Here is a 133446-nt window from a genome sequence, read left to right as displayed (position 1 = left end):
CAAGCTAACCATCCAAATAAATAATTTAAAAAAAATCTGCAATGACTTGGACTCTTAGATGTCTGGATTTATCTGTAAATGAGATATAGACTGGACTGACAACTAGAAGTCAAGTTGCACTGCCACAGGCAGATACTGTGTCAAGATCCCCCATTTTGGAGGTTATAACAGCTCTCAGCAGAACCAGTTCAGATGAGAGGACATGCTCAGGTGAGGGCACATCCCTGAGCGCACTCACAACAACCCAGGGAACTCAGAGGATCACTGGCATCTACCAGAGAACCAGGGTAAATCAGCTTAGCTCCTACCAGGCCACTCAGATCTGTAGCCACCGGGGACCTTGTCCCACAGGCCACGGAGCCCCTCGCGCCTTACACAGCAGCTCCTCCTTCCTCAGATGGGACCGGCTCACTAAAAGGTTTTGGTGAGCCAGAGCATCTACAGTACGGCTGGCAGGAGGCGACCAAAATGCCTCTTGACAGCTTGCGTGAAAATACAGCTGCGTTTCGGGCACGTCTGCTGCGGCTCGTGTGGAACTGAACACAGCTTGATGGCTTTGCTTGAGTCCAACAGCAACCGCAGAGCTCCCTTGTGTAGATTAGTCCTGTTTCTTCACCGTCATGAATCACATTCAGAGGCGAACCTTTAAGCTTCTCTCTCATTTTTTTTTTACAAAGTCAGTTATCAAAAGACAGCCGGTAGCAGGCTACCATAGACTAATTCAAAATGGGAGACCAGTCAGATTTTCCAACTAACTGATAAAAACAAATCAACCCCAGAAACAAATTCCTTGACTCATTTCAAAGAGAGAAAAAAAAGAAAAAAAAAAAGAAAAAAAAAAGAGAAAAGCTTCAAGCAAGATCTCCTTTTTGCCATCTCGGAGATTTCTGGGAGTGCTTTGAATGCTTTATTTTAGCAAGGAATAAAAGTCCCTGCTCCTGATAGATTGCAGTGTTCTCTGCCCTGAAGACAGATCAATATTGCAGATCACAAATAAAATAGTCAGAAGGATTGAAAACAGGATTTACAACTGAATAGCTACCACACCTACATGAAAATAATAATTTACATTCCTCACCACACCCTATAAACTACACACAGACAGCCTGAAACAGGAAAAGTAAGAAAAATAATGGGAAAGAGCAGCAAATAGTGTCTTGACATTTTTTGAACTGATATGAAAACAGGAGTTGAGGGCAGGGAAGTATTTCCTCTTGAAACCAAACAAAATAACCCAGAAACCTTCAGAGGGTTTAGAGCTTCAGGCTTTCTTATCGAGGAAAAAAAATGCCCAAACCCTCCCAAATCTATGAAAAGCAGTCACTTATCACAGAGAATGGGTTCATTGAAAAGCAATTTTCTGTTAAAATCAGTTTTGACAGGGAAGTTTCATCTGGGCTCAGATGTTGGATGCCAGAGAACCATTTGCCAGGAATAAAAATAAGCATTTAGATCCGAAGGGCCGGGTTGCCAGGGTTAAAGATGACTTCTTGCCTGGGGGAGAGGTTCCTCTGTCCCAGGGATGGCCGGTGACAGATCAGAAGGGATAGAGGTTCACGATTTGTGTGGGAGTCTTGAATAATCTGTTCCTATTTTAATGTGAACATGGGTGGTAACATGGAATTACAGCGTGCGGAGGCGAGTTGGTGTGTGCGGATTAATGAAAAATAATGAGATAATATTGAGCATTTATATAGTCTCATTAGAAGGGCTCGGTTACTCCGCTGACAGAAATCCCTGGGAGATGTATTCTGGGGCCCCATCCCTAATCTCTACACCAGGAATTAATAGGACATACAGAGGCTATTTCATGAGTATATTCCTTTGAAAAGAGCTTTCATTCTTACTCTTAAATTTTAAGCGACCTGAGTACTTACACCGTAATCCTTTCAACTCATATTTCATTGAGTCCAGAAGTCATTGTGGCTCCTAAGGTACTCTGCTGTGAAAAAAAATAAACACCAATAATTGCATGCTGGAAATTATGACATGCTATTACAATGCACCAAGAAGAGACAAAAATAAGCACTGAGGGGCAGAAGGGTAAAGCCGGGTTTATTGAGGACTAACTGCATTATGATTGACTAAAGAGAAAGAAAGAAAAAGAGGAAAAAAAAGAAGAAAAAAGAAAAAACCAAAACACAAGCATGTTCAAACTGCAATCCAAGCAAAGTTTATTTTTAGTCCCTCGATTATTGCGAGTTTCATAACGCGATTTTGAGGGCCTCCTGTTGCCTCCCATTAAAATGGTTCTGTTACACACTTTGTGGTGTCTTGGTGGGAAATGATTCACTGGAGGGCTGGGGTTTGACATCTGCGCACAGAGATGGAGAAAAGCTTATTTTGATTCACCACGTTTTAAAAACACAAATTTACCCTCAGATGAAGCTTCAGCAATTTCTTGAAATTACTGCATAAAAATAGGAATATTCACACTATAGAAGCAAAATCCAGGAAACAACTCTTTATTAACTGGCAAAATTATATTGGTTTTGGTAAAGTTACCAAAGGCATTTGTCAGAAGACACTGCTCAGAATTCACTTGTGTTGTCACTGCCTGTTGGTGACAAGGGGAATTTTGGCTTACCGCCAAGGCGCTGGACAGGCAGGTCACTTACCTGGCTACGAGACTGAAGGCTGATGCTGCAGTTTAAAAGACCCATTGTGATTACATCATTTGATCCAGTAAGAGAGAAAATTGTGAAAAATTTTGAAACCACTCGCCTCCAATAGACCAAATGAAGACTTGATGATGACAGCACACGCAGACATTGGTCTCTGGAGTAATTTTTAAGTCTCTGTTTCTGTAAAGCAGGAAATAGCTGTTTTCAACAGAGCGAGGGTTACCCAGAAAAAAATGATGCAGGGGAAGGATTAGACACAATTCCCTGTTGCTTGGATAGAGTTGAAGGGGTAAGGTCAACCTGCCCTGTGGTTGCAGCTGCTGACAGGGTGATCTAGAGATGGTGTACCATGGTGTGACTCTCGCCCAGACACTTCGACAAGCACTAAAAACACGCTGGCCCTGAATCACAGCCAGGAGATTCCTAAGACTCTTATCAATAATAACATGAGGCCATACACAGAATCTCTCTCCTGCAAATGACTCAGCAGCCTTAATGATTACCCGTTCTTTAGATTTTGCCTATGAGCAAAACCCCCATCTTCTCAGATCCTCATCTGAAGCCAATGACAAGAGGATGACCATCTCCAGGAAGTTTGGGGACAGGACCTTGAGTTGGTCAAGCCAGTCATTGTTGTCTTACAATGGCACAACGTGATTTCTCCTCTATGCATTAAATATTTATACTGTCCCATTAGCTGAATCTTGGGTCTTTTTGAAGCAAAACCAGTAATCTGGCAATCCTGAGTGAAAGAAAATGGGAAATTCTGCTTATCTGACAGAAGCACTCCTCAGAGACAACATTCACCAAACATGACTTAAAGGAAGATCAAGTTTTATTCAGATGATATCTGAAGGAGTTTCCATTATCATGTCAACGATGAACAGTTTTATTATGGGGAGAGGCTGGTCAATCTTTAACCAAGATTTTACAAGCAGTTCTTAAAACAAACAACAAACAACTTACGAAGCTTCATGAGATCTTCTTTTTATTCCGGAGAGTTTGTACCATGAACGCTACCAGATTGATAGCTGAGTTACGAAAGAAAGAACAAGTTAGGCAATGTGAACTACCCAATAAATCCCTACTGGGAAGATCGTCTCTGGATACAACAGAGAACTCAGCCAAAAAAGCATGGGGAGGGAAGGGTTCAAAGGAATTGTTTATGTGGTGCAAGTATTTTCCAGAAAAAGCTGGACCTCGGGCCACTAACTCATTTCATGGTAGACCAAGTGGCAGGTAACCAATGCCACAATTTTACATAGTAGGACCTTAGGGGGAATACTTCTCTAATTTCACACTGAAGCTGATGAAAAGAATGTCATTAGCTTCAAGGGATACTGAAATGGATCTGCACCCAGTTCACCAGTCTCATAACCTGCATTCATAACCCCAACTCATAACGCATGCAGTCTCTAGTTAATTAATAGGATTTCTTATTGGGTAGAAATGCGATTCCTTTGAGGTGCCAAATTGCCATGTGTGTTTTCCTGCTGCAAGAAAGAAAAATGTATGCATACACCAATGTTTCCAGAAAGCTTGAACGGAAAACCCTTTCATGTCAGAAGTTTATTTTTATTGGTAAAATATTAAATAATATACAGAATTAAAAACTGCACTTACACTTCTGAGAAGAAATAATTCTTGGACAAATTCTTGTTCCTGAGATTCCCTACATTTATTCCAGTAGCTGTGCACTCAAGACAGTACAAACCTTTATAATATAATCCTTTTCACAAAGTATTACAAAGTTTCTGCAGCTTCTTTTATTTATACACACATACAGATTCACACTCTCACGTGGCTGTACAACACTCACACATGTACAGAGTACACACATACAGATGTGGAACCATATGTATGCATGTATACTAAGAAGAAAAAAAATAATAACAAGTTCCATAGTTCAGTCTATAGCGGCAAAACTTTTTTAGCGAGGGGGTACAGGTTTACATTAGGGTTGCTCACATGCACCACTGTCATAGTGATCATTTCTGAACTCCTTTTGTAGGGGGACATTCCAATGACCATGTAAAGCAATGGGACAATTCCCAGTGTCTTCACTGGATTTTGGAATAAACTCTGATTTCCATTTATTTATTTATTTAAAAGATTCCTCAATTTGAGCTCAGAACATCTACTGCAGAACTGAAAAACACAATCGTAACCTGGGAGACAAGTGGTCATTTGCCAGATTATTCACCCGGCTTGCTTCAGAAAAACAGCACTGAAGTGGGCAGAGTGCAACTCCGTACGAGTCAGGGAAGATGCTGTGACAAAGGGGTCAGAGCCCAGAGCCTGAAACCCCGCTCACAAAAGGGTGTGAGCTTTGCTCCGATCCCACTGCCGCAGTGCGGGCCCCCTTCATGTGGGGACCTCAACATCCTATGCGAGGTTACCAGAATTTGGCCCTAGGAGCACGAGAACCCACGGGCAACCATGACAGTCACCCACTGAATGCATTTTTCCTCTTGAACGCAAACACAAGAGTCTTGGAAATAATTTTGGCAAACAATCAGAATGGGATACAGTCTCCTCACCTTTGTTATGATTAAAAAGAAATATCTTAAATATAATTTTAAAAGACAAAAGTGGCTACTGTGCATGCGCAGTAACTGCCTTTCAAAGAAATCTCCATGGGATTTTTTTTATTTTATTCTGTACCTAAATACATATTTACAGAACAGCGGCTTCAGTCTACTGGGGGGTGGGGGAGAGAAGGCATTAAAAATACACTATATATAAATATGTATGATATGTAAAACAAGTCCCATTAAACTTATGTAAGACAAGGGCAACTCTAAAGAAGCTTTTCTGGTCTCTCAGGTAGATAAAGGACACGAGTCCTGTAATTCTTACACAGGCAAATCTCTCCCATTAGAGTAAATGGGAGTTTTGCCCTAGCTAAGAGATTAGGCCTAATCCAAAATCCATCATCAAAGTTAACAAGAGTCTCCACTGAGGGGGTTTTGGATCAGACCAAAAGATTTTTTTTTTTTTGTTATTTTTAATAAACATCAATATTAAGTGCTTTTCTTAAAAAGAAAGCTGCGATTAGAAAAGAAAAGGAGGGAAGAGGCAAGAACAGGTATGTCCTTAATTCATACGCTGGATGTGTTTCAATGTCAAATAAAAGCAGGAGTTAAGGTAAGGGCTTTAGCCTTAACTTACAGTTGCTCACCTTTTGTCAGTCACAATCTTAATTTACAGACTTACTTGAACCTTATATTTCAATGTATTTAAGACAGAGCATTTTGTTTCACTGATTTGTGTGGACTGAGGAAAGAAAAAAGAAACCATCGTACATTAATAAGATGTCAGGGAAAGTATTGCACTTGAACAGAAAATAACCCAAAAAAGTGGTTTTGTTGCCGATTTTTTTTTTAAACTAATATAAGCAAATCATCCATGTCTGCAATGAGTGTGTTTAGAAAGCAAAATCCAAGAATGAAGCATAAGAAGCAAATCCGGGGTTGGTAACCCCCACCCTGGAATACAACAGTAGTAAAACTTTTTTTAAAGCATTTTCTTCCAACAGAAAAAAAAAAAAAAATTATATGACTTTTTTACTTTACAATTTTAAATCTTTCTAAACATTTGCATTAAAAGTTTCCAGTTTCTCATAAAAAGATAGACATTTTAGGAAAAAAAAAATACAACCAGAAAATAAAACCAACTAAAAAGGAAGGCAAATATACAGTATTATAATTACATCACTGTGGAGTCACTTCAGAAGGTACCCTAGATCTTTAAAGTGTTACAAAGAATACGTACCTTAATATTTTTTTTTTCTCAAATCAACTATCTTTTTTTCTTTTTCCTGTTTTTAATACAAAACTACACTTGAGTACAAAAATATGTAAACAGACTGTACAGCCAATGAACAAAAAAAACCCCCAAAACAAACCCCCAGACCCCTAGACAGCCCAAAGCTACAGGAGATAGGAGCAGGCCCAGACTTAAAGCTCAGAGAAGGAAAAGGGGGAGAAAGAAAAAGAAAACCACTGAAAACCAGAGAAGACTGCTACATGGCAGAGGAAGCCAACATGTTCAAGCTCTGAGGACACTTGACAATTCGTCAAATAATTGATCACAGTTTCAGAATCTGAACGACTACAAAAATAACCAAAAAGTCCTTCCCTTGATACAGTGTGTTCAGGAATGAACATCCATTTCCAGTAAGCAATGTCAAATCCCAGTAAGTGCATAGTAGGGGATTCAGTGACCTCTACCCCTTCAAGAAGCTTTTCTTATTCGATGTCACTTGAGGTAAAACTAAATGGCCCGATTTACTGCAAACTGGCCTCATTGTGCCAATAACAGAGTCGTGCTCTCCACCACGCCTTGCGGAAGGTGACCGTATTTTATCCATGATTGATAATAGAGACTAGAGGTACCAGTATTCCCGTACCGCCGGGTGAAAGGGATTAAGGCTACGACACAATTGTACACAAACAGATCTTCACTGAACAGCCCTGCCAGCGAGTGCTGACGACCAAGACCGTACCAGAGCTGCCGTGCCACATAGCAAGTAAGGCCCTGATCTCGCAAATATTGGTAATTCTTAAGCACACGGTCAACTGCAAAGCTCCTGTGTGCTTCCAGACCTGACTGAGGGGACAGCAGGAGGCTAATCATGTGCTTAAATGCTTTCTTGGGCTGCAGCACAGTCACCAAAATCAATACCTGGTGCAGGAAGGAGGCATCAGCGCCAGCTTTGGGTCAAGCTGCTGCCTTTCTGCAAACCGAGTACACATCATATGAACCCCTCTCAACACGTGATCTGATCAACTTTGTTGCCATTCACTCCGTTAATGTACTTCTCATACTGCTAGTAAATACATCACAAAATTTTTCTTTTGTAACTGTAGATAATAGTAGGTTTTTACTACAGCAACGTATTTGTTGAAATGGATAGTTCTGTCCACTGATTAATTAGGTCCCATGATTTGTATGTAAAGGAAAAGCTTTTACAGAAGGAGCGAGCACGGACTGTTCTCCTCCCAAATGAGGATCCACATGAGCATACTTATAACCACCTTTCCGAAGGCTGGAAGCGAACAGGAACCAAGAATGCTTGTCTGCACGAACAACTGAAAAGCCAGGTGATTTAAATACATACCAGATTCATAGTTATCTTGGCCTCTTAAATGTGCGGCATGGCAAAACATCAGCATACCACCTCCTCCTGACTGCTCCCTGTTCACTTCAGAGTCTCAGTGAAGAAGAACAGAAATCACGCACTGCCAGGCATGGTTGTACAAGGCTAAATTAGAAACCGGTGATGTTCTCCTTGGCCTGCAGGACAACTCAATGGGAAATATATTTACTACAAAGCAAATTCTGCCTCTTTTTTACCTAGTTCCACCTGCCACACAGTCTCTGTGATGGTGGTGGGCCCAGAGCCCAGCAGAGGTGCAAGGAGCCGGCCTGGCCCTGCCTGGCCCTGGGCTTCACACCGTGCCCATGCCGGCAGCCTCAGACACTGCGCCTATGCAGGGTAAATAACTGCAGCTGAAACTGGGTCACCAACCTGCCGGGGAAGTACCGAAACGACACTGCAATTTTCACCAAAGCCTCACAGCTAATAAACCCCCATCGACTCTTCTACAGATGGGCTTCTCTAATCTCTACATCAATTATTAGGGTGGTAGCAGCGCGACCATTTCCAAAAGACTTTTGTTCTTGCTGGATTTCTTTTTCCAATTGAAGCAAGTGGCAAATGCTTTAAAGTCTGCTCCTGTTCCTCAGTGGGAACTTAAAAGCACAGCGAAGTCCATTTGCAAGTGTTCTTCACTTAAAGCTGTGGAGGAGAAGAAGCCAGGAGATGGCTGCCCTAGCACTGTGCAGCTGGGGGCTCTTGCAGCGAGTCCCGGTGCCGCTCTGGTTGCCGTGTTGGTTGGGACCAGCTCTGAGACCAGCTCTGGCTGGATAGCTGGAATGCACTTTGCTTGGGTAATTTTCAGCCCTTCCCACTCCCAAAAGCCAGCTGAGTCCAGGAAATCTCCCAGCAAAGTGCCAAGACAGTCCCTGTCTCCGGGCCAAGCTGCCGAGGAGGGTGCAGAAGAGGAGTGGGATCTGCCATGGGAGAAGGGATGTTTACTTTGGGTTGGATTTTGCCCTGCATTCTGAAAGGGTTATGGTAGGATATCATGAACAACACCACAAACTTCCAAAACGCATTTGAAAAGGCACATATACAATAAAGCATATACCTAATTATACGGTACCATATAAATATAAAATATACTTCCTCAAAATCCCCAGCTGCCCTAGACCACAGGCCATGACTACCATCCTCTCTTGGTTTTAAATGATACTAAGCCAAGCTAAGATGCGAATTTCTAGCTTCAAAGCCAATTTGATAACACTTTTCCTAAAATCTCACACTGAGTTTAGGTAACTCCAGTCTCAGTGCAGCCTCTCTTCTGCCTCCTTGTTATATTAAAATGTACAGCGAGAGTTAAAGGAATATTATTATACCTAGCAAAGGAATGCTATGACTGCAGCTCCTGTCCTTGGCTGAAATAAGCACCTTTCCCCAAATTATCTCTAAAGTTTCTTTTTGGATGAAGAAGTGTCCGTTGTTTGGCTTCTTTCAAATATGAAAAAGCCAGCTCAGGACCCAGACAATAGTAAATACGTCCTATTAAAGGCCAGTTTTGAAGGGCTTGGTTTAATTCCTGGTCTCCTCTTCTGCCTGACAGCCCCAATTTAGGAATGCCCTTGTAAACAGAAAAAAATTTGGAAACTTAAAATTGTTAATTTCTTCACCTTGTAGTAAATATACCTTAGTTCCACATAGCTACTTTGTGAGCTGTGTCCTCACATTGTAGAAACTAATACCATTAAAAAAAAATTAGGCCAACTAACAAATCTAGATTCTTTCTTCCTAATACTGACCAACAGAGGTTAATGCCTAGACGCCTTTCACATCACATCAGAGATGGAAGCACTTTTTAAGGAGAATAAAATTGTTTTAATCCCATAAGTTACTGAGTGAAGAGCTGGCTTTACTGAAAAATGCTATATATTTTGATGTGCACTCCTAACTGATTGCAGAGAGCTGGCTGTAAAATTCATTAGCCATAACAGCAGATATATAGATAATGCCCTTTGCTCCAAGAATATGGATCATACCAGGAGTAGAATAAGCAGTCACACTTCTATTTCAATTAATAGGCTTGTAATACTCTAAATTGAGTCAGAATCTTGCCATTTTTGATGCAAAAAGAAGTGAAAGGGTTTACTGGCAGGGACGTGTGCCGAAATGGCGCCTTTTTTTTTTTTTTTTTAATGAAAATGGGGAATGCTCATAGGAAGCCAATTCTAAATTTGCAAATGCATGTTTTTAACTGGAAACCTGATTCCAAGAATTTTAAGAGAGTCCAATAAATATCAGCCAGGTTCAATTTCCAACACCAAATACTCAGAATGAATGGATCCGCAGGCCAAGGATTTTCTACTGAAATTCCTAGTACACTGTGCATGACTAATGAACTCGGCAAAACTCAAGAGCTTTTCTTAGAAATCTGCAGAGAGCAAGTAAGCAAAAAAAAAAATCTCCAACGTCCCATTTTGCACACTTATGTGTAGGGGCAAACTATTTTATATAAAGCTATCCAGTAATTTTCAGTAGGAAGTGAATGTTCACATAAATGCTACTCCAAAACTTTGTTCAAAATTTGAACTAGAATTTAACCTACATTTCCCTAGCTCTAGGATGGAAAATTTCAGTGACTGTTCAGAAAAGGACATAGATAATAAAAATTAATGCAATGCTTCAGCTACTTGCTCGCCAAAAATGCAGGTTTTGGAAGATAACTAAACCAGCATCTCCCCAGTGCCTCCCCAGTTCTCTGTGTCTGTGATACTAGGACATGGCAGTGCTCACATGCAAATTTCACATGTTATCATTGGAACAAGAAGTTGGGCTTGACTGAAATCAGCTACAAAAACACTGAGCCTCCCCATCTGGCCTTTTGAACAGCTACAGAATACACGCTACAGGAGGTACCAATGAATGAAAGTGCACACTGATGAACTGCAGATAAAATTGCAGCCAACTAATTTGTGGATACACAAGAGGTTCTCTGCCTTTCCTGTACTGTGGTGCTTTCCCAAACACAGACATATCTTTTGAGCACTTTTCCCCTAGTGCTAGCTGTTCCAAGAAATCACAGTCCATTTATTTCCACTGACCAGAGAGGGGAGAATGGAAAGTTGTACCCCCAAGACTGAAAGGAGATAGCCAGCAACTCTTCTCTTTGGCTCAGGACAAGTCTTTCTGGAGCCTTGTGCAAGCCTAGGGACTTTAGGCCCAGCACCTTTCCATTTGCACATTGTCCTTAAAACACCTTTTCTCGCCTCAGCAGAAAACACAGCCACTTTCTTGAGGTATGCTGTAAAAGCAAGCCCCCTTTTCTGAATTTCCAAGCACATCCTGATGCAGAACACAGCCAGTTGCCTCCTAGACCAACCTTCATAGCTGCAGAGAATCAGTGGTACAGGATAAAAGCGATGTCCTCCAGCATCTCCCCCTTTTTCTCCTGCAATGAGAATGGTTTGAAGGACGGCAGCAGTTCATTTGCCTGAGTTTCCTCTGCATTAGGGCAAAGAAAGAAGGAGGGGGAGGAACCCAACGACATTAAGAACAATGTTGGGAATAGGTCTTTAAATCTGTCTCTCCAAAGCCTGTATATTCCCAGCCTTGATAGCTCTCACATTACACAAGATGACATTTCTCTCCATATTGTATTATAATTAATAGGCTACTGCAAGACTTTACCAGCTCCTACTTAATAGCATTTCAGTGCTGGGAAGCAGTCATCAGGTAATCTGGCCATGATCTACTGTATCCTTTCTAAACACAGGTTCTAGCTGCCAAGAATGTCACCATAAAAAGATTTCAATCAATACCACTCAGCTTCTACTTTCAAATGCTCCAGGTCTAGGAAGAGAAGAAGAAAAAAACCCAGTACCCTCAAAACGAACAGCAAACTGGCATATGCATTGAGTATGCAGATTGAAGTGAGCAGATGGGAACTCATTATGGCCTGATCTTGCTCTCTCTTTTATACTTCAGTAACTTTACACTTTGGAAAAGGTCTCACCAAGCGCATGGAGACCACGTGCACAAAGGGGGTTAAACCCATGCAGATCTTTCCATTTTCAAGCTGTGTTCTTGTTGCCAAACAACAACATTTCAATTGTGATTGGTACAAACAGTTGGGTTTCAATGGCAATCTGTCACGTAGGTTTAAGCCCAGTTTTTACTGATCCAACCTGCAACTTGCAGGGTGGTTGCTGGCTTTGTTATTTATTGGGAGAGAAAGAATGGAAACAAAACAGACTTTTTTTTCCCTTGTCCAGTCTGTAGTTCAAGGACTTGCTCTGGAGTTTGTTTCTCCATCTGTATTCCCTAGAGTGAAATTAATAAATCAGGAATAAAAGTGAAATCTGCAAATCCAAATCAAAGCACAGCACCTGCATCTCCACGTATCACTTTTTAAAGAAGTAGAGAAGGTCATATGTGATGTTTGTTTGCAGGGCTTCTGTGCTCTCTAAGAGCAAAGGCTACCCAGCAAAATCAGCAAACACATCCACCCCTAAATTAAAGTAGAATCGACGACTTAAAACCAAGGAAGGTGCTGGTTCAGCAAATTAGCAAATAAGATGTCAACAAGATGAAAAAAATGGTCAAGACTCGAATCCTGATGTAGCCGATTCAATGGAGCTAAGAGGAATAATGCTGGCCAAAGACCTGGCTCCTAGTGTTTTCCCAGCTGCATGTCTTAGCTTGGACTGTTGCCAAGAGTTTAACACTGTGATAATAGAATGAGAAAGTATTTCTATAGGTATATAGAAATATTTAATTATATTTAAAGAACACCTTGCTACTAGTACTTCTGTCATTATAAGATACATAATTTTAAAACAAAATTATTTCAGAAGAGCAGCAGAACCTCTTGAGTAAACTACAGACTCTCTTACCCACTCCTAGGTCAATTACTGTCCTAGAAGCAAGTTTAAATGTTATTTCTAAATGCTATTTCTTAAAACATAGGGTGCAACTAAGTAAGTAAGGCTCCCAGGGTCTCTAAGAAGCCAGTGAGTCAACACATAAGCATGGAGTAACAGCAAATCAACAATTCTAAAAAAAAGGTGCTTCATAAGTTAAGGAAAATAAAAATACAAAGCCTCAGACTTACCACAGAAGGCCCTCATACTTATGAATCTAAACTGCTGTAACATGGAACAGTGTTAAGACATAATTATTTTTTTTGTTATATTCTAGAGGGGCAATACACACTGATCCCAGCAAAAAAGCTCACCCTGGAAAGCAATCTTGAAAGGAATATTGACTTTTATTCATGCTCCTAAAACCCTAAGAGTTTTGCTTTAAAAATAATTGTTCATTCTGCAGAATAAAGTTCCTCCCTTCTCCTCCAGCCACTGAAACTCCATACTGTATCTACAAGTTTGAAAAAAGCTCTCCTCTGAAAAGTTTCTACCTATTTGTCTGAAACTGCAAATGAGTGGCATCTTGTTGGGACTTTAAAGCACCTAGCAGGGTTGAGTGAGATCCCGAAACAGGACACAATGTACAGCTGATTAAGACAGAAACAGACTGCCTTTCATTTCCCACAGAAAGTGATGCAGGTCACTCACCAAAAAGTGATGGCAACAACTAACCCCTCTTTTATCCCTTCCCTTCCTTATTTCCATTCTTAAGCTGGGCAGAGCAAATGAGGTTGGGTCTACAAAAAATAAGGTTAATAATAATTAAACAACACCAACAACAACAGCAACAACAACAAAATAGGCGTCTCAATGTCCGAGGAAAAGTGGGATTGTAAGTGCAGTATTTCTTCATGTGCAGTTCTTCTACTTCATATGAGTCCCCTTTGGATGAGAAGGCCTAGTGGAATGTGTGCTCCCCTCGGACTATGTGTGACGAGAACTCATAGCGGTCCTGGCTTCGGTAGCCACAGATGTTGCACTCTAGTGGGTCCCGGTAGCCATGGCAGCCCATGTGGATGGTGTACATGACATGGTCCAGGAAAAGGACGCGACAGTGCTCGCACTTGAAAGCCCTAATCTGCTCCCCTTCTCCGTTGATGACCTTGTAGATATCCTTTAAAGAGCCCTTAGGAGCTTTTGTGGCATCCAAAGCCTTGGCGTCCTCCTTCATATAAGCCGGGCTTGGCTTTCTCTTGGGATTTAAGGCAGAGTTTCCTTGGTAGGACTGGCGGTCTTCATGGCTGCTCTCTGAGTCAGTAGAATCCAGGCAGCTATTGCTGGGGGAGCCCTCTCTATCCTGGGTTCGACTCTTTGGTCTGATGAGGGAGATTGGGCCATCCATGTTGTTCTCGTGACTGTCAGCCGTTTCCCTGCTAATGGGCCTTTCTATCCTGTTCGGATGATAGACCTGAGCGTAAGCTGAGCTGATGACTGGGGCCACCTCTGCAATTGTGCTTGGTGTGTGCTGCATCAGAGGGTGAAGTGCCTCAGCTCCAAGGTAGGTGATTGCATTGTTGATGGCTTGGTCCATCATGTGAGACTGCATCAGCTCAGCCTCCTTCTCATAGGTGAGGTTCATGTCAAAGGGAATATCTGGATAGCCAAATCTCATGAGCTTTTCACCTAAGGGACAAGAGCAAATGAATGAGAAAAAACAACATATTCACTCCAAGGTTTCATTGCAAAAGGGGTGGGAAGAGACAGGAAACCCCTGACTTGGGGTGAAATTCCTTCCAATCTTAGCCTCCTTCTACTTGTTTACTGAACTCCTACAAAGTTTTGTCCTGAGATGGGTAAAACAGCAACCTCACCAACAGCTTTTTTTTTTTTTGTTCCAGATGAAACATGCAGCTGCAGCGTCCTCCAGATCAATACCAAACCTTCCACTGAGCCTGGCTGTGCCCATGCTTCAAGTTCGGAAATACATGTTAACTGGTAGAAAATGGGATTGAACCATCGAGGTCAATGAAGCTTCGCTGGCTTATGCCATCAGACATACTCTTCCAAAATTAAAAGAGGCAGTGCCACAATGTCCCCTGCACTCTGAGGTGTCTCATACATACCATTTACAACATGGCTGCATAGTCAGAAACATAGGAACAGGTACAGAGAGCTGCTACAGTGTCACCTTTAGAGCAACAGTATGTAAATCCTTCAGTCAGAAGGAAAAATGTAAAATCCCTGCATGCTGCCCCAGAACAGGGCAAGTAACAGGAGCAATGGGGGCTGACCTGCCATTTTGCGTTCAGGCTATAGTATCTTTGTAGTTCTCTCCTTCAAGAAAAAGATCCTATCCCAATGTTTTGAACTGAGAAAAAAAAAAAAAAAAAAAGACATGTGTCCCCCAGTGTCTATTTAGGCAAGAAAACAAAAATAGAGAAAACGCTTGTATAGCTTAGTTTCATCTGGTAAAGAGCAAAAGCAAGTTTCATTGACACAGGATAAATAAATACATAATGATGATGAAGCTGGCTGATTCATCACTATGTGAATCTAAATTCACAGCCTTGTAACCTTTTTAAATCAATGGCATTACAGATATGCGAAACCAGAACCACATGCTGGTAAATTATGCTGGTCACAGGGCACACTGCGTAGCACAGCGCTCCTTTGAAGTTAACAGATTTACCATGAGTTACATCAGGACTCAGCAGCACTGCTTTTCCAGGGATGGCCTTAGAGTGCAAGTACAAGTTATATGCATAACTATGTGTGAGATACAAGATATACATATGTCTTCACACACACAAATATTAGCTAGTTGTTAACAGTTAACTTTTGAAACTCATTTTACAAAGTCTGACAAATAATTTCTGTTGGTTGTCTTTGCTACTTTTCACTGCCTCAGTACATAAACCCAGACTTTAATTCAATAGTGTAAGCTAATAAATTCAAGGAATCACTACATACAACTGGTTTGACTACACAAGAATTAAAGAACTCAAGAATCTTCTATCCCCTTTTGCCAAAACTGCTTGGAACAAAATGTGTACAAACCACCATAAGAACAAAACAGAACTGTAATCCCAAATCTCTTCCAAATACCATTAGTACATTTCAACACAGCTATCACTCAGCATTTTACTTTTCACTATATAACTCTTTCCACTTAGTGTGACTTATCTTCAAGCAATGCATAGAGAGAGAAATAATTTTACATTACCCGTGGAACGATCATGTTATCCTTAGAGATGATGCATTACTTTTGCTTGGGAACTTGGCCCTGATTAGCAAGGTAATTAAATGGGAAGGAGGGAAGGAGGGAAGGAGGGAAGGAGGGAAGGAGGGAAGGAGGGAAGGAGGGAAGGAGGGAAGGAGGGAAGGAGGGAAGGAGGGAAGGAGGGAAGGAGGGAAGGAGGGAAGGAGGGAAGGAGGGAAGGAGGGAAGGAGGGAAGGAGGGAAATAGTGCTGCAACAATGGCCTTTGTAACCTAACATGACCTAAGGACAATTCTTGCCATCAAACATGGTCTTTCCAGAGTTGCCACAGTGGGCCAGCTGTCCTGCCACTGAGAAGAAGATGGACAACTCTTTATTGGGAGGTGGCTCCACCCTCACTTGAAACTGAGCAGCTCCTTCCCAGGTGGGACCAAAGTGGGCCTGGAGGAGAGCTCCAGGAGACACGTGGTGTCTTTGGCACGGTGGGAAGAAAGAAATGAAAGTGGAAAAGTCCATTGGTCCCTGTCACCTGCTCTGGCCACCTGTGTTTGAAAAATGAACTGGATTTGGTGAGACTCTGATGTAGCTGCCAAACATGCTGCCAGTGCTTTGCAGGCTTTATAGATCAAGAACTAATACTTTTATGGACTACTTGGATGAATGATGCAAACCTTATTTTAATTCCTTTTATCTTCCCTGTTTAGTTAGTCCACCACAGACAGCAGAGTAGAGAAAACTGTAAATTGCCAGTGACCTGAATTATTCATTCCTTTAATTATGAACTGGTTCCAAAGATGATAGAGCCTTATAAATGGAGTGTGACATAAAAAAGTAAAATAAATTATAACACGAGGAAGAGAGGGTATAAAACACAGAGCTCAAAAGAAACATTAACAAGCCAGTCCAACATGGTTCTCAATTTTAATTCCTCTTTAGCCATATCTGTGCTAAAACTAACTAATCAGATTCATCATTTTGAACTTTCATGCAAAATTATGCTTGAATTCTATTTATTCTTGCCCTACATTAGTGAAGCAGAAGAGAAAACATTCCCTGCTGTGATCATCTTACCATATGACGTTCAAAACCACCTCAAAACAGGTATTTGAGGCTAGATCAAAGCACACGGACACAGCCGTCCTGTAATACCTGCAGTCCACCTCACCAGGTATCTAAAGCAACTGCGATGCTGGACACTTGGGAGAAGGCTGCAAGAAATCTTGGAGAAAACAGTTACAGAATTTCCCACGGTGTAAATTTCATCCTGACCCCCATTAACTAGAAGCTGACTCTAATTTTGAAGCTGGCTGATCTTCATCTGTCCTGAGCTGCCTGTGTATTTTTAATTCTTCCCATAACAACTGTGGTCTTATGGTAAGTCACACAAACGTCTCCTTTTGTATCCTGTCAGTTCTTAACCTCAGTGACACTCTGCGAGAGTGAACACCACACTCAAACTGAAGAGACATGAATCTGCTTCATGTGATCAGCTTGAAGATGTTGGTTTCAATTTCACTACTGTCGCTTCTCCCCTCAGTGAAAGAGAGGCAAACCCAAGCACTTGGGCTCCTGTGCAGCATAAACTACACTTTCTGCCTCCACTTTTTCAACAGATTTGGTAAGACTAGTACCTCAATAGCAGATATATAACCAAGTGTCTCACTCAGAAATTAGCTCTACTTGCTGTATGCTGCTTCCTTTCCTCCAGAAATTTCAGCCAGAGCAGAGACTGTGGTCCACAACCAAGGTCCCTTGGAGATTGCTAATCAGAAAAGGCAGTAAAGCATTGATAGATGTAGCATGAAAAGATTTTAGCTTATGCTTACATGACCTTCTCATAAACACCATTAAGTTGTTTTGGACAGGTGCCACACTTGCAGTATGCACAGGAAAATTTCCTGCAAGCAAGAGAACCATTACAAGTTCTTCCTGATAGGGCTGAACAATATTTCATTGGGGAGAAAACGGGAAGAAAAGTGAGGTCACGGTGAAAAAAAAAGTAGCAAAGTGGAGACTGCTGTTTTTCAGTTCAACCACTCTGATGCCATGAAAGATCAGAAAAGGCAGAAAAATGAGATACAGTAAATTTGAGAGAGGACTCTTCTTCCTTACAGCTGAATCTCATAAAAGGCTGCATGTCACATGAAATCCTGAATTCCTAGCCCCAGAAAAATGAAATACCAAAATTATCTGTTACACCTGTAGAAGAAACAGGTTTATCTAACAACAAAGCAGTATACTCTACTGAATAGAAGAATGATCTGCTACAGTGCATCTCAGGCAAGGATTTCCAAGTAGAAAATTTGCCTTTGAAGACAATGACAACATATGATCAACTGCATGTGAGTGGACAAGTAAAATAACCTTCCTGGTCTAAAAAAAGAGACCATCATCTACAGCTTCTAAAAAACTCATTCAATTTATACCATCTAAAAAGTGGCTTGCCTCAGTTGTGAGGTATGCTTATAATCAGTGAACTGTGCTGCTCTGAGAGCAGGCACGTGGACACCAGAATTTAAGGGAAGGGAACAAAGTCTCCAGCCCCTGCAAAGAAAACCTCTGAGAGGTATTGCAAACACAATTCTGTTCAAGCCTGTGGACAACCTGGGAGAAAAAAGAGCCCAAGGTGTGAACTGCCCTTCTTCATTTTGAGGCTGTAGTATTTCTGAGGTCTAGACACACGGTTTAAGTGTCAGCAGGGTTAACTATTTCACTGTTGATCACAACCTGCAAGAACATACAGCACTCACTGAGGCAACACTAGGAAAACTTGCTGTGATGGGGCCATCTTTACAGACTCATAAAGCTCCATTTGGCTTGTCAGTAGAGAGTTCTGCTCCCATTTCCACCTTCTTCAACCCCAACTGTTGTCACAGCAGTAAATTAAATCAGAGTTTAAATTCTCCAGTTCTTATCAGCTATACAGTAATTCATTTGAGACCACACTTAAAGACAACAGTCTAAGAATTAAACTTTTATCTCAGAAGGACTAGTAACAATACAGGAAATACTGATGCCTCCCAGTGTTCCCTGTGTATGTCAGAATAGATTGTTCCTGACCTAACCTTGGCTTAGCACTGATATTTGGGAAGGGTCAGATGACTGAGAGCGGCCAGGTCAGTGTGTCAGTGCCCCTCAGGTGAGCTGCCACATGCTGCTTGCCCCCTACTATTTAAAAGCATGTGGGTTCGCTCAATACCACCTTCAGCGGTCATTTACCAAACCCAGCTGAATCTGCATCTAGCTGAGGGGCAATGACTTTTCTAAATGGCTGTGTTAATTGTTTACAGTCCTCTGATCCTCTCTCTGTAAGAGTCCTCAGCACAGGCAGAATTGGTATGTGACACCCTTAAAATCTGTACGACTGTCTTTCCAGGGAGTGAGTGTGGAAAATGCCCATTATGTGACTTTGGTGTCTAGCAGCATACACTTACCCCAAATAATTCTGTCCCAGCTCCCCTCCTAAGAAGTTTAGCACTGCCTCAGTATCAGTAAAAAGCAGCATTAGGGTACAATGCAAACCAAGTAAACTTCCCCATACTGTCTCCTGTTACAAGCTAAACAATTTTAAGATGTCAAGATACACAACAAAATATTAATTTTGAGCCTAGGCTTCTAAATTTGGTAACCAAAACTCATCAAATACTGTTCTATATTCATGTGTTCATAAGTTTATTGTGTGCAAAACACTGCACTTAGAGCAAGCACTTCTTCAAACAGAAGTGATGTGATTTTATTTCCTCATGCTGGTATTAACAGACCAGTTGTTTCCAGCTCCCAGGAATTTAATACAAGTTACAAGTCTTGAGATACTTTTTTTTTTTGAAACACATCCACATATGGAGACAAATAATTATGTGAGAGACATAGATTATTTGCTGGGAGAAGGAGCTGGAAAGATGACAAGTCTAAATCTCAAAAGGGCTAGAGAAAAGTTAAAAAACCCCACCAAAACAAACAACCAACCCACAAAAAAAAAACCCACAACAGCCTTAAGGCACTGTAAAAAACTCAAGATTTTCTAATCCATTTTCATGATTCTGGGGGCCTCACTTTTGAATTCTCCGGGTTGGTAAAATGAATTAAATAGTTTTCAGGATTTCTTGCTCTGATTTAACCATCTCCATTGTTATGTCTCCCCATCACAATCAAGTTCTGAACCCTTGTTCTTTTGCCTACTACAAATTACAAGTAACCTACACACTAAAAATAATAAAAGGCGTATTTCAAGCTTACCCACAAACTTCTGTGGGGTGGAGCTTTTACGCTTTCCCATGTTGCTTGTCAGCTTCTCTATAACAGCAGGTCTCTCAAAAGGCACCAGAGAAATATTGTTGTCCATCACAGGCTCTTGTTCCTTACAATCTTCCATAGGAGGTACTACATAAAACCAAAAAATTGTATGAGACAAGTCTGGTCTACACTTCATAGACAACACAAATCATCTGAGCCCTGTTAATTGCACAAGTGCAACACAAAATAAAGCAAGGTGCAATAACACACTGGGCATCAAGATAGCATTCATCTTTGAGCAGAGCCACATTTACAAAATGCCACTTTTTGGGAATATCTTATTTAGCAGAAGCCCAACTTTATTTATTAGAGGACTTCTTTTATTCTGAATACTCAATATCCCCAGTGAGGAGGGGAGACTCCTGAAAACTCCCTCTGTAGATGACATTTTCTGTTATTCTCATTCAATACAGTCACCTGTTGCCACTGTAACTTTTCAGTTACCATTCTTTGTGTATTCCCTTAATTTCATGCTTATCATATGGTGTGCTTACCGTTCTTATTTTCTTTTCGTGCTAATCTCGGTGACTAAAAAACATACAAGGTATTGATGACTTGTGTTTCCTGGGCCTGGCTGTGCATTCCCCAAGATAAATGTTTCCAGAATGAAGGATCTGTTTGTTAACATGTTCTTCCTCTTTCTATACGTGAGATTGTAAAATCAGCAAACGCTGATGGATATAGAAGACTTGCATTCAATGTTTGCTAGGTCTGTGTTTGAAGGGATAAAATATTAATTAAAAAATTGATAGTTTCCACACAATGTATTGTGTGGAAATGCCCTACAGAATCAGTCTCAGAAACTATCAATTTTTTAATTAATATTTTATCCCTTCAAACACAGACCTAGCAAACATTGAATGCAAGTCTTCTATATCCATCTTCCCACTTTTTGGGATCAGCAGGGAACATTCCTGTGCTCACTCTGTTAGGGGAATGGTCTTTGAGACAATAACAAGAAGTGAACGACCCTTTCCATCTTTACTGCTTCCACTCTATCATTTGCTGAGTTAGGGAATAAGGTGCTAGAGTGAGAGAAGCATAGGAATTACATTGGTTACCAACCAGGGCAGTGACGAACTCACACAGGGTTTTATGTCATTTGCTGACATAGCTATTCACTACATACCTAGAAAGTACTCTGTTTTTGTTAAGCATCCTCTTACAAACGCCAAGAAGGGTCAGTGGTACCGTGCTGCAGATCAGGCCCATATATTTCAAGTGTGATTCCATGAATTCAATACACGCTCTTATTGTCCCATATTAATCTTTAGAAGGTAGCAAGAAAAACTTGGGAAGGATCAGCTATGAGTCCCTGTGCTGATGTGATGATTGAGGTGTAAAAAGTTATTTGTGGAGAAAAATGGATGGCAGAGAAATAGAAACTGGGATGATCTTGCAAAGATTTCCTACAACTTGTAAACTGTGAGCAACCAATTTCTCTGTATTAGCTAAATCTTCCAGAGAGGTCACAGGTGATATTGCAGAGGTAGCAGAGAAAGACTGAAACCCACATCTTCTGCTGATCCTCCTCTCTGGTCTCTCACTGCATCAGCCTTTCACGTCACAGATACCTTTCTGTCTGAGACTGTGCCACAAATGAACCCCACCAGCCTACTTTCCTCCCATGTAGCTTTACTGCCTTCAGGATCCTAATATGGAATAATCACTACCCTGTTCTTAAACACACAGCTGTTTGCCAGCACATAATATATGAAAAATGGGGTGATAAAAGCCTTGTCTTTGCCTTCTTTCTAGCAGGGAAGAGCAAATACCAGGCAATTACAAAACAGAGTATCTGCTCAGGTGAACTTCTCACTTCAGACATTCATAATAAGAAAACATGGCAATTTATTCATTTGATTCCATTTGTGCCTCTGCTGCTATGGAAAGCTGAGTACTTTGAGGCTTAAAATCCACCATATGCTATAAAATGATTTACTCTGCTGCTTTTTTATTTGTACGGGATGCTCCCCCTGAGAAACACAATGGTTTCTCATTTACAAGGCAGTCCTGCTGGCAGCAGTGAAAGAAACGAAAAAGCATAAATATGAAACGAATCTAATGTTGCAACAAAATGGGATGCAGTGTTCAAGTGACCTAATTAATGCCCTGGGCAGACTGGGAGGTCTGGCATACTTTAATAGCTAAGGCAAAAATTTTCAAGTTATTTAAATACTGTGCTTGATCAGGAGCTATCCACACTAGCTCCACTCAAGTGTTTACTGCGGAGATTTTAGAAGAAAGGAAAGAGGATGTCTGTTGATTTTCACAGGGAACTTGGGGGTGACTGTCCTTTTGGCTTTCCAAAAATCTGCATCTGCACGCACATGCACACACACACACCGCGTGAAACCCTGCATCCCTGTTCAGTGGCAAAACCCATCCCAGGTTTGCACGCCAGTGCCACTTCAAGAATTTCCAGCCACTTGCGTACAGGACACACGAGGCTGCTGGTGGGACCTGGGGAGGTGCAGAGGGGTCTAAATCCCTTCTAGGAAGACTCCCTAAAGGTATGGTGGCTTTGTAAGACTGTACTTGCCCAGAAAATCGGTTGAAAACTTCCTGCTTACTTCCACAGTCATCTGATTAAGCCCCAAATGCAGTGACATTTGTATGTCTTATAACAATTAAGTAATTATTAAATAATTCTACTGTTGGGCATATGTGTGTAAAATTTTCTACACTGAATTTGAAACCTTTCTTCCATGAAAAATGAATAGTGCTAAAAAAGACATCTGCTCTTCTTTAAATCAGGCAAAATTCTGCTTGGACTCTTTCTAAAAGTAAAATCATCGCCAGCAAAAGCATTTTCTTTTCTGTCTTTAATGATGCAAGCTCTTTTCCCCACCTCAGAACTCGACTCTATAATCCAGGGCATGGCTCTTTTGCAACAGAATCACTGAATCATGCCAATATTTGTGTTACAATGGGAATAGGTTACTGGAATATGTTTTGTTATGCAGATTTCCTGGGAGAAGGAAGAGATGTAAATAGCCTAGTTTCTGAAACCACTTAAATTGCATGCAAAAGTGGACCAAATGGCTGAGATGTCACATTTTAGAAACCCAAAGACTTAAGTTAAAGATCACATTGTCAATTCTGGATACATTAATTTTCATTTCAATTTAAAGATATACAAATTAAGCACAAATAGCCCAGCCTGCATATTTTTTTTGGGGGGGTGGGGAAACAAAATAAATAAGGCAAAAAACAAACTGATTGCACACAACCAAGAGTTATCACAAATCAGTTGCTCTGTGGTCAAAGCTCAAGAGTACGCATTTACTCTGTGGTAAATGCAATTCCTTTTTTGTTGTATTTTATTTCATTGTACTATTCCTCATGACCTTGGTAGTGGGAGCTGAGGAAGAACAGCTGACACATTGTAACTAGCTTTGATATAGCAACTCATTTTATGCTGTGAACTTCAATCTCAGCTCAGGAAGGCCTTTTTATTCTAAAAATCAAGTGTTTAGTCCATGAAAAGCCCACGCCTGAGCATGTTTCTGTTCAGGGATGTTCTTAACCAGCTATCAGGGTGCTCTCCTGGACTGTCCATGCAGATGTTCACCATCTCTGATACCATTAATGTTCTCAGTTGCAGTTAACACCAAATGTTGTTTCTAAGCCCAAACTCTCTATTCACAATCCTGGATGATCTTCAGAACAAAATCTTTATTTTCCTGAAGACATTAGTCTTTCAATCATAGTGCTCAAAGTAGCTATCTTTTAGTTTTGCTTCTTAAGTTGTTAGAAACTACACATACTATCACATACTATTAAAAACTTCATGCTGTTCCAGTGATGAAATAATAGGGAAAAATGTAAAAAAAAAAAATACCCACTGTGTGTTTTGCTGATGAATACTTTTGTGTGCAGACAACAGACACTGGGCTAACTCTCAGCTGGTACAAATTAGTATTACTCCATCAACCTCAATTTCCTTTCCTAAGCTGACAATATTGCTATTTTAAAAAAGTATGTGTGTGGAGAGAAATGACAGGAAATATTCCCATGGATCCTGGTGTGAAGTCTCCTGTGGGACCAGCATTTTAACGATGTTTTAAGCAACTATGTAAGAGGGAAGGACACCAGGGCATTGTGTGTTTCATGTGGAGCTGGCCTTTGAGCCTCATGCAGCTTAGGGCTAGGCTTCCTTCTCCTAAAAAGAGCATCCTCTCCACTCCACTTTAAGAATTTCCCTGGACTTCTTGCTTTGTGGAGATGGAGAAGAAGTAAAAGAGGGTGTAAACCATAGCCAGCATTTAACATTATATTTGCAGGAACAAACAAAGAGAAATGTTCTTAGTTCAAGGACTGCCACTTTTGTCTCCTCCAGCACACCACTAGCTGGGAGACCTGGCTAGGTCCACCTCCGGGGCCAGCATTGCTCAGCCGAGAATTGCCACCAACCCAGTCACAGGAGCTCTCATGTCATGCTGAACAGGCGACAGGAGCTTCTCACAAGGAAGGACACCTCAGCAAGCAACCAGCACCCTGCAAGAGACTTGTACATTCCTACCCACATACCGAAACTAGCCCACCTTCCCCTCTTTGGCTTCAGCCATCTGCAAGACAGAGATAATTGAAATTAAAGGCCTTACCAGGCCATGGCAAAAGCACCCAAGTTGATGACTGTAACATGCCTATAAACTGATCAACTTGAGCACAATGCTTGAAAAACATCCAGGCTCTCTAGGGGCTGCCTTCAGTTTTGTGGAACAATTAATCTCTGCAGAAATAATTTAGGCTGATGTTAAACGTTGGCCTTATTGGTTGAAACCCAGCACGGCCACCTACATCCTTAAAGGATACTGGTAGGGATAAGAAAATCCGCACCACTACCTATTCCGTGCATTACAGTGAAGTTCTGACCAGGAGTCACACCAAAATGTATTCAGAAGCTTCAAAACACTCAGCAAGAACAAAATACTTCAGAAGTATTGGGGAAAAGAGTCAGGAAACTTAAACCAAACATGATGTAAAATAAACCAATGATCACAATCTCCAGAGCATGCACTCACTCATCCTCAGGAATACCCTTTCCACATGTGACATGGAAGAGAAGGAAAGTAATACATTCTTCAGGGTTAGACTAAGACCTAACTTTAAGCTGAGCGATCATTTGTATACTCTTCCCTGGTGTCATTGCAATCCCAGGAGAAAGAACTCTGTTGCAGACCTCTACAGGTTGGTGCTCATGACCCTCACATTCCCATGATGAGCTTCACGGGTGGGAGTGATGCTGAGTGAGATGAGATTTATTACCAGTCCCAGCTGAATTTGGAGCTTCCTGTTGCTGCCTGTCCTTGCTATTCCCTCACTAAACAGCACAATGAGGAGAGCGGATCAAACATCCCCTAAACATTCACCAGGGAGATTTAGGCATATTTGCCCAGAGGAGAAAGAGGCACTAGTCGAATTCCAAGTGTGGTTTTAAGCCAATTTTGTTGAGAAAAGTAAAGTGTTTGTGTGAATTTTTCTATTTTAAGCCCAAGCAAAGTCAGTCAGGCTGTAAATAAAGAAACTGTCCACATGGGGTTTGCACTGGTTTAACTTCAGTTGGTAGGAAAATCAGTGCAAGGTCAACCATTCCAGCTTCTTTGGGCAGACAAAGGACTTAACCTTCTTGTCATAGCATTAAACAGTTTAGGAAAAGCTTTATGTTTCCTCAGAAGTACACTGTCAACCAGAGTAAACCTAATTTGAATAAATAACTGAATAATAAACGAGGAAGTTGAGAGGAATTTGGGAAGATCCTCTACAACGTGGTCTCTGAAACACCCTTTCTGTCATCACTACATCAGCTCACCGCTATTCCCATCAGGCAAGGTGGAGATCATCCCGCTTGCTGCTTAATCAGACAGGGACACCCTTGCAGAGTGAAGGGCAGGTATTTTGTTGGGAATGGAGTTGGTGCTTGAACTCCTGCTATCAACTAAGCGCTCCATCCAACAGATCAAGCACATGACAGGTACCCACAAATAGCAAAGGCTTGAAATTAGTCTTTCCGCTGACTTTTACAAGCGTAAAGTCAAGCCTAAAGCAGATAATCACTAACTTCAATGTCCTTAAATTAACACATTACATTTTAAATGTTGATTTTAGTCTCCAGGGTGCCTATAAAGATAATAATTACTTAATAAAGTTGTATCAACATTTTGGCAGTACATATTAAATTCATTTATAATGCCTTCATAGGTCTACATTGTTAATGGAAAAGTACTCTTTAAAATTTTTGGTGATTTTTTTTCACAAAAAAACAGCCAATACTAGAAATGCTGAATAGATTGTATTTCAGGTTGTATTTTTAGTTTTTTAAAAATGACCTTTCAGAACTTTCACACAATCCATTTCCAAATGAAGCCATACAACTCTACCCAACAATGAAAAGAAAATGAAAAAACAAAACAAAACACAACACAACACATACATTGTTTTGCCTTTTCATTTACCCGCAATCTAACTTTTTGGTATTCTTAGGTGTGTGGTAATTTCTAGTAAAAAAGGAAAAGGTGTGATTTAAATATTTTCTGATTAGAAGGAAATTCTTAAAATACAAGTATCAAACATGTAAAGACAAATTCTAAAGTTAAAAGATGTTTAGTTTTAGAAGAGTTTCTGAAACACTAGTTTTGAATGAAATTATTAAAATTTTTGTACAGCTACCATTTAGTATTTAGTGCCTACAATCCTGTAGTCTGAGACATTATGCTCATTATCTATACTAATAGCTACAGAAATTTCCAAAAACAAATTCATAGAGTTTGACATTTCTTGCTTTCATCTTTTTGGCAATCTTCAGTCCTTATGTATATTAAACACATGCAGTGTTAGTTAACATAGTAATACTAACACATGTAAATGCATATAAACTTCTTTTGTTGTTATAATTACTTTAATCAACACTGTTGAATTTCATTCTGCCCTGGAAATTTTTACATCTAACCCTCCCTTTTTTTTTGGTTATAAGATAATATTACAGGGAAAAGGAATAATGACTTCTGAATACCTCCACCATCCTTATCTCTTATAATTATCAGTCACTATTGGAAAGGAAAGTGAATCATACATTTTATACATGATTTAGTTAATTTTTAGGATAACTTTGCACGGTTGGCTTTGCTTTATTTCCATATCTGCATATTTATACATACTAAAAAGTGAAATATTGACTTAAAAAAACCCAAACAATAAAACAAAACACAGCAAAACCAATGCTGTTAAATTGGACAGAGTGAGCATTTTAGCCCATCTTTTCCCCTCCTGCCTATCTGAGCATAAGCAACCTATAAGACGGAAGTGATGCAAAGCCAAAAGGAAGGAAGAAAAACAGATGGAAAAAAAACCCGCAAGAGATGCTCCAAGTCCAAGAGACCTCAAAAGGCGGTTTCCACCCACCATGGTGACTCATGACCTGCCCGGCAGCCTCCATACTGACATTCTGCAGATAGTTGTGGCAGCGTTCCTTGTGCTCCTCCAGCGAACTGCGCTGCTTGTAGCTCCGGCCGCAGTAGTTGCACTTGTGAGGCTTCCCCACTGCGGAGAGAACGAGAGCATCAGGTCAAATCCACGGCAACCCACTTTTTGCTACCAAAAAAACAAAATCACACCTTTGTAACAAACAACACCTGCAATGGAAAGACACCTAAGAAAGGTTACTCAAGTCCAAGACCTTTTTCCCAGCCCCATTTTCCCACCACACACACCTCCTCCCACCCGCTGGGTACTTCGCCCCACACGTTTTTCACACTAAAGCACGGTACCAGCAGAAGGAAAAAGAGGCGGACTTGTTGGTTGCAAAGCAAATAAACAGATGACAAGAGGGGAAAACAAACCAAACAGCTGAATCACACCCCAGCACTGCCTGTGTGTCACCAAGTCTCGTGGGAAAGAAACTTCTGAGACATTTCGCCCATGGTACGAACAGTTGCCTTCACAAAAACGAGCTGCCCCAGTGGCCTAATTCTGCTCCCAACTGTGGGGAAACCCATTACGTGGTGCAGAGTTTTTCTTTCATTGAGAAAACTTTGTCAGAATTACTAAGGGAAGGTTGGAAAATAAAAGACAACAGAAAGTAACTTTGGTAAGCAACAGAAAGTAACTTCGGTAACAGCACTCCTACATGGCAGAACTGAGCTGCCGCCAGTAATTCACAGAGACCAGATAATACTAAAATATAATATAAATATACTACAATGTGAAAGACCATATATGATGAAAATTAAGCTAGATGAACACAAGACACAGCTCCGATTTTTAAATTTTGTTTTGTTTTATTCAGCAGCATTAAGAACAAATAGCAAATGCCTCTTAATACATAAAAAACTTGGCACCAGATTCTCATAAAGTATATCCCTTTTGTAGCATGTAATTAAGAAACCACAAGAATGGCTTAACCCAAGGCTAGAAAGCTAGCCAGAAGTGTATTTTGCCAAGCCGTGCTAATAAAGGTTTTTAATATAATTTAAACTTGTAGAACATGAATGTTTATTCTCCAATAACTAAAGAGCAATTTAAGTCAGTACTGCAAGTCTAGTAAAACACCACTGGCTACAATTTTCAGAGCTGGCTGAGGGATGGGGAAGGTCAAACTTCTTCCAGAGTTTTGAAGATCTTAGGTAAGAATTTTAGTTTCCAGCCAAAGAAATTGAGAACATCCTCTCTGTTGGATAATAAATTTTTCTGTTGGGCTTCTCCCAATATTGAAAGCTTTTCACTATCATTTACTTAATGAAATCCAAGCTGTGTTAATTGCAGCTAAAATGCACTGTCACCACTAGGAAGGGAAAATGCAGGAGAGGCTGCAGGGTGGAGCAGCAGATATCCCCGTGTTTGCCCCTTGTCACCTGTGTCATGGAAGATGAAAAAGCCTGAGCCTCTGGTAGCAGAGCTGGTCAAAAAGTTTCAAACGTTTTTGTCTCAGAAAAAAAAAAAAAAGTTTGATGAAATGAACGCACTTGCAGAAGGTTTTTGTTTTTCTCAAAAAGTTTGTTTGTGTGTGCGGTTCAGTGACACGACCAAGTTTTTTAAAAAAGCTGCTCTTAATAAGCATCTAAACTGTGGATTTCTTTCTCCTTATTGAGAGATAAGGCTTATCCTCAGGAAAAAGTCTTCAGTGAAACAGTGGTTGTGGTCTTTATTTTCTTTTGCTCTCTAGCTTGCACTGTTGCCATAACTGGCATTGGCACCAGGAATCTCAGTGGAGGCTGAGTGTGGGGCTCATTATCATTCCCAGAGTAATTGCCCTTGATGTGAACAATGTGGATCAAACCTCAGCTCTTAACCATAAACCAGCCACCTCATTCTGGAAGCTCCTATAAATACACTGGCAGCTCACTGGGATGGAGAGACTTGTATTATCAACATTACCATGCTTTGTCACGCATCTGGATGGCAGCAATGTCTGTCAGTCTGATATCTTTATTAGAAGGTAACTTGTTGTCTAATCAAAAAAATCCATTGCAATTGAAGGGATTAAGGTAACTGAGCTGAAGCAGGGCTGAATCAGCCCACCTGGTTTGGCTACACCAGGTTATCAAGCAACTCAGATAAACTGTATGATGCAAGGGAAAGGGATGGTTGCTTTCAGCTATTCCAGAGGCAGCTACAATTAATTAAATATATCATTGTTTAGCATAGCGAAACATTCCCCTACAAGCTTGCAGTACAAAACATCGATTCAACAATCAAAAAAACATTGGTATTATACATCTTCAACTGGTTGCTCCCTGCATTGCAACAATTCCACATAACATAACAAGGCTGAGATTTTCCAATGATGCTCAGCTACCTGAATTCCATCGGATGTCAAGGTTAACAGAGATGATAAAAACTAATGATAAAGGCATGATTCCTACATGCAATATGGGATTTGAAGGATATAACTCCCCAAGGAAAGAAATACTCCAGCACACACACTCCTTCCTCTGGGGAGGAGATAAGAGAATAAACAACATGTGATAAATGTTAGTCATGTTGCTTAAGACCCAACTGGAAACTGCCCAGACCCTACTGTGAAGAACAAAGTTTACGTGCTCCAGTTAAGTAGAATCAATACAACTCCCTTGCGTTCATATCCAAATTCTGTTCCCCCTGCTCTACAGATGCAACGACATCATAGCCCCACAGGCATAAAATCTGATTTATACTACAAAATTATACAAAGCCACTCGAAGTTTGGCTCAGCTTGCTTGTTGTGAAGCTGCCTTCTCCAAGAACCATGGTACAGAGACACCTCATTGGCCATTGTACATAAAACCACTGCCAATGGTGGTGGCACCCAAGCCAAGTCAGCTTGGAAATCCCTGGTTTGGGGTAATTATTCCTTTATCACCTTTTCGGAGTAAGTAATCAGATTAAAAACTACCATCAGTCATTCTTATAGAAATGACATAATACAGTGAAAGCAAACAAGCTCAAAATCTTGAGAAATCTTCAATTTGTTGTTAAACTGGGAAAGACCACAGCACTGGGTAAAACCCAGTGGCCATACCTATGAAACAGATAACTTGAAGAATATAAAAAAAACACTTTGTATTTCTTATTGAAATGTTGGAGTTTCCACACATTTAAGCTCAGATTCATACGGATGACAATGCGGCACAGAAAACCCACAGTGGAGTCTCAGCCTCAAGTGGAAAATATTATGACAGTCACAGTGAAAAAGACATTTAAATTTAAAGTATAATTTTTACCATGAAACAGGTAAACCACTTGTTGAAATTCACAGAGAAACAGAGTTTGCTTGTAAAATTAAAATGCTCATGTGGACAGAGGAAGGGGAAGAGAAGGACATAAAAGACAAGGTGTTTCTGACTTAGGAATACTTTGAGTCCTGTGGGTGAACTTTGATAGCTGAGAAGTCTGCGTGCAGCGACAATGAGATGGTGTAACTCTAAGGTCAGTATTCAAGACAGAAAGCAGACTTAGGCCTAGGGAAACTTCTTTAAAGTCATAAAAAAAGGTCAGTGAAAGAGAAAGAGCCCGTAAGGCATTCGTGCAGCATTTTGTTCTCAAAAGAGATGGGAGTGCACAGCAGAATATAAAGTAAGTCAAAGGGAAATAACAAGGCAGCCCAGGTAATACCTTGCCATAAGCATATAACATGAGAAAGGCTTACAGAACAGGTTAAAGAGCAACGATACACTTCACCAAACTAAAATCCTGTTTCCATTAAGACCAATGACAAAATGCACACCAGTTTCAGCAGTCAGGATTAACTACTCGTACTTTTCCATGTTTCGGGTACCACGTTCCCCTCTGCAGCAGCACAGAATGCCTTCCCACTCACCTGCAAGTGTCCTGAGCCCCTGTGACAGCTCAACTGCTAACGTCACCAGCTCACACAGGAAAGGGCATTACTATGGCTGTGTGACATATGGCAGCCCAATCCATGGACTAGAGACTTTGCACTGAGCTTTGTATCACGCTTTTATTATTTTTGCCCACCAGGAAGCAAAGGCAACTGATAATAATCTTTACTAAGAGGCATAGGGCCATGAGATCCTGAAGTGATCTCCCTGGAAGGGGAGCCAGCCAACATTGCTGCACTAAGTGGCCATCTGACATAGCTACTTTCAGTCTGAGCAAGTCCCTCTGATAGCAGCACACCAAGCATGATTTATTTCTGTAAAATCTGATCTCCCACTCGGCCCCTAGAATCCCAGAGCTGGAGAAAATCCCAGCTCTCTCCCATTGAAGCTTTCTGAAGCATCACTGAGGAAGTTAAAATGTTCTTTTGGTCTGATGTTTACACCTATCAGTAAGGCTGCAGAAGTGTCTGTCATTATTATAACCAGTCTCAATTCATTATTTCTTCTTTCATCCCTAAAACTGGAAGCTGACTGGGAGAGGGGAGCAGTTCTGCAGTTACACAGTGCCTACCACAAAACAGCCCTTTGCCTTGAACGGGACTTATCACACTAAGATCAGTTTTAACACAGAGGTAGGAAATATGATTAAGGCACTGGGTAGGAACTAGGGAGCATAAGGTTCAACTCTTAGTTATGCTACAAATTCTGTGACTGCAGGCAAGTTATTCTGATTTCCTGTGCTTCAATTATTCATATATATGATTAAGGTAATAATTCCCTTCTTCACAGCATGTAAATGAATTCATGCACTTTGCAAGAGGCACAGAGGCTAATTTGGTGAAGCTCACACAAGCAGGTTAGACGCAGAAAAATACGGCCCATATCTCTACTGAGAAATTAAGGACTTAATAACACACTGTGATTTTATTAGATATGGGAGTGAACATTAAAGAGTGGAAGAGATAGTTAGGATGGCACCGAGCAGAGGATCAAGCAGGAATAAGAAAACCAAACCAGTAAAAAAAAAAATAGGTAGCATATAAGTCAATTTGCAGGTACGGTGTACTTTCAGGCTGTGAAACAGTTAGCCCAGCGAAATGTAAAATGTCCCTGAGCTTGGTGACATTTAACACCACACAGGACAAAAAGGAAAAAAAGAGAGCATGCACTAGTCACAAAAAGGTGGATATAACAGCTGCTGCGATCCTTCCAACCTCCAGGCTCCCCAAGCCGAGGAAGCAATTGTCAGAGCCAGGGAGGGCTGAGGCAGCGCTGAGGTTTCGGCAGGATGGCTGAGGCTGCAGAGAGGCAACACACGGTTCCTCTGGTTCGCTACTGTAATTAAAGAGCGCACTTGGGCTTTTCTAGAGCTGCCTAGCTCAAAGCTTCAAGCACCAAAATATTTATATGAATAAGAGACCCCTGTATGAATTAATCACAAAAAAAATTTGTGAGACCTAAGCCCATGCTGGCCCTAAGCAGCATGTAGCTTTGCAAAGGAAACTGCCTCCCACTCTGATGTGCTATCTCACTGCCCTGCTTAACGACTGTAAAAGTGTTCACTGAAATTTATGAGGGTTCTCTGATTTGTTACCTTATTTTTTTCTGGGAGATTACACACACACACACTAAGCAGTATATACTGAAGCTCAGAAATAGCAGCGAGTCCCACAGCTAACCTGAGACCATCCAAGACAACCTGCATGCAGAAGTCACAACATGCAAACATCTAAGATAAGGCTTCAGGCTCCACACAAACACACAGACCTGCGACACGCAGTGTCAAGTACCTCTGCTTCTGAGCATCCAAACTGTGACATCATAAAGCAGTCTGGTTTTCAGAAAGAACTAAATCACTAATAACATTATGAAAACTTTGCCTTAATCTTTTAATGCTTGCCAGTGCAAGCAGAGACAGCAATACCTGGGGTACATTTAATAGGACTCGGATTTCCAGACCTCATGGAGTTCTGACGTCTCCCTCTACAAGAACTTTTTAGACTATCATATTTTTGGGCCAAGTTTTAGGGTTTGTGAGATCATGTGGTATAGAACAGGTTGATTAGATCACACAGTAGAGGAGACCATACAGCTAGATCTGTGTTTAAAGAGGCTTCTGGACACTCTGGACACCCCAAAAGGTTCAAAACCCAAAATGCAACATTACAACAGGAGAAGCCTATACACATGCCATTAAGCACTTGACTCGCTTCATGATCTCGTGGCCCTTATGCCTCTTAGTAAAGATTAGTATCAATTGCCTATTGAAATATATGGGGCTGTTCAACATTTTGTGAGCCTCCCAGCAAATTAATAACAGCTTGTCCTGACTTTTTGCACAGTGGCAGTCAATGATAAGCTATTTCTGTTGACAACTACCACGTACCATTACAGTAGTCCTGTGCAGCCATCAGTGAAACATCACCAGGTACTTTAGTACATCAGCACGCAGTAAAACAAGGGCAAAACATTGCACCTACACACTTCTTGTTTTCTAGACATACCTTCTTTCCTATAAATATCTCCAGGGCACAAATCAGCAGCTTGACACCTGCATCTACCTGCCAGTTGTTTACAGTATTGTAAAATAAGCAGCTAGTGGTGAAATACTGTACTGGTGTTCAATCCTCTCTTGATCTTCTGTGGCAAACAGTATTAAACATCAGATTAGATATAAACTCTGAATGTATCATCTGTGCTACGTTTTGGCTAGAATGGACCCAGGACAACATGCACATATGGAGAACAAGTCAATACACTAGTTAGGAGACGCTTTTAAGCATCTATAGCTTCTCTATGTATAAAGCACAAAGACAGAATTTAGTGTAAATCAGTAAACATTAGTGCTCATGTAAAACAGCTCAAGGGTTGTGGTCCTTATTTGTACCTTCAAGATGTTTCTGCCTGTAGCCTTTTATTACTTTAGGAGTTACAATTCAATCTGCAGCTACTGGTGGTTCTGTTATTTAATCTGATTCATCAGATTGTTTTTATTTATTAACTAATCTGCAGCATTTTACAGAGAAAACAATGTTACAATCTGCCACAAGGGTTATAAATAAGTAGGTGGCATTTTTGTGCCAGAAGTTTAACATACAAACAAACAAACTCCTGTTTCATTGGCACAGCCACAGAATTACTGAAATCACCCTAACTGTCCAGATACTTGAAGGACTCCTGCCACAGTCTCACAGCATCTATTAAACAATTAAAAACAGAAAAGCAAGAATCTTATACCCCATTTTCTTTCATTGCAGCACAGAAGACAAACAGATCACTTTGTAGGTTTGTATGCTGTATCTATGTATGCATGCAAAATGAAGAAAAAAAATGTATGTATCTATGTGAAACCATGCAAATAAATTATGTATTAAGTCATGGAAAACACAGATGAGGACACTAATGTTGTATTTAGTTCTGAAAAAGATTAAATCCATGGATACTTGCTCCAGTTCTGTGTCCCAAGAAATACATACTGCAACAGACAGAAGCTCTCCTCATACATTACTCTTATTTCCTCCAATATGAGAGCTTCAAATGGCACTTGACACTCATTTTTCAGTTTATATTAATGGCAACAGAGCTCTCAGATCCCCCCAGATATCTCTGAAAATCTCAAGTGCAAATGTTCTGCACTTGCACTGTGAGGTCATCAAGCTGGGAGTGCTGTCCCTGTCCCACACCAACAACATGGCCCAGTCCTCCAGGCACTGGTGGGATTCGCAGGAGTTTTACACCAACTCTGAAATGGTTAAATACTATTAAAAAAGGGACTCTCTTCAAATAGCACTCTGGTGGTGAGATAAACTAACAAAAACCAGGAAGTCCACAAAATAATTGGGTGTTTTATCACCTAGTTAGCTTCAAAATCACTTGAAGGCAGCCAGGTTTACCGCAACTGACTTTTAAAAGGGGGAGAGGCCCTGCAATGAATATGAGAGGTGACTCCAGAACAGAGCCTCCTCCCTGCAATGCCTCCGCGCTATCTGTATGTGGGTGGGAACCGTCTTAAGACGGAGGTTAAACCTTAACTGTATGTACCAGGTCTGTACTTTCCACTTCAGACCTTTAGCTTTATATTAAAGTCGACTTGATAAGTGGATCATTAATCGGTTCACATGACAAACCTTCCAAAATACGCTCATAGGCTTCTCTTCATTTTAACTCAGCTCCAAAAAAAGGGTGAGTAGGAAAAATGAAAACAAGTTCAGGTCAGGCTGTTGTTCTCTGCCCTGTCCTGTCTGCTCCCCGTCAGTGCCACAGCTCAGCAGGAATGTGAGGAGGTGACTGGAGAGCCACACGTCACCGTGAGCTGAGCTCCAGCTGCTCACACACACAGCGCAGGGTGTGGGTCCCTCGGTGCAGATCAGGAATGCTGCTGGACAAACACTCCCTTGACAAGTGCTTTGGTTGGTTTTGGGTTTTTTTGTCGCCGCTTTGGGTAAAACAAGTGTAGGTGTTGGGCCAAATTCATAGGTAGTATCAATGGAAGTAATACCCTGAAGTCAATTTACATCAGCTGCTCTACATTTGTTCCAAGTGCAGCCCCCCTGCCTATCTTGTAGAACCCTTAAGCATTGAAGAGCCAATAGAATCAATGTGTTATTTGAAGCAAGCAGTGCCAAATATAGCATCACCAATTATTTTATACTACATAAACAAAGGGAGACAGAATATATGACATTTAGCTGCCACTATAGCACTAGATAGTTTCCTTCTGCATCTGCATAAAACCACTGACCAAGCCCTTAACTCTCACTCATTTCTTCCCATTCTGTGGCAATGAGTCCACTGTTCCACCTACATGTATTTCTTTTAGCACCTGGCATCTCTCAATTTTATGTCATATATTAGGAGACAGCAGGAACACGCTCCAGTTTCCCTTTACGTAAGTTTTCCCTTTTCTTGTCACTGTCAGAAACAAAGTTTTGGAAACAGACTATTAACAGCAAGCTGTCATGAAGATAATAGTGACACAGGAGGAATAATATTGACAGCTCCTCTTCTTTTCCTAATCACTGAAGTTGGGAGTTTTTGCTTATTTTGATCAAGGCCAGCAGTAAAGGGAACCTTGCTTCCAAAAACAGGTCAGGCTGTGAAACTAATGGGCCCCTTTGGGACATGACAATTTTTATTCATAGTTTCCTTACTGCCCCAGAACCCATGTGGCCCATGCCTTTGTGTTACCCTCGTAAAGATCTGCTGCTCAAGCATGTGGTTTTGTCATCTCTTGCACAGATGTCAAATAAGGTCAAACAGAAAAAGAGCTGAGTGACTCTTTTTACTCAGGCAGTTTTCCTATCTGCTCCTGTTGCTCTCTGCCAACTCACCTCACAACATATATTTACCAGCAATCTTACAGAGGAGCTCGAAATCAGGGTGGGACTCTTCTCGAGCGGACAGCGCTGAGCCACGCTGTGCTGTGTACTCGGGAAAACCTCATGCTTAAGGCTCTTCCAGGAAGAGACTTTCTGGGGCTGCTCCCTACTCCCAAAAGCTCATCCCAGCTCCCATCCCATTTACTCAGCTTCACCAAGGCAAACGAACATGCTGCCACCAGGGCTGGGCAGACACCTCGCTTCCCTACAACACTCATCACCAACACTCATGGTGCTCAGTGCTCCATATGCAAAGTCAGTCATAGTACCTGGCAGGAAGCCAGGATAATTTTGTTTTATGAAAACAATTCCTAGCACAGAAAAAATTAACAGTAAAGATATCTTTTAAAGGATGATGGGATCCTTTAACTCTCTGAGACATGACTGTGGGATATTGGGCAGCTTCTGTTCTAGCACAAACCTCAACACCAAGTGTCTATGTCTGACATTGAAGCTATGTTAATCCTTTCTGGGTAATAAAATTCAGCAATTCCTGTTAGCTTCAATGTCTTTCCTAGTTGGTGGTTTGTTATTTTTTTTGGTAACACAAAAGATAAGTAACTACAGTTCCAGAGCACTTCCTAAAACCTATGAGTTTTTAGGTCTACCCCGTGGAACGAACAAGAAGGGAGGGAGGGAGGAAAGATTTGGGGTTTTAGGATGTTTCTTTCTTGGTGCAATTAGTTTTGCACTACAAGGCCTGGATAGATTCAGAAACTGTTATCATGGCTGAAAGGGAGGCAGACAAAAACGAAAGGAAATTAAATACGGGTGTGAAATTAATCCAAATGGAAGAAAAAGAGAAGAAGGAAAGAAAAAGCAGCTGCCTGGGCTGCAAGTAAAGACAGAAAAAGCTGGAGAACACAAAACAGAGCTCTCTAAGTGTCCAGAAGTACTTTCAAAAGGTTTCCTGTAAAAAGAGGGAATTTAGGAAACTCTGAATATGCTGAACTGCTTTCCTTGATGGAAAAAAACCCAAACAAAAATTCACACTGCAGCCTCCACTAGGCTATTTAAAACAGGTGATTTCTCCGTGAAGTCTGAATCAAGAGCAAAAGGGTGTAAAACTTCTCATTTCTTAATACTTGAGAGAAGAAAAGACCTTTCATTTTCTTAAAGTTTTCTACTTTTTTTTTCTCTGTGTGGAAGGTCTTGTAACCGAGTCAGTGGACGGGGACTTAAGACCTCTGGGTTCATTCCCATCTGCAACACTGATGCCTTTGACAAGTCCCTTTTTGTCTGTATTTTAGGTTCATACTCTGCAGAAGGTGGTTGGGCAGTAAACCTTGCAGCTTTCTTGTCTTGGACTTGAACTCCCTGAAAAATGACTGTTTCTCACTATGAGTTATATATTACCTGACACCAAACGGCCTTTTCCCTTCTCTTCACCAGGAACTGTACACCAGCCAGGTCAAATTCATCCCAGACTTCACGCTGATCAAAGCAGAAATCTCATGCATCTCAACCAAAACTGTACTTGCAGCCTCCTGAACTTGGCTCATCATTAGCCCTTGTGACAAACTCATTGCTCATAGAAGACTAATGATATGAACATAATGGATAAATTTTTCACAATATAGCTAACGTGGACATTTTACTGTGGCATGTAAAAGTCAAACAAAGCACTTTCCCTGGTGGATGATCTATTTTTTGAAGCTGAGTAGCTTCATTCCAACAAAACATGTCAAAAATCAATCCTTTGATGCTGCTTGATGGAAACGTAGCCATGGATATTGAGACACAACTGATCCTACAGCCTTACCAGCACCTGCAGTTCCACCCTGTGTCAGATATGATACTGTACTTTCCTTCAGCTTCCAGCTCCTGGACTCAGTTGACCAAGGAGAAGAGTTGGCTTGCATGTTTTCTCATTCCATCCACATTCATAAAATAAATATCATGAGGTAAATAAGAAGGCAAATTTAACATCTTTCACTCTCATTTTAAGTGTCTATGATCTGGGGAATCCAGATTAATGATTTTTTTAATTTCTAGGTTTAGAAACACATCAATAGTGTACACTCTGAAGAATTGTGCCAATATAAATGGAGTTTCTTCAGATTAGTGCAATGACAATTGACATCAAAAGCTCAGTCATTTTGTTCAAAATTGCTTTCAGGAACCACTTATTTTCCTACCAGAAATTTTCCACTCTTCTGTTGGTTTAAAATCCAGTGGAGTTAAGATGGCTTTTCTCCCTAAATATGCTCTTACTTATGCCTTAAATAATTTCCCTGTTTCATCCTGTTTTTTCATAGGAAGAAAACTAATGTTATATATGAATCACAGAATAAAGTGCCCTCCTACAAAAGACATCACCCTATTAGAAACACATTGTAAGTGGCACGTTTACTGTGCATTTAATTTTCATTTACAGTACACGCTCTATACCGAGTACGCTGCCTGTATCAGATTTTGTTTTCATAACCTACTCCTGACACCTAACAAGAACTGGGAGTGCTGCTCCAGGATTTGGCAAGAAGGAACAGGTTGTGGATGAGCAGGTTTCTCTGACTCACCTACACGGATCAACAAGGAAAAATAAAAGGGAGAGGTGGAGATTGCAAAGGAAAAAAAAAAAGAAAGAGAGAGAGGAGTGACGTGTTCCTTTGGATGCGGTGTGTAATGCAGCTGGCAGACTGCCTGCTCGCGATGCCACAGAGTTCCAGACATGCCAGTCCAGCTGACTCAGCTCTTCGGCAGAAGGAAAGGGAAGGGAGAAATTTCACAAACGTTTCTGATATCTGAGGGATAGGGATTGCTCGGCTCTTCAAATCTGTCTTTCACACCAGGGACTCCAGTGGTGTCCCCGGAGAGGTATTAGAGAAAGATGCTCACACGATAACCTTGTACAGAATTGCTTATTCTCGTATCAAATCATGTCTCTGTGGTTGTTGGAAAATTCAGCACCACAGCTTCATCCCACAAACCAGAAATGTCAGGCCTTTCCTAGCCAAGGCTAGCTGCTCTCAGACAAGCCACTGTCTCCAAGGAGATGAGCAAAATGCATGCACACGAAGGGTATCCAAGTGAGAGAGAGTATATGGCCCATGTTGCTTTTCTATATAAAAATTTCATCATCAGATTCTCAGCAGTGTATCCCTTGCATGTGATATATTTTCTAGGAAGAGCCTGAAGCTTTTTAGTCTGGACTCTGCCTGCTTGTGAGACCAGCTCTATCCCATGAGTCAGTACTGTGCCACAGGCAGCTCAGAGCAGCCCCGGTCCCATTGGGCTGTGAGGAGGCTCTCTGCTGTCCCAGCCTTTCACTCCAAACTGAAAAGAGGCAGGTGCAAGAAACTATCTATTTCCCAGCAAAAGCAACTGAAGCACGGGCTGAGACCCAGGCCCCTAATTCTTGATGAAATCAAACAGACCTCAGTGGTTTTGAAGAGCCATGGTGAACTCGTCCCAGAATCAGGACTGGGATGAGCTTGTCTTAATCTTCTGGTCAGGATCCTTACCACAGGCCCTCGAGCACCTCAGAGTACATGACCGCATTCACACCTCTCTGACTGGGGGGAAAGGACGTTCCCCCATCCTTAATACAGAGCAGCTGGCTCTCTGGGCAGGAGTCTTGGGGCAGGCGCAGCATCTCAACAATGAAAATCCTACTCGGTTATGCTGCCCTACTGATTACTTGCAACGCTTCCCACAGGGGCAGAGCAACTCATGTATTTAATGGAAAAAGCCCAAACAACCTTTAAGCAGAGGCTTTTCTGAGAGCGAGGGCTTTGAGCGTGCAGATAACTGCGTGGCTGGGGAGCATCCCAGCCAGGTGCTCTTTGTCAACGTTTCAATAAGCAGGGCCTCACCAGCATTTCTCCAGCTTCAGGAATGAAGATAGAGATCTTGACTCTCTGTTGCAAGGCACGGAGGGAACTTGGGGCACCCTGTCTGAAATCAACACAGCACAGTTATGCAAAACATGTGTGCAACTGGCATCTCTTGTGTAATCCTGGCTGTAATCAGCCTCTCTAACCACTCCAGAAAGGAAGGAGGGGCAGAGGGTGGAGAAAGTTCACACTCAGATCAAATGAAAAATGGGAAAATATCCAGAGAGCTTTAGTCAGGTAAAAACACAGTTCCCTCTCATGGGAAACCTCCAGGACAAGTTTCCTTGAACTTCACACAGGGTTATAAATAGGAGGAGAGTCACACAGAGTTCAGTACAGGTTCACTGTAAAAAAACCTCTAGACATTCTCATTTTCCTTCTTGAGTGATATCCATCAATATCTTACCTGTAAGCCAATTTATAATTATAGGTTGCTGAGAGCTCAGGAGAATGTATCAGTAGCAGTTTTCTGCAGCTCTGCTATGGTGTGGTCTTAACTGGGTTCTTTTTTTTTTTTCCCTTTGGTTTCTCTTGGCTTCCTTTCCAGATGGCAAAAATACCTCTCTTTCACCTTAAAACACTCATATATCATCAAAAATGTCAATGATGGTTCTCCATTTCACAGTGTCCCATAAAACAGCTCTGAGATAGCAATGAAAGATGGCCTCAAACCACCATTTGATTCCAAGCTCAAACGTTCTGAAGCTGAAAGGTTTCACAAACTGACAAAGGTCAGCTTCAAATGCTGGATCTCCTTTCCTTGGAGACAATATGCAAAAGCTTTTTGCCCTTGTAAATAATTTTCTTACGAGGGGAAAAAAGAGCCAAACTTTTTCCTTCCTTAGAGCTGCTGTGGTATTTTGCTACTCGATCAGAGTATGTGCAAGAAGTGGTCTTGGTTTTGCTGAGACACGGCTTTGTCAAGTCAAAACCGTGTTTTCATCACAAGTGTACAAGAAAGCTCTCAGTTACCACTTGGACCTCTGCTCTGCAAAAACCACTGCAGCTACCTCAGAGGGTTGCTTCTACAGGTGAACAACTCTTAGTACACTGCACCACATCCCTCAGGCCTATTCTAATGCAATAATACACCCAGCTCTCAAAGGTGGTCTGGAGCCTTGCTGTGCAACACCTCTGTTTACAGCTGCACCTTAAATTCTGGTTTTGTATGTCCATATGCCAATCCCAGCATAAAAACATTGGATTTGTGAAGCAATACTTGATGACAAGTAAAACAAGGCCAAAAGAAGCCTCTACAGCTTGAACTTAAAGGAGCAAAGGTACTACATATCTTTAAAAACCTAAGCTACTACACCCTCACCTGCCAGACTGTCCATAGTAGTTCTGGTGCAGAAAGACAAGTAATTCACATGAAGGTACCTGAATTTACAAATTGGCTCTCATAGGGTTTTTATCCTATTTCATTTTCCCTTCACTGAAAAACAGATAACAGTGAGGGAACAACACACACTCACTTCACACAGGCTTTGGGCTGATGAAATAGATAGGGCTCGTAAAGGAAACAAGACTCAAAAATTGCAGGCTAAGTAGTAAGTCCTTTAGTATTATTAATAATCACCTTACTATTGTGTCAAAGATAATCACACTGGTATCAGGGTATAATACCTTAGTGGTTATGGTAACAATACAAAGTTATTATTCCTTCCACTTTGTAATTATCTCATTTCACTATTGCACAAAGGCTAAGTAAAACTAAGGAGATAACATGCAATGCTATGCAGCAGGGGTGCCAGCAGCAATAGAATACTCCGCTACGTACTTACATGACCTTCATTGCAGAAACATGTGCGGCTTGCACATTTGTGTATCCTGCCCTCTCACCGTCACGACAGGTTGACAAGTTCTCTCTATTTTGATTTTACTGACAGGCAACTGAGGCAAAGATGAGGCTAAGGTGTCTGCATCTGTACTGGATGTACTGGATAATGGAGAAATTCTTCACCATGAGGGTGGTGAGACTCTGAAACAGGCTGTCCGAATGAGTTGTGGATGCCCCATCCCTGGAAGTGTTCAATGCCAGGCTGGACAGGACTGTGAGAAATCTGGTCTAGTGGAAGGTGTCCCTGTCTGTGGCAGGGCAGGTGGAACTACATGATCTTTAAGGTCCCTTCCAATCCAAACCACTTTACAAATTTAAGAATTTAGGTCCCTCAAATGAGTGAATAGGAGAAGCAAAAAAATTCAAAATTAGTAATAAAAAAAGACATGAGAGGATTGGAAGATAAAGACAGACTAGAACAGAATCAATGCCAGACATATGACTATGTACTGTCACAGTGTAAACTGAGCACAGGAATAACTCAGAGTCACAGAAGATAGTGTTAAGAAGAGCAATAGTCTGCAGCAAAAGAAAGGCTAGTTTAGGTGAAATATCAGGATGAGAGTCACAGCTATAAAAAGCAGCTGGGAAGTGGAATTGTCTCCCTAGGGAGGCAATAGAAACAGTCTCTCTGGATGTTTCAAAAACAGGTTAGGCATCCTGCTTAAAAGGACTGCTGCTCTAGACGCAGAAGTCTTATCACATTCATCTGCTTTTTTTGATGCCAGTGAAATCCCACATGTAGCACTGTGACAGAATAAAAGCCCAGAAGAAAAAGAAAGGAAAAAGAACTGGCATCACCCAGCAGTGGAAAAGTATCTGTTTTCTCTCCAAATAACAGCCCAGTAGGGCAGAACCAGGCACTTCATTCCGGTTGTATATGGCCTGAGGCAACACAGAGAGGGACAGAGTCTGGCTGATGATGCCAGGATGTGAATTGCTAACATGGGGTGGAGACAGAAAAGACGCAGTAAACTGGACATCAGCATTCCTGGCCCAAGCACAAACTTCCATCTTGGCACAGGCATTCCATCAGGAAGAAAGGAACGTTGAAATTAATGAGGGGTGATCCCACGCAAATCTCACACCTCGATGATGCTGTCTAAACAAGGAACTTGTTACCCCTAAGCACTGTGGTGCTATCTGACCTTCTGCATGAGGTGAAAGCAGGTTCAGGAGGCCTGAAGAAAGGGGCAAAGGACACCCTGTCCCCTCCTTGTGAGCACCTTGTTGCACTACAGAACTAAAATCCATCCTGGGGAAACCCTCCCTTGTGGTGAAGCTCCAGTGTTGGGGCATTAGTATTCTTCCCCCTTTCGGGTGCAGACCTTCCTGCTTTAACACAAAACTCTTCCTTGCTAAGGGTCCAAAGACTTAACCTGACACCAAACACACAATTCTACCACTTTGACTCATTAAGGAAAGGATACTTAGCTGACCATGGAAAGGACGAGATGATGCAACCTCCCTCCAGACCTGCTCTCTCTCTTCTCTCTGGCAGCAGAGTCATAGCAAGGCCATATTCCATGGAGAGATATAAGAAGGAGGCACAAGACTTGCCTTACAGATACTACAATAAATCTTAGCACCTACCAATCTTGCTGTGAACTGATATTTAGAACAAAGATACTCCCATGGTGTTGGTGCCTCTCATCATTGACAGAGTGGGTGAGCCTTTCTCTCTTCAGCCAATTTACAGGCAGCCACTAAGCACTAAAGGAACAAGCCACCTCCTGCTTACGCTAGGGCACCACGAGAAGCAGGGAGCCACACAGCATCTGTTCCTGTTATCGCAATCACACACCCCAGACAGAGCTGGTGGCGGGAAAGGAAAAAAAGCTGACACCCAGTCCTAGGAGAGAGTGAGATTCATGATGCTGGTACACAAGACATCTACCTTTGCTCACCAGCAACACTTCTCCTGTTTCTCTGTCTTATCTCTTGGAAACAGACCTCCTGAGTTGAAATGTCAAAGACTGGTCCATAGCACTGCAGATAAGAGGGAATCTTTATGGAATATCAAGACTTTTAAAAGTCCAACTAGAAAAGAGTCAACTCTTCTTGCTTTGGGTAGAACCATATCTTTACACAAGTTCGCCCAGAAAACAAAGCCCAAATGTACCTTTTTTTTTTTTTTTTTTCCTGGAAAGATCATGATTTTACAGCATCTTTAAATAAAAAATGGTTTCTCAGTCATAATTATGCTCTGTAGAAAAGGTTTAACATGACCAAGCCTGTATACTGAGATAATTCTGAGCACATAAAAGATGATATTTTCATATAGTTGATACTAATACTTGTCAGTGCTCTGGAGGTGAAGAGGACTCCACCACTTCAAGGATCAGGTTTAGATGCGGCTTTAGCAAAGTATTGGATACAAGTTGGCTCTACAGAGGATTAAACTTGAAATGAGGATGCCTAGGGGATGAAAGACCTGGCATACCAAACTCCTACCCTTGTACACATTTTGACCTTACATTCCAAAAAATGCACACACAAGCAATATGAAACCCAGAATACCAGAGACTTTAGAGACCCTACAACAGAGAGTGAAGGCCTCTAGGTACTGGAAGCATTAATAAGAAAGCAGAGCTCCTGCAGTATTGTGTACATGCTAATAACAGTTTGGGAACCTGGAGTCTGATAAGAAAAACACAAAATGATTTTGTGACGAGCTTAATTCCACTGAGTTTAACTGAAACAGCGTAAGAAAACCTGAGAGGAAGAGAAGCCCTGCGTGATTAAATAGAGCTCTAGATATCAGATCAACCGAATAAATGCCTACCAGCTCATCACAACTGGGGGAAGATGCTGTTTGCTAACCTATTTGCAGAACTGGGATTTGTATGCGAAATATCCCCTCACCTCTTCACATGCTCACTTCTTTTTTTCACAGATAATATCCTACTTGTTCACATTTTTTTTTTTTTCCCATTCACAATGTGTTTGGGTCAATCCAGCTCAGAGTGCAATGAGAATTACAGGTCCCAGGATCCTGCTAATTATGATGTTCCCATCCTCAAAAACACAGCTACAGAGTGCATCCTGGGCCTTTCAAAAATGGAGATATTAATAGTGGTAAAAGTCTCTTCAAGATGAAAAAAGCAGTTTGAAACATTGACTCTTCGTTATTCTTAATAACCATCCTTACCACTGTTTCAATAATTCTTACTGGCTTTTGACAGGCAGGATTTGACACCCAGCATTGTGTTTTTCAGTACTGTGCTTGTTCATTCTATTTTTCCGCTGGACTGAGACGCTCACAGGTGGGATGACTCTCCCAAACACGTATGGCAGTCGAGCACATCGACAGAATTAGGAATCGGGTTCCTCCTGCCTCTGAGCACAGTGGCACACGGAGATATCACTCGTCAGCTCTGCCAACAACAGCCATACAACTGCAGGCACTCAGGACACCTCAAAGGGCTCACTGCCAGCCAGGAGGGGCTGAGAATAAAGTCCTCATGGAGAAAAAGAAACAAGAAAGATAAACTTGCAAACCAAGAAACATAGAAAGAATTACTAAACTACATTTCCATGAAGGGGGCATTTTTCTTTTTAATTATACATGCCTTTTATCTTGCACACTGTTCATAGTTTGCTAAGATTGTACTTTCGGGAGTTTTTGCCTAAGCCTTTCTTTTCAAAACAAATGCTTCCCTGCTTTTCTTTTGCAAATAAAATGATACCATTAGCTCAGTGCTATTGAAGAGCTGGGCAACAACAATGTGCAGCAGCAATGGAGGAAGAAGAGGGGGAGGAAAAAACAAATATTTGTTAAAACCAGAAAAGGGGAAAAAAGCATTTTCTTACCAGGAAAACAGTAGCCTGGAAGCAAACTTTAAAATGTATTGTGAGGAAAAGCTTCTGTGATGGGGAAAAAAATAATGATCTGACTACCCATTCTTTAGGAAGAAATAAACAGTAAAACTGCTTTCATATATGCATAACACTTACATACTCCCACAGTAAGGGAACATGATTGAAGTTGCCAAGAAATAGAGAAAAATCAGGAAATTCCAGAATTAAGATTGCCTGAGAACACTTCATATGGCTAGTTTGTCTGTATGCATGACAAGATAGGCTTCTGATCACAAAAATCACAAAATAATTTGCCCACAGTACCATCCTTGCTTAGCGCAAAGGATGGACAGGTGTTTCTCACTTCATCAAAACCTATTCTATGTTTTGTTTTCCCCTTAGCAAGTAATCCTGTCCCTTACTGCCCAAGCCCTGCTCTGAAAACTAATGCACTAACGTCTTCTATAGGCTCTTCCAGATTACTCATCATTGCAGCCTTGACTTTTTAAAGAACTATCAAAGCATTTATGTTTACAATAGCATTATGAGGGGAGGGCTGATTTGGCTCTGTTTTAGACACAGAAGAAATTCATGTCAAGACATAACTGCTGATTTTACATGCCCATTTGAGGATGCCTGGCTCTTCAGGAGGAAATAGCATCAGGTTGCACGTCATACATTTCCAAGTACGCAGGTCAGCGTCTAGGTGCTTTAGCCATCAGGTTGATCTGTCAGATCAACTGTCTTCTTTAAAACTTCTGGTTTTCGGTTTATTAAGGGCCTACAGTAGAATTCACCTCATCTGGTTTGTATCCACTTTAGTCTCGTTGTGTGAGTCTGAGAAGATGGGCATGTCTCAGGGTGAGATAGCAGGCACTCTGTGACTGTCATCAGGAGATCGGCTTTACCTGCATGTTTTCCTCTTTAAAAGCAGCAAAAGGCAGGAAAGTGAAGCAAATCCCTTTTGTTTTGTCAAGTGCATCCTGCAGGAGGGGCTACCAATTTTGCCCCAGCCTTCCACAGCTTGTCCTTAAGCTCATGTCCTCCAGCCCACTCAGGCACCTCACCTGTACTATCTGTGTTGTAGAACTACGGAGTTAATTCTGAAAACAACATCTGAAAGTCCTATGAGTACCTCGAGGCTCATGCCCACACTTAGTGTAATTCTGTGCATGAATCTCTCCCCAGGCATTATCCTACTGATATCCTGAAGGCATCATTATTTTCCTGAAATCAAAAAAGCTGCATGTGGGAGGAAAATATAGAGACAAAGTTCATCAGAACTCCATATGTCAGTAAAAGGTAAATAATCACAGGAGTAAACCACTGCAAGATAAGTCCTTAATTATTTAGGGTCAAACAGCAGCAACATTACGGATGCAAACTAATATTTTGTTAAACGCTCACCCTGGGAACACTTATATAGCAAGATATTATTCTTCACAAGAAGGGGAGGCAAAATGTGGATTGTGATGCTTAGGAACATTTTCAAATAAATAGAAAATAATATTAAAAAGCATGAAGAAAAAATTCAAAGCAAAAAAAAAAGCTGTAATTTTTTTTTTCAAGTTAATAGTAGTTTCAGCTATTTCAAATATCTCTGAGATGCTTCTGCTAATTTCTGTTTGCAATTACATTTCCTTACTTTTTCACCTTTCCTGTCTTACTGTATGCGAACCCTACCATAAGCACAGGAAAAACTGACTAAGTGGCAGTAGTGAGAGGGTGTAACTGACTAAGTGGTGACACAAACAAAATGCTTTCCAATTCACAGATCAGACTAGTTGGGAGAAAAAAGAAAAATAAAAACCATTCTTCAAGCCCTTTCTTGCATACTCTGCCTCCTGTAAAAAATGAGTAGTGTAAAACCTTCTTGGGAAGGAAAAAAGAGTCGGGTTTTTTGATTAATAGCATTCTCTTATTTAAAGAGGAAACAGACATACAACATAAAAAAAGGAAATTGGTCTTGCGTTATGAAATCATGTGAGAGATTCTCAGCTGGTGCAAACCAGCAGTACTTTCCTTGCCTAGGGGATGTAATGCCAATCTGTATCAGCTGAGGATCTGATACAAAGAGTTTTCCTTTTATAGATATAAAAACATATTCGGACTCACTTCTAGTTTGACATTAAGTATACTGGGTTGAAACTGGATTGAAGTCTCATATTTCAAAATAGTTTTCAACCTCTTCTTTCTATATTTTATCTGATATCTTCTTTTCTGAACAGAAATAGAAGAAGATGTAAACATTACTAGAATTATTTAGGTTGAAAATGCATTCTATGAAGTCTACTAGATTTGTTATACCTTCAAGATCTACTTCCAGATGTCAGTGTGTGTTTTATTAAAGCGAAAAGTGCTTGTATAGTACACCGATAGAAAACTGTTGAAAATCTCTAGGAAGCATCTACCCATCTTCTCCATGACCAGGTTCACGTATGCATGCACACGCCAACCACACTTGCCTACACGACAGGGACAGAAAGACACCTTAACTTCCATGCTCATGTTCAGATTGGCATTTCGCTTTTGTGTAGGTGGGTGCCAGGTTTTAGGGCTATATCCCAGGTTTTAAACTTTTCATCTCTAAGTGCTACTCGAATAATTGCCTTGGAGAGTATTGCAGGAGCATTTGTCTGTTCCTGTTGGCCCTCTGATGAAAACTGTTGTGGCTGATACTGGGCGGGGTGACATTTTCTCCATTGAAAACAAAATGTAAAATTACAAATGTAGCACTGCTGAACACTTCTGGGTCAGTTAGGGAAGGAGCTCTGGAGGAACTCATGTGCCTAAGCAGCTTAGGTGCCTTCTGAAAATCCCACACCTTTACATTTCATCCTTATGCAAAAAGCAGAAACACCAGCCATGTACTTTTCACACAGGAAGAATGAACAATCACTATCAATGACTGTATCTAGGTAACAAAATCTATATTCATATTATGAAAACAATCTTCAACCGCAGTGTTCATGTTTTGTAATGTGGGCTATTTTATGTCACAACTCCCTATTGTGAATATTTTTATTGTGTTTTCTTTTTTACTACATTTCAAGTTGAAACTACAGCTATGGCCAGACGTGTGAAAATTGCACCTCACCGTTGCACAGACATTTTCCCCTTCTGACTTTCAGATCAAATCCTCTCAGCTGACAACTCTCAAGCAATTCCCTCTCAACCTAGTCCCACACTTGTACTGCCATGGAAGCTCAAGCTTTCTGTCAGCAGACTGCCCCAAAGTCTACCCGGAGAAGCTTACTAGCTTATCCTTTCTGATTCTTGGAAATGTCAAGGCAACTCTGGATCCTAAGACCACCCTAACGCTCAGAAAACAGACACCTCTACTGAAGTGAGGCTGACCCTGCAGAAGAAACGTGTATAAAGAGTCAGGAAGCTCCATGATTCCATTTTCACATGCAGAGTTTCTGTCTGCGGCTGCACTTCAACCACTGTGTTTCAGTAGTCACACATTTGCTAACACCTCAAAAAAAGTTCATCTCTAATGCTGTCACTTGTAACCAGCCCAATTATCTCTGCTCATTCAACAATGAAAAACACAGTTTTCTATAAATGGCCTGGACACAGAAGTTGAATATCCTGGGAGATAAAAAACGCAGCACGTTAAGATCTCCCAGAAAAGTCCTACACAAAATGAGTAAGTGGGCAGAATGCAGCCCCTTGGTGTTGTGCACAGGGACTAGAAACACATCTGATCCTGATCATCAGGGCTACCAACGAGACTACTAACGTGCGTCATGCGACGCTTATTTCTTTAGAAGGTATCAAGTAGACTTGATATAGACATGATACTATCAAGTAGCAAGACAAACCCAGTGGCTCTCTGACACCACCTGCTCTAGCGTGAGTGTTGTGGCTGCCATGAATTAGGATTTCACAGCAAGATGTAGCTGAATCAAAAAAGCAATTAGGAGGTTTTTGAACAAGTATGAACTCCATCAGCACATGGCATTTATTAGATGAAGAAGCAGGTATGAAAAGCAAAACAGGCTTCCAAAAGCACACAGTTATTTTTTGCAATCTTTGGAATTTCACAGCCACTTTGGGGCTGAGAGTGTCAAAACAATCTGCCAGTGAAGCCTGGATACACCCAAGGAGATGTTCAAAGGGAAATACGATAGCATCAGCAGAGGAGCTCAGTTACACAAAAGGAGAGGTGTGGCTGAACCGCAGCTTTTCTGATTCACATCAAGGCTTTCCCAAAGTTCAGAGCTGGACTATCTGAAGAGGATGGTACAAACCCAGAGCCACCAGGAACACACAGTTATTTTCACAACCTCCTTCACTTAAACGGTAATGGCAAAAGGAAAAACAAGAGGGAAGAGAAGACAAGGCGGACTCACCAGAGTGCGTCCTGAGGTGTCCTGTGAGGGCGTCCCTCCGTCGGCAGGCATAGCTGCAGAAGGGACATTTGAACGGTTTCTCCCCAGAGTGCAACTTGATGTGCCTCAGCAGGTTCCCCTTCTGGGTAAAAGAGGCACCACATTGGTTACAGTGGAAGGGACGTTCACCTGGAAGGGAAATGGAAGGGAGAGAGCAGTCAAGAAACATGGGATGTTGCACAGAGCCCATTATCCCATTCTTTGTAACGGTGCCAGTTTATGTAGGTATAGTCCCCACCACCATCACATGGCACTTGCTAAAGTCACAGGCCATTTCTTCTGTGCAAGGAGCAAAGCCTCCAGTAGTGATTTGAGGCTCTTTCCTTCTGCAGCCTCAGCTTGAGGTGATCAACGCAGCCTGATTTTCATAAAGTTCTCCACCTCTGAGGTTTTATCCTTCACAAAAGATGAGCTCTGCTCAAAATTTAGATCCATAACCATGGTTTTGTGGTACCTGTCTCTACATTTTTTCACTTATTTTTAGTCTAGGTCCAATCCATTTGAGTATTTAGAACTGATCGTAACAATTAGACTTGGACAGATATTAAGGTCTTTGCTTTAAACCAAATCTTTCTTTTACTTACATTATAAATTAATTTAAATCCATTTTTGAAGGCTGTTTTGCATTGCTGGAGTGATATAAAGAGAAATGATGCAAGTGAGGATCAGACCCACAAGCTTTGTGCAGTAGCAAACACTGAGAAAAATCTTATTCCATTAAACTGTGAAATAAGCAAATTTGTGCTTTAAGTAAAACTAACAAAAAAGACTCGTTTGATTTTAAAAAAAGAAAAAAAAAAAACTCTACACTTTACCGTCTCACTTCACCCCATGCATTCTCACACACATGCAAAACTGATTTTGATGGTAATCCTTCATAAGAGAGGGAGGAAGAAAGCTCTTACAGATGCGTACTAGTAAATCTTGCTTCAGTGGTTGAAATCACTGCCAGCATTACAGTCCTATCGGGAGGGCAGCAGGAGGCAGGTGTGCCATGTATGTGCCATATGTCTGCCACTTCATGTGCCTGAACTGGAAACTCCATCTGAAAGCACTGCAGGTGCACTGAAGAAGACACTAAGGTTCTTACAATCTTGCCAAGAACATTACAGAGTAATGATTAAAAAAAAATAATTAAAAAAAAAAATCAGGGCAGAAAGCTCTTCTTCCAATGTGCTGAGCACGAGCTCATTGGAATTGATAAAGAGTTTGTGGTTTCCCTTTTAAACTCCCACACTGTACTTAAAGGATCTGATTAGCCATTATCTTCTTCTATGTCATTTAAAAATGTCCATAACAGAGATATGTAAAGAGACTGCAGCAGAAAAATATATGAGGTTTGTTTTTTTTTTTTTTCTTTTCTGTTTTGCTTTCGCTGTCTGAGAAAACAGGCAAAACCCCTTCCTTTGACAGGTTTCTCAGTATTCAGGAATGATAGCTTCAGTTTCAGGATGACAACTTTAAAGAAGGTGGTGAGTTTCTTACCAAGTCTAAAGTCTTTCCTTTTACTCCTGCTGTGTTTAAAACTCCGCAATGAATGTGTTTTTACCCACTACATCACCCACTTATCTTTGATATTTTGGAGGCCGCATACGAGCAAGTATTATTCCTCAATAAACTGGCAGCTGAATAGATGCTGAAAGCCTTTGGGCAGGAATTTGGATAATCCCTGCACTGAAGTTCCGTGGCAAAGATGACATGAGAACACTCACTATAGTCACCAATAGCCTGCTCCTCTCTTGCAACAGACAGAATATGCTACAATAGCCCAATTTACCTTAAATAACCTTTGTATCTATTTAAAGCCAGCATGAATTCATTTTTCCTACTGGCTTAACTCAGGGTAAATAACTGCTTTGATCTGTTTATTATACTTGCTCCTATCATTTGATTCTTGCTCCTTGTTTAAGCTGCAGGCTAGTGGGATGACCGTAATTTTAGTCACACCTTCACACTACTGATTAGCAGCTTTTACACTTAGCACAGCTAATCTGACAATGATGCAATAGAAGGGCGCACAAAAAAAAAAAAAAGAAAAAATGTAAAAACTGAATAATAAGAAGATTCTGCTGGTTTTCAGAGGACTCTGCTTTCTCATGCCCCCTCCAGATACTAGCAAACCAGCCTTCTTTACCACTTCAGTGCCTTAAGACTCTCTTCCAATTATTTGTCTCGCTGTCTTTTCTTAGTAGGTTTGTAAACAGTTCCCAGTATTATTTCCTAATAACAGAATAACAACCTTGACATCCTTATTCACTTCCGTTATGCTTCCGTGAAAAGTAAAAGTTTCTATTCGTGGGCTAAAACTAATCACCCTTCAGACTAAAGATCCACTCACAAAAAGTCTTTATCTAAATAAATTTCTTCTCTATATGGCAGGCCCTAACTGTGCCTAAAATGTTTTCCTGTCTTTGGGGGTGATGGCAGCAGAGGCACACCAGAAACTACAGACCTATTAAACAAGTGGCACATATCTACATGGGGCTACTGACAATAAGCAGCACAGTGTGTATTTCACTATTATAGCTACCTACGTATTTACTGTTTGACTCCATAAACTTATACTGAATTATTAAAATAAGAACTTTTCATAAGAAGAGCATTTACTGATAGATGACTGAGCAAGCATTTTGCTTTTCAACACGGAAAACTATATGACTGCAAAATATTCTTAGTCTAGTTTAAGTATCAAACCTTTTCTCTATTTTAGAAGTAAACCAGGGCAGAAAAACCTCAAACTTTAGTGACACACAAAAAAAGTTTCTGACTGGGGAGAGGGGAGGAACAGCTAATCAAACAAGATGGTTTTAAACTCCAGATTTAAGATCTAAAGCCAGACAAAACCAAGAATGCTTAAAAAGCCTTTTTCTCCAGCACAGGGAAGTTAGTTACTTCAGGAATGGACAGGGCAGGGAAGCTGGAGCTACAGAGTATTACCTTTCGTAAAGGCTTAGTAAGAAAGGCTTATGTCAGGGAACAGCCTCAAGAATTAAATTAAATTAATAAATAAATCTATCAGGGTTTAGCATTTTACAGTTAAGTAAAGTATTAATTAAAAGGTACGATTTCAAATATTAACCTCTAAATTACATTAAAATACTGCTGAAACTTCACAGTTCACTATTTAACATCTATCCATTACAGCTATGTCTCCTCCAGGAAAAATAATAATGAAATATTACTGCTCTTTAGCTAGATCAGTAGCTAAAGTACACAAGTTATCTTGCTGTTGTGTAAACAAATACTGAGATGAAAGGTGAAGTCGACCAATAGAGTCAGGGTTATTAACAAGATATAAGTATCTTTAATATACGGCAGCTGGCTGTAGACTTCATAGCGCAAGCTACCAACACTGTCTAGCTGATACAACCTGAAACCAGGCGTCTGAACTGATTAACTTCCTACTAATAGCTTTCATATTTTACCACGTATATGTTAAACGTTCTTTCAGAAAGCAAATCAACTCCTTTTTCTGCTTAACTGGAAGCTTCCCCATGCAATAACTCTCCTTTACCGCCTCAGCACGGAAGTGCTGCGCAGAAGTTTCAATATGAGTTATCCTTCTTTGAATCTCATACCGGTGCAAAATACATCAGTGATATTTTCTGTACCAAAGCAGAAATTTAACTGAGGACAAAGAGCCTGCAGAACTTGCAACCAAGGAGACTTAGATTTTCATAACCCTTGGCTGGCAACTTCTGTTCCTTTGAAATCGAATGGGGCATCTCAAAATAGTGCACTAGTTCTCGTTAACAGCAAGGCCTGGTTATTTCCACAGCAGCGCTCCAGTCCCATCCTGTGAATGTTTTAATTACTTTTTTTTTTTTTTTTTTTTTTTTTTTGGAATAACATTGGTTTTAAAGTCTCTTCAAAATAACAAGGAAAGCCAGGATAGAGTCCTTCTACATATAAGAACTGGGTCCAGATGGACTACATTTAACATCTGTCCTGGCTAAATGTATATCTAAGATCTCGGCTTTTTTTGTTTGGCACATACTTTCGATATGCAAGGGATAGCTTAGGTACTTCTCAAACAGGATGTTGGTTTTTTTTATTAACCTTTTAATGCAAAATTACTATGCCCACACTGCCATCAGAAAGTATTTGTTCATACTAATAATATTAATTTTCGCCCTTCTGTAGTAGGCTTTTTGTTAATATTCAGTTAAAATGAAACATTTCTCCTGATTCATCAGATGCTGCAACTGCTCTGATTCTGCTCTGTCCCAGGAGCACAGATGAAATATCAGCTGTGCTACCAAGAGGCAGTGAGCTGCAACCTGCCTTCACCCAGCCGAGATACAGAGCAGACAACTTGGGTTTATTTCTGTATTTGTTATCCTGAGGACTATCTAGTCCACGTACCTACTTACTGTTCTATCAGATTCACTCAACAGGCTGCACATCATTTGAAATTGGTGATTTCACTAGTTTTTTGTTGTGAAAACCTACTTGCCGATAGGATAATTTATTATAAATCAGTAGTGACAAATCTCTCATGAAAAATTCCTGGGAAATCCTGGGTGATTTCCAAGAGTCCTCTGTACGCAGATTTATAAGTGTATTCTTAGGAGAGAAAAATCCTTTAAGTGAACTGGTAAAAATATCAGAAGAGTTTCGTTACTGCGTACTGCAAGTAAAACATCCTTCTGCAGAGAGCAGTTTCAAAGAATCTAAGCTCTCCTTCCTTATGCTTAAGTAGAAAATGAGACTTTTGGAAAAGTTAGATTTAGGAATTTAAGTAGAAAACACCACTTGTAGAAATTTGGCCCTACAGTTTTTGATTCAGTGCCAAACTGATTCATATTGCACGAGGTAGGAGCCTGCACTAGGTTACGAATTACAAGTTAAACCAAATCAAACCTTTCAACTAGAATAATAAGATAGACAGTCCAACAGAGTTAATTGTAATGTGTTAATATGACCATTTGTCTAAAGAGCTAACCAGGAACAAATTTAAACATAGAAGTCTTTTACACTGAACAGCATGGTTGGGCTTTTCCCAATTTATTAATTGTGTCTCAAAAACTTGAACTCTGCATGAAAAAAAATTAAATAGCATTCAGAGTTCCAGTGTTGCGTCTGTTCAGTTATAATGCTATGGATGCTGTTAAGGCAGAATGTGAAGATTTCCCTCCTAAGCACATAATGTATCTCACTTCACTGACTTTATGATACTAAAATGCATGTAGAGTGCAAGCAAAGATCTGAGACCCTCCTGCAGTTAGCAACCCCAAAAAGCCTAAAAATAACCTGTTAGCAGCCCAAAGTGAAAGCGGGGCAAGACTGCTGTCTCTGCTGCCTTGTGCCGTGTATGCAGGGACCTCCGCTGCATCGACAGAGAAAGCATTTAACCTCTGGGCATTCTTAAAACAAGCAGCATGATCCTAGCCCTCCCTTAAAAAGTGTTTCAGAATCCAGCAGTGGACTAGATAAAGGATGGAGAAAAATCACAGTTCACAGCACATGGGAGAACAACGCATGGACCTCGCAGATCACAGAGGCAGCAGCACGGCTGTGTCAGCAAATGATTTCTGCTTTGCCAAAAATGAGAAGCAAGGAAATTTTCATTGAGGCCCACTCACAGAAAGCCTAAAGAGGTAAGAAATCACTGGAGTTCCTTTTCATTGCCTCAAACACGTTGGATTATTGACCTTATCTTCCCCTTCTCCCCTTCCCTCAACATCCCCAAGCACAAGTCCCTGGAGTATCCAGTGCCAATATTCTGTGAACAGTCATCTCCTGTAGTTACAAAAAATTCTGATGAAGATGCTGCAACTCAGGGCATGTGCTGTAGAATATGAAATGTGGACCAAGAGAAGATAGTATGGAAGAGAAGGAAAATAAATAAAACCTGACACATGCTACTTTTCTGACACGAAGATGTGGCATGTGAGGGAGAGGGTGAGGCTTAACCTGCTCACAAAAGCGGGGAGTGCATCACACTTAATTCCCACATTGAAAGTTTTATTTATTTACTGTCAGTAATGACAAATAAATAGAAAGGCCTTCTCCTTGATGCCCATACAGATTATAGAGGTGCTTTCCTCAAATTATCAGTGTTTCAGAGAAATGTTGTGTTCGTTGGTATCACATGAGGAGGACCACGGGCTCCATGACAGAGGTGCCATGGACCTGAGCATCACTGGCACCACGTGCATGAGGCAGTGCTTGTGTGGATCCAAAGGATGAATGGGAAACCTCCAGCTCGATGTGTCACGGGAAGGGGCGACTGCAGACATCAGAGGGAATGGACGCTCCAGCAAATGAGGATGAAAGATGGGACACTGAGCTTATCTACTCTGGCCTCAGCCATGGCACAGATTATTTTCCCCATCCCTGTATCTGTTTGACTGAACCATCAAAACATGGCAGGGGAAACAACTGCTCCTTAGAAACACATGAGTAACGGCTGGAGAAAACCGTGCCCCTTTATGTGTGCACACCGCCAAAGCCATACGGCACAACTTCTCACAAAGCCTTGGTCCCCAGCATACATGCAAATTACAGCCTCTACTATGGACTGCAGAATTTCGTGTGATTTACAGAGAATGCTGTCAGGATTTTGGGGAAGGGAAAAGGACTTTAGTTTTTGCCAATGCAAACAACTGGCCAGAGCATGCTTTGGTTGTGTACAGACAAAGAGGAGAGTAAGGCGGGATTCTGCTCCCAAGAGATACTTAAATTGGCTTTAAGAGGTAAGGATTTACATGCCAGTTGCGTTAGCTGATAAAGAATATCATCCGTTTCCACTCACCAGGGACAACTTCCCTTCCCTCCACCATTCTCCCTTGGGCTGCAAAACCAGACTACCCACAGGTCAGGGCTCATTCCAGAGCTGGGGCCAGCCCATCGCGCCCGGCTGCCGAGGAAGTGGCAAGAGATTTTAAAATACTGCACTTGAAAAGAAAGATACCAGTATGTTAAAAATACTCCTTAAAAGCAAGGATGTGGAAATCCAAGCAAACTTCTCCTTCTGTTGTGGACAGTGAAGTAGCAGCATGTATTAAAAAACAAACAAACAAAGCGGAGGGGGGGGGGAAAAAAAGTCCCACGCAAAATTTGCCAACTGGTTTAGTGAGAGCAGAGCACTGAGCTGCACATGAAAAGGAATGCCATTTCCATTTGCTTGAAATCATCTGTAAAGAGCAATACATCACAGCTCCTCTGCTCAGATGGGAAGAGAGTCAGAGCTCTACAGGAACCAGCAGTAGCCCGAAGGCAGAAGCCACCAGTTACACAATTCCTACCCATGCACCGCACACAGCCGCCTTGCCTGCACGCACAGGAGATTTTGTTCCGTTGGCTTTGAATCTGCATGTCTTCTGTAACATGAAAAAGGCAGCTGGTCTGTATTTAAAAGATGCGCGAGCTATTCAATATCTCAAAAAATGCAGACCATTTAATTAAGTACCTAAATCTAAATTTAGCAGGTCTAATTTAGCTGCTCAAGTTCAAATATGTGGACTCCAATGCACCTACAACACATATGGCTCAGATACATGTAAGTGCCAACAAAAACTTTTAGGGAGGTTGAAATCTGGGGATTCAGTCTGTTACATTCTTTATTCCCTTTTCTAGTAACAGCATGTCAAATTGTTAATCAAGATTTTGGTCCTCCAGCTAATGCTTTTCATCTGTCCTAATTGCTGTCTAAAATCATGACTGCATCATAAATGATATTGCAATGCTTTGCATTATACATTTATATTAAGTTATTATCAATATAACTTATATACAGGGCATTAACTATGTAATATATATTTATTATTGCTTTGTACAGAAAATCTATTGATTTCTTTCCCATGAAGAGCACACTACTTGACTGCAAACTACAAGGTTTGCAAAGGGATAACACAAAGTCTTTATTGCACTACCTTAAAATCCCACTTTTCTTTTTATATCCTAACAGATATCTCAGTCACTGTGAGTCTCTCTCCCCATTAAATAATAGCAGAGAAAGATAGAAACCAAAATATCTTTCATTTTGTCCAAAAAAATATGAAGAACAAACAACCACTGAGGGTCCAACACAGAAATCTGTGCTTAACTGTAACAAGATTTAAGTGTGTATCTTAAGCATGTATTGTAGCACTTCAGATGATTTACACATGCTTAAATCTCATAAACGTACAAGCTTAAGTGCTTTTTTGAATCAATGGCTCTGCCAAGTATACCTCTGCAAGACCAAAGAGTACTATCTTCTGGCACCACCTGTATTTTTAGCATCAGGATTGCTAGGTAATGAGTGTCCCCTGTGGGGTTTGCTAATCCCAAGTTTGCTGGGCTACCAGCATCATGCCCAGCCACATACAAAGCAGGTGTGAGATCCCCAGGAAACTGCTGGCATTGTCCACCTGTGAGCACCTCCATGGGAAGACCATCTAAGACTCACCTTAAAGGCTCAAAAGCCTTGCACATGTACTCGCACATGAATACACACAAACACACCCACACATGCCAGAGAATGACCGTCACCATACCATCTTGCTTCTAGTCAAGAACAGTAAAAAAGGCAATTTCCAGACTTTTGTGCTGTTTTTCAGAACCAAAGGCTAGAAATCAAGGTCAAGGAAGCACCATGCTTGCCAGAAGAACAGCATCACCAGAATTTGTGGAGCAGGAAGAGAAACAAACCAATGAAGCCTGTCTTTCCCCTCCCCAGTCTCCTGTTACCCCATGAATGAAAAGGGAAGAGAGAAGAATTGTCACGTAACATCAACATCAGATGCCACAGGCAGTCATGAGAATTTCTTTCAGCTGCTTACCAGTGTGGCTCCTTTTATGTACCATTAGCACATTGGGCCCAATGCAAACCATGCCACAGACGTCACATTTCAGTTTACCATTCGGAAGCCGGATTCCTCCCTCGCTCGTTAACTCCTGGATCTTTCTGTTATCCGCCATCTCGTTACTCTCAGCGAGGGGCTCTTCCAGGCTGCTTCCTTCATCATGAGCCCTGATCTCATCTTCCTGACTCAGGGCCTTCCTGTCACACTCCTCATCACTTTGCATTTCTAGCTTTACTGAATTTGCTGAAATTAAAAAAAAAAAAAAAAAGGAAAAAAATAATTAAAAAATTTGAAAAATTTGTACTTTCTACATTCCCAATTGCTAATATTGATACGTTTCTACTTTTATAAAAAATAAAGCACAGCCTTGAAGCTCAGCCAACACAAGGACCTCATGGTGGTGATGGCACCACAAGTTACAACTGCATATTTCTTCAAGGCCTTGGTTTGTGTGGTTTTGATTTTATTTTTAATTAGTAATTTCTATCCCTAATTTACAGATTCAAAACTAAGGCACAGAGTGATCCAGAGATCTACCAAAAGTTGCAGAGATGCAGCAGGCTTAAGAACGGACCTCCTGCTTCTCACCTTGAAACACAGTAGCTCCCTTCCTTTCAAGGAGCCCTGGTCACAAGAGCAAAGGACATAGGTACAGCAGATTCTTCCACATCTTTCCTACCGAATGCAACAAGACCAGGGTTTCCAAAGACAGTACACGGCACCACCACAGCTCACAGAAACAAGCACCCTTCTCAAGCAGGAAGGGTGAAGCCAGGCTTGTGGGCTGTGTCAGCAATCTCCAAATCATCCTGCCTGCACGGGCAGGTTTCCTGACAGAGGGGAGACCAATCTCTGGATGAGCCTCCAGTGCTTTTTTTTTCTCCCATCTTCTGATTCATGTAAATGGGACATCATCCAGGCAAACACATATGAAGCACGGCATAGGCTGCTGGTTTATTTATATTTGCAAGTGAAATAAGCATAGTTGAAGATCTTTCATATCTGCATGATTACACTGATGGGCTCGTCACTGATTTTTGTGATCCTGAGGTCAGAGGGTAAACCTCCAATAACTATCAAAGCCGGTGAGATCAGCAAATCTTTAAAGAAAATAAATGCATCAGGCTTTTTCACATGGGGTTTTGGCGCAGGGGTGTTTTAATCACCAGACACCCCCATTTCAACAGCTCCTCCTTCGTTGGTTGAAACTGTTGATAGACTGGTCCCAGAGCCACACTCTGCATCCATAGCACCAGCCCGAGGGTAAGCCCACGTGCCTGCTTCCCTAAGCCTTGATCCTGCTGAGGGGTTTAAAAAGGAGGCAACTCAGCCTTCATATCTAAGCAGTCTTTGACCTCTGTACTAAGGCCATTAGCACGAATGCCGGTGACAGCAGCCAACCCAGAGTGCAAATGTGTGCCCTGGGTCTGGCCAGAGTCTCCGAACCCTGACCAGGCGGGATCCAGAGCAGCTGCCCAAGGGGACCCATCCGGTAACCAAATGAGAGAGTTAGGAGTAAGTGTATCTAAGGGCTGTGAGGCATTAGAGTTTCAAACAGCCAGCCTAGAAATGCCAGAACAAACCCTACTACTCAGACTTCTACCTTCATCCTCCCTTCTCCTCCCCAGAATTTACGGTTAAAGAAAACACAAGGTTCAGAGACTGATGTTGATGCTGTAACTCTAAATCACTGCTGCTACTCCTAGGCAAAGCATAATGAGCAGGGTAAAGGCACCAGAGACCAAACAACGGTAAGATGTTGCTTTTTAATCATAAAATTGTTGAAACACATCTTCCACTATTCATCAAGACACTAATGGGAGCTAAGGAATGAAAGTACTATTACGGCAAAGTCCATTCAGAGCAAGGACACAGCCAGATCAGATCACAGCAGACTAGTATCAGTGCTGGCACCGTCATCAAAACAGTCTGTAACTAGAAAATACTCGAGTGCTTCATTTATAGAATGGAATTGATATTTTTGTTGCCACAGAGATGCATTTATTGTTTAAATAAATAAACAATGGCAGTGTCTTTGGGCAGCACGTGGCTGTGCTGGTGCAGGATGGCCATCCCACCTATACCCAGCACAGTCCCCCAGAGACAGGTCTCTGCTCTGCAGTGTTAACCCTGCTACCACCAGCACGCACAGAGAAATTTATGGTTAAAAACTGCCTCTTGCAAATCTAGCCATGAAAAACACACCCTGAACTTTATGCAATTGCAGATCACCCCCCAAAGACAAGATACGTTTTTCTGAATAGCTGCTTCTGTGAAGCCACCACCACCTCAACAAGGGGAGGAGGAAAGGCAGGAACAGCAGGAGGCTGTTTGCGTGGTGAGCATGGGGGCCCTGCCACAACATGGCAAGCGATGGGAAGCCCAAGGTCTGGTGAGTGGCACTGCCATCACCAGCCTCGGACCAGGAGGACGCACCCTATGTGGAGGGGCTGGGAGAGCGGGAGCACTGTCAGCTCCACATGCTGGCAGGGAGAGAAAGCCGAGGCCCTAGTCCCACCTCCCCGTGGAAAGCACGCGTTGGTGATTTATGGAGAGCCCACTTCCAGAGCTACGGAATGGCAGTTCCCTCTAATAATAGCAGCCTTTGGGGGTATTCAGCAAGCCTGAGAATGAAGACCAAATAAATGGTTCACTGCCTTCAGGAGCAGGATTTAATGCATCTGGCCACACAAGTAGCTCGGGCAGAGCCAAAATGGTGCCCTGAGCTCCTCAAATGGTGCCCTGAGCTCCTCACCTAAAACCCTGTGTTTCTGCCAGAAGCCCGCACACCCTCCATGCACAGTAATGCACAAAATAACCATAAAATCCTGGTACCAATTGTGTATATTTGTACATACTCACAAGAGAGATAGAAAGCCTTGTATCTTACGTGTCTTCTTACGTACATAAATTTTTGTCTCTATTTCTCTGACATGGAATAATAAACACTTGACTGTAATAAGTGCCGAGCACCAGAAGTTCCCATTCAAGTCTGTGGACCTCTGCCTGCTCAGCACGTACAAAAGCAAGGCTGTAAGAGCTTACAAACTGGAAGATCACTTACTTTATCTTGCCATAGCGTTTCTTTCTGCTGAATGACAGCTTTCATCCAAGCAGATAAACAGCACAACAAAACGAAGCCAGCCTTTTGCTGAAATGCAGTCCCCCCAAACATATAGCACTCCACAACTCCTGCAAACATAGTTCGCAAAGCCCAAGTAATTCATGTTGCATCTTTCATAATATGCCAGCTATTCTGCGAAGCTGCGCAGGCTGTTTACTCTTCTACTTCCCTCACCTTCACACGCACACAGAGCACTCTCGTTGCCATTTGCAGAAACCCTCTGCTAGCTCTTATTGCTGTGGGAAGGTTTCCTTCAGCTGGGACTAGTCACAGGTCTCCAAGGAGGGGAGCACTGGTGCAGCAGGGATCTCCTCAGCTCATTGCAAGGGCTTTGCTAATCAGGTCATCTCCACTGCCTTACATCATACTGGTGTATATATTAGGCTTGTGTGGTAGCTTGCATACAAACAGGTGCTTAAATTGCACATAGTTTGTCTCCTCTGTTCTCAGCCAGACTTTGAAACTACATTTTGTGGCACTGTCTCTGTTTCCACCTACAGCCACAAACTCAGAGTGCACAATTAACTCTGCTGCAAAGAAAAGAGAAATATTCAAGGGATGTGTATGGCTATCCTGCATCGTACACAAGTCTCCATGTCAAATTTCACCCCGGGTTTCCTTGCCTTTCTTGTTCACAGGCTTGCTAAAAGTGGCAAGCTTTCTCATTCCTTGGCAAAGCAAAGCATAAAATAAGTAAATGGATTTTTTTTTTTTAAAGTTGTTGGCACTTTTCCTAAAAATCACAGCAAAAGAGATAGGGATAAACTGTAATTCAGCTTGTTGCAAAAGCATGAACTTGAAGTCCAACCATTTCCATCCAGTTAATACAAGTTCCTTCCACTTCTTCCCAGCCAGCACAACACTTTGGGGGGGGTGGGGGTAGGGACAGGGGGAGGAAGAGTCAAGCAGCCACAAAAGCTTCTACTTATGAACACAGAGCTAATGGCACATATTCACCAGACCACGCAGCAATGTTTCTTTTTTTTTTCCGAGCACCAACCAGCTGATCCTGAATCACACTTTATCCTCAGTGTCCAAATTAAATACAATTATTGTTAATGTCTTCTAAGTGCTAATTAAACTGCAATCCCCTGTTAAACAGCATTTTGGCAAGTTTTCAGTACCAAAATATTTCCTTCACCCTCAAATTAACATAGTTTCAAACCAGAAGTTGGAAGATCCACCTACGAAATATATCCCTAGTATTTCATGCTCTGTCATGGAAATTCGTTTCCCTCAAAAGTGAGATCTGGGGAAAAAAATAAAACAAAACAAAACTCCTGTCTTGTTGAGAGATCTGATCCCCAGATGGGATGTAAATTAAAGCACTGGTCATCTTTTTCTTAAGCAAGCAAGCTAGAGTGCAATTCCCACTACAGAACAAAAATCCCTCTGTCCAACATATCAGGGAGTGAGCATCAGGACGCTGCTTCTCTGTCTCTTCCACTGTCTGCTGTCCTAGGTCATTGCTTATTTTATCCGTGGCCTTGGAAAACCAGGCTGGCCACTGTCACCAAGGGTTTGTGGTCTCCAGCTGGAGGTCAGCTTTTCCTGGCAGCAGCCATGCACCACCAGCCTCTTCCTGCTGCCCCCGGAGCAGCAGAAAAAGCAAACCTGACCCCTCAAACCCTCCCCTGCCTCTGCCCCCATTCCTCTTCTCTTGCCATCAGGAAACAAAGCTCTGGCCCAGCTTCAGATACTCATCCTTGAGGAGGCAAAATTTAAATCTGCCACCCCCAAAGAGCCTTGGGGTGGCTCCGTGGGCGAACCCAGAGAAGGACATTTGGAACTAACACGGACACAACGTGTTCTTTAACCAAACTCATCTGAGAGAAGGGACAGGTGGTACATTCACTCTCCCAGGGTCTGCTGCAGATTCCCTGTCCAGAATACAACATAATGCAATATTCAAAGCCTGGATAATGCACATGTCTTTACCCTAGAACATGAAGAAATTAATAAATTTTTACTTTCTTCTGGAAAATGAGACCAAGATTTAACTACCACAGCACAGTGACAGGCAGTTACAGCACAACCTTCTGCATATCATCTTGTCAATGGTCAGTGACACCATCTATTTTAATCATGAACTTCTCCTAGGCACTGGATTAATGACATTGCTAATTGGCAGCTAAAGACAAATAGAAAATGACCCAGCTTCTTGCATGTTTTGAACCTTGGTGCCTAGTTCTTACACATTGCAAAACTCAGATGTGGTGTGTTTCTATACTATTAAATGCCCTGTTTCTATACTATTAAAAGCACTCAGTAATGGTGAGTAGAATACACTCTGTTTTAAGAGCTGGGGTGGCAAACCAACAAGCATTTTGTAAAATGAAAGTTAAGGATGGGGGGCAGTGGGAGGCAGGAAGGAAAACTCTTCGACCTTGTTGGATTTTGAAAGTTCAAGGTAAGGAATGCCAGAAGCTGGAAACAATGAGCCCCAACTCTTGTTCACTCTAAGAGCACTCTGGTAGCAAAAAGGGTCCTCAAAGAGGGTGTTTACACCACTCCAGAAGTGTAGTGAGACTTTAATGCATGTTTAAACATACTTTCTTCCTGGAATAGTATAAAGGGGTCTTAGTGAAAAGGAAACTTCATCTTTGAGCTTCTTGCTGCTGGGAGAATTTGGCTCTTAATTAATGAGGCTTTTCAAGTCCATTTCAGCATAATTGTGAGCTATTAAATGTGTAAACAAGTGAACACCGACAAATCTTCGCTTTTTAAAAGGGCACACACACAAAGGGTGTGAACGCCAGCCGAGCAATGGCAGAACCGGGTAAGGAATCTGATCTGTTGTCCCCTCGTAGTCACAAAGCACTTGGCAAACACATTGACATTAAAACACAAATTAGCTGGAAATTATATTTAGCTCCCGAGAAACAAACAGGCCACTCCTTCTCCTCGTGCTGCGCTAGTGCAAAGCAGGTATCGCTCCAAAGCTGTGTAGGTGGGATGCTGAGGAATAAGGAGAGTCAGGTCTGCTCAAGGCATCGCCAGCACATCTGCTGCTTTGGGGTAGATCTCCATGATCTCCAGGAGAAAGGAAGATGTCTTAAATGACACCTGTGGGTAACACTGCTTTAACAACACTGTAATGGAAAACGTTTCAGTTGGGGGTTAGAAAGGTGTGTTTCAAGGGAGCCAGTTCTGCTTTCACAGTAGACTGAGGCTTTCTGGAGGTTTAGATAGAAGTGAAGTTGTATCTGGATGGAACAAATGAGGGTGAACGTCACCTGCAAAGAAAGGGGAATTACCCAACTCCTTTCTCGAGTCACGCGACAAAAGCCTAAGTGGGGCCTCTTACATTACACATGGACATCCCCGATGCTGGGTGTCAAATTTGTTTTTCACAAGCTGCCAAAGATTTAGCTTTTGGCCACTGGGTAGGTGGGAATCTTAGATGCTGACACCATGTTGTGACAGTGACCTCAGCAGGGTTATGTCCATTCGTAACAGTTACATCAAATATTTAATAGCAAATAAAAAAAAGAGGGGGGACAGGAAAGATTTAGAAGCCTTGTGCCCAGTGCTTTTCTGTATGCTGCAAATGAGATGCTTGAAACCCACATGGAGGTGGTTAATACGCCAGAAATTCAGTGAGAAATGATCAGCTTATTTAGGCACTCTTAGAAATTTTTAGTTTTCACTTGAGGAATCTCAGTTTAAGCCTGCTACCTCTGAAGTCAATTTAAACTCTTACTAAATGCAACAGAATACTTATTTCATATCTTCTGGAGGTGGTGTGTGCAGTAAGTGTAGACTAACAGATCTGTTAAACCCAAGTTTAGTTTAAATTAGGATGTGGTTGCATAGCTAAGCCAAGCTTCAGTCAGGTTTTAGCTAGCACAAACCATGGTTGCCATCCTCTCGTTCCCCACCCTTTCCGTCTTTTAGACTGGCACCAGTGCTAATGGAACAGGGTGGTAAACCAAACCTTCCTGAGAAAAATCAACTATTTTCCACTGGATCAAACCCCTGACCAGCCGGACTGGGCTTCCCAAAACCAGCTTTGGCTGATGTGGAGCAGCACCCTGGATGCCACTGCATGCTTTCAGCAGCAATGGTTTTAAAATACCAGGCAGCTTCTCCCAACCCAGCTGTCCATGGTCAGAGCCAAGGAATGAGGACTGCAGCAGTGAAACCTGTGGAACAACTTTTATGCTCAAATGTCTATACAAGCTTATACAAATATTAAACTGAAAAGACCACAGTTACAGCTGGAAGGGCTCAGATTTAAACACACAACTCCCCTGCAAGTGCAGCATGAAGACCTGAAATTTTTATCACAGGACCAAATTCTGATGGTTTAAATTATTTTTGAATTGCATCCAGTGAGAACCCTGCTGAAGCACAAAGCCTGAGAGGTTGAGTAAGGAGTACCTTGGTATAAATAAGGATGTCAGTATCTAGACCAGAATTTGCCCCACATGCCCAGCCTTGAGGTACGAGTGTTTGCTCACCACAAGTCACCCATGTTGCATACCTCCATCTGGCAGGAGTAACTCCTAACTGAATATATATGATTGCTCAGTGTTGCAAGACTCCCCTCCAGAAGGACCTCAGGCCAAATTACACCCACAAATACATCTATGCAACTTGTACTTGCACAAATGAGAGTCATGTATTCATAACCCAGGGTACGAAAAGTACTCCTCATGACCCATCCTCCCCCTACCTTTTTGCCTCTACTTACAAAGTAATTATGGTGCAACAAGTATCGTGCTTAATGTAACACAAGGTTTCTGCTGCTTCCCCATAGGTGCAAGGAAGAGCTTTCCTCACCCCCATGCTCCGTTACCCATTTGCGATGTAGAACCCAGCCCCTGAGAAAGACGAGTGGAACACGGCAGCACTCGGCTCCTCGCTGCCGCCCCCTCTACTGATGCTCAGGCTAAGCCAGTTATTAGGCTTGAACTCATGGATTTTTCCCTAAGGTCAAATTAGGAACAGTTGTTGGCTATATGTCTATTCACTCTGCTACTTTCTTGGCTGCTTTGATGAGGTGAGATGGAATAGTGATTTTCTTTTCCTTTCCTTTTTCTATTGCATGAAACATGCTTTTTCTGGGTAAATATCATCTAGCAAACTTTCTGCCTCTATGCAACACCTGGTCAGCCCTTGTAGTCCCCTTTTCTCTCCTGACACACATCATAATCACTAAGACTTTCTGCCTCTGTTTTAATGACTTTATGCCTGTTACAGACAGGCAGGTGACGTGGGGGGGCTGTGGTGCACAGCAGGTGTTCTCCAGGGCCCCCTTTCATCGTAAACTTTTATTTCACAGTTACTGTGAGCTGCAGGAGGCCAGGTTCAGTGATGTGGGTGGTCTTTCACAGCCCTTGCTGATCTAAAGCAAGTCTCTCACTGTCTGCAACATGTACATTAAATACTGTAAGTCAGTCTCCTCTCCTACCACAGCTCTATTTACTTCAGTAGAGTTATTTCAGATGCACACTGGAAAGCAGAGAGGAAGAAAAATAAATTCAGTTTCAGTCTTGTAGCGAAACACTATCTTTCAAAACATTAAGACCACTAACACCTTTTTATTTTTAAGGTTGGTTCAAATTCTAATAAGAGAGCAGAAGAAATATACTCATTGAGCAATGACATGACATTCACCTCTAATTGGATTTTCTAAGAGGCTGCTGAGAATTCTATTTGATACCCAAAACTAGAAGTTTGTACTAAAAAAATACTGACAAACTACTGCTGTATATGGATCATATGTTATAAACAAAAAGAAAATGATTTATAACATCCATTTAAATTGGCCAAAACCTCATTGCTCACTCATTGTCATCTCTGCTTCTTAAAAAGTACACAACTTCCTAAAATGCTTTCCACAGTACACAAGGAGTAGTAATTATAATAGTAATGATTATTTCATTTATAAGGGACTTTCCATTAGGGTTCTGCACTATATTTGAATACACACCTGACAAAGTTGTTTGAACCCTGTGGAATGACTTCCCTGGGTCTGGAACGGGTACTCTGTTTCATTTTCTGGCATTTTTACTACTAGAGACATTATTTTAAGTAAGTGATAGGCTTTCATTATAAGTTCCACCTTTGGATCACTCACAGCTTTCAGGAAAAAATATATTAATTTTTAATTATATAAACTCTAAATCATCCTAATGCAACCTGACCTAGCCATGTTCTCCTCCTCTGAAGGAGGCACCTCCCCTGACTCATCAACCCATGGAAAATTATAGGATAAGTGCCTGTCACAAAAATATTTTCTGTCTTTGTCACCACATTGTAAAAAGGAGATTAACAACAAAACCTGTTTCATTTATTTGAGTCAAAGCCTTGTCTGCACCCTTGGAGCCAGGTGGTTAATGCAAAGCAATGGGCAGATCCCCAGGTACAGGACCTTTTGCAGCCCAGGATCACTGCAAACATCTGAGCATAGGGACATCTCTCCATGCACTTCACAGTCATTGCTGTGTTGGACACCACCGTGATTAAAAGAAAAAAGGGAAGGCAGTTTTGCCTAGCCACAGTACAGCTGCAAATAGTTGAAGGAAAACTTTAAGAATCTTTGTAAATGCCAAGTTCTGTAAGCACAGTGCTGCTTGTGCTGCTTTGAGACATGTATTTTCACTTGAGACAGCTGAAAAAGGTATATTTCCCTTATTTTTGTTTGTTTGTTTTGTTTGTTTTGTTTGTTTATTTTTAACTGATTTCAGATGGCCAATGGTGGCCAGGATCTGGGGAGCTGGGATCTAAAGAGACCCACTCACAGTTCAGTGACCTCAGCAGTACTGAACTCAGCACATTCAGGCAGGACTCAGAGCACAAAATTCACCTACATCTAAAGATGTACATAAAAGGGCTACTCTTAGAATCAGACACTGATGGTATGTTATAAGGATGGTAGAATCTGGTTTAGTCTCTTTTCCAAATTTCAAGGATAGAACTGTTCATAATCATTTGCCACTTTCAGAAGTCACTTCAAGAATCTAAATCTGTTTAAACCCAAAATTTTATATACTAAAAACGGGGGGGGGGGGGGGGGCGCGCATCTCTGTTGCCTCCTTCTCAACTTGAAACACACCAGCTATTAAAGCAGCAAGATATTTAAATGACTATTCATTCCGGATTTTTTTTTTTAAGCATTGCTAGGCTTTCACCTGTATCATTATTATGTAGGCAGTGACAGATGGCAATGGAAAAATATAAAATAAGTCTTAGAGTATTAACTTTTTTTCAGTACCGTATGTGTCAGATTCTTTAGCATAAATAAATGGCATTACACAGTCTCATTAAATCTATACATCTGTGTAGTAACTTGCAATTTATGGATATTTTCTGACACAATGTTCAAACCAACAGGTTTAGCTCACATGTTTCTTTTCTCACCATGCCATCTCCAAGTCACCAGAAAAGCAAACAAAAGCAAAACCCTACAGTAAATATTCCTAAAGAATTCTCTGAGAAGATTAGCTATTCATCATCTACACATATTTAAGGGAATGAAAATGAAAGAGGGTAGTTGGATCATGGAAGAAAGGGGCTGGAGGGAGTTGGCAAATAAAACAGATAATTAGGTACCTAAAAATTTACATATCTAACAAGCAAGGAATATTTCCTCGAGTTAGATTAAAGCAATGATAAGAATAGAGGGGACATACACACACACACATACATTTTCTCATATCAACCACTTAAACACCAAAAGCATCCAGCACATTGTCACCACAGTTCCCAAGAGCGCTGAGCAGACACCCCCCCCAAATTGACTGCTCAAATGAGAAAGAGCAGGGGATTGCAGGACGGAACCCCAAGCTGAAATGTTTCAGACTGATGAGGAGGACACACAATGCACTGTCACCAAACAAGCTGGAAGATGCTGCAAATGACTTTGAACACCACTCAGTATTATTCCAGAAGAGTCAAGAAGACGTTCAACCGCCATGTACAGCTGTGCACACAGCTCTCTGATGGACAGCAGAACTATTTGTTAACTGCAAAGCAGCATGTGTCCTTTGTTTCATTAGGGGTTGAGGCCAAGCAGCATCAAGGAAGGTCCTTGTTTGCCTTGTTCTAGCTTCTGCTGCCTGGGTTGCATGGGGATGTGGGTAACACTGCTCCTGCTGGGGTTCAGGACCACAAATAAGGTGGGATGGGAGACGTGGGCTGGCTTGTGCACCTTCTACATACATACCTAGCCCTGGGAGCACACCCAGGCCCACCTTCATTCACACTTGAGCAGGATGAGGGCAGCTGTGGGGACCTCAGAGCTGCTACCATCTGTCCTAGCTAGAAAGTCCCTTCATGAGCAACAAGCTGTCTTTGGAAGCCCCCTCTTTAATACAACAGCCCACTGGTCCAGGCTGGTGAAACAGGACACAGCACCACTCACTGTTACTAGCTGCAGGGATGGTCAAAGAACAAGTGCCCACCACAGCGGAGTACAGCAGCCCTGCAACTTCCTTCCCAGTTGCTGTGTTTCACCTCCTTTTTCAACTCCCATCATAGTACCTTTGGAGATGTTCTCCAAAGAATCTGGAGAGCTGTTAATACCTCCAAAATATCACAGAGTATCAAGAAGCACCCCTGCCTCAACATCAAGTCACATCTTATAGACAAACTCAAACCTCATGTACATGACACATTCCCATTGGAAAGCTTAAATTTGGCATTAGCAGCAACTTCTGCATGTCACCCTTTTGTCTCCTTGGGTTAAGAATCTGTTGGGAGCTATTTACGTGCTGGCTCTTTTCCTCTAGGAGGAGCTGGTATTTCTGCCTAAAATTAAGATTGCTTGACACTTCCTACGATGAGGCCCTGTTTTTTACTTACTTATCACTTTGCCAAAACAATTTAGTCTGAAATTTGTAGGCAGTATTATTTTTTTTTTTTTGGTGTGAAACTGCAAATCGAAACAGGCTGGCTCTGACAAAGACAGAGAAACCACCACCACTGGTTCTTAGTGTTCAAGCAAGGTGACCCATGACCAGCCAAACAAATGAAGCCTGCTTTTCTATGGATTTGAACCCACAGTCTCTTTCAAGTCCTCTTTCCTTGCAGTAATCCCAACTAAGATACCTGCTGCCAAAGAGAATGAGTTCCACTTGCCTTTCCCCTTACTAACAAAGGGCAGCAATCCCAGGAGATCCCCTGACCATGCCCCAGACTTCATTTCATAGGTGTAATACTTCTGTTGTGTCACATCCAGAAAAGTGAGACCCAGAGAAACGAAACATCACTGACATGCCTGCCTTTGTTTTTGAGGATGGGTCATGTGCATTTAAAAATCATTAGTCACTGCAATGAAAAGGAGGGTCGAAAAAAAAAGAAAGAAAGAATTTGGCATCCTAAGAGCCTCACTAAAGCTCTTTAAAGTACATAATTCCATCACTGTACTGTACGTAGCACACAATCTCTGAGGGGTAATTAGCCATGGATTGCAAAAGCCAGTGTGAATATACACACAGTCAATATGATGTTGTGCTTGCTGCTGCTTCTCTTTTTTTTTTTTCCTCCTTTTTTTTAACATTTTTTTGTCCTTTTTTTTTTTTAAAATCAATTTTGATTGTTGCGGATATACTTCTGCTAATAAAAGAGAGTGAACTGATTCTGGTCGGATAGATTTCTGGATACGGAAAATGAGTGAGCAAAACATGTGAGAGTACTTACTGTATTACCAGAAATATTTATAAATCGTTCTTCCCTCCCTCAGCTGGCAGAGTATCAAAGCACTAAGGAAGCAGCACGGATGGTTTCTAAAGGGATGGAGAAAGCAAAAGTCCACTCCATCATCAACCTGGGAAAGCAATGCTACAGAGCTCCAGCAGACTGGAACTGCTCTAAGAGCAACATCTCCCCTCTTATCAAAGGGCTAACACTATCCTGAGTGCAAACTGTATCAGAAAGGATCATGAATGAGCCTCTACAGGGAACATAGACTGTGTCTACTGAGTTATGACACCATATGAACCAGAGACCCAAGGGGCTTTTTGTAATTCAGATGCAATTCCTGCAACTGTCAGTCATTCCAGCTGAGGACAATCATACTCTCTGAAGGCCTGATACCTACATACACCAAGAAAAACCTGGACTCTTTGGCTTGACAGCAGTGCAGCTTTCTCTATAACACACAGCACTATCACAACACGTTAAATGTGTTTAGATCAGCAAAATAAAAATGAAGAGACAAACACATTTTGAAGAGGCACATGGAAAAACATCCATATCCTCGTGTGAGAACCTGGCTGAGAACAAAAGGACTCTGCACCACGAGCTCCTGCAAACAGGGTTTCTGCAGAGGTACACACCCAGACCTACGCTGGGATGCAGATTCCTGGTGTGGACATGTGCTTTTGCATAACTCATACCTGCACACAGGCTAATGAGCCTTTCTAGAATTGGATTAACCAACCGCACACTCTGAACTTCATCTAACATCATGATTTGTTGTCACGTATCCCACCTGCATTAATGCAAAGGCAGACAGGCCAGCTGCGGCCTGTAGATTTACCTGGGGGTAGATAAGCACCCAATTGGTCTGTCCCTGTGCCCAACCAGGCACTTGCAGTGACAGCCGGGTGGTGGTAGTGTCCCCAGCCTGCTGGTCATTCCCATCTGTGAAGAACTACAAGGTGTATCAACTCCCAAGTTAGCTTGTGCATGTGAAAACGCCTGGGGGTCCTGATTCAGTGCAAAACTTAAGCAATCACTGATCTTCAACGCTAAAGTCAACAGGACTTCAGTACATACATAGGTAATTACATGAATTCATCATTGGGCTGAGCCAGCATGTTCCAGCTCACAAAAGCAACGAAAGGACAACATGCAGGAAGAACGAAAAGCCTTCAGGAAAGGATTAGTAGTGTCACAAGTCAAACATCTCCTCCCTGATGACATACAGGATCGGGTCAACTGTGCAGACAAGCGAGAACACTGTAGCATGAAGTTAGAAATGGTAATAGCCTGCTCAAACTACTGCCTGTAGCAGCATTTCAGATAACAAATACAGAATACTAATGTACAATAAGCAATAGTTTTAATAGCTCTCCTCTATAGGAGAGATAGAGATTTTTCAGTGTTTAACTGCACATCATTTCTATTCCAGATCTCCCGCTCAGCTGTTTTAACTTACCTAGTAGATTTAAGTGTTAAAAATAACAATAAACTTTTCTCTGTAATCAGCCCCCAAAACCCTGCAACTCTTGCTTTACGGTTCTAAAAATCATAACTTAGGAGGACTATAACCTAATAGCGATATGCTTTCATTAACAGCCTACTGAATTACAACAAATAATGCAGAGGGACCTGAGCGACAACTCCACCCCACTATTTTAAAAATAGATCATGGTGATTTGGTGGCAATAGAAACACATTTCAGCTCTATTGTACTAAGTAACCTACCACTAGTTATGACCAGTCTCGGTCTTTTTAAAAAATTGTCTTAATCCACACTAAATATACAAGTTCCTCAGATGATTATGTCTTCTCTTAAGTACAGGAAATATCAAGAATTTACAGTAGGTCATTTGAGTAGCCTCGCTCACAGCAAGCAGAAAGTAGTTCAGCAACTGCTGTAATAATTGCCAAGCAAGGAAGAGATAAAGATATAAAACAAATTTATTGGCTGTCTAGCAGACTTCACATTCAATTTTCTCTTGTCACATCCTCATCAAATGTACGTGCCCGCACAAATCTAGTCGCAAAGGTTACGATCAGAACCACGTCAGATTCAACTGCCCTGGTGCCAGATCTGATCTGAGGGGTCCAGGGAGGCAGTAGGTAGGACATAGTTTTATATATCACATGTGATGCTTCATTTATGTGCTTTCATGTGCATAGCAGATCCATTGATTTCCTTGAATGTTCTTGAACATTCATAACCACCGTTATTCATGCATATATGCTCAACTGTCTTTGCAGAAAGTGACTCGCTCATGTAAGCAATGCCTCATTACAATTCTGTTGTCAAGTTTCTGGCCTGGGGCTTTGGGATCATTGGCTTCCTTAAAGATACCATCATCAGGGAATTCTCACTCTAGGGTAAGAATAAAGCTTTTACCAAGAAGCAGAGCCCAAGATGCTCAAAGCTTGGAGATTTATTTTAGGCAGCTGCACCCCGCACACACGGAGGTGGAATATTCCAGTTTCCAACTTTTAGTTCTGGTGGGAGACATAAAGAAAAAGGCGTTTTTGCAGTGACTACTGAAGACGAAAAAGAAAGAAAAAATCATATGGGTCAAACAAATAGAAATGCTTCATTTGCTGTGAAAATAATTTGAGTTGACTCAAGACTTTTATTTGAGCAAAAGAAAATATAACATTTCTTGAGTTGTATAACCTCGTCCTTTCAAGTGCTGGCCCTTTTGAGCTGAAATACATCAAACAAACATGGAAATGTTTTCTACTTTCAAACATCAGAAGCTATTTCAATGCTGCTGAAGTGTTTTCTCCCTCAACATTTTCATCTAACTTAACTTAAATTTCAGTCCAGTGCCACTCACAAGCTGCCTTTTTCAACAAATTTACTACTTGTCATTTCCACCTAGCCATTTCCACAGCAAGCTCGTTCCCAGCAGGCTGTAAGGATGCAAACCAGTTTCAAGCTAGTCTTTTGTATCAGGAACAAACGGAGCACTAAACTCCTTTAAATCAAGGAATTTCTGAAAGAGGCATTGTTTAAAACTAACTCACTCTAAAAAAGCAAACATTTCAAACCTCTATGTGCGCTTAACTCTCTAATGGTATGGTTATGAAAAGCTGTACCTCCTATCCCTTTCTTCAGCACAGATGCTCAGTTCAGAAGCCCTCACTGTGCTCCTGGCTGCCCAGCCCCAGCCAGACTGTAGAAACTCTGCCATCCTTACACCTCCCAGTCATGGGTCCTGGTGCCATACCCTCTGCTGTGCCAGCTGAAAAAATGACCTGAGGCGGGAAAGGGGCTGCTGAGAATAATGCAAAAAGGGAGTAGTGCTGACCCCAATGCAAGCCACAGGCTCCTCAAGGACCCACCTTTCATCTCGTGCCTGCACGTTCTGCCTTCTGTGGGGTACGAGTCTGGGTTCGGTTCCAGCTCTGCTCGCAAACACATGTGAGACCAGGGAAGTCAGCGCACGGCTGCTACAGATACTTCAGTCCCTCGCTGAATTTATAAAAACCCTTCACTTCTCTGGGCCCTAAACTTCTACTCAGAATCAGTTAAGGCACTTTAATAAATCTTACTTGGCATCTAGTTGCATCCTTAGGTGCCCCAACACATGTTTAAACAGGAATCTAAATCTCTTTGCAACTCAGTTCATCTACAAAATAGAGGTTGTAACTCTCTATGTTATGGGGGTTCAGTGACAATAAATTGATTAATGTTGGAGATTAATGTTCGCGTGCTGAAGTCAATGGAAGCAGAAACAAATCCTAATGCACTGTAAGTAGTACACACTTCTTACAGGAATCCCAGCATTTGTAAAGGCAGTGCCTCTCTATCAGGGCCAAGATACATTTGCTCACAAAGAAACTTGAACAATTTTCATGGCATATATTTTGGCTCAAGCTAGTAGTAGCAGCCTGCCTCTTTTATGAGCCCTTCAGAAAAAATATCATTTTACATCTTTTAAGTTCTCTACTGTTGGGTTCAATGAAATTGATGCAGAACTACTTGGAATGTAAAATCAAGCGACAACTGAAGTTTAACACAGGCTGGAAGAAAAAGAAAGGCAGGCAGGACTTTGCATATGTTTATACAAAAGAGAAATTGTTCAAGTGAGTGGGAAGAAATTTCTAATGCTAATGTCTTATTGATATGACCCCATGCCAGTTGAGATGTCTTTTACAAAGACCATATCACGTGCTGTTGATTCCATGACTCATTGTTTCCAATGTTAGATTAAAAGTATGGCTGGGTACTACACTAAGAAGGAAAATAAATTTGTGTCGCTACAGTCAGTTTTTCTTATATTGCAAACAGAATACATTGATTAAAAAAAAAAAATCATATTCTGGATGTTAATTTAATCAAAAGTATTTCATTAATAGTAATTTGGAAAGAAAAAGTAACTACATCTGCTGAAATAGTATCTGAAGAGACATGGAACAAAATCCTATCTAGTATTTAATAAATTTTATTATTCTCCCCCTCTGTAAACACAGTGTATGACTAAAGCTGGCTTTAAAGAGGGGTTGCATTATACAGGAAGTGTCCAGGCTGTCATCAAAAAAAAAATAATGAAGATGAAGCAGGCCTTGATTCAAGCAGGGGAAGAACCTCCACCTCGCTTTGGGGTCTACAGTGACACTTGAAGCACTTGCTCAGGTTGACTGAAGCCAGGCTCTCCATGGCACTGACACAACCCCTACCTTCTAAGCTGGCAAGGGTGTTGATCACACATCTGTCTTCATCAGAAATTCCATCTGGATGTTGGAAATCTTCTCAATTTAGATCTCATCAAGACTTGCAAACATCTGCAGAGAGCTTTGATTTCTAGACACCAAAGGCTTCCAGTGGGAAAAAAGCTTCTCTGAATAGTTTCCCACCCACTCTCACAGCAAGACTGATAACAGTACATTTATACCTGTGCTTTTGGATAGAAAAGGTACACGCATACATATATATGTACACACATGTGCTTCTGCTGCTGAAGCTACGCTCTTTTCTTAGCTTGGGTTTGATGCCCCTGCTTAAAAAATATCACAGCATCCTGAGCTCATCAGAACACTCTTCGTCCTAGAGTCCAGCACTACAGGTTTTAATAAGAAAATGCCTATGCTATCAGGTTTTGTTTCTATTGTATCTTTATCTGGTGGCTGGAGAATTTAGGTGCAGGAAAGAACATGAGTGTCAGCTGGATACCAAATATCATTGGCCAGTGGTGAGTCAAACAAATGGCAGGACTGAATGGAACAGATTTGACCCAGAGGTTAGCAACCTTTCAAAATATTACACGTGACCCTTCCTTAAATGGATTAGATGACACATTCTCAGCCAAACACAAACCAGAAAATGGCATGGTTATCCTCCTGTTTGCCCTCTTTGTGGAAAAAAGGGAGGACAAACTTTCAACTTTCTTAAAAAGGCAGTGAGCTTTCTGCATTCCTGACCTTTCACTTGCAGAGGGAATGCTGATTTCTTGCTGAGCTATGGCTCTGATCATCCTTGCCAAAGCTAAGATGTACATGAGCTGGCTTACCCTTGTTTCCACTGGCTGCTGGAGCACGCCAAAAAGACCGTGTGCCCTACTGCCTCAAGCGCCGAGCCAAGCAACATGATACTTTTCAGAACCTTATATAGCACTTTAGAGCTGTATAGAGAAGCTCGAAACAGGATGACATAGAGGGCAGCGGTGCAGGGAAGCTGAGAAGTGTCTTCTACTTTTGCTCTCAAGCAGATCAAATGGTCAGTTCCAAAGTGGGGCATGATAAACTCCCTAAATTTTTGGAATCAAAAGTTAGTTGAAAGACTAGAATAACACACAGTAGGAGGGGAAAGTGGATGTGATCACCCACAGACAAAAAAAGAAGGTTTATTGAAGCATTGCAGTATGACAATCATGCATTGCAAATACCTCAGTGAAAATTTGCAGCCAGCACTGGAGGCCTGAGGTTTCAGCATTGCCAGGGCAGGTCAGCTAACCAGAGCAGCCCGGGAGCTGCGTTTGGCTCTGTTATTTCTCCCAGTGAGCCCAATGGGAAACACTTCTGCTGAACTACAAAATATCCAAGTTACTGTTTGAATAGACTTAGTACTACCCCTTCCAGCAGAGCTGTGCCTACAGATCGCAAACAATGCCAGGGTCCTGTGCTGCCTGGTGCTCTGTTTTACACAAGAGAAGAAAAAGGTGCAACAGCAGAAAGTCAGGAGGTCTGTACCTGCAGTGCTCATTCCTCTTTCCTGTTATTTAGTGTAGCGCCTAATACATGCCACAGTCCTACAATTCAACTTCTGAATAAAAAGTGACTAGAGTTTCATTTTACAGTCATTGTAGCATATATCTGGGGTGCTCTCTACCAATATCGGCACAGACAGACTGCATCTTCAGGCCTAAAGGAGAAGAGAATTTGGCCCAAGATGTTAAAGGGTTGTTTTAAGGAATGTCTTTTTTTTCTCCCCTCTCTCTCTCTCCATTTGTTTGTTTTGGAATTGATACCAGGAAAAAAAAAATGTAACTAGGAAACAGAATACATAACCGCCTGAGGTGATGTACAAGAAGTTTCTTCGCATTCTCTGACTTTTTCCTGGTTAAAACCAGTTTGCCTGGGGATGGGCCAGCTCGGTTTCGGCTTCTCCTGCTTTCCCAGCATTCCACAGACTAACATGACCTCCATTAACTCAACAGAGCAACTGGATCCAGCTAACAAAATCCAACACATGTAGGCACTTGTCCCTCTCGTCCTCAAGGGTAGAGAAAAAAAATATATAGTTGTTCCAAAACTGGCCGCACCATTTCCAACCCTTATCCTCACACAACAGATGCTATCAAGACTGTTTATTGCTGGTCAAAGGCTGCAGCAGCTTCTCTGCACCCTTTCTGCTTGTTGGATTAACACCCAGTTGCTAAGGGAGCAGTGGATATAGCGAGGGAGCTTTGTGAAAAATAGTTTACAACAAATGATAAATAACTAGTAGCCAGCTCTATACTTGTGTTGGCTGCGTGTCAGGGTATTTGTTACCAAGAATATGGATTTGTCCCAGTTTAGAAAAAACAAACAAGCACCAAACCAAGCAACAACAGAAAACCTCAGAATTGTAGCAATCTGGACATAATTTGATGGATTAGAAGGCATGGGGGAGGGAAAGATCTAGTCAGCCTGCAAAACTACGTATCTGGAGATGCAGAGACGGTGGGGAATGCACTGAAGATAACAGACTGGCCTCATATTTCATTATTTATTCAGAATTCTCATTTTTTCAGCAGAAATTCCACTTTAAAAAAGTTCAGTAGCTTTCAGCAGCAGGCCACTGTTATGAATTAAAAACAAAACCAAACCAAACGTCTATACTATTCACATTCGGGACCAACACTCATGAGCCCAGTCTCGGCAGTGGCAGGTCTTATATGCTATCTATGTCCTCCTGCTTTCAATAAAACTGTTTTTCTGAACTTACAATTTAGTGAACAAGAGAAGCTTCAGACCTAGTAATTCCAAAACTGGACTGTGCACCCCATCTAGAACAGAAAACTATAGTACCTTGAGGGACTGCATTATTTTCTTGACCGTGCTGTTTGTCAGGCTGCACTATTACTTGTGACAACCTTACAAATGCTAAATTAGATCTTAATCCACAAAGGCTCCTTCAGTGAAACCAGCCCTTCACAAAGCAGCTGTGCTGTCTAGCTGCCGATCCAGAGGCAGACGCTGAAGCCTTGCTCTAGATGAAGCTTAAAGCCATTCTGAATCCATCCTGCTGTAAGTGGATATCCACTTTAACTGAAACAGGGAACCAAAGGCCGGGTGTGATGCTGGTTTAATCACATCCTCAAGGAGACAAAAACTGACACACCCCCTACTCAGGGGCCACGTAAGAACAAGGCAGAGCCTTAACATATTTCTGACCATGATGGAAGTATAAGCCCTTTCCAGACAGGGACCCTTTCTCCAGCTCCTTCCTATTAAATACAAAACAAAATACCAACCACAGAAAACTCCGTAAAGTCCACAGAGTAAATAACCAGAATGGAGATGAGCAATGGGAGATGGTGGAGAAATGAGCCTGAATGAAGTGTTGCACAAGGACTGTTGAAGTTTGAGTAGGGCTGGCTAGTTTAGTTTATCGTATCAGCAAAGTAAGCAGGGAAAAGTGAAACCGCTTCATATTTATAAATTTAAATAAATACTTCTAAGGACTTTGCACCTTGGTAAGGATTCCAGGTACCACAGTAATACCAAAAGGAATAAAAAGTATCATCAAGCTCGTACAGCAGTTGCTATGTCTCTGTTATTTGAGCAAATGGAGAAGTCTGTACTTCTTATCCCCAGTTTAATCTCAGATGTAATCTGGTGGTACGTGTATTTAACCAAACTCCTCATTACAGTGCATACGATTTCCAGTAGCAGATGGCACCCTGGGTGATGCTACAAAGATCATTACTGTTATGAGCATATAGTATATCAAAACAACCACTGTATTTAAAGTAACCAACATCAGAGATGTCCTCACCATACTCAAATTCCAGAACGGTTTTGTGTATGCATTCCCATCTGTCTTTGTCCTTAGCCATGGTAAGTTTAACTATCACCTCACCATTTACTGCTGCAAGGGCAAATTTATGCCACCTAGTTTTACACATCTAACAGCTAGTTAGCCAAGTCCCAGCTAGCACTGCCTAGGTTTCTTGTGAAGTCAATCCAAATAAATAAGCATTTCCAGAGGGCAAATAATTTCATCCTACCTGTTCTGTGAAATGATGATTTCTGGAAGAGCCTACAGAATAAGGTGAATGACTAGTTTGGACTGGATATCTAGCTTCTGCAGGGCTGAAGTTCCTCAAAATGAACTCCATGTGGACAGGACTATTCAGTGCAGAACTTCACAGATCATTCCACAGAAGCTGGAAAATCTTTTACCTGCTATTGCAGCTGAAACCATTTATTACTAAGACAACAGCTCTAAACCATGTTCAGAGCTAGAAGTCATCCTCACTAGATATCAAGCAAAGCTGGCCTATGTTGCTACGCCTGCCCATAGCACGGGGGGGTATGCTTATATTGCCCACCACCACCTCCATTCTATTTTCTTGCCTGTTTTGTCCCTTGTCATTTTAATTATCTTATTGATTCTTACAGAAACAAATAAAAACTCAAACTGGGAAGAGGAAAAGATAATGGGTACTTGTCTTCCAATAATGCCCAAAATCTACTCTTCTGCTCTACAGTGGTAAAAATGAGACCTTTTTCTTTCCCCTGTTCACAAGGCAGAAATAGCAGGAGTTAAAAGAAGTGGAGAAACAAACTCACCTATGAAAGGAAAGCTTTCATATACTATGACTTTGCAACGAGGTTACAAGCATTCACACAAAATGTCATGTAGTGAGACAGAACCTACCGTTAAGTCACTGTGAAACACTGAAAGGAAAACTATCAATAAAAAAGAAGAGTGCAGTGTGGTTTAAGAAGTCCAGAGCCAGGTAGGATTGAGACACATTAAGATCAGAAGAGGTTGCCATGATCTTCTAGTCTGACCTCTCTACTCACAGAGCTTCTCCTATCAGTGCCTGCACAGAAGACACAGCTTGTTGGCTGTTATCTTTCCTTAAACCACTGACGCTCTTGCTCCGCGGGTGCCAGAGGCAGGCAGTGCAAAGGTTCCTATCAACTTGTTTCACTCCCTTGTGAATAGCAAACACATTACATACAGAACTCTTCTGAAGACAGTCCTGAACTCTAATGGTGTGACTGATGTAATTAACTCAGGATCCATTACAGGCGTGCTGTGATCTGCCCTGAAAATACCAGGGCATGGGGCTGCACTTGGCTGGCCACCATGCTAAGTCTTCCTTCCCGTCAAACTTCTAGCCAGGACTTTGGGCAAGGCCAGGTTTAATCTCAGGCTATGAGCATGTATGAAAGCATAGCCCTGGAAAAAGAGCAGATTAATAGAAGCTGGAGTTCCTCCTAACTCCAGAAGTGCTGCTAGGGCAGAAGTCCTGCAAGCTGACTCACACTGTTCCCCACCCTCCGCGAAAGAAGCGATTTTGTAGAAGAGACCTATAAACTTACACAGAAAAGAAACCTCACAGGCTTACTCAAAGGAGGGGGAAAAAAGAAAAAAAAAAAAAAAGAGAAACACAGAGAGAATTTAGCAACACTAGGATATTTTTTGGACGTTAAAAAAAAAAAAAAAAAATAATGGAGAAAAAGAACTACTCCCTTTAGTTAGTTACTTTTAGTTAGTGTTCAAGAGAGTTGTACCAGCTATGTTCTCCCCCCGACAAAACACTGTGTTTTGGTTTTTAAATTCTGGCTTTCCATAGCTCCAGATTTTCCTCCCGATTTTTGAAGCAAAGCCTGGTCACACAACTCAACCAGAAGAACAGGCAGCGTACAGTTCGTGGCAGCAGGGATACGAGAATGAGCAGGCAAGGGATGAGGGTCCTATCCCATCCACTGCTGCTGGAACAACCACACAACAACGCCACTCAAGCCTGGGTCCTGTTCTGAGTGGTGGAAAAAATAATCACTTCTTCCTACAGTGAAACTGCAAAGGATCAACAGGTTTTCTATGCTATTTAAGGGGAGAAAAATTAGTTTTGGCTTATATTAAGAGCGGCTGCTCTCAAATTAGAGATTATTCTAATAGACATTATCTCCAGTTGGTTTGAGTTCTTTGGTTGCTGCCTGAGCAGAGCTGGAAAACAGATTTGTACTCTCTGCAATAAATTATTGACTGCTATGACTCTCAGGAAGCCCAAGGTGTGGTCCTTGCTGGCAGGTGTGAGAGTGTTTGTTTGCCAGCCTTTCCCCCAGCTGAAGGAAAGGTGCTCATAAAGTAAAACTGCAGAAGAAAAGCAAAAAGTGAGAGCCAGGATTCCCCTACATGACTTTTCAGTGTCCAGTGGAAATGCACATTTTGACCATGTTGAACAACTGAAGTGTATGTCAGAGCACAAAGACACCCCACACCAGAAAACTGGGGTTTATATTGGTCTGTAATGTGTATGGAGATGAACAAACTTTGCTACGTCTCCTTCAGAGCCACTGGCAAACACGATGAGGAATGCAGAAAGCACAGATCATGCGTGCACCATGCAGACCAACTGCAGAGCAAATAAGGACAGATCACTGCTGCATATCAGACCACTTTTAACAGCCATTAAAGGATATTCCTGTCCTGTACGATGGTGTTTCTGGAGATTCAGGTGGAGTTTAATTACCTGCTCTGCCCAATGCCCATCCTGGGAGGCAGGCATGGAAAAGTCCTTACCCTTTCCCTTGCAGAGGGGAGAAAAATGAAACAGAAAGGTGAAGCAGCTTGCTTAAGTCTGCCTTGTGAGCTAGAACTAGGTTTTACCACCTCCTGCCTCCCAACCCAGTTTTCAGTCCTGCAGACCACGCCACCTCTCAGATCTGTTCCAGGTGAGCAGATAACACGCGTGTACTTCATACCACAGAGGAGGAAAAGTCATAGCGAAAAATGACTCAAGGATTCAAAGGTTTGGTGTGATTTATAACTAAGCAACCTGGGAACAGTGGAGGCTGATGATACAAGTAGGTAAAAGCATAAAATTAGGACTGGAGCTAAGGTGGTGCACTAAGCATAACAACCTGACTGCAAACAGCAATTCTTTCCACACCTCTCCAGTGCTCTCTGAACCCTTCAGACACAAGGCAATTTGGATTTCTTTCGTGAATCCCTGGGTCTGTGCTCAGTTAACAACTCAGCACTGTATCCCCACATTTTTCCTCTTCACGTGGCAAAAGATTAGTTACAAGTTTCAAGATAATAACTTTTTTAATCAATGGTATCATTCATAGGGCACTGCCAGTACAAAAACCCAAGGGATGTAAAATTAAATGCCTCATGTCCTCAAACCTTTTAAAGTATATTTCCTAGGGATTTGGTTGCTGAAAAGTTCTGATGACACCAGGCAGTTCAGAGTTACGCTTCATGGATGTTTTCATTGTTCTGGCCTCCTGTTCTAAAAGCACAAGTGCTAATTCCTCCTAGTTAGAAATAGGAAACTTTATTAAACCGACCAGTTCTACCTCATATCACTAGAAAGTAATGCCCATTGCTATCTCCTGGTTGTAAAAAGCCGGACTTCAAAATAAATCTAAGGCTCTGGAAACAGAAAGATATCATGCCTAGACTTACAACAGTTGGAACAGCACAAATATTCTGAAATGAACTGCTCTATGGTCAGAGGCTCTGAAAAAGAACACAACTTAAAAGCCCTGAAGTTACAGGCTAATTTCAGTACTTGGTGAAACTTAAAATAAAGCATCCACGTAGACCTGTTCAGGATTGGGGCCCTCATTTGTTTCTAACTGAAGAAATGAAAACTATCATTATATAGTTCTGGAAAAGGCTTATTCCCAAACAGATCGTATTTACAGGCCAAATTCCACCCTCCCATGTTTACATGCAGGTCCCATAAAAAAATTAAATACCATCCCTTGAAGATGACGAGATCATGCAAATACCTATGACCACACCACAGGTGTGCTTTGAGGGGAGCAGAGTGACCCCAATTTCTTCTGAAAAACTACCTCTTAACAGACTTTTTCACCTGTCACAGACCTGACAAATTTACACTTACAGAAAAATAAATGAGTTTCCATAGCCATAGGAAAGGTGCTGCTTTTAGCTTATCTGAGAGTTAAGACTTCCAAGATCACAAGCATTTTCTCCATCTCCTTGAAAGCACCACCTCAGCCATACCTCAGCGGGCCAACACTGAGGGAAACTAAAAGGGTATGCCAACATTTAAAATCAAAATCACCACCTTTCCGTATGACAGATAGGAACATTTCTTGCTGAAAATGATTTTCAGTTTATTTTAATTTAAAAAATGCATTTTTTTTTAATAATCTTTGTGAGCAAGCAAATCTGCCTGGCAGCGCCCTCTCCACAGTGCTGCTGAACCTTGTGATTGTGGGGGGACGACACAGGCTGTTAACCTCTGTATTGTCGGGTCAGCATCACAACAACATGCCCCTCTGACAATCCTACACCTCCCATCAGAGCATTCCTCTACTCCCGCTTGTTTTTCCAAGTTTAATTAAAATCCACCACAGTTTTTTTCCCATTTGCTCTGAGGCCTGAGTGCCTCTGCCTCATTTCTGCTTCTGGAAAGCAGCAGGAACGGAGGGGTTAACACTCTGTATTCAGAACAAAAACCGCAAAGCTGAGGCAGATCTGCACTCATCCAATCCATTCCCTGACAAAACTTGTTGCTAGTCCTGTCTGCACCATCCTAGATCTCCCAGGTTTCACTGGCCTCTAGCCAAAAGTGTCGTTTTACTCTCATAATGAAGGGGGCCAGAAGGATTTATCTTTCCCAACCTCTCCCTACATTATGTCCATCCCTGCAGAGCAATCTTCTTGTTTTTCCACATTTTCTTGCAGTCTGAAACCCTCCCAAGGGCATATCCCCAAGGATCTGCTGAGATGGAGAGCTTCTCAGCTTACAGCTTCTGCCTACAGTGCTGCATTTAGCCCATTAAAAATCCCAATAAGGTTACACATAAAAGCTCCTTCAAAGTTTTGGCCCTGACACTTTACTCCTTGCTTTCTAAATCAAGTTGTGCCTTATTTGAAAATCTTTAGAAATTGTTTGGAGGAGTGAATGACCTATTCTGAGGCTTTAAAATTAGATCGAGAGTATAAAGCTGCTTCCTCCCAAGCCACTGTATTACTAAACAAGGAAACGGTCACACAATAAAATTTCCACAAGAAGAATGGAGTCTGTAAACTGAAGCTGTCACAGGTGAAGTAGTAAAAAAAAAAAAAAAAGGCACCAAGGCTAATGATTTAGTATTTGTTAAGGTCCTGAAAACTATTTAAATATATACCAAATACAGTTCACATCTTCCAATTTGCATTGAGAAATACCTCCCTTGAAACAATCACCCCTCCATAAAGCCAAACTTCTGGGGTCAAACATTTTCCCTAGAAAACAGGTGCAGCCTTGAGAGACTCAGGTTAATGGTGGAGATGCCAACTTTACCTTTATCTGCTTAAGAAGTCACAGTATTACAGACAAGTAAAAATGAAGTCTGTCCACTGGATCCCTCCTTTCCCTTTTCAGTCTTTTCTCCCAACAATATATTGTGACCAAGTTAGTCACAATATTCCCACTGGTTCATGAAAGCACTCACGAACACCAAAAGCACACCTGAAAAGCAACCCAAAAAATCCAGTTCCGTACAATGCTATGTTAGCTTTCTCTGAAAGGATTTGTTTTCCTGATCCTGGAAGACTAATCCAAGACTTAAATTGTTATCCTCCTGGCCCGTAAAGAAAACCCAACAATAAAAGTTCTGCAGCTGGAACTTAACAAACAACCCCATTGACAAGGCACAAATACCTGTTCTGACACGGCGCTTATTGGCTCAGTCAATACTACAGTTGGAGTAGAAACCTCCCTTATTTTTAGGCAAAGTGAGCAAATACAAGTCTGAAAGCTGGGGGAAGGATCGTGAAGCCAGTAAGTGCTATTTTTACACACTAATTGCCAATAAAACCACACTCAAGGAAAGAACTAATACATCCATTGTTCCCCATTGCCATGGTCTACTGAAGGGAATCTCAACTAGATTGAGCCTGCCTTGAGTTTTACTTTGTGTTTTGATTCCAGCTTTGATAAGGTCACACCTTAGAAGAGCCATGCACAGCGTAACAGATGGGAATAAAGCTTTCAGCTACTCCCAGACTCTGCTAATAGCATTTCTAAGAGAAGAAAAATCAAAATTGTTTTTAATATCTATATAAATAGGTATATGAGTTTTCAAGTTACTTTTGCTCCCACCTCATCCCACCAACCCACACGGGGATGATTTCTGCTGCAGTGGAGGCTGTAACAGCTGAGAGCACAGAGGCAAATACCCACTCAGGCAAGCAGAGCATCTGTAGCCGCATCCCCCCCCAAGGACTGTGATTGCTCCTGGCCTCCTCTCGGATGAGCCGCAACTCCTCAGGGAGGCAACTCCTACCATGAGCTCTGCAAACTATCCAGTTCCCCAAATCCAACCTACTCCTACAGTGTCAGAGACCAGTTTATGCTTAGACCATCCCTCCCAAACAATCCAGCCAACCTCCACTGCTGCTCTGCTCCTGGCACCGATTCCACACTCTGAACTGACCCCTCTGATGCCTCAGGCCCTTCCTTCAGTCTCCTTCCTGCTGCCAGCTTGGAATTCAATCCATCTTCAGAGGCATTGGTAAGACAGCAACAGTGTCAACTACAGGATATACTACAGAATTTAAAAATAAATAAATAAAAAAAATAATAAAAAATACATAAAAACATATATATATAGATAGATATATATGAAAAAAAAAAAAGTGAGGTAATGGTGACCTAATTTCCTAGCCTGGCTGTCTGCTAACCACAACTATAAGGTTTCAGAAACTTTGGCTCACTCTCAGCTTTCTCTAAAAATGCCTTCTCTGTAAAAGAGAAATAAGCATATTACGTTGTTTTCAAATAATACCATTCTGAAAAAAAACCAAAACAAAACAAAGGAAGGCCACAAAACTTGCATCCCCACGAGTAATGAGCCAAAAAACTTTTTTATTCATTTCAAACTTCTAAAAGAAATACGAGGTTTTATGTAGAAAGCAGCTTAACTCAAGTCCATCGTCAAGAACGATGCTGTCACACAAATGACTCTGTACCAAGATTTCTACAACACGTGCTTAATCTCCAGTGAATTACGTTAGAAAAACCTTCAGTTTAGTATCACTTTATATCAGGTCAAGAGATAAGCAGTGACATTATTAGTCATAATACTGAAAATCAACTGCAAGGAGAAAATTTTGGAAACTGCATGCCATAAGAATGAAATGCTAGGAAAATGTGGGAAGTGATGAGCTTAAGGCTGTGGCAGTTGGACAGATGCAGAAGAGGTTGTGCTTAGCAAAGCCTCAGGAATTCCCTAGGGACAGCACTGCAGTGACATAAAGGAATTTCAGGGGCTGTTGTATACTCAGAGCACTAAAAAGAATTTCACGAGATTCTTCACCAGACAGCAATAGCTAAGTCAAGAGCTAAGAACTAAAGTAGGAGCCAATACAGTAAATAGACTTAAGAGCAGGAGCCAAAAAGTACCAAAGTTAAAATGTTTCAGGTTGGAATGAAATCAAAACATCACTCCAGAGGTCAGTTTAAATCTTTTTTAAAAAAATACACTATACTCATTTATTTATATAGGCTCTTCTTGCCTATTCATGTATTCGACAGAAGTATAATAAGCCCATAATGTTGTTTTGGTGTGTTCTTCCATGTTTCAGTGTATTGCATTTGCACATCACGTTACAGTAGCTAAAAGCAAAAGAATGAACCTGAATTGAAACAGGACTAGATCAGTAAAGAAACAGAGCCATCACACATCAAGTCAAGTTTGATAGATGGGAGCCTGAAGTAGCTACAACAGCATACAGCCATGTGTGCCTAAACTAAATAGTTCATACTTGGGGGTTAGTACACACACCTACTCAAAACCACAAGCCAGTACATTGGTCAAGAAAAACAAACAAAAACAAAACAGATTAGGCTGCATTCACATGGGTCACAAAGACATTTGTTTTGGAAAACAGAAAAGGTCTAGAACAGCTGTGGAGAAGAGGGGGCAAAAAGCCTAACCAAATTCAATGTGGAGCTTAAGGGAACTGAGAGATAGTTGCCTCTGTCACAGCTAAGGACAGCAAGGCTCCTCCATTCTTAACTAGGGATCACAGCAAAAACATGGCTGAGAAATTGCAGTACCATACACAGAAACCAGTAAAAAAGCAAAGTATGTGGTTATTCTTCTATAAGGTTTCATTCAACAATGGTCTTAGGTGCACACAGAAATCCTGTACAAGCCAAAGGGGCTTGCTAGTGTCTTCAGACCCGCGGTGAACGGGGAGAGGATTACTCAAAGTTAAACAAGCACATAACTGTTTAACTAAATATTGTGCTACTGAATTCCGATCCAAGACATTCACTCAATACCCGTATCGATTAACTTGTATAAAACCCGATTCAGTTCCTCAAGGACATATTAGTACTATTCCAGAAACAGCACAATGAAAAGCAATCAGGAAAATGCCAAATACCAAAACCCATACTTTATGAAGAATAACTGAAGAAAGCAGGTTGATTCCCAGCGGAAGAGAAAATTTCTAGGAGAACTTTTAAAATTTTTTTATCAGTACAGGAGGGACAGACATCATTCACACACCAACTGTTTCACAGTGGTAAAAGGTCCAGAAAAGAAGAAGCTGTGTAAAAAGAAGAACAGAAGTAAACAGATTTGCTTCAATGCCTGGTTAACTCAGGCAAATATAACTTGGAGAAGAAAACTGAAGTTTTTAACTGAGCTTACAGAAGATTTACAAAATAGCAGTTCTAGATGAATCCACCTAAGCTCCCAGATCAACTGGTTTGTGTTGGACCAGTCCCTGCTGAACAGCCAACCAACAGCCAAAATCCAGCTTCAGGGGCTCAGAGGGAATAAAAGACAGTGAACACAGGCCATCTGATACTTTTTTCAGGAAAGAAGATAAAAATAAAATTATTCCAAAGACTGTCTCCCTAAAGTGTCCTCAGTTTCGCTAGTTCCACCACCATCAAGCAGACAAAAACACCAGCTTTGCTCATTTGCGCTAAGTACCTCAAATACTGCAGATCACTGACATGGTTCAAGAAAAAGAAGAAATTTACCATTCTTATCACAAAGCATTTCCTACATCCAGCTAAATGTTAGCAAAGCCCTTGGCCTCTCAGAATGTCCTATACATAAACCACAACCATGAGTTTCTCTAATGTGTCATGACTGTTTACCAAATCACTATTCAGCAGAACTACCATGGGGACAGAGGAAGATGCTTCTCTACTTCCTGGCTTTTAGACACAGATACCTCACAAGTTTGCGTTTCTTCAGCTTTATAAATGCAGGCCATGGACATCGAAAAATCCTGGACCTATCAAGTCTTACTAATATTGCTAATGCAATATTGAAAGGATGCTGTATTACACCGAGGTCTATTAGCACCCATAGACCTCATGTGCCATTTTTCAGTTTGCCTCCAGCAAATAAATACTTCAATAAAGAAAAAAAAAAAAAAAAAGCATTATGTTCACTCCTCTGTTTCAAGGAAACATGTAAAAACTCAGTGATAGTTTTCAACCAAAATGTGCTTTTGCTTCCTCTTGTCAAGCAGCCCTTGTAAAGATAGTAAACCCAGCAGTGGAAATAGGTGTAGACATGGAAACAAATTTGCAAGAACTGATCCCTATTTGTCTCATTGTCTGTAAGATAAGGAATTATCATATTCCAAGAACCAACCTCAGGGTGAGCAGGTACTAATCTGTGGTGAATTTTACAAGCCCCCACCCACCCCAGAAAACATACCAAAACACCAAATTGTATTCAAAGCATATACATGCACCATTTCTCATTGTTCAGGTTTGACAGACAAGATATCTTGAGGTAAGGGTCGTTAGAATAGCTTTTTCCTGAACAGCACTATAGATATATTCTCTTACATAAAGATACTGAACATATCTCCCAGAAAAGCCCAGCCTCTTTCATTGTCACATCAGGCAACCCAGAAACTTGAAAATTCTGCATTAAAAGATCATTTTGAGGCAATCCTTTTTTTAAGAATCACTTGTAGTAGTTTTTTCCAGTAGCTACTTTAGGTACGATAAAAGCTGAGAGCACTGGGAAATTCCTATTCTTAGTCTTTAAAGAATACAGCAAGTCTTAAACGTGTGTCCAGAAAACTTCTGCCACTTAAGGGTACGTTTTCAAAGCAACTCATGGGAGGTACGCGCACAAATCCCATTATTCATTAACAGGATTAGCGAACACTGCTTTGAAAATATATCCCAGACTGTTCTGGCATTAACATGCACGTTTATTATACAAATCTCAAAGACATTATAATTTATTCTTTGTATGAAAACACTGGTCTACAAACTATTGTCCAAAAATTCCAGTTAGCCAGCCCCAATTAATCCCTTGTCTCATCTACTATCTGAGCAGGATACCTCATTTGTCTGACTGAAGTGACATTATACCACCCTACTTCACAGTGCAGGAGAGCTAGATTGTAAAATGGAATTTTGATCATGGGAGCGAATTAATGATTTCAGCCACACTACAGAAAAATGGCATTCCTTCTCTTATGATAAATATATGAGAAAGGAAACCAAACAATGTTTTATTATGGAGCTTTATGTTAAATAAAAATGATGACACATTTTTTAAAAAGAAATAAATGTTAATAAACTAGAACATCAGATACTCTAAATCAGAAGCACTATATTAGATCTATACTGATGGGACTTTACACCAAATGAAAATTCAGCACCAGCTGAGGATTTTCATACCGTATGAATATCTTCCATGGAAGTCAAAGCAAGTTTTCCAGAATATTTATACACAACCTACAATAGGTTTTATTTTTAAAAAATAATAATAAAAAATTACTTAGCCAAATTGTAATAACCATTAGAATTTCAGTTATCCAAGGGGGAGTTAAAACTCCAGCGCTCCAGACAAAGGCCTGAGCCTTGATTTCTGCCACAACACATTCATTTAAAATTGAAGGTGGGCTTAACCTTGTCCTGAACAAAGCAAGTAGAAAAAGTAACGCACTACATTTACTGACTCCTCGGGAACACATCAGGTTTTCAGACTCCACACCTACTGTCACTTGTCACCAGTAAGAAACACTGAATCCTCAAACTTACACTCTCAATCTAACTTTTCCCTTGTACTCAAGATTAGGTTCTGTGTATAGGAGTACAGAAAATAATATGTAAGTCACTCAAAATGCACATAAGGGGTATGAAACATAGTTTTTGAGGGAAAGATGTCTGACTGAAATCCGCATATTTTGATTTTATTAGAAATAGAGACATACGATTTAAAATGTTCTTTTTTTCCACTCATTCTTCCCCTCCTCAAAATATTTAGCCTGACACATGGCTGGTCTCAAGCTGGGATAGCAAGGGTTATTACAGAGGAGTGAAGTCACCTTGCTTCCAACAGCTAACGAAGCACAACACTTAATAGTGCCAAAATGTTACATCACTTAGACTCCTTCCACAGCTGCCCAGGGAAATGACTTTCCCTCTTTCACCTTCCTCTCATAAGGAGAGAAGGAAACACAAATGTCTGAAGATTTTCATTTTTTGCTGTGCTTTATGGTACACCAAACAAACAAACAAAAATAAAGAAAGAAAAATAAACAGACTCCCAGCCTTCAATAACTCCAAGCTTCCCCAAATCTATAGGAAAATATGGAACATCTCATCCAACTAAAGGCAGCTCTTAACCATCCCTCCATGTATCTCAAGGCTTCTTGTAGGCAACTGCTTCCTTGCTATAGACTCAGTATATGTCTTGCCAAGGAAAACCTCGGTTTTCCTACCAGAGCTCACGTCAAACAACAGGGTAGTAAACTCACACTGGAGTTGCTAAAAGTCAAGAAAAGTGCATGGAAAGAATATTTCTGCTGCTGCAAAATCTAACTGTGGCCCATGAAAAGCAAGACCTTGTGTATGTGCTCAGACACTGCAGGCCTTGGCTTGGACTTCGGAGTAGGGAGCGACTGTCATCAGCCTTTGAATTTGAGAAGATGAGGAAGGCGTTGCTTATGGCTCCAGGCAGGCCACACAATTGGTGACCTCTATAAAGTGAAACGGCGCCTCGTCACCCTACGTGACTTTCAGCCCCCCGCTGTCAGGCCGTCATGCCATCTGATCCCATTCAGAAATGTGTCAGGCTCCTGCCCACATTCTGGCAGAAGTGAAAGGGTAACTTAGTTTTTTTCGTTGTCTGCTGCTTCTCGTGACAATTTCCTAAGTTTAAATAGCTCGCCATCCTATCTGATATTTACCTCTTCCTATACTTTTCAATAGGCCCAATCCCATGCCCTTTCAAAAGGTTTAACTTACCAGGCTGACTAGATGTGGCAGAACGCACCTTCATTTCTTGACAGAGAGGAGAGATTCCCGAACTAGTTTTACAAGGGAGTTTGTGAAACGGAAGACGTCTAGTCGCTGAAGCGCAGACCTCTGCGTGGGCTAAGCTACCCCGACTCTCAGGCTTGTAAAACAGCGTCAACATTTCCCTTCTACGCTGGAAACGCTTTACCTGCAATATCACATCATGGCACGTGCCTTTTCGTAACTTTATCGTGTTGGTGCCTGACAGACATTTTGTGTCACTTAGAAATGTTCAGATCTTTTTCCTCCTCCATCATTTTCAGGCATGCAGGTTACAACAGAAATTCTTCTTAATCCCTGTATGTCCAGCCTTGCACCATTCACTATATTGTTTCATCTCTTTTTCATCACTCCAGCCCAAAAGCGTCAACTCTTTCTGTACAAGTTACTGATTCTTTTTCACATTGATATTGCCTTCTGATTTGACTTGGAAGATAAATCAGTACCTCCTCATTATTAATGACAATTCATTAACAAATATTTGAAACACATCTGTTTTGAGACTGAACCAGGAGGAGTTTGCAACCTTCTCATAGCCTGGTAATTCCCATCTATTATAGCCTGCCGTGACCTCCATTTAGACATTTTCTCATGTGCTTTATAATAGTTAAACTAAGAAGACAGAAGTTGATAGAGCAACTTTCTCAGTAATAGCATATAAGCTGTTCTATCAAAATGCAGGTAGAACAGGTATACTGTGTGTCTTGTTTCTAAGATAAATATATATTTTTAAAGAGAAAGTAATGGTGAATCAATTAATCACCAAGCTTTTTAAAGCTGGGATTTTTAAAAAAGCAACCAGGATACCTCCATTTAAATACTGTAGCTGAAGGTTGTCTCACATTTGGACTTCTCAGTTGTTTTCTAAACAAAAACTTTTAGCCACAGAGACCAGTGATTTTAAAAATAAATGTAAGCTTTATAGTAGATCGGGAACTTCTTTTTACTGCCTCAGGCAATATACTGTGTACTTATTTAAAAAGCTTAACGTTCATTTATTCACACATATGTTTTACGTGGTAATATATTAAAGATAATTAACAGCTTCATTTCCTAGATGATTTTTAAATTCATTATTTGCGTCAACCTTATCCTTAATGCAAACTGGAACTGGCCTCAACCTCTCATATCAGTTTTCATTCACCAGCTTGCAGAGGAGAGTCTTTCTGCTTTATCTTCTAGCTGTCTCACCCACTTTGAACTGTGAATAAACTGAGGAAAATATCCCTATACCAACAGAAAAAGCAACAACTATAGTAATAAAGCACTTTCAGCAACCAGCTCTGCTTTTAGGTGCTTATTTTGTGACATCCCAAATTTTAGTAGCTAGCCATTCCTTAACATTTCAGCAGCAAATAAATAACAGCAAAAGTGCTGCTTAAATAAGTGATTTTTTTTTTCTGTCACAGTCAATTTATATTTTAAAATAGGCTCTCAATTTCAAACTTAAGCAGGGTTTTAAAAAGTTATTGCACTGAACCTGAAAATCCAATTGACATTTTAAAACTCCCTTTTGGAACTATTGGTTATCTGTGTACTGGGGTGTTCAGCTTGCTCGGCTTACCTTTGGACAACTTTGGTTGCATATGTTCCTGAAGGCATCTTAAGGCGTTTTCCCCCTCATCCTCTCTTCCTCTTTTCTTTCCTCAATTCTTTGTACTATTGAGGTCACACTAATCCAGCTATAGTTGCTCACATTACTTTTGTGCTGAGATATGCCAGTGGCTACTCTACCATCCCTGCAAGTTGTATTTATTAAATTATGCCTTTGTGGACATTTATTTATTTAAAAACTCCAGGCTTGTGCAAAATAGTGTTAGCTAAGAGGAAGTACACAGAGTTTAATAGACAGGGATGGGCATGTTTTGCTAACTAGCTAATCAGACTCAGAAAAGCATAAACCCATTTAAAACTTCCTGGTAAAACCTGGTGCTGTCACAACCAGCCAGTCACTGGGGTACAGAGGAGTCGCTCTCCCTATTGTTCTCCTCCCTTCATTTTCTGCTCCGTTCACTCTCTGGGTTCCTGCTTTGAGCAAACCAGTATTTAAGGCAGCACAAGCTGCACTTGTCTGCACTGGCTGGCCAGGTCAAATAGCTTCACGGGGACACTTAACATCTACAAGCGCTATAGGATAATCCTGGAGTCCTGCCCAGCATTCCTGCTCTTGCTTTCATAATCATATATAAATTAACTGGCACTAATGAAACGTTCATAACTGTGTGTGGAATATTGCTGCGTGCCTAATGTGTATCTTCAGGTGCATAATTAATTGCTCTGTGAGGCATTTTGAGGCAGGGGGAATAAAAGCTCAGCATAAATGCTGATCCAACAGTCTGTAAAGGCAGTGGACTAGAACAGAAAGGCCTCCGAGATCAGTAGCTTTCAGCTAAGACTCCTGCTATTGTTATGCAGAGGACTAATTAGGATATTATTTGTTACCATTTGGAGGAGCAGCTTCTCAGTTTGGTTAGAGGTGAGCACTAATCAGCTGCTGAAATCTAAACTGATTATGTCTGAAGTGCCGACAGATGCAGAACTCCCTGAGTGAAGAATGAACATGTGTCAGCTTTTTGTGACAAGGTAAGGGAATACTTGTTAAACAGAAAAAAAAAAAAACAAACAACCCTGCACATTATTTAATATTGTGCAACAGTTGTGTACAAATAGAATGAATCATATGGAGGACAATGGGACTGAATGTACCAGTCTAACAAAAAAATCATTCTATAAAATGTCCTTTTTCTTCTAAACATAACCAAACTCTTTTCTCACTAATGCTTTTCTCTTAACAGAGTTGTCAGGGGTAAGACAGGCCAGAAAAAAAAAAAAAAAAAGCAAAACCTCTCAGACTTGTCAGCAAAACATCCTGGTTCGTTGTTCTGCAGAACAAACGTGCATTAGCATTGTTGTTTAAACAAGTGTTATAAATAAGTTTTCCATTCCCCAAACACGAAGCTCAAGTCCTTCCCCGATCCCAAAATCATCTGTGCACTTACATTTTTACACAGTAACCTACCATCACCTGATATATCTACACACAACAAAACAGCAATCTTTGCCCTAAGGAATGTAGAAGGGAATTTATTAGTAATACTCCCATCCCTGCTTCATGGCAGTTCAGAAGTAGCAGAAAGGTCCTAGTTCTAACCAGGACAGTCACGTGAGCAGCCAGGGAGGACTGCCTAACTTGGCAGACCCTAACATTTTTTTTTGTTTAATTTTGCCAGAGGGGCACTCCATCCTGTTGCCAAAATGCCATGGGACTGAAAGGGAGTAAAACCCAACCAATTTCCTTTGATCTCCCACAGAGCAGCAGGGTCTCATTCGAAGTACTTTGTAGAGCTCAACACCTAGCAGGAATGAACATCACCACTCTACTTGATACAAGTTATGCAAATGCATTAGTATTTGCAGGATTTGGGCTTCAAAGACGAGACGTGAAAAGAACAGAGGGATACAGCATCGAAAATTTCATGTTCACACAATTAGCAGATACAACACAAAGCAGCTGCAGTCGCCATGCTCATTGCATTAAGTGAGGCAACAACTTGCACACTTCTGTCTGCATTTTGCTGGACCAGGTTTACAGCTAAGAATGTGCAACAGTTCAAACTGCTCTTTCATAAGTAACACAGTGAATTATAAAGACACTGAAAAAGCATCTAAACTACATAAGGTGCTGAGCATATATATGGAAAGAGACAGCCCATATCCCAAAAAGCTTTAGTCCTCCTGAAAATTAAAATCCAAATGAACGTGTGGGTTTGAAATGTCATTGTTCAGCACCAGCCAATGAGATATTCCAGCCTGAGTTTCTGAACCATCTGGTAAAGCATCACAACAGCTTTAAGCATCCAAGGATCTGTCAGGGGCTTTAGTTTAGAAATACTAATAATCCCATCATGTGCAGCTCCTGCTGAATGGAAGATATACCTACTCAATGATTTACCCCCCTCCCACCCCCCACTTTTCCCAACCACTCCAGGGAGAATTACCCTGAACAAGATTTGTTAATATTTCTCCATTTGAACACAGCATTGCTCAAAATATTCGAGGACTATTTCCCTCCTTCAGCTTACAAGTCTCTGTGAGGACCCTTGGTGTGCCAAAAGGGAAGAACAGTTTCCAGGACAGACATTTAAGGAAGCAAAAGCATTATGCTTTGCACTACTTAATTCTACTGATTTTATGCTAGTGATTTCTTTCTTTCTTACAGTTCACTTCGACTTTTTGAGGTGATGGAGGAGGGGGGAGAAAGAAAGAAAAAGAGGGAGGGAGCTTCATTAAATACATTAACACTTCTACACAACCCCCAGAGTGAGAAACACTGGTCTAAGTGAAGTGGACCCATTAGTGGAAGACAAGCATTTCAGCTTTTTTGTGGCTTGATGAACTCACTGCCTGTCATTGACCAGGTCACTTAGGACCAACTCTTCAAGTGTCCAACTTCATGTATTCCTGACCAATTTTCAAATGACCTAGCAATCCATGCCACCTCTAAAAGTTAGACCTAGAATACCACAAGTGAGGCATCCCAAATACAGGTGGCACAAGCTCTTCCCACCTCCATTCTCTTACAGTACAGAGAACACTGCTTGTACGTCATTAAAAAGGGTTTTGAAACCTTTGGATGAAATATCCTTCCTTATCCACAGCTTGCAAGAACTAATAAGGTGGTTTGGGGTACTTTTTTTTAAATTCCAATAGGGTTTGAGCCATGTCGACAAGCATAAAGCTGAACTAGCAGTTTAGGACAGTTGGCCCTAACACGTGGCTTGTGGTCAACCTGTTGCACTTGAAAGACTTTGATAATGCTCAGAGCCACAGAAATAGAAAAATGAGGTGACAAAGAGACAGGAATACGTTTGCAGCTCTGTTACTGCCGGTGGGCTGACAGTGCTGGCCACTGTTTTCTAGAGCAGCAATTTGCAGCCTCTAGAGCATGGGATACTCTTAGCAGACGACACACACAAAAAAAGAAGAATGGCAAAGCTGTTATTGAACAGTCTTAAAACTCACTCAGCGAGAACTATAGCTACAATGCAAAATGGTTTTGAGTCTAGAAATGAGAAAAAAATTGAAAATAAGCCTGTTTCAGAAAAACCTGACCTTTGAAAGTAGGCTCACAGTCTGGCCTACCTAGAAATGCACCCTAAGCCTAATATGCAGAATCTTCACAGAAGTTATTTAAAAATGCTTTGTACACAGCCAATTAACTCTAATTTATTGATTGAGATGGCATCTCTTAATTGTTCAATTTGTTAAATTTTTCTCTTCGAAGAATTTTCTTTCCAAAGAGCCACTTACACCGATTTCTAAAACTTGCCATTCAAGCTATTGGTGGACACATACACATTCATAACAGTTACATACATGGTGATGAGCTTTTAGTAGTTCACAAAAACGCAGCAGCAACAAAAAAAAAAAAAGGAAAAAAAAATAAAAAGGTTTGTCTTAGAAAACCACACTGGAAAAATAACCACTCACAGGTAATTCTAAATAGAGACTTGTGAAGTAAAGACAAATGCAGCTGAGAGCTAATAAAGCCCTATCTGTTAAACTCAGCATCCTGTGAGCTGAAACTGGGCTTTTAGCACTCACCATTCTGCTGCAACCACTGGAAAAAAATGGTAATGGGTAAAACCCAAAAAGATGTGATAAAGTCTTTCTATTTCGCTGAAAAGCCACATGTCATTTGCATGAACACTTCAGCAAATCATTGCAGAAAAATCAGCTGTCAATCAGCTGTTGCTTCTATATCACAAATTGACTGGAGGGGGGAAAAAAAATAGTTATTTCCAAAAATTTAAAATGGTGTTGACATAGAAAAGACATTGATCAGTATGTGGTCCAAGGGAGAAGTGACATAAGTTACAGGGTATTGAATTAAGAGTTAAAATCCACGAAGTGTCAGCTCTCGCTAAACTCATGTGCTACCAGCATCTGAACAAGAGGGACACTTTTAGGTAAACGAAAGAGTATTCTTTATTGATAGGAAAGCAACCCAGTATGGGGTTCCTGGTCTTAAAGAAGAAAATAAGCAATTCACCAGAAAAAGTGTCAATGCTGAATAGAAACCTACTGAACACAATTGACAAGACAAACTTTTTTGCTGGTATCTGGGCCTTTTCCTATTAGTATCACTACTTCACACTTTCCAAAACAAACCAGTGGAAGTCAAGTTGCCCCACAATCCAGCCATGCATGAAAGCTCTCCCAATATAGGACTACAGTGAGGGAATTTAGCACAACAGTACCCTTAAATCACTTTAGAGCAACTACATAGACAAGAGTGTTTGATTTCTAAGTGTCCAGTTTTGCTCCTCACCAGCTCTTCCACAATCCCTGCCTATGATGCAAGAACACATGAATAATTCTACTTGTGTGGGTACTCCCATGGGCTGCTCTGATAAGCCAAGGTATACAGGTGCCAAATCACAAGCAAAACTCACGCTTCACACTTGCTAGACCTCTGGATATAACCCGAGATTCTCAAATCTCAAAAGGGAAGACGTGATGAACACTTTGGTCTGTCTTTCCCTCTCAAAGCTGAAAATGCTGGTGAGCATCCATGCACTCGATGATTATGTTCTCAGAAGAGTAAAACGCAGGTACTCAGTTATCACACCCATCCCAAGCCAAACATGCCTTTTACCAGGGCAGGTGAGGAAACAGAGTGAAATCTGGCCTGGACAACAAATATCACAGATGTAAGATACAATTATATCATTAAAGAATGGCCCGTTTTTTAATCAACATCAGAGCTGGCTAAAAATAATAGCAATTCAAATTTAAAAGGAAAATTGAATTATTTTTTCATTAAAACTGATTTTTCAACCAGCTCTAACAAAAAGGAAGTACAGGAAGAATGAAAATAAGACAGAGAAACGTGATATTAAAGGTACTCCATGTTTTGTGGTACTTACTACAGTAATAGCATCTTCCTGCCTGATCCACAATTTTCTTTGCAAGATCAAAAGCAGCCCAGCCCAGCACCTTGCTCCATATAATTTAATCTTCCACAGAGAAACATAAATAATACTCTCAGTCTCCCTCACAAAGTCTACTAGTTATCAGCTACAAACACCTTTACTCTGAGATAAAGTAGGTTTCCAGCTCTCTAGATCAGGGGATAACTTATAACAATATTTCAAAAATGTGTTTTCCCAACTGGGGAGAATTCGGAACAAAAAGGGAAGTTCTGCAGGACCTGCTGACCTCTGATAGTCAAGCCTCTGTACTCTTTACATGAAGAACCAAGACTAAACGAGGAGGAGTGAAGAAAAGGAAATGTAGACATACCACGACTTCACACTTATACAACACTTCCCCTCCACAGTACTCTACAGAGAAACAAGGCATGAACCTTCATCTTCCCCATCTACCAGGGATGATACTGAGGCAGAGGAGAGGGGGAATTTCCCCAAGATCGAAAGGGTACTGGGGGAAAGCAAAGTTCACACTAAAAGGTTTTACTGCATCTCAGGATTAAGCTAATATTATCACCCTTGATTTTTCCAACAGAAGAGCCCTACCACATAATTGCTTCTCCAACACAGCAAAGGACATTGAACTTGGAGTTCAGGGAAACAGGAGGAGGGGGGCAGAGAAGGGGACACAAGCAGAGTTTCCAATCTTTGGTGTGTATTTATAATGTCGTAGAGAAACTGCATTTCAGGATGGAATGATTATTGATTTCTTAATGGATTACTGCTGCACAAATTTACACTCCCCCAAAAAACATCAATCTTAGGATAATAATTATAAACCTATCACAGTGTATAGAGCATTCTGACTGAGTAGAAACTTATAGCTATCTGCCGGGAAATGGCCAGTTTTCTATTTCTCCCACTCCAACCACATTACAGCATGGCAAGGAGCTACTGAAAAATACATGCTCTTATAAAACAAAGTTTGTAATAGCCACAGGACATACCTCCAGTCAACTTTCTTTAAACTGACTCTTAAACTACTGCCCTTAAGACAATGCTTGATCCATTAGGGAACAAGTTAATTAGTTATCAGAATCCTTTTGTGTTATTTTTATCATAGTAATGAAGCAGCCCCAGCATAGAGTGAGACTCCTTAATGGGCAACACACATTCACAAACCCACACACCCTCACTTTTTCTGCTCACCAGCCTACAGTCAAATGTTTCTGCAGCTAAGTAATTTTTTAGCAAAGGCATCCATAGCACAGCCTTACTACAAGCAGCATCACATTGCGAAAATGACTGAATTACCACAAGGACTCCCCTTGACTTCAATAAGTGTCAGACCAAATCACTGGAGATGGGGCACTATGGAAATTTAAAATAATTATAAAACAAAAAGCTCAATACTCCAAAGTTGGTGCGAGGCACAGGAATGTGAAAGATTCAAGTCTGGCTTTGTTTAGTGGTTCCCGCCCATAACACCACCTGTCCTCAGCCCACTGTCCAACCATGAGCCTTGCAAAAAGGCTGGTGGTGGAGCCAGTGTCTCTCAGCTGCTGGCCCCCTCTCCACCAAGAGGTGACCACTTTTTGCACTGGGCCAGAGGCAGCAGAAAAGCCAATTTGCTGCCTCCTGGACCAACACAATTTACAGATCTGTTCACTCCTGGCATCATTAGCACAGCTCAGCGCACCTTGGCCTCTGCAGAAACACCAGCACCAGGAGCTCCCAGCCCTGCTCCAGACACCACCTCTCACTGTGTGAGACCATGCAGTAAACTGGATCAGTGAATCGATCCAAGCTAAAAATACCCCATTTTGTTGTTTGTTTTTTCTTTTTTAGAAAAACCGCTGGCATTGTGACAGAGAACAAGGCACATTGAACTCTGCTTTGAATGCTCGCCTCAGGAATAGTCATCTCTGCTAGAAGGGCATGTGGGGCACTGGCCAGTCATAACGTCTTTAAAGAGTCCTAACTAACGACAGTCTACACATCCAACACCATTAAAACATGTGCAGGTTAAAACCCCCCACACAACAGATTTTCAGGCTCCTGCAGTGCTGTTTGCCTGGAGTTTGCTCCAGAGAAGAGTTGCGGTTCCATCCTGCTCAGCACCAGCCCCAGCCCCACGGTACCCACTGTTGAGCCTTGCCGTAAGCAGCAGGTAATACTGCTTGTAGAAGCCAAGTGCTTGAATTTAAGTGTACAACTTGAATTTAAGGGTACAACTTGACTGGCTGTTCCCTTCCAAGCCTAAAACAATTTCATATACAAATGTAGACAGTTGGTATTCATCCAGACTACACTTGTCATTAACAACAACTTGCCCCCATGATAGGGGTCTGCTCCAAAAGTGTGTGGACATAGACAGAGTATCTCCCACAGACTATATGGGGCTTTGGATCAGGTCCTAAATTACTCCTGAGGAAGCTCTCCAGCTACACAGCACAGGATCAGCACCTTAACTCTCATTTAATCTAAGAGGCTACAATTCAATTAGTGTGGCAACTTCTCCCCTTTCTCATAACGTATCATTCCCCCCCTAGCCCAGGAACAAGGCATAGCTGCTGTAGGACAGCAAGAGCATCTCTGAAAAACCTCATCTGCTCCAAAGGTGGTTAACACAAAAAGAAAACAGCGTTCTCCGAGGTACACAGGCCACATAAAATAAAGGCAAAGGGCCCAAAGCGCAACACTTGCCATCAGCTTCAATTAGCAGGAAAGTAGGGTTTGGGAAAACAAGGGCCTCTTCAGAGCTGCTATAGGGCAAAGATGAAATCCCAGAATTAAAAACAAAATCCCCACATGCACATTAATATTCAGAGGCAATTACCTTTCAGCTTAAAGTCAGCCAACACGCATCTTACTACAGCAGCTCTTAAAGCAATCTTGTTTACAATTGGAAATGGATTACATTATCTCAGCTCCACCTATCCACATAATGCAGAGCAAACTGTCAAACATAAAATTACAAAATGGTTATTGTAAGGTATCCCCTTCAGCATAAGAATTAATTTGACCTATTTTATTACTAAATTATTACTCCCACACAAATTTTCTATCATAGATATCTATCAGCGCTGACATTTATATTCCAGCAAGGCACTCTCAGATGCATATTTTCTTCTTCTCCATCTCAAAGGTGTATTGAGCAGATTTGATGTAAACAGCCTCCTGCCAAGCTAGTTAAAATCTTTATACATACAATTAGATTGTGACAATAACCATTTGCTTAAAAAAAAAAAAATACAAAAATCTGCACAGAGTTTCAGATTCTGAAACAAAATGCTTCACAAGTTAAAGAAATGATTAATCTAAATTTAAGGAAGACCTACAGATATTTTTACTGCGGCTCTGGCAGGTTGTTCCAATTGTCACCAAGAGACATGATTTGACACAATGCCCCTGATTAAGAATGTGCTTAAGTCCTATTAAAGCCAATGGAAGTTAATCATCTGTTTAAGAGCTTTGCTAAATCAGGACCAGAATAGGAGACATTTCCAAAAAATCCGGGCCTAAACTGAACACACAATGATTAGGTGCACACACCAATTACATTATTATGGATGAAACACCGTTGTTTAGCACTTACAACCGCACACTTAGTGTGGAATAGTTCAGAAATAAGGTCTAATTATGTAACAGGTTCTACCTGCATTATAACCCACATACACCGTGTTAATTTTAGTTGAAGGAATAGCTTAAATGAGGAAAAAAAAAAATACATTATATATATGCTTCCAGGAATATGGGTCCAAATTCTCAAGTGGATCGAGATCTGACCCTTTTTGGAACTTCACTGTGTTCACAGTTAGAACATCAGAGCACTTCAGCTCAACAATCTTCTCTTATTGCTACGTTTTGCTTAAAGAAAATATTCACTCTTGGATTTCAAAACGTAACATTTGTATTCTATGCCCCTTAATGACTTAAGCACTGCACTCAGGAAACAAATTTGCACAGATTTGCATATTCAGGATTACAGATATCAGCAAATAATTTCTAGCAAATTATTGTGCCTACAAATCAGAAGTTGCTAAAAGCATAATTGTGAACAATCTCAATCATTTGAACTATTTGACATTAACCAGGATTACCAAGTCTCACTTTAATTTCTCTCAGCTTGATATTTACTGTTTTTTCTTAGCAGCAAGATTTTCAGATAAAGTGACTAGAAGAGTCTCCACTTTCATTAAATGAGGAAAAAAGGCATTCCCAATCCTAGAGTTTGCTGAAAAGCTGTACTCCAGTGCAAAACACAGCTCAGAAACAAGAAGATACATTGAGAATTACACTTATTAAACAAACACACACACAAAAATCTCTCATGGCATCTAAGGCAATCTTGCAATTTCAAACTTGACTCATGATTGTGAAAGTTTGGAGTAGGCATGCCAACTTGGTGAGCCATCTGCTCACCAACAATTTATAAACGAGACCGCTGCCAAAGCCACCCGATTACTCAGTTCTAATATTAGTGATGTAACTAAAACATGCTTGGAGGGTTTTTCTCCCCATGAACCAGGAAGCAAAACAACAAAACTCACAGAGAAAAAGATAAAAATAAAATAGGTAAAGTGTATTTATGCTCAATATTCCCTTCAAGTCTCATTAGTAGGAACACTCAAGATTAATTCTGTGATTCAGTTCTATTATTGCCTCCAAACCAAGTCAGAAGGAAAAAAGCCAGTAGTGATTACAAATGATAAGACAATGTGAATCATGTATTCTGTATCCAATGCCCATTTCCGTGTTAATGATTCAAATGGTAGTTTGTTACAATAAAACACACTATTCTGGAAAACCCTGACACCTCATAATAGCATCTAATATATTTTGACAACAAACTAAGAAAAACCACCATAAATTGTGCATGCAGTCTAGCAGGTACAACTGCTGATTTTACTAGTAATGCTAATTTTACCATTAGAACCAGGCAATTTGGGATAAAAACACAATCCTATTTAAACAATTCCTTTCTTATTTAAGTTCCAGATTACATATAGCAGTGGAGGAACTGCTGGCAGTTAATCTCCAGTAAATAATCCTTGGGGCAAAAGATACTGTAATGAAACTGCATGGAATATTAGTCACTCAATCATTTTAAAAATGTTGAGTCACAATTCAGTTTTGCTGGCCTGAAACTCCAGATTCATCTCCATGGCAAGTCAGTAGCAAATCCCAAAGTGCAGCTGGTATTCCCAGAGCTCAGACATGCAGATGCACTGCTGCACTATTAAACCCAGGAGTGTGAAGTGTCTTACACTAGCGCTTCCACACAGCACCTCCTTCCCATTGAAGTAAAACAAACAAACAGAAAGAACCCAGACAAAAAAAAAAAAAAAAAACAACACAAACAAACAAAAAAAATCCCACATTTTAACCACTAGCTTCAATATGAGCAGAATTAGGACATTTGCGAGTGTTCTAAATGGGACACTAATAAGACTGAAAACACAGGCAACCCTGGTGGTATTAATTAAGAGGACAATGACAGCAATAAGCATCCCGCTTCATTTCAGAACACCTTGCTCTATCACGGCCAAAACGAGTAGCTTTTAAATCTGCATTTTGAAATTAAATGCATCATCATTACACAATTACCGTTCTAATTAGCCTCCTCAACAACAGATCGGCTTTATTTATGATTAATTTTGGTTAATGAGTTACTTGTAGTTTTATCTGACGGATAATGGGAGAGAATTAATAACTGCTTAATCCACACAAAATTTTGTTGTTCATATAGTGCACGAAATTTTGACAAATGTTTCTGAATCCTAGCCAACAACCACCAGCACATTTTCACTATCTGAAACCAGCCAAAGCTCAGCAAATGTTACCATATTACATTATAGTAGATTAAACTGTTTATATATATAATTAGAATTATTATTATAAACTACAGTCATAATTATAAATTGAAATTTTATTGCCAGCTCATAAGGAAGCTTCCCCCTTCCAAAACACCTGGCCAGAACAATTAATTCAAGTCATCTCCGTGATGGTCTACTAAGACCTATTCCATTTACAGTTGCACAAGAGAATAATGCAGAGACTCAAACTGCAGAAGAAATTGTTTTCTCCACTATGTCAGACATCCGGTACATCTCATGCCTTTGTCCATACCCCTCCAGTGAACCCTAGTCTGCCTCTGAGGCTATCTTAAGGTCACAGTCCTCATTTTTTAATCAGGCATTGGTTTTAAATGTTTGTAAAGTATCATCTTCAGTTGTCACATTGCCATCTTCTCTCAAAACCACTTTCCCCTTCCCAAACACAGGGCTGGTTTTGCCTCCACCCAGACCTGAGTACTGACCTCACAACAGGAGACACGTCAGAAATTCCTCAAAGGGACCCTCATACACCACTAGTTTCATAAGGGCACTTGGATGCCACAGCAAAGGCAAGGAAACCATGACAAGTTGGGGCACATAACGACATTCACATGTTTGAGAAAACAGAACGGATGGTAGCAATCAACATAGGCAAAGCAGAACATAGGGCAATTTTCTTCTAGCACGGTAGTTTGTTGCTTGTGTGCTGTCTAGCTGACGCAACACAAAACTTCAGGATCTCCCCACCTACAGTAACTAAGGAAACCTGAATAATTATCTGCAATTATCATTCACTTTTCTACAATTAAAACATCATCTTTACTCTTACCCTAAGAACCTGTTCTGTGTTGTTCTAGGCTGTTAAAAAAACAACCAGGGTTACGCTGCAGGAATGGCTGCACTTGGGACACAGATAAAGTATCTTGAAGTGGAGATGAGCAAGTACTTTACAGAGCATCATTATAGATTATTTCCTGGAATGCACTGCAGTTTGCTTTGGTTTTGAATACATATGTGATATATATTTACTACAGCAAAAAATCTCACTACTATCGATTTTTGTATAAATATTTAATGATTACTAGTCAGAATAACAATAGCACTAATGACATTAAATAAACGAAGCACTTTAAAAGTGTGAGGAAAAAGCAAATACCTCTTTACAGCATTTTAACGCAAGAGCAGTAAGACAGCAACCTGAAACCACGTAACATGCTGATAGCCTGAGTCATGTCTGGTCTCAGTCTGACCAGAGAGGTGATTTTGACAAACATCTAACAAAAAGTAGATTCTGCAAGCAGCAGACTTACCAGAGACTGGTTTCCAACAACTTTTTCTCATGCATTTGACATTTGAAAAGGGTGGCGCTTAATAGCTTTTCCTTTAGTGGAGGCACAATTCACATACCTCTCCTCTTTCTGGCTTCCTATTTTCATGAGACTTGCATGATTCTAATATTTTTCAAACCTGTACCTCTCTATTGTATGTGACTGAAACTCTCTAAGTGCCTTCAATTTGTATTTTCACACATCACATGTGTACAGGTTTGTCATAAAACAGAGCCGGACACATTTTTGTATTTTTTTTCTCCAACTGCCAACCTTCACTACTTGGTATTAGCTAATTTGGGGGCAGCTGACTGGTGATATCATTTATACTCTGAGAAAGCTCTGGTTTGGGATTCACAAATAAATGCATGGGATTTTGGAGAAATAAAGAAATTGTGCAACTGACAACACAAATTTAAGAGAATGTAAGAATAAACTCACAGAGTTCTCATAGTCTGTTAAACATCATGTACTACCTGACCCTTAAATGTACAACTAGCATATCATTCTTGTGAACTGCTGAGAGCTACCTATAATCTGACATTTTGAAGTCACATACAAAAATGATGAAACTGACTGCCTCCCACCTATAGGAGCTGAATTCACACTAGTACTAATTTCTCTAATTTTTCTCCACCTCTTCAGTCTATAATTTTATTCACCCATTCGTATCCCTTCAACTGGCATCCTTTGTGAAGCTCTTAAAGATTTATTGTTGAAAAAGCATGATATAACGAGGGGATATTATTACATTACACTCTATAAGAATAGATTATCCAAAGGATAATACCTAACAGTGACTGAGAGAGAGGCCTGTGTATTGAAGCTAGGAGAAAAATTTCCAACAGGGGTTTCAGGTAAAAGCCAATACCCCAGATTGTTCCATGCAACTGCATGGAGATGTATTAAACTCACCTAGGAACCACCTGTGCTGGTAAGAAGGTCAAAACAACTGGTAAAGTTGACCTAATTTGGGGAGATTAAAGTGTAAAACTATTACACACATCTACATCTAGGACATGCCTACATCTGAAAGGTGATGTGTGTTAAGGCACTGAGTGAATTTAAGACCCAATGGTGTATTCCAAAATATTTCTCTACTTGGGCAAACTCTGCACCGGTGCCAGATCGCTGCGGACTCTCCCAGAGATGGAGGGAGAGAGGCCCCTCACCACAACACCACACATGCAATACAAAGTATGTACCTTGAAACAGACAATTACAAGCAGTACACAAAACTGCTAATTAATAAGATTTGTTCTCCTTCAGGGACCGTTATCTGGACAAGGCAAAACACACACTGCAGGATATCAGTTTCTCAATAAATAAGATTTAAAACCACCCAAACGAAACACCGTTGTCTTCTTCTGCCTGAGCTTTTCCCCCCCTTTCACAGACCTGGCTTATGACTAGAACAAGGTCTTCAATCTACTCTAACTCTTTCTTGGAAACTCTTAAACCATCCATGACTTGAAGAGAATAGCTACCCTTCCCCAAATGAATAGACCTAGTACCTCTTCTGTGTAAAAAGACTTGCTGTTTTCATACAGAAAGAGGCAACTTCTTTCATTTTGAAAATAACGGAATTCATACCATCCTGTTTGCTGCACTTTGGACAGAAGCAGGTGTTTAATTCCTGCTGCTTGAGTTTAAAGGATACACAGATACAGTTACCAAAAATTCTCTCTGTTTATATTTTATGGCTAGATCATTACCTAAGAGAGCACGTTTGCTTGCAGAGGGAATAATAAAATGTCCAAAGGCTGAGGACTAGGAAAGAGTAGGTGTGAATTCTCATATGACCGCACGCACACACACATTCCCAAATCAAAGAATAGTTATGAGAAGAATGAATATGAACTTGGGCATATCACAGGCTTCGCTAGCCAGCTTTCTGAGCCACTCACCGACATAACTTTCATGGACAGAGGGAATACATGTCTCTTGAGGAAAAACAGGACATCATCACTTTTCTTCTGATGGAATGAAGGTTTTTTGACGCTGAGGGGAATGCAAGGGCAATATCACTAATAAGGAGCTGAGAAGACTCCCGCCTACTGTGGAAGGTCACAGCATCAATATCTTCAGGATAATATTTGTTTTGTTCAAGTGGAGGAACAAAGTGATAAGCAAGAAAATAGCCCTCATTGGAAACTCAAGCTTTGTCACGTATGTGGTTTAACTGTAAATGGAGCAGCTCTATTGTAAGCCCTGCCCAGATCTTCCATTAGCTAGAGATGAAAGACTGTCTTACCCCCTCACATAAGAGAAAACTTCATGAGAAAAAAGGTAATAGACACTACAGGGAGACAAAGTGAATGGATTTTCTATGCTTCTGTATGTCCTACCTTCTTTGGAAACTGTTTCACTATTCCACCCACCAGGACACTACCAGTACCAACATGCGGCTGGGTCTTCTATCCCTGTTGCATGAAGCTTCAGGGTGGACAGCAGAGCTGAGTCCTCAAAAAGCCTTCTCCAGCCCAGTGATAGGAAAAGGACTTTAATAATCTCTCTAGTCTTCCCTTTCTCTCTCCCCTTCTGGAGCAACTGCACCTGTGCCCAGAACAGCATCACAGGTGGTACCAATACCTGAGCTAAAAGAGGGAGTGAAAATAAACAGTCTGTGCAGCTTCTCCAAGCAACATGAAGCCATGGTGGAGAGAGTGCAGATAGGTCTGGAGTCAGATTCCTTGGCTCATGCCTTGTGTAAAACTCATAGACTACTAAAAAGAGGGATTCCTACCTATTTAGGAAGGTGATGCAGTTAAAATCTGCTGTCTGTTGGATGCAGATATTCACCCTCTCCACACCAGGGCTGGGACTGCAGTTTGGCCCTAGGACGGACCTTCAATCACCTAGAGGTGTCCCCACATTCCTGAGGGGGCACAGGGGTCTGAGCAGCAACCTCAGCTTCACCGGCGGGAGTCTGAGAGCTCTGTGAGCTCCCCGGACAGGCCAAACACAGAGCAACCATGAGCTAAAAGAGTGGGTACACGTACACAAGAGCCCACCAGCTCTGTGGTGCTATGGCTCGGCCACACAGCATTGAAAGAATAAACCCCAAACTTGGAAAGCAGGGTCAAAAAAAAAAAAAGAAAAGGTGTGAAGAAAGCAAAAGCTATTAGAAAAAACAGGTTAAAAGCGGTTCTAACTCACAGAAGTTTAAATGACCTATACGCACAGATCTGAGGTGGATGAATCAAGACCATGGTTTTCCAGGAAGAGAGTATCTCCTGTGTTACAGTCTGCTCCAATATTCCACCTGTAACACCACTCATAGGTGATTCTGCAGCCAGGGCTGTGCTCCCAGCAGGAATTTCTGCCAGCATCTCTCTGCCAGTGAAGGATTACAGCTTCTCAAAGCCACAGGCTGACACAGCAGTGCCAGCAGAAGCCGGTAATGTAGACCTGGCTCCATATCAAGGCCACATTTAGCTGGGCAGTGTAAGCAGGGGTTTCTCCACACAGAGACCTAGTAATACTCAGCTGTATGGGAAGAGTTAAAATGCGGTGGTTGCTCTAATGTAATCACACAAGAACAGGGTGCTTTATGAGTACCACAATTATTCCTGGATGGGACAGAATGTAAGCTACACTGGTATTAAGGTACTTCTGAATGCATCTCATTATGGGGCTGTAAAAATTAAACGTAAAACAACCCCTAAATAAAGCAACTATAATAATAAAATTCCTACTTTTGACAAGGCCTAAGACATACCATCCAAGTCTCCATCCTGGGTTATCTACGGCCTCTGTGATTCATGAAAAAAAAGGCAAGAGGAAAAAAAGCAGCACAGAAAGATGAAGGAACTCTCCTACGATGACAAAAGTCGGAAGAAAAACTGGTCCTCTGCTTACCTAGCCCAGAACCATACCTGTCAAGCCTCATCGCTTCTCAGTGACAACCACAACTCTGCTTCCTTCCATTGCGATGCAGCAGCCAGCCACCCGGACTCCAAATTAGCGCTCACTGCTCTAGGCAAGGGACAACATGCTGTGGCATGGGCTCTGCACCCAGGCTAGCAACAGGCATTGTTACTACGGAGAGCAATGGCACAGCCTTAAGTTTTCTATAGACTTGCTTCAAGATGGATCCTGAAAGGAGTTTTATTTATTGGGACTCCTGAGGAAAAAAAGCAGGAGACAACCGTGCCTTTTCCTCCTGGCTAGAATAGTGTTGCTCCTCCAAGGTGTCCTCTCGGCACAGGAAGAAAGAACACTGCTCACCCTCAGAAATGCACAAAGATGGCACAGGTAGCTGCATTTCTACCTGTAAAACCTAGTCCTGCAATCTGTCATTTAGCTGGAGGACTAGACAGAGACAGTGGCCCACAGGAATGGGAAACAAGCCCTAGATCCTTTACTCATCAATTTCAACAGGAGCGGCACCTTCCCCTAGATTCAAGGACGGGAAAGACAGAGTGCTCTCTAACTGGTATCTCGTCATCCAGCTGCTATCAAAGTGCTGCATTTCAAGGAAGATAAGGATTGCTCTTTTTGTTGGCATGTCTGAAAAGGAACTGAAATTCCAGAAGCAAACATTGAAAACTTGCTGACTACAAAGCAAGCAAGGGCACGGAGTGTTGTAACAGGGTGTGTACCAAGGAAAGTTAACTGAATCTGACAGTCCAAGAGAATAACAGAAGCTCCTCAAGAAAGGTGTGTGCTGCAACAAAGCCCTGGTAGATGACCTCTCAAGAGGCTTCCATCAGAATGAATAAAAACCTATTTAATGAGATTAAATTATCATTTCAGTCCACCCTCATTATAACACTCACTGAGACAGAGGAATGTTTTTGCAGCCAGGGAATGCCAGAGAGACCATGACAGAAGATAGGAAAAATACACAGGGGAACCCTCACCATTGGAGTGTGAGCTACAGACAGTAGTTACTTAAACACCTATTAGTTTCAGTGGCTACCCAGTTTTCATCTACATGCAGTTTGTATCAGAGCAACTACTTCATGATTTTAACCATATCAATGTGAAAAATATAAGCTGATATCTGTGAAGGTAGAATAATCCAAGGTGCATCACACAGGTATTTCACTTCCAGGTAAGCTTTTTTAGTTTTTTGGGGGTTTTTGTAAGAAAAATAAAATAAAATAAAAGAAACAGTGTAACACTACTACAGAGCTTCAGTTTCATACATGTGGACAAAACTCTGGATTTCTGCTTAAAGCCTGATTGTCATCTCTTTTTTCTTATTTCATTTTTTCCTCCTTAAGGAGGCCAAAACTTTCATGAGCATTATTCCCCTGGCAATTCTCAGGGAGTGTAAGCATCAAAGTAGCTCACTTCTACCACTACTCTACCACATTTTATTGAGCTCATCCCTCATGTCTAAGCTCATCTTGGCACAGTGCATCTTCACCACCCTTCAACCTGTAAAACCATAGGTACATCTATATCAGGCATCATTGGGAAATTCCACAGCTGAACTCTCTAAATATCAAACTGTCAGGGTTGGAAACCCAGACACAAGGGACTGGAGGACATCAAGTGACTATCAAAAGTCCATCTCCCTGCACTGAGGCAGGATCAAAGATACCCAGACCAAGAGATGTTGCCTACCTGTTCCTTAAAGGCAGCTAAGGAAAGAGATTTCTCAGCTTCTCAAGGTTATCCAGTCCAAGTTTTTAGCACCATATGCAGTGTTTCACACTTTCCAAGATATTTGGAAGAACTGGAGACCTGAATCCCCATTTCAGAGCAAAGCAGTCTGGCTGCCAGAATTCTTCATGCCCCAGTGCATGTGTCAGGGGAGTGACAGCAGCACAGCATTAACTCAGTTCCCCCCCGCAGCCCAGCCCAGACAGCTTCAACCACCCTCCCTAAAGAAAAGCCTCCTGCAGAGGCCCAGCCTCTACCACCTTATCCTGGTGAAAAAAAACACATCCTGAGCCAAAAAGAATCCCAGCGCAAGGTCCAGCCTCACGTGCCTGGGCAGTAGACTCTGGTGATGGAAGGCTTGCTTGCCGTGTAGCTGAGGCATGAAGCAACCTCTAATTTTATGCTATTTTATTCCAAAAGGCAGACTCCATGGTTACATTTCTTTATCCATACAGATGTGGTGCTGTTACAGCTGCGGTTCTGCGGTTCGTGAAGCTTTCTGCTTGGGGCAACACAACTGTGACAAAACAGAGCTTGTATGACAAGTTAGAGTTGAAAAATAAAAGTAATCAAGAAAGACTTGGGGCTTTGAAGTTACAGGAAAAAAAAAAAAGTGCAACTCATAGCCCACCGCAATCACTGGAAATACAGTGTTAGCTACATTATAATTAGACCTTGCCCAAATTCTCTTAAAATACTGCTGCTTAAATCACTCACACTCAATACTGTTGTCCCAGCAGCTATCTTGTCAGACAGCACAATCGTTCCCCACCACAGAGAAAATGCAACGGCCTCATTATTTTCAGAGTCATTTGACAATGCTTATTTTCTTATTAAATTATTTCTCATAACTTAGTAACACTTTAAGCTACTATAAATACATCTTGAAAGCGTACTACGATTTTAATCACTTTAAAACATCAGATGTTGGGTTTGATGTTTATGATTGTTCTGACTGCATTTTGTTTAAGGGCTCCTTTTGTCGAGGAAAGCAGAGATAAGAAAGTTATTTAGGACACCCACTGTAAAGTTGCTAATTTAAGAGGAAATTTTCTCTGTCAGTGATTGTCAGATGGTAATAGCTGGTGCTATTATTTTCCATATGATACCAGGCAAGTGGTCTTAGACAAGTATCCTTCATCCTGTATAAAGTGGTCATCGAATCAAATAATCAAACAACTGTGCCCCTGCAGTTTCTAAGGAGGACATTCTTTTAAGTCTACTCTAACCTACAGGAAGAAAAAATAATATATATCTCTAATAACTATAGTAAGAACTCAGTGTGGTATTATGAGGAGGTGACTGGGAATTCTTTCTTTCTAAAGCCTCTCTTATAAGGATTCCCCATCAGCCTTTAATTAGCATGCCAGTTCCTATTTGGAAGTTCCTGATCACTTACAGCCCAGTTCAACATTCACCGAAGGCAACAAGGCAGACGGACTTGAACTTGGGGGGTCCATAGGAGGGCTTAGGGCCATGCACAGAACTCTCTAGTACCAACACAAAGTTAATGGAGCAGGACCTTGACATGCAGCTCTGGATGCTAGCCTTTGGATGAGTTTTACTACAAAAGACAGGAAGAAAATCTGGACTTCCAGATTTGGGGCTATGTAAATGTGTCATCTGTACTCAGCAGTTATAGCACTAATTTGTTTTTTGTTCGAGAGAAAAATTCGGATGATGTATCAACCTATTCAGTTTGACTGTTTACATGTATTTAAGATCTTTGCTTACATAAAACTACAATAAAGTATTTTAGAACAGAGCATCTGCCAACATACTTACAGTATGCTGCTAAAGGCTGCTACATACCGTAAGGTATATGTAAGATCATTAGTTAGCTATGACAGGCGATTCACTGTGATTTATCTTTCAGGATCATCTCATTCACAAGGAAAATTGAGTGTCAGCCCCATCCATAACCTATACGTACCATCTAGATACTTGAAAATGATAATAAGTTAAAGGATGCAGTAGACGACTCTACAGAAGAAGCCAAAATATTTAACCCAAAACCTTTTGGAACAGAACCCAAAAACATCAGTTGCCCAGCCAGAACTCTGACTAACATGGATTGCCAGGGGCTAACGAACACAGAAAACTCTTTACCTAGCACGTAATTCTACTGTTGCTGGGAGGGCACTGCTCAGTCATTTTGGTACAGATGCAAGAAATTTGCTTCTTGCAGCTAGTCTGTGTTTGAGCCAGACACAAATTAAGGCTAAATTAAGAGCTGCATTTCAAAACGACTCAATGGAATGCAAGAACAAAGGTTGAAACACAGATCTCTGCCCTGCAGGTGCACATCCTGAGTGCACAGCTAAATAGGGCCATCCTCCTTCTGGGGATGACTGGCAACAAAACCGGGAGTGAAATATTTGGGGTCTGATCCATGTACCATCTTAGGTACCACCTCCTCCATTGGCGAACCCTACCCAGCTGCAAACAACATGCCCTGGGCTTCACTATAATGGCAGCTCAACAGTCAGTCAGTCTCCACCAGAAATTAAACTGTATTGAAATATGAGGCAGACACTTCCTCCGCTTACAAGGATGGATGGTGGATCAACCCACTGGGAACTACCAAATTCATACAAAATTTTGTGAACAGGTATTCCTCCTTACTCTCCCACCTTCACCTCTCCTTTAAAAATAAATAAAAAAAAAATTGAAAAAAAAAAAAAAAGAGCTCATAGGCCCCTGGATTACTGAACCTCTAAAAGGATTTCCTGTGGCCCACAACACAAGTGGAAAACACAGCCTGGCAATTTAGTCTCCATGTACCAGATTCAAGATTTGGCCAAAAACCTTAAATGAGCCAATGTAACAGCTGCCACAAAAGTCCCAAACCTCCAATCAATACATTCCATGTTTAAGACAGAACAAACCACCTGTCTTCAAAACATTCTTATGCCTGCAAAGGCTAAGTAAATTACAACAAATTTAAGAAGCTCAAGTTTTGCTTGGCTTAGGAAACCCAGGCAAAGACCCTAATTTTTTCAACATCAGCACATGCTTAACACAAAGCAGCAGTGATGAAAGCAGTTGAGACACCTGTGAGAGACCAAAAGAAAAAAAAAGAAAAAAAAATATCTAAAAAAATAAGATATTCACCAAGGCTGCAAATACATGTCTTGCAAGCACTAACAAAGCTTAAAAAACATTGAATATGTTAACACAATGAACGGGAAAATATTTGATGTGCTAAAGTATTTCTACATTACTTCATCTTAGAGCTTTTTATTCCCTAATTTGACTCTGGTCTTTAGTCTAGATGATAAAGAAGATTTAAAACAGGGAGCTTTTTTCCCCTCCCAATGAAGGCTTCCCATTAATAAAAAGGAAACAAAGAAAATGAAGAAAGTGAGTAGTAAAACTTTTACAACATAATAAAATATATCAGAATCCCAGTGCAGCCGGATTGGAATTGTCTAAAGATGCTGAATTATGATCAGTTGTCATATAAAGTTCAGTCCAGAGTATTAGCAATCATATTCTCTAGAAACATGTATATAATTGGGAGATCTTCATAATAACCCTCAGTTTTAAAGGCTCATAAAAACTGTGTTTTACTCATAATTTGCAAGAGGAAGGAAGAACTCTTAAAGGAAAGTAACATCTTTCTCGCAGTAAGAAAGACTCTGAAGGCAATACACTCTGTATTTTAAAGCAAGTAACCCTTAAAAGCTCTCTTTTTCCTTCACAGTTTTAAGTGGGTTATTATACAAACATTCCATTTAAAAATATAAATACATATCTATAGTACAACACACTAGAAAGTAAATCAGTATCACATAGACAGAAACTCTCTGAAAGTATATTGGAAACAAAGCATGTTATTATTTTTGAAGACAAGTACAGAGTTACTTTAAAGTAAATATCTTGTTGTAACATTGTAACCAGCAGTAAAAGAAGCTACGGCACTCACACACAGGAAAGATATTGATGAAATCTGTGTAAACTACATTTATCCACTTCCAAAATATAGCACAAAAATAATTATAAAAATATTATGAGCACCTGACACTCTGTGGAGCCTCCCAAATGTCTCTACATTTTGTCAATTTCTCCCTTGACATTCTAAACCAAAATCCTTTCCGTTTGTTAGAGTCAACTACTGAGTGCAATAAACTTCCAACTATCCCAGCTGCTTTCAGACTCGCCAGGGCAAAGCTGAGGTACTGAATAGGATGCTGAAGTTTCTATATGGAACAATAAAGTACAATCTGCCACAAAACCCAGATATTTCAACTTTATACTTTTGCCAGAGTAAAGCCTTTTTGTAAATAAAATGTGTTTGTTTTCAAATTAAGCTACTTCAAGCTGTTTGGGGAAGCACAGTAAGTAATAATAACAACAATTCCCATCTGGATTTCAAAACCACCACATGTCAAACCTACTGTTTTCCTACCTGGAACAGGTAAGGACCAGCTCTCAAATGCCACCTTGGGATAGTTCAGACTAGTAATCCCGTTCATGTTTAGATGAGACACCAGCATGAACAAGAAAGACAGGAAAGAAAAAAAAAAAAAAAAAATCTACCCTGTCCTTCTTTTATTAGCAATGCCTGCAGCAGTGGTTAAGACCCGGTAAGCAAGCCGAGGACCAGACTAACCCACAGGCGCAGGTTTAAGAAGAGACTTACTGCTTGCCATGTGACTGGGGGAGGTATGCTGCCCGTTGGGTGTGCTGGAGGTGAGGTCAATGGCCATGCCGGAGTGCTCCCTTTCGGGCGAAAGCTCATTGTCACCTGCTTTCACAAAACAAGTCCCACGTAAGTTTCCATGCCCATCTTCAGCAGAGCAACACAGCCATTTAAAAGTACAACTTGCTCCCTTCACCCTTCCCCTCCTTTATCAGCAGGGTCTTCCACAGCCTGTAAAAACTGGATTCTCAGTGGCCACAAGCAAACATTTGACTGACTGATTGATTTTAAGAGCCCCCCCCAACCTGCTCCCATCAGTCTTCTCCACACACACCTGTGACAAACCTTGCCCTAGCTGCTTTATCTCAAGAGAAGTTAGGATTACTTTTCCACTTTTACACTGAGAATCCAGGCTGGGCACAAGACTGAAAAACTACTTCACTGTACAGACCTTCCCCTCAAAGCTCCCAGTAAACTGACAGTTAAACAAAGCACTTAAAGAAACTAAGATGTTTCATCCTCATACAGAAAACAGGAGAAATGTAGAGCAAAAGGCACAAAAAGTTTTTTTGCTGTAATTTGAATTTCTGAAAACGAACTCTCTCTCATTTGCAAAGTTCATTCATCCTCAGCAAATGTTTAAATCTAGAGCTACTCAACCATGCACCCATCCCCACACATTTTTCAATCATACACAAAGTTTATGTTTAAATGCTATTTATTCAGCATCATCTCAAAGCAAAGACCATACACAATGAAGGTAAAGTTTCAGGTCTCTGCATTATATAAAAGATAGTGGGAAAAGGAAAACAATTCAGAATAATCAAATGAAATTACTACTTACATGTTATATATCCATCAGCAGCTTCTGCTTCCATAGTCAAAGTGCGGTGCTGTAAGGCAGAAAAGTACACCCTCAAAGACAGCTGTCAGTATCAACCATTAAATGATTACACTTACTTAAAGCCCAAAGTAGTTGCACATTTTGCTGCTGTTGCAACCATTGCCTAAAGAAACACACAAGTGTACTGTGTGTGCTCGTTTGCAAATCACTGAACCCTTCCTGCAAATCATCTGAGAAATTCAGCTGCTACCTGGGCAGGTGGCACTGGGATCACCTTGGTCTGACCATACCCCTGTCTGCCCCTCACCTGCATTTTTACCTGATCTGAGAGTTTTTCCCTGACTTTCCACTTATTTTACTTGATCTGGGATGGTAATGCTTTATCAGTTATCAGCTCTCACAGCCAGAAGATACTTTGAGGAGATGGATACAATTAACAATTGCTCTCTTCACACACACTCCAAGAGACTCCATCCTGATCTAAACAAAATAAAGCCCTCCCGTGTCTCTTCCCCTTCGAGAAAGAGTTATTACAACTCTTTGTCTCACACCACCTTACGTGCACACACACCTGTATACGCACCTGTTCACTCTAACCCTATTTATCTGCCACAGCATGGGGCCAAACGTCACACTTAATAATCCCAGATCATGCATTTTGTGGCGTGAAGCAATCTTAAAGTTTCTGGAAGCACTTTGCTGACACAGAACAAGCTATTACTTTCCAGAAACCCAAGTAACTGTATAGAATGACACCCCCTAGCTATCATTCGATATATATTGAAGGGAAAGAAAAAAAAAAAATAAAAAAGAGAGAGATCAATAATCATAACTATGTTCTTTTAAGTGGAAAACTTAAGAATCTGACATGACCAGAGGAGAATTTTATTTCCTCTCTCCCTCCACGGCCTCTTTTTTGCCTTTAGTTTCAAAACTCTCACTGCACCAGGCAGCTAAATTATTCACAATGAGCCATTTCTGTATTGATCGCCAAGTATATTTAGCCCTGGCTCCTGGAATTTCTCCATTACTTACTGGAAAACAGGCAGCTTCACTTCTTGTCTCCAAAACCACTTCCCTCCCCCTCCCTTAACCCGCTTTCCTTTCCCTCCACCCCCCGCCTTTCCCCCAATAAATAAATACTTTTCTCTGCACTCTTCTTTGGTATAAAGCAGATCAAATTCCCAAGGCATTCAGCACATAACACTTAAATTTCAACCTGCCCAGCTGCTACCAAACTCTCTTCAATTACTGATTTTCACATGACTCTTAAAAACAAATCTCAAAAAAAAAAGTTTTCAAAACAGGTAAGCTGCCTCCTCAAGCCCTTCAAAATTACCTTATCTTCCCCCTAGTCCAGGTAGGCAGGCACACACTGAGAAAAAGAAAGAAACATCAGAAGCAACAGGGAAAGATCATCCCAGCCAATGAAGTGGAAGGAAAGAAAGGGGAGGAAGGGAGGAGGAAGAGAACAGAAGACAAAAAGAAACACAGAAACATCCATAACCGAAATTAAAACACGGTTTGATTTTTATTTTTCATTTCTTCAAGGGAGGAAGCGGGGGAGGAGGAGGAGGAAAAAGAAAAAAGTTTGGTCACAATTTTGAGGCTGGTGATGGCAAATCCCAGCTGCTAAGCCTCCCTCTCCACAACGAATGGAGAGAGAGGGGGAGAGAGAGAGAGAGTTCTGCTCGGGCTGAAGACACAGCAAGATGGGGAAAGTTTAAAAAATATTTTTTTTAACGAAAGGGGGAGAGAGAGAGAGAGAGCGAGAAAGGGAGAGACAGGGGAGAGAAACCCGTCCCCGGCACTTACAGGTGGGGCATGCGGAGCCAGGCAGCCCCGGGGATGAGCCGGCGGGGAAACTCTCTCAAGAATGGCACATACTTTGAAGGAAGATGAAGAACAAAAAAAAAAAAAAAGAGGGGGAGAGAGAGGGAGGGAGGTCAGTCGGTACTAAAGCAATGCGATTAACCAGCGGGGAGAGAGAGAGAGGAGAGAAAGGAAAGATAGAAAAACTTGATCCACCGGTTCCGTACGAATCGGCACGAAAACGGGGGGAGAGGAGGGGATGCGGGGAGGGATGGGGCGAGGGGATGCGGGGAGGGATGGGGCGGGGGGGGCCTGGCAGCCGCAGTCACCCCCCACGCAGGAAGCCCAGGCCAACTTCCCCGGAGTGCTCCTCCGGCCCTGGGCGATACCGGGCTCCGCGCCCCATCCCTGCCTCTCCCCGCCCATACCACAACCTGTCAAAGTCATGGAAGTCCTGTCTCGGTTGTTTTGTGGGTTTTTTTTCATGTTATTTTATTTTCTCCCTTTCCCTTCCACGCACCCCCGCCGCGTCAGGCCGCAGCCCCCCCGGGGGCCCGCAGGTGGCGGCGGGCGCTGAGGGAAATGGCAGTTGGGGCCGGCGCTGAGTAACGGACCGAGCGAGCCCCCCCCCCCCCCGCCACACACGCACACCCGCCGCCCCTCTCCGCCCGCTCGGGATGCATTTGGGGGGCGGTTTTTTTGGGGCTAACAGCAACAAGTCACTGGCGCCCACCGCCGTGCGGGAGATGCCGCGCACGACCGCACTTTAACTCGGGGACCCCTCGGCAGACACACGGACACACGCGCGGCCCCGCCGGCCCCGCACGCCGGCCGGAGCTGTCCTCCCACCGGGGAGAGAGACCGGGTGAGGGAAGGGAAGGGAGGGAGCGGAGGAAAAAAAAAAAAGAAAAGAAAAGAAAATAAAGAAAGAAAGAAATAAAAAGAAGCCAGGCGCAGATTTACCTCAGCCGCGCAGGCAGTGAATCACTTCCATCACCCTTTTGTTTGTGTTTTTATTAGTGTCGGCTCTCTCTGCCTAGTGGAGGTGTGTTTGTGCACGGCAGTTGGCTATGGAAACTAAGGCAGTGGAGCTGTAGCTAAGGGTAATCCTGTTTTTACTTCCTCCATCTTCAGAGAGCAGGGTTAGCCTGGGACAGCTGGTCAAACCCCGAGAAACCGATCCGGCGGCGGCCGCACGCCCGCACTCACACACACACATACACACACACACGGCGACACGGACACGCTCGCGCAGACACGCGCGGCCGCCGGTCACCCCCCCCACACCCCCACGCGCGCACGGGGGCGCGCAGCCCCGCGGGCGCGCGCGCCGCCCCAGCCGCCCCGCGGCACCTCGCCCAAGCGCGCGCGCGGCGGGAGCGGGAAGGAGCGCGGAGTGTGTGTGGGGGGGCGGTTGGAGAACGGAGGAAGGAGCGGAGCGGGGGGGCGCGGGGGGCGGGTGCCCGCGCCGGCAGGGCCGCTCCGCACGCTCAGGGCCGCTCAGCACGCTCGGCAATCGATTAGAGGACAAGTGCCGCCGCCGTGTGCGCCCCGCGCCTCACGCGGACGGACACACGCGCGCGCGCCGCCCCCGCAGGGCAGCGCCGCGGGCCCGGCACCCCCACCCCGGGCCGCCCCGCACCGCCGTGTCCCCCCCGGCGTTCCCCGCCTCTCGGGAGCCGCAGCCGCTGGGCCGCCGCTGGGCGGGTGAAGTTGCTGGCGGAGTCATGATTCAGCACTTCTATTTATAACCGGCGGGCGGCCGCGGGTGCTCAGCGCCCGCCCGCCACGGGCCGCGGCCCGACCCGCCGCTGCGCCCGCCCGGGTTGGCTGCGCCCCGGGGGGGCAGCCGGAGGGGAAGGGGTCACAGCTGCCGTGCTGGTTATCGCACCGGGCATTCGAAGTAAACATGAGGTTATTTCATTTTTTTAAGAGAGAGGAAGCCCGGTTAAAATAAAATCCTTTGCAGGCTGTTTTTTCCCATCTCCCGAGAAGCCGGTGCGATGGGGAGAGGGGAAGACCCAGTGTTATTCTCCCGAGGAAAACCCTGGCGCCTCTCACAGCCGAGGCTGAAGTGACACTGCGGGCTGCCGTGGTCCCATCCCAGGGCGTGGCCCAAATCCAGCACAGACACCTGGCACAAGCCCCGCATCTTCAGTGCTGAGGGTGAGCGCCTGATGTGCTTTCTCGCAGGAGCTTTCCCCTGCCTTCAACAGGTCGTAGATCAGGTGCAACAGCATCATCCTTTTTCCTTTGAGCATCTCTACATTGAGGCTGAACGGCTGGGCGCTGGTGACCATGGTGATGCCATCATTAGGCACCAGAGTTAACAGTCCATTAAGAAGCTCTGGTTGTGTATGCCATGCGTTATATACACAGATATTATTAAGTTGCAAAGTTAAGCGCACAAGTATGAGGAAGCATCAGAATTCAGCTTGCCCACGCACACTTGAGCCTTTTCACCCAACAGAGCAGCCGACAGGAATAATGGAGTTATCCTTTATTGCAACTGGTCCCAACCACACACATCTTTTGCCAGTGCATTTCATACATGTGCTGGTGAGGGTACCTTCATCTCTACTAACCAATGTTCTTTGTGTATTGAGCCTGCAAAGGCTCTAGATACCTGTAAGTTTTTCTTTCAAGCAAAATCTTTAACTACAGCCTTAACTCTTGCTCCATCTACACGAGCATAACAGTTGTTAGAGGCAGTAAAATCCAGATTTTATTAGTTCAGCCACTTCACATGAAATGACATTCTGCTTTGTTGGGGCAGAGCTGCCCTATCCTGAGAGAGGCAGACAAACTCCACTTTTAAAAGTACACTAAATTTTTCAGCTAGCCAAAGACACTGAAGTTAATAGACAGCTCTCTCCTCAGCACTACAAATTTTAGCCAATTAGTCATTACACCACATCTGTGAAGTGGGTTGATTTAACTCTTCTCATTTTGCATAGGAAGGAGGCAGGAAGGTTAGGGGACTGGCCCAAGGCCACAAAGAGCACTCAGAGCTGAGCCTAGAAAGCAAGACTTCTTGTTTCCCACGCCTACGTTTCAACAACTAGACTTGGCTTGCCTACATCAGAAAATAGACTGGCACAGCTATAGCTGTGTAATTATACCATAACAGTTTATGCCGGAATAACGCTCTTTGCGGACATTCTCCTCCAGATGGAAAGTGTCTTCCCAAAAGCTGTCCAAATGAATTCACTCAACAGTACACACTTTGGGATTTTTTTTCTTGCTTTTTTTTCCCCTTTTCCTCTTTGCATTTTGAGGGGTCAGAATTCCCAAGATGTGGGTGTCAGCAACATTTTGAAGCCTTTGATCACTTTTACAGGCCATTGGAAAGCAAGGACAAATGCAAAACATGTCACTGAAATGCTACAAGTCTTGTCAAGATTTTTATGGTGCTTTTCATCAAAATGTTGAAATCTGAAAGCTTCCAGCTGGCTCTCCTTACAGGTAATAATTTAATAGCTAACAGCTTTTCTCTCAAAGCTGATAGAACCTGCTTGAGCTGTGGAAGCTGATGGGAAAAGCCAGACCCATCCTCTACATTAATTATTTCTGATTTTTTAATCCTGCTGCTCCATAAACCTGCAAAACCAAATGAAGCTGTGAAAACAAGGAAGAGTGACCAAAGGAAGAGGGACAGGGAATGAAGTGAAAGGGTTTGCCTTTAAAAATAGTCTTGTTAACTCCAAGGACTGCGGAGATGAGCACATCTTCACTACAGCAACACGGGGGTGAATCACTGGTTTCAATGCAAAACTCAGCTTGGGGGCTGCAGCAAGAGCTCCACCGTGATTAACATCAACCACATGCCTGCCCCCAAATGATGTTTGGCAGAGCAGCTGCGATGATCTTGAGGACCAAGTGATGGTTTGGGGATAAGTAGCCCAGGGTTCACATCCAGCCATGGCCAGAAGCCCTCCATGCCATTTCAGCCAAGTCATTATTTCTCCATGTTTCAATTCTCCATTTCTAAAATGAAGTGATTAATGCAATGAGAGATTTTCTTGTGCTGAACAATGCCTCAGGAGCGAATCTCAGCTTTGTCATGGACATCTGCCACATTATAGAGGTCACTTCAGCACACCTTTGAAAGAGCCATCTCTGGAGCTCCAGTGAGCAGACTCTTTCCCTTCCCTTTCCATTGATGAGACCTAAGCAGCCTTCACGCTGCCCTGCCTGCCCTGGGACACTGTCCTGCCCCACAAGCCCAGTTGCCCCAGAGACCACAGGCTGTGCCAACAGCCACCTGCTGTTGACACCCGTGATGTCCCTCCAGGCATTTGCTCTGTCTCCATGGGCCTCAGTTCTCCTCCTGTGTGCTGGAGATCATAGAACTCCCCATCTCACAGGGACCCTGGGAGGAGAATTTAATTCCTCATGGCTCCTCAGTAACATGCTTTGATAGGTCAGTGAGGGGCTCAGCCTGTTCTTAGTGAAATTTAACCCCTATATATGTGTGCATATGAACATGCACGTGAGAATTATTATACAAAACAACCATAGGGCTTTTTAATATAAATTCTGATTTAAATTATCTAATTATATCTATATATATTTATATGCCTGTGTAAGGTCAAGGTATTCTAGCAGTTCACTCCCAAGGAGCTTGTATTAGGTATTCACATAAACAGTAGCTCATCACAGCATAAGCTCCAGATTTATTTATTCTTAGCAAATTAAAAAAGACACATCTGACACACTGTTGCCTTGGACAGCCGTGAGCACCACAGAGCAGCAGACCCCTGCATCAGCTTTCTTGCCTCTAGACTGAACCCTCTCTTCTCTACTCGCAGAAGGGGCACTTTGAAGACAAACTGGATCAAATCCCAACATACTTTGAAGAGGACAAACGTAGACCTTTCTTTACTTAACTGTGCGTTGGGCAATCTAAAAACCATATAAGCACTAATCTATTCATTATTCCATCTCCTCCTCTTTACCACAATAAAGCACTGTTTTATGCTTATATGCATCAATGAAGAGACCTATAAAGAAAATAATGAACATCCTTGAATATCTTCAGAGCATACCCTGTTAATTTTAAAAGGGACACAACATACTGTACCCCTTGTATTTCACCAGGATAAAAGCCTATAGATTAATTCCTGTTAAAACAGTTGGTATTTTCAGGACATGCAGATGTAATTTATGGAGAGGCACAATACTCATAATAGCTCAAAGGCCACAGAAACTGTAGATCTGTGTCTGTTACTGTAGTTGTACAGGCATTCATTGTACAGAGAGCAGTTGAAAAGGCAGAGTATGTAATCTGAATACTAAATTTGTGAATAGTTTCTCACTTGGGCTGGTTAGGCTTTTCAAGAGCAGCGGATGCTTTGTGGGGGACTTTGTAAAAACATTCTGCTAATATATCACATGGTTGCTGTGTTTTCTTCTCTTATCTTTACTATGAGCTTTATTCATGAAGACACAATATTTGATTCTTAAAGAGGCACCAAATCCTGCTCTGTACTTTCCACCTGAATTGAGTGCACTCCGTGTGAGACAATTTTCACAACAAATACTTCTTCCTTCTTCTATGAAGTGAACTTTAGGTGTATATAACCCCTAAAGTATGCAAGCAACGAAGATCCTTTCCCTCACCCCAATGTGTTCCAATAACTATATCCAAGTTACTTGGAAAATAGTATTATATTTTCTGGTTTATTATCAATAATAAAAGTGTACAGGTTTTCTCTTTTATTATGGAGATATAAATGTATATGGATACATCACTTATGAGGAAGAGAAATTCTAAAGTGTTCTAACAAAATTTAATTATGACACAAGCTACTAACAGAGAAGCCTTGAGCCTGGGATCATTTTTATTCTTTGCTTGTACAGCACCTAGCACAGTGAGGATTTATGCATGACCTAGCTTCCCACTTAGTACTTGAACAAAAAATAAGAATTAACTCTTGCTGTGCTTATGGCCGGAAACCACAATAAGAACATGAATTGCATACATCCAATACCAAACAACGAAAACCACAGAATTAGGAAGTTCATGAAGCAGCAGATACAAAAGTGTGCTGGATCTATTTAAATTACTGGAGCTGCTGGAGACATTTAGGTAGAGAGACAGTTGTTACTTGAGCTGAAATTTGGCAAAATTATAGGTGTCAATTATGCTGAGTGTTGCAAAGTACCAGGGAACTGGTATTCAATGACAAACGACCAGGCTCAGGGCTTTGCACCAGTTTGGTGGGAATGGAGTTTGTCCATTTCTCTATAACAGAATTAACATGAAGGCTTGAATCTCAAAAGGTCAAAAGTTGCCACTTGTGTTTGAAGGGGCTTCTACAATACAGAAGACTTCTACCAAACTAGGCTGCAAACATTGTGGGAGCAGGTCTTGTAAGGCTTCTGACACCTTCCAGGTTCAACCTCATATATTACAGCTGTATTCATAGTTCTCACCCTTGGTGAAACATAGAATAGATAAGGCCACCCTGTGCCTACATTTCTGAACTTGAAAAGAGTTTGCAGCACAGCTCTCTGAAGTTTGGTAAAGAACAGAGGAATGAGGACATTTTCTCTTTGAATCCAACCTACCTGTAAGTGCACAGCAGCAGCCAGTGGCTTCCTGGGGGCCAGAAGCCACAGGGGTGCCCCAGGCCAGCCCAGCAGGAACTTCACCAGCCAAGGTCCACCCCACAGCCCTCAGCCAGGGAGTGGGGCAGGCCAGAGATGGTGGCCAGGTCTAACGAAGAGCCCTGATCTTCAGGCAAGTTTGCAGCAATGAGGCAAGTCTGAGGTCAAGGCAAGAAGTCAATCTGCAAGTCAAGATCAGAAAAGTCCTTGGCTAAGTAGGGGCACAACTATGGCCAAGAAAAAGATGAGTACCCCAAAACCACCACCCAAACAAAGAGCAAAGCATGAGGCTGAGCTTAAATGGGCTCCTGGCCCAATAGCAGGAGTTTTGGTGGAGACCCCAGCTGAGGCTGATGAGGGTCCTCACACTGCCAACCAACCCAGCTTCAACTCTGACCAGCTCTGTGTAGGAGTTTTCAAACAAGGGAACAAACAACTGACCTTATCATGAAGTCAGATAGTCTATTTGACTGTGCAGGCTCTGGCTTAGCAGGAGCTGCTTGGCATCCCCTCCTCCTTTGCTGAAGAGTGATGCTGTTCAGGAGGGGAGTAACTGGTATGTTTTAAGCTCAGGTCTCACCTTCCCTTGCAGGAGCTTGCCGATCTCCCTAGAAGTTACACAGGCTGTTTTCCCTGATTCTACCTGGGTGGTTGTGTCATTTCCCTCAGGGTGCCAGGACCTCTCTTCAAAACACCTGAAGGATGTCCTGTTTATTCATTTCACTCCTCACTTGCCACTTTTCCAAAAGCAACACCGCCTCTGTTTGCCACACATCGCTACAAAAAAGTCAGCACAGATTTACTGGCATGTACTTTACCATTATTAGTCCTTGTCCCTCTTCCTTCACTGCTTTTCCAGCATCATGCTAGTGTCTGTAGGGAGATGGGGAGAGGCAGTGGTCAGGGATTAAACCGCAAAACCACCTTTCAGCCTGACAGCAGCTCCTGCCGGTGTGGGGCTCTGTAACATGGCCTGAACCAGGGGACAGGCACGGTGGTCCCAGGCCAGGGATTAGTCCCCTCTGTGGTACAATGCGTGGTCTTGGGGTGAACAGTTCAGTGTGAACTACCATCTCTGCAGTGAGCACTGGGGGTGAAAAGCTGCCATCCGAACCAGTCTTCTGATCATTGCAGAAACAGCATGTCGTCAGAGTCTCATGAGTAATGAAGTCAGAATGTAAAATTGTCAGAGAAAACAAAAACGCCCAGCCCTCCACCTCCAGAAATGGCACAGCTGAGCCACAGGCTGACACTCAATCTCAGAGGTGAAGGACAGCCTGGAGACTAAGCCTGAGTCTGGATTGTGGATGACTGGCTTTCAGTGCCTTGCTTTGGAGGGAGACATTCATTTCTCCCTCCATTCACACAGGATATTCTGCCATAGGAACCTTGTTTAGCCTCCTATTCCTCAGCTGCTTCCGGAGTGCATTGAAACAGCTGATGTGTCCAGATTGCAACTCAAAGCACCAAAATTAGACTCTGGCTTGTAGTCCCTCTCTGGTAGAACATTTCTTTTTCTGGTGACTATATAGAGAAGCTGGAGATATCAGCTGGCTAAATCAGTTACTTACAGTTGGCGAATATACTCATTTATACTTCTGTGCTTCACCTAGAAAATAAAGCTGATAGTATTTCTTCTCCTTTGCCACGTGAGTGAAGAATGAGGAACACCTCAGCAAGAGGGGCAGGGGCTTAGGTAGGGTTGTGACGGAGGCCGTGTGAGAGTGCAAGAGAGAGACATTTGAAAAACTGGGGAGATTGTGTGCCTCTCTTGTGCCCACAAGCAAAGTGTTGTCATCAAGTGTCCTCGTGTTTGACTGAAAATACGGTCACTTTAACTGGCCACATAATCAGTTTTGAAGTGGAGCCAGGTTAACTTTGATTAACCACAAGCAACAATTCAGATCATAAAAATAAAACATAAGCATCTTTTTACGCAGCTGTGAATGTTACATGAATTGTTTGACCACAGCCTTTAAAAGCTGCATGTTAATTTTTACTGTGAAGCATTCCTCTGCCTCGCTCCAGCAGCAGAGCTGATGAAGTGCTCCATGGCCTTTTTTTTAGGAGACTGATTTTGTCTGGTGGTAGCGGATTTCTTAATTTTTTAGAGTTGTTTTTATTATTCTTATTTTACTCCAGGAAAAGAATATTTCTCTACATTACCCACACATAACTGTGCAAGCAAAGGAAATATAACTTCATTCCTGTGGTTTGAAATTGCCTCCTTTTTCTTGTTTATTTTTTTTTGTTTTTAAGAGGGAGGTGTTTCCATTTCTTAGTTCTTCTTTGGGGATTTGAATCAATGAGGACATCATTCAATTTCTATGTTAAAAAGACAATCTTTTACTCCCGGCTACTGCCAATACACTGCCATTTTTATTGTGAACTGGAAGAAAAAATGTTACTTTCTGCTTATTAGCAACAATTAAGATTTTGGGTGATAGAACAATAGCTAAAGAAGACGTCATTTTATCAAGTATCTTTTCTTCCCTACACAGGCTTCAGTTTGTGCCGCTATTATCAACAAAAAATCTACTATTGACTTCAGCTGGAAAGAGCCCATGTAAAATCTACAAAAGTGAAAAATAAAGATTCAAATTTTATAGCATTATGAATGAGGACATAAATAGAAAAACCTTTGCAGATATGACCATCATCTTTGTCTTAAAAATTCCTCTCTGAATTGCTTTTGCTGGTTTATTGCATCTGTACACTGCTGAAGAGTGTTCTTCTCATAACAAAACTTTGCTCATGCAAAACACTCACAGAGTTTATTATGAAGCCCCATAGCAGTCCAAGGTCTCAGCTTACTCAGTGCATTAGAAAGGCAAATGGTTTTCATAGTGGCTTGCTGCTGGTTTGGGTTTGTTGGGATGGTTTTTAATTCAACAAGGGTATAATTTTACATTCAGCTCTGAAGTTTGGTTAAAAATAGCTGTTGAAAATGATCCTTAAAACGTGAAGATGTTTTCCGTGGAAACTGTATCCAAAGTAGCTACAGGTCTTTAGCATTGACTTGATCCTAAAGTTGATTACCACGCTATATTGAGTTGTCTTAATTGCCTGGCAACAAAATCATGACCCTCCAGTGATGTTATCCTAGATGGCTCATGGAAGACTTTTGCACATTTGCACATATGACCCTTTGAAATTAGGTGTTTATCTGGCTGTAGATGGTGGCTGCTTCTTTTGTAAGACAAAAGAGCTCTGTTGAAAACCCTCACTTAGTTGTCATCTCCCTAAAATCAGAGACACTGAAAGAGGAAAAACTAAGATGACAACTTCTGTAAGAATCACTATCTGTGACTGCTCTTAAAGCAGACAGAGCTGTGAAAAAAACAGAATGCCAAACCGTGGGGCTGACCCCGAACTTCTCAATGGGAATGCTTTTTCCCACTGCCTCCTTTAAGAGGCAGTTTCTTACTTTAGATAAGGGAACCTCCATCAGCTGCTTCATAGAGCAAAACTGACACCCACTGGCCACCCCCAGTACTTGAAACACTATGAGCTATTGAGCAACCAGAGCAGGAGCGACAGAGGTGGAACAACCTTCTAGCTCGTCTCAGCTCTTCTTCCTTACAGCACATGGCCTCGACCTTGGCAGTGGGAGCCCCAAACTCCCCACTGCCATGGAGTGGGAGGATGCATGATGTGATGCTCAGGCTCCCCTTCGCTCCTTAGGGAACTGGTCGCATAAACTCCTTTTTACAAGAAAAACGACAGGGCTCCTATCCCTTTCTGTAGGAAGATGAACCAGCTTTACTGACCATTTTTTCCCCTGAAATTGAAGAAAGCATTTCATTTGACCAATCTCAGGCTTGCTGCGCCCATGGTCCACCACACTCCCCTGCATCAGGTATTTGCAAGCAGCCATCCATGCTCTGGTTGCCCCTCAGCCAGACTTATTCAGTTCTGCTCCAGCAGAAATCCATTTCTTCTGCGTCCCACGTGTCTTTGCGGTATCCTTGTTCCTCATCACGCTGTCACCTCTGATTGCTGCAGCTTTATTATCAAGGCTCCCAAAGATAATGTTTCCTACCAAGTACTGTCACCTGTGTGTCGTGCAAAGAAGTGTCCCTTTCTGACACTCTGTCACAGCATAGGCCAGAATTACACTGGCATTTATACATTTATTTTTCAATCACATTGCATGCTCATGTCTGATTTGCTATCTGCTTTGGCACTTCCAACACAATTGCCTTATAAGTAGCTCCTTCCTTCCAAATATCTTTGGCTTAGATTATATTTATCTCCTCATGGAGAACTTCAATCTTCCCTGAGATTCAATCTAATTCTGTTATTTCCTCCACATGTCATGTATCATCCTGTTCTACTCTCTGGTATTTTTCCTTGCTCCCGTCTGGTCTTTGAAACTCTTCTCCACTCTCTTGTATGTTACTGATTTCATATAGTACATTATATTCTACATGGAAGATGTCACTTTGCTGAAGGGTACCTTATCATATTTTATGTAACCAGCATGCCCTTTTATGCCTGTGTGATCAGTTTGTACTTTAGGTGTTTTAAACATCCCGGTAGTACATTATTCAAAATTTAAAGCATGGTATCTCTAAAGCACCGTCCTATTTCTTATCACAGTTTCCAGGCAGTGTAGAGTAACTTACATCATTAAATGGGGAAGAATTTTTTTTTAACACTGAGCAGCTTCATCCACACACACTTTCCCTGCCTGTGCCACTGCCTGGGTTGGCTCAGCTCAAGAGAACAAGGAAACCGGGGTAAACTCTGCTCCCCCTTTCTGAACACTCATACATTCATATTCACAAGGGTTTTCAAGAATAGGCAAGCTACTCTAATATTTTAAATAAGTGTTTTTTGGAGACATGCAACAGAAATTTAATTCTGACTTCATTTTACAGTTCTTCTTTTTGCTTTTAACTTCTCCGTGTGAGAAAAAGATCACCATGCATTGCTTTAGATGAACTTGATGAAATTAGAAGATTATTTGTTGATGTTCAATAACTGGTTAAAAAGTTGAAGGCAACATGTGACAGGAGCCTCTCTAAGATGAATAGAGGCCATAGTATTGCTCTCTATTTCCCTAATGCTATTTATATCCACTTGAGCCTCAACAAATTCCTCACGCCCACGGCCTGACTTTAGGACAGGCTGTATCCCAGGCTGGGGGGGAGAATCTGTCAATGCTGTCAGTGGGAACTGGCCAAAAATTTTAGGGACACTCATTGCCACATACCCAGCATCAATATCACAAGTGAGGAAGATCCCATCTTGACTTCCCAAGTCCGGGGTCGACAGCTTCATCAGAGTTATTACAGAAAGTGCCAAGCGGGAAGCTCTCCATCGCAGTAAAAATATTCTTTATAGCATTTCACTTTGGTTTCTTGTCCTGCCTGAAGTTCAGTTTCTCCAAAACTATGTTGCACAGCCTCATGGCCAGAGGATGAGGTGGCTACTTGGAGAATATGGAGCATGTTCATCCCCAGATGTCACCATCTCCCAGAGGTGGTGGCCACTGGTAGGACAGAGGGGACACCCTGTGGCCTCACTGGGGGGAGCTGGGCTCCCTGAGCCCTCTCTACAGAGAGGCGGTCATGGTCAACACTGGAGTGAAGCAGCAGATGCCTCTTCCCAACTTTCTTTCTGCAGTGATAACATTATTAAAATAATACTAAGCTGCAATATACATGGCTGATGGCTACATATCATTTATTGATTTTCATTGCTTAAAGCTTAGCCATCATTTCAGGCATACAAAAATCCATTACATCAGAATGATTTGTCAGTAAATTGCTTTTTGTGTTAAAAAGGGGAAGAAAAAAAGATGTTCAATAAAGAGCCCTGGAATTTTCAGGCTATGCCTTAGGTAACCATAGGGTTGTGAGGATATGGGTAAGTCCCCATCTCTATTCACACCCACACAAATGATATGCTTTCTCTGCTGGCTCCCATTTGAATATTCTTATTCAGACTAGATTTGTCTTAACATAGTGAGATTCCTGGGGGAGAGAATTGTTTATATAGATGAACCTTGCATTGTTTAGCTTTCAAATTTCATTTTTCAAAGCTATTTCTGAAAAAAGGACCCACCCCATCGCCCTCCTGAGTATTTGCTTATTCAAGGTCTGCAAAGAGGGATAATTTGCTCCAGCTCTCACCACGGAGGCACAAGAAGAGGTTGACAAATTTGAACACCAAGTCCCTGAACTCTCCCTGTGATTAGGGCATCGTTCTGAAACCCCAGACCTGTTTGGATGTGAGTTATAGTGGGGTGTCTCTGCTTTGCAAATTCCCAAGTCCATATTAAGTGTATGTACAATCCTTATCTTATTAATATTTTGCTGTTTAAAACTAGACATCACATCCACTCTTCTGCATCCTATTGAGACCTCTTCACTGTGCCATAAACTGTGAGCTTAGTATCTTACTACCCGTATTTCCATCTGCTCACATTAACACCAAATGGTGTATCTGCAGCAATGGAAGCAACAGTCTTCTCTACATAGCAACAAATGATTTGAGGACACTTCTGAAAAGCACATGGGAGCCCTTTGCAAACGGACACTGACACACTCAAAGGTTTGGATGCTGAGAAGCCCCTCAGAGAGAGATGATGTGGAGA

General features: G+C 41.7%; 1 protein-coding gene across 5 annotated transcripts; it reads right to left on the bottom strand.

The window, feature by feature from the left end:
• Positions 1 to 11837: 11837 nt before the first annotated feature.
• IKZF2 (IKAROS family zinc finger 2) lies at positions 11838 to 121509 on the bottom strand. 5 transcript variants are annotated; one of them, XM_082057366.1, is made up of 9 exons: positions 120665 to 121077; positions 119758 to 119793; positions 118419 to 118467; positions 117575 to 117679; positions 59437 to 59703; positions 50630 to 50797; positions 27503 to 27640; positions 20042 to 20185; positions 11838 to 14270 (listed from the first exon to the last, which is right to left on the bottom strand). In XM_082057366.1, the coding sequence occupies exons 3-9, from the start codon at positions 118450 to 118452 to the stop codon at positions 13546 to 13548; spliced, it is 1581 nt and encodes a 526-aa protein (XP_081913492.1). In that variant the 5' UTR covers positions 118453 to 118467; positions 119758 to 119793; positions 120665 to 121077; the 3' UTR covers positions 11838 to 13545. The 5 variants fall into 5 exon arrangements, with proteins under 5 accessions (XP_081913492.1, XP_081913493.1, XP_081913491.1 ...); XM_082057367.1 differs by lacking the exon at positions 120665 to 121077 and adding an exon at positions 120234 to 120359; XM_082057365.1 differs by lacking the exons at positions 119758 to 119793; positions 120665 to 121077 and adding an exon at positions 121194 to 121509.
• Between the last annotated feature and the right edge of the window lie 11937 nt (positions 121510 to 133446).

This window comes from Streptopelia decaocto (assembly GCF_964273445.1).
Source record: "Streptopelia decaocto genome assembly, chromosome: 6".
Taxonomy (NCBI): domain Eukaryota; kingdom Metazoa; phylum Chordata; class Aves; order Columbiformes; family Columbidae; genus Streptopelia; species Streptopelia decaocto.
Note: the sequence above shows the minus strand (reverse complement) of the source record. Positions and strands in the feature narration are given on the sequence as shown.

What these genes read in the sequence shown, in the direction of transcription:
- IKZF2 (XM_082057365.1), bottom strand. Translation starts at nt 118,452, where the DNA reads ATGGAAGCAGAAGCTGCTGATGGATATATAACAT. An exon ending in TGCTGATGGATATATAACAT is followed by an intron (nt 117,680 to 118,418) that starts GTAAGTAGTAAT and finishes TTGTGAAAGCAG; the next exon opens with GTGACAATGAGCTTTCGCCC. An exon ending in GCAGGTCATGAGTCACCATG is followed by an intron (nt 20,186 to 27,502) that starts GTGGGTGGAAAC and finishes GGTTTTATGTAG; the next exon opens with TACCTCCTATGGAAGATTGT.